Below are 122,324 nucleotides of genomic sequence, written 5' to 3'. Positions count from 1 at the left end.
TTTAATAACTTGACAGTTGCAGTAAATGGCTTGAATATGATCTATTGAGGTTCATCATCAACGGACCATATTAAATGCTGATATAAGCAGGAAGGAAAAGCGACAAGAGCTTACAAAAAAATACATGCATCACTTCAAGCGCCGTTTTGCCCATATATGGTATTGTTCAGAACTTATCACATTATTTCTGTCCTCTCCAACAGCGAACAATCATTCTCTCCTTTCTCTTTAGCTCGCTCTCTCTTTCTCTTTGTTTCTCTTTCATTTTACGGCTCTTCGTACCGCTCACACGCTCTCTCACGTTGATCCTCCGCTGACACGATCGCGATCGCTGATCAGTTCTCGCGTACTAAAATTAGTCCATTTGCGAGCATGCTTTCGCCGGTTCAGTCAAGCTGCCAAGTAGTTGTGATTCATCATGTAAACATAATCTCGGCGATCAGCGACCAAAAGCGGTAAGGACAAACGAAAACGAGAAGGCAAACACGCGAGCATGTTTCGTTGCACGATGAGAATGGATTTTTAATTGATAAAAATGTTTACGTTGATGTTCACGTCCATAAATACAGAGTAAATCACCAGTAATGCTAACGACACACCGTTCCAGTGGCATTCTATTAGCAATGGTTGGATGGGAGAGTTTTTAGCCTTCATATTAAGACGTTAGCTTTTTCGGGGACAATGCTGAAAAAATCAACGAGGCGGTAAGTAAAGGACAAAATTAAGACCTCATACACGGCCCACTTTTGGTGGAAGGCATGGATCATGCCAACACAGCATCCTCTAAACGCCACCACACAAAAATGAGATCACAAATCCGAGTGATCCCCCAGATTGAGGACCGATATCCGTGATCACACAAAGCCGTATGCTTTCGCTCGCCCCAAACGACCCCAAGTATGGCCCTTTTATGACATGTACTTTTATGAGCGCTCTCCCACGACGAGCTAGATGGCGCCACGACGCAACACCGGCTCTAAAGCCACACCAAAAGGAACAAGACCCCCAATCGAGCCTAGCAAGTGCGCACCCAACAGGTACACGCGACAGTTCGTCACCAAATTGTGCCACAATGATTGCACCAAACCGTGGGTGTTTCGATGCCGTAAATGTCACGACACTGGCGTGAATCACGGCCCGCACGGCCCAGGAACCACCACGTTTCCTGTCACTGGCATGGGTTTTTTTTTGTCACGGCATTGATTAGCAGGCGATCGGGAGGACCCCCAAGAGGACCCCTAAGAAGACCCCGAAACCACTCGCCTACTGGCCTCGTAATGAGCTAATCAATGCGAGCGCGGTGTGTGGATTTTTGTTGTGCTGTCGATTTCCAGGGGGCTGGCCAATAAAACCACACCTTCATGTGCCATGATTGACTGCCAGACCCGGGGCGGACGTGGGCCTAGCCCGGGACGACCCTGCCGACCATTTGATGGGCATCAACCGATCGGACGCTGATGGTGATGATGATGAGGATCGGCCGTTGTATGCGGGGTGTCCATTAAAAATCAAACAAACCTCCCCGTCGGTGTCGACCATAATAGATAAGACCAAAAACCGCGTGACGTGCGCCCGAAAGCAACAGGCTGAAAGTGTTGCCGGGAAGGCCAATTCCACATCACGCCCACGCGGGTGAGCGCATAAAAACTGCTCACCTCTCTAATGTTTATTACGGCGCTGTGTGACTGCGGTCCCGAAAAGGCATTAAATGGGTTTTTTTTTCTGTTCGACTCTCTATGAATATTGAAGTGACACTCTTGCTTACCTCCACGGTGCGCGGACGGATTCGGATCATGCTGTCAAGTGACTGAGGGACTGAGGGTGAAAACAACAAAACCTGGGCGCGACACTCGCGAAAGAGGTCAGAGATTTGGTGCCGCTTGCAATGCAGAAGTATCTCCTGCTAGAGGCACTTGCTGTGGAGTTGAGCTTTACATATCGTGCCAAGCGAAACCGTAAAGGGTGCACTCGATGCGCTGCTTGAAAGCTTCTAATCCGACCGAAGATGAAGATACAACGCGCTAGATTCAGACGCGCCCATTTCAACGATGACAAACGGAGATCGAGCGGCTAAGTCGATATAAGCATGCGCTCTACCACGTTACTGACAACGCCAGAGCCCCCAGCCTAAGCCCGGTCATTCGGCTCGTCATTTTTCAGGCTTACGTTGATGGGCCAAATCGTCCGGTGCCGCGTGATCCGCACAATAACGGTCGAGCTGACCACGTTTCCGATCGTGCGGAGTGCGCCCAAAAGCTTCGAAAATCGATTCGATCGCGAGCGAGCGCGGTGCGACGCGCTGGATCCTCGAAAATATGGCTAAACATTTCCATACCGTTTTGGCGCTGGGCAAACCCGAATAAGATGTCCGCTGAGGATGTGTAGACATGGGACAAGAAACATCAGAATTAGCATGTTTTTTTTTTCGCCTCATTGATGAATATAGCGGCGATTTTTGTTGGGCTTTTTTTTTCTTACTGCTTGTTCGCCCGCTCTTCGCTATCCGCGCGGGTGATATTATCCACCCTCGCAGAATTCGCGGCAACAGCATCAGAGCGAACAAAACGAGCAGGGAAAAAAACAAATCCCACCGAATACAACCGCGCTGCGAAATGCCGAATTTGTAAACGATTTTACGATTCAATATTGCCAATCAAACGTAACGTATTTTTGGTAGGAAATCCTACACAGATTATTGAAAGGATGACGCATTGCGCAACCGCCTCGGTGACAGTACTGGTTTATCTATTTTAATTTATTTCATTTTCTCCCGGTGGAAGGCCGGCGCGCGGAGTGCGGTTGAAATTTATGCAACCTATCATCCCGGTTTTGGGGGGCTGGTTCGAATATTGGATTTATTTACATAAAAATCCATACCCTAAGCGAATGATGTAATCACTGATTTATCGACATTTTTGGCTAATGAATTGGTGCCAAATTAAGTGGAACTGTTGACGGTACAAAGGTGTGCTTTTAAAGTTTGTTTTAATTCGTCTCCATTGCATCCACAAACATCGTAGTAGGCTAAATGTTAGAACACGTGATTTATATCCCGCAGCTATACATTCTATCTAAGCAAGCTGCAGAATGTTGCCACTTCCATTAGCTGCACAATCAGCGCTTAGTTATCATTGAGAAAGGAATTTATAATGTGACCTTCATAAATTCCTGCTACTAACCTTTCGCAAATCCATACTGGCGCTGATGTATGCTTTCAGCTCTCTTCAAACAGCAGATCAGACGTCGGAACTGTGGTCAAACGAATCACAACCACACACTACTAACAACTCACAATCGCTCCGTTTGCTGTACCACTGCAAATGGGCTCAAATTCCACCGAACGAACGAGATCGTTTCTGCAACAGCTTGAATCATATCATCACCACGCGAGCTCTGTTGAGTCACACCGTCCCAGCAAAATGCCAGTCACTTCCGCGCGTTCAGAACACGCCACTTTTCCACAATGCCCACCACACACCATGTGCACCGTTTATCACTCACTCACTCGCCGGCTAGCACGCTTTACGTAAGCTGCATTCATTCATAACCCAAAATCCAACCCCGTCGGGCTGAGATCGCGACCGAAACGCGACATTGAACACTTTCATTCACTTGATTGCGACGCCAGAACGCACTACGCAGGCGGTTGTTCGGCGTGATGGAGGCGTACGAGTGTAGAAATTAAAAGTCGTTTAGCGTCCATGAGATCACCATGGCGGATGATAATTAATTTAAATAACGCTTCTCCCGGAGGCCACCTCCATGTGGGCGAGTTGATCACAGCAACGTCCGATAGGTCAGTTCCGTTCGGTTAACCCCTAACCTGGCACTGACGAGGCGACGACACCGGATAATGCGGCCCTGCTGTAAACGCCCAGCCAACGTCCGGAGATCTCGCACATCTCCGATATTCCAGGCACCGAACCGCTCGCGAGCACCGCTTCTAAGCAAATGAAGATATTGCTCGTACCGTGGAGGCTCCCGCGCGATCGAGTAGCAGGAAACTCGCGATCGAAGGCACCGGTTTGCTCAGTAAATGGCTTGCGCGATGTCCTCTGGTTCCGAGCCGCCGCTCACGAACCACAACCACTTACAACCGCGGCACAATGACGCCTAGACGTCACCAGAGTAGCACTCGGGGTGCTGGTAAGGGTTGCGTTGGTGTTAACATTGCCTTCCAGCGTTCCGCCATCGGTGCTTGGGGTTTCGGGGGTGAGTGCGCGTTCGAAAGCAAAACTGGAGTGTCGCGTATTATGTCCATTTTCATCTGACCGATTTGGCCCTCTCGGTTTTGCGCGGTTTTGGAAACAACAAAAAAAAAGCCCACGGAAAGCGCAGTGCCATTCACCCTGCTCTTACAGGCGACATCCTTCTGGGGTGAGCATTCTGGAGAGCTTTTTTTTTGCTTTCAGGGCAGCTTCCCAAGAAGCGGATAGCGTGTACTCGAAAAGCTAGACCATCGCGAGTTCGAGTCACGCTCAAATCAAACCCAAACAAATGCTCCAGTGGTTTGGATCAATATTTGTACGCTCTGAGGGTTCAACTCGGTGGAATGGAGTGAGATCGACTTAACGAAGCCTCAGTCGGGGGTGTCACCGGAGTTTTGTACCTATTTAGGGAAGAGCGCTATTGTTTACTATTTATCCCAGTCATGGCGCGTAATGAGCATCGTTAAAAGTGAAGCAACCGTTTGTCCGGACCTGGAGCTTTTGCGTAGGAGCTTTTCGAGGATCCGGTACGCTGTTAGTGTGACAACTTGCTCACACTTTCGCGATACTAGCGCGACTTGTTTGGTTGTTTGAATTCTCAACAAACTGCGGCCACTCTTTTTTGGAGAAGCCCACCCTTTGGAAGTGGGCAACAAACTCGAAAAGACCAAACCCACCTTGTTATAATTGCCACTTTGACTGCTGAGGACACGCTGACTCACGCTGCAAATATTGATACTGTAAAGCAACCGAGCCAAAGTGTACACTGTTCCACTTCTGCGCTGGGTCGTTTCCCCGACAGATGACGAGGATACATGTCGGAGGTTCGGGCAGTGCATCGTAAAAGGAAGAGACTATCGCGCGTTTTATTATCTGATTAATATCTCCAATCGATCATTCGCAGCAAATGGCTCAGTTTAACCAAAAGATACACGAAATCCATCTTAGCGAAATCGTGCCTGAAGGATGCATAGGCCGCGCTGTTTGGGAGATTTTTTCGGCGGCACACTTTTGCCAAACTGGTCCACGTTGGGTTCCATCAAGCGGTGACGACCAACCTGTTCCGATCGGCGACAAAACCGTCCGCACCATTTGCAACACCTCCGCAGAACGGGGAATGACGCCGGCTCTATCGCTCACACACTTGTGCCTCTTTCTTCAGCAAACCTGGAGGCGCATACCGTATCCGTTGCGATTTAGTTTACTAGATAATTAATTACTTGCCTATGACAATTGCCACGCAGCGATCCGCCACCACCAAATCCGACAGGTGAAACCAGCATCAACACCTAACCGGGCCACGATCTGCATACGGGTCCGTAGTTCCGTCAACTTCAAAACCCCCCAGCATGGAAGGCTTACATGGAGCGTATTAGTGGGACGTCACCTAAGCGTTCGTCGCCTGCTGTGCGAAATGATCTGATTATACGTGGCGGTATATTTTACCGCTCTTTCGCGGCAGGACATCCCGCGGCAGATGACAGCAGAACAGGGCCAGGTCGTGAAGCCCCGGAAACACACCATATATGGTGCAGTTAACCTCAGCGCCCATCGACAAACGCTTCTTCTGCAAGAGGTCAAACACATCCGACAGTGCGACAGAGCAGCACTTCAACCGGTGCCGGCCTTGGATGGCCTGGAGGTTTGCTTGAGATCGTAAACTCGCCCTCCAAGCTGCCGATCGTCGTTTAAGGTGATAATGGCTCCGACTCCGTACGTCGACATGCGCTTTGTTGGCACAGAGTATTGTATATTTTCCGTCCTGCCTGGTCAGAAAGCCGCCTCGCGAGGGTGCGTTTATTTGCTCGCTCATAAAGCTGCCAGCTCGCGTACGATCCTTACGAACGGATATTTCTCGCGCGAGGGGGAGAGTACACACTTTATGGCTTAATCATGCACAACAAAGAGCTGCCATCCTCTGGGGGTTAAAGAGTCAAAATCGTTCTTTTACGAGTCCCACGCCTTGTGATGGCAGACCTACTGCAGGTCGTTGTAAGCTCAGTGTCCGAGCTGGCCAGTATGTGGACGTTTATTATGCATCAAGCTCTTCAGTCATTTCAAAATTCCACTTCAAAATTTGCTCTCTTTTCTAGCGACGTTTTCACAAAAAAACAAATCACTTGACAGGTGTCAACCGAAAAAGATCGCGCTTAAATCTCCTGCTGTACCATCAAATTCACTCAAAAATCCCAGTGATCTCGCTGTGGAGAGATTAAAAAAAAAGCTCAAAGATTGGAAAACAGCTCACATTCTCATGGGCACTCGAAGCCAATCGAGGATCAAGGTGGATAGGACCGTGCAGCCCTTCGAGAGGTATCACGCCGTCCTCTCGCCGGATTCCCCTCGAAAAGCCCGTCCGTCCTTCGTCTTAAATCGTCGATATCTTAGCGCCCACTCGCAGACAAGCTGGCTGCTCCGTGGCCCCGCCAACTCCACTCTCTCACCCTCTCTCTCTTGCCTTCTCCACCCCTAAAAATCCACCCAAACCCACCCAATAGCCCACACCGGTGATTGGAATGAATGAGTTGTCTCCCCCTCGCGTGGTACCGTTTCGTTTCGCGCATTTTCGATATACCTGTGCGCGCGAGATGGGCCACGGGGCGGCCCACCACCGCCGCCGCCTCTACTTCTCCTCTTTTGAGCGCATATATGGAAATAACGAGTCTATACAAACAAAAACGACACGAAGTGCGTCCTCCACAGGGTACCGTGGGGGCTCTGTTTGGGCGGAGAGGGGAGGATCGTGTCGTGGCATGATCGTGCGCCACATACCGCAAGGTACCAAGGCTGGGGAGAGGGTTTGGACGGAGGTCTAAAGGGAGCTGGTGTGGAGGGCATCAACTCGAAAAACCAGCTAGACACCCACGTGTATTTATTATTGTTGCCGTTTCGTTCGCACACGTGGAGCTTGAGCTTGAGTTTGCTATCGCAGGTACTGAGGTAGGCCCCCCTTCCACACAGCTACACCGAGGGGTTTCTCTCTTACCACCGGAAGGCCCACCAGAAGTATGCAATCTGCAGCTGCATTGCGGTCATGCACCACCACACTTCACCAATCGAACCGGTTCGCGCCTGGCCCTGGAGGTGAAGGAAGTGTTGCGAATTTGTACCAAGCGTCTTTCAGCGCAGCCCATTAGTCGCAGCTTCCCGCACCCTCACCAGGACCCCCAGGACTCCCTGCACAGGGGAACCGCTGATGACAGTAAAATGTGCTCCGGGTTTGGGGCCTAGACTTTGGCCCGGTTTGGACCCTAACCATCGTCGAACACATTCTTCGACTTGTGCTGATTTATGAGGAGGAGTTGCGCGCGTTTGAGGACCGTCCACCACCGTCCCAAAGTGCAATCGCTTGTTCCGGGATCGCGTTCTGGGAGCCAGAATCATGATTCATCTCGCGCACAATACCCAACCGTCAAACGTTCAATCGTGCCCGTGGTCCGTTTTTGTACGCGAAAAATCCCACTTTCCCGTCCGGGGGCCGTTCCCATTGAAGTCCAATTTGGGTTCGCATTTCATTCCCGAACAAAACCCGGTAGAATTCGCCGGTAAGAACACTCCGGGTGCCCCTAGTTGGGCATCTCGCGGGCGGGGTGGGCTTTTGTTTCGCGATAGAGACGAGAACCTACTGTCAACCGAAAGATTGCCGCCCTATTCGGGCAGGCTATTCTATAATTAATCGGACAAAGTGCGCGGAAACCGTTTCGGGCGCGTTTTGCGTGCTCCTAATTTGTGAGCCCACCGGTCAACCCCGGGGTGGACCGGGCCATTTTTGGGGTTTGGGGTGGCTCCATCGCTTCGTGCGAAGGGGTGAACCTTTGTTGCGCGCTCCAACCCCTACAGAACGCGCTCGGTGCGTGGTGGTTTGGCGCAAAGCGAGACGAAATAAAACGCAGCCCGATATACCTTTATAAATTATGAATTCTCGATGGCGAAATTTTATTCTTCCAAATACGGGCAATCATGCGTAGGTGAAGGTAAAACACAGGCCCTCCCCTGTGCAAGAACGAGCTTTTACATGTTTTGTGTTTCTCGTCCGTTGACCATGTTTGTGTGGCGTTGTCAGGAGGTCCGAAGCTTGGAGTGGATTGTCTAGGGCATTCACCATGGTGGACGTGCAGGACCCAGGATGGTAGGGTCTGGCGTGGAGAACCCGGGAAAGCCCAACTATGGCCGCGGAACGGCGTGGAACGAATAAATTCTCCACTCGCGTGACCGCTGGTATGCGCGCTCCACATTAGCGGAATTGTCCTGCCCGAAGGGAGACGGGACTGGCATTGCTAGGGTTTGCTGGTGGAATGTAAAGTTGCCTGCCGGAATGCGTGGAATTGATTACTGAATTATGTGTGTTCACCTATCGGAAAGTACAAATGCGCAACAAGCACCTGCGTTCGTGCGCGACACAAAATTGCCTCTGGCGTGTTTTTACAGCAGCTCACCTGTTCGGTTGCTCTGGTGCAATAGTCTCCCTGCCCGATAGAGAGCAGCTTTAAATTTCCCACTAAACCCAGCGTGCTTGGATGGCTGGATTAATTTCGTTCAAACTTCAGCACCAACGGCTCGTAATCTGAATAACTTCTTGCCTTACTCGACGATCTGGGGGATATTTTTGCATATAAGAAAACCACCTCCAGGAGGGTAGATTCCCATTTAGGTCGTCTCCCATCTTTGCGTTCATCGAAAGCTCGGTCGATCGTCAATGGTCCTATTTTGGTGCTAATACCAAATTTAAACCTTCAGCAAGACCATAATTTTAGGCAAGCTCTACCGCATGCCCCCACGGGGGTGAATTGAAAGAAGAAAACTAAGTAAACACACTCAACCAAAGGGTGTTGCACCCTGTGTTGGTAGAGCTTCCTTCGAGCAGCTTCATTTTCCTGCGCAACATTTGCGTGCGATGAATAAGCACAAGCGAAGCCTTAATCCGATAATAATGCCCATCTTGGTGCCGAGAGCTGCTCGCATTTCGGACCCATCTCAGCGAGCTTTAATTGTGCAAGCAAGAACAAACGCATGCCAATGAAGCCATAAATGAACGGTTGGGTGGTCCCAGCTCCCAGAAGTGTCGTTGATCATCCGCGTGTGCACTTCCAGGTTGCCGATCTCGGGTTGCTTTGCACAAGCCGGGGGTGGGGCCGTTTATGGGATCGGGATTAAGTTCATAAATCATTTCCCCGAACCGTTGCAATCGAATCGTCGGCCCGTGGAAGGGTGGGTGAGCTTGACCGTGTTTTGACATCATCCTTGGCAAAGCTTGTTAAGAACGACCTGAGTCCCGACCGAGAAGCTCATCCGAACATGGGAACAATTCCATTTACGCGAATGCATATCATTAGACGCGAGGCGTTCGATACTGTGGCAGCTATGTTCGATGGGCTGTTTGCTTCCCAACCGATGCGATCCGTTCGCTGGTTGCCTACAAGGAAACTTGCAGCGGAAATTCCTGCGCGAGGAAAATTATTACCCCATCGCGCGCGTGTATGCGGTCGGCGATTATTAACCTCGTTCAAGCTCGTTTATGCATTCGCTACGGAGTTCCAGGTTCGCAACTTAACACATTACGAATCGGCGCAGCTTCTGGGTTGTGGTGCGAAAAGTGACATGATCGATCAGTCCATAGCGATCGCCTACTCTTAACGTGCGAGATAATCTCCCTAAGCTACGCTACGTACACTGTACTGCCCCCAATGCACGTCACATTAGATACCTTCTTTTGGTGCCGCTCAAATGCAACCAATATCCGATAGTGACTGGAATTGCGACGGAACACGCAAGCCTGCTCCAGAGCTTGCAGCCTGGAGAAACCAAAAACCGGATCGACAGATACGGAGCGCTCAAGGAAGGGCGAAACCCGAGCCAGCCGCCCCATAATCATGACCGGTGTTAATTTATGCGCCGACTCTAATCTAAATTAGCATTAAAATTAATTGAAATAAATTACAATCCGCTTCTGCGCGCGCGGTCATACCGTTAGGTCCGAAAGTCTCGGCCCTTGCGAGTCGGACCGTTTTCCCTTCGGAAGCCAAAACAGGGACACCACTTGGTTACGCCTGATTTCTGTCCGCGTTATTATTGTTATTACCCTCATTACTGTGGGGTTCGTTCAGCCCACTCGCGGTTCCCTGGTTCCATCGTGATCATGTGCACGAAATGACATAATCAGGGGCAGGGACAGCAGGTCCCTCTGCCGATTAATAGCGGCGTTCGTTGGCAAACCGGGCAAAGGTGTACTATTAATTACAGCTTTGCAATACACCTTGCTCCTTGCTGGCGCGACAGATGATCAGGTTTTTGGGGCGACAGAAATGTAAGTTACCCAGTTTACTACTTGTCCAACATTGAAATTACCGTTTCGCGTGCTAGTTCGAATGAAACGTGTTGTTTTGGTTGCCTGCTTACATGAGACCGGAAACATCTCTTGGGGTGCGTAGGAAAATGCTTTTGAACATGCTGATCGAATTGGGTTTCAGAGAGCTTTTAGCATAAAATTTATTATTTCTTATTATTTGATGGAAAATATATTTGTTGTACTAGTTTACAAAGCATACCAACCGACTTCTTATTCTAATTCTAAGCATTACTAATTGTTGTATTGTTAAGCTTAAAGCTTTAGGAAAAAGCATCGATTCGAGTGAACTCGAAAGCTCATAACGTATGTTCTTCTCGTCACATCCACGAATTGTGGTTTTTAGGAACGGATTTTCCATATCTTCTTTTGGAGAAAGGTGACACATCTATTTTATCTATTGAATACGAAACCATTCGATTGGAATATCCTCAAAGGCTCACCAACGATAAAGCCCTCATAACACCATGGCCTGGCACGGTGTAAGTTCGAATCTTTTTTGCTTAAAATGAGACCCCAAACACTTCAATAATAATAGGCCGGCAGGCGTCGTTTGGCCAATCGGCATAACCTTATTTGCGAGGACGCGTAAATATGAAACCCCTCTCTCAAACAACGGTCAAAGTCATTCCGGTGTAATCCCGAACGAAATCACCGCGCCATTCGTTTGGCGGGCAGGAATGAATCCGCAAAAATTAATAATCGGAAACAAATGGCACATAAAAGAGCGCATGTTAAAATTAAGGACAGTAAAAAAATAAACCTGCCTTCGCTTTTGGCCATCGCCAACAGCGGCGATGCACAGTGGGCTTATTTCCAGAAAAAAGGGCAATTTGTGGAATGAGTTCTTGTTTCCGTCCTGTTTGGAAAGGTGTTCACAAAAAAATCGCTCAATAGTGGTTGAATTTGTGCTTCATATAACGTCGTCCTTGTATCAAGCGAATCATCCAAATGCGGTTTCTGTGAACCACACTGTACAGGACGATCGATCGGTTGGCTGATTCGGGAGAGATCTTGGAAGCAGGCACAGCGATTTCACGTCGTTACACGTACGTTACCCCCTGCATGCCTGCCTGGTACAGGTGCCACATCCCTCATCCCCCGTCCACGCACAAGGACGAGCAGAGGCCGCACAGAACGGAGGAAGTGCACATCGTCCGAGGGCCCGGTGAGGGGCGATTAACTACCATCTAGGGAATCCGGTGGTGGCAACAGCAGTCCCAGTGAAGCGCCGGCACCGGAGGAAACCATCCCACACGCGTACGCAAAAACACTTTACAACTGCTTATTTATGGCACACGAGAAGAGACCGGCAGGAGCGTTGGGAAATTATCGATGGCAGCGATGGGTCTTCGGTGTGGGGCGAGAATGGACGCGAAATTGTCAAGTGACGACCGGTTGGTATGACTTCTCCGGCCGCCCATTCATGGTGTGAAGTCGGTTTCGTACTTCTTTGTCAGTTTTCTTACGTGTCGCGTTGAGCACCCGTGTTTGCCCTCTTCTTAGAGGTTAGGTCATACTCGTCGACGGATAATTAGTACGAGCCCACCGTCGCTATTGCGCCGTGTGGCGTCTGGTCGACCAACCTTTTTTCACCTACCAGGCTCGGTTTCTGATGCGAGAATAGAAACCCATTCTAGCGACAATCGAAACACGCCCGATGACACCTCGCAACATAGCAGCGGCATGAAATATGTTCGATGGAGGCGCCCACTTGCGCTGGTGCTATTGTTACTCCTCCAGTGGTACCCTTCTTGACGCGAAGGAGTACACAATAGTGGCTGCTGGTGGTGGAGGAATATGAGACCCTGGGAGGCCACCGGTTGGTCGGCTCTCGGTCCGTTTCGCTTGTAAATAAATCTTCATTAGCGTCCGGCTGATCCTCGGCCCGTTTGTCAAATTAAAGCTGATGAAGTGAGCAAATCATAATCTCTAACCCCCGGGCCGTACGCTCCACAAGAAGGGTGCCTCTTTTTTATGTGTGTGCTTCCGCCTTAATCATGAACGGCGGCTATGTTCGTCACCCACCATAAATCACGCGGGTTGTAACGATATTTCGCTGCTGCCGCAAACGGCAAACGGCAGACGGCATTCTACGAGCGATTAGAGACGCTCATATGCGAAAAAAAGCACGATCGCGTCCACCGTCGCCAGTTCTATAGAGCGGTAAGTGTAGGGTCTCTTCGCAGGACGGCCTACGCATCTTGATGGATCGGTGTAAAACCATGATTGCATGGCTTGCTTTTTTCCCCTTCGATTCATACGCATTTTACTACCGGTATCTTTTATTGCTAATAAAGTAATAAGTTGTCATCGTGCAGGCGTACTGCAGCGCCATTTTGCTTGAACGTTGTGAAATTGACTTTTGTATAATGCTTACACATCATATTTATTTCGCATAAGTGTCAGAATACCTTCATGAAACGAACGACTTCTTAGTACGATTGTGAAGAACCGACCAGTATGGCCCGTAGTTAGTGATCTTCGAATCTTCGACGTACGAGTCGAATGACCATCATTAACAAACCCTCAAAGTCCTGAAAGCTTACACAAAGTAGCATTCAACACATCGCCGGAACATTCCGTTTCCTTTTACGTAGCCAACGTGCTCCCAACAATGGGTAATTTACGATGACAATTGTAGAGCAGTGTAAATAGAGACCGCAAACCGCGGTCTGGTGCCGCCCGCGCGAACTAACCGAGCCTTCAGCTTGGCGCGCGCAAGCTTTTTGAATTCAGATTCCGCGTGCCGCACATCACTTCCGCCACGCGAACTGGGAGACAGTTTTGTCTAACAGCACCCATTTCAGATTCCGAAATCTGCCATGCTGTACGTACGGTCTGTTTGCCGTTTAAGATATATCGTTAACAATTTTTTGCTTCATCCCAAGCCAGCCAGCTTTTAAACGCCAAAACATTCCGCTCGTAAGCATGAGCTCTACGAGAGCAGACTTATTTTTTTGCATCATTTTTGTTGAAACAATCTCGGCGGTTTTGTTACACAAATAGTTTTGCGCGGAGCGCGAATGTTCGCGTGGCATTCGGTAGCGTGGGCAGTGGATACTTTTCTTTTGTTTGCCAAAGAGTGTGACCGCTGGACACCTAAACAACCACTTGGCTTGTCAGACAAGTTCAGCAAAAAAGCGCTACGAATTTGGATATAAGTAATGTTTTATAAACTCGTACAAGACGGATTCGTTCAACCAAAGCGTTCAAGAGTGGTTCTAACGTTCCTTGAAAATATAAAGCTAAAAATCTTGCAAAAGAACGACTAGACTTTTTTTATTTAAATTCTATTTAAAAACTTGCATTTTCTTATTTTAAAATAAAATCAAATATTGTATTTCAATTAGTTATACAACAGTACTCAAGGAAAGTGTTTCGTGAAAGGTTTTATTTTTACAGTTTCATTGGTCTCATGTATATTTAAAATGAATTAAATATTTTACGCCACCTTGTAAACAAAAAAATAAAATTCACAATAAACATAAAAGTTGTAACAAAATTAACACTTGGTCTGTTAGTCGGACAGTATCAAAGCAACGAATTCAACATTTCCTTGTGATATAATCAAATCACATATTTATGTTCGAAAATGTAATACAAAATTCGGAACAACGGCCACTCAAGTGACAGTACAGCCATTTGATTCGAAAATGTCACATTTGACATTTGTGCTGCGAGCGTGCGGTTTGTTTTGGAAGAATGTTATAAGCGGAAAAGAAATTGTTACTCAATTTCCTTATCCAATATTATCTTTACCATTTTCTATTACATGCAATATGAAGTGGATGTAATTAGTTAATCAACAAAGAATTAGCCTGTGAGTAAACTACTGGTTTCTTCATCGTAGAAAGGTAATCTTGTGCTTCGTCATACTAAGTGAAAAAAGCAGAATGTTTTTAAAGCAGCTAGCTGGTTTGTTGAAACCTTCGTCGCTAGCATCATTCATTGGTAATGCTTTTTGTGACGTTCGGTTTCGTCAACATTAATTAGTGTTTTATTTTAGAACCCTTCAAAACTGCTCCTCCAACTACTTGGTGGAACAATGCTGCTGCGTTCGCAAATCTTCGGTTTAATAGCTCTACCGCGATAGCTTCCCTGTCGGATAAGAGCACGATTGATTCTGTCAACAAACAGCTAAAAACAGGCTCGGAAGGACGATTGTTCGCGGTCGTTCAACTGTGCGGCAAACAGTTCAAAATAACCACCGGGGACATAATAGTGGTTGAAGGTTATTGGCCTCCAGAAAATGGTGACCGTTTGCGGTTGGATAAGATCCTGCTTGCTGGCGGCAAAGATTTCTCACTGATCGGTCGGCCGCTGCTCGCTCCTGGGCTTGTTGATGTGCAGGCCACCATTATTGAGAAAACGCTATCCCATACTCGTACACACTTCCGCAAGAAGCGCCGAAAGCAGTACATTCGTATCAATTTCTATCGCACTCAGCAAACGATGATACGAATCAATTCGATCGATGTCACCAGACAACTGAACGAAGCAAGCGGATCAGAAGTAAATGAAGATAGGTTCTTTTAATGTTATGTAGAGTGCATTTCAATGGCAATTGTAGCTGCTGCGAAATAGACAACCAGGGAAATTATAAATGCTTCTGTGTCTATATCTTAAAGTAACTTGATTGAATCGGGTATTTCAGTATCATAACAGGAGTGAAACCATAGCGGTAAGCGTTTTTGAATTTTTTTATGTTTTTTTTTTCAATATCACATACTTTTTGGATTATAAAATCTGATATTCTATTTCTATAATATCCACACTGAAGTAAAACCAGGTTGTTTGGCAACACTGTCCTGCCAATGTTTTCGTATTCGGAATCAAATTAACGTCAAACCTAAACGGCTTGAAAGCAACGTATTTATTTGGTGGTCGCTGTTGAGTATTACGTGCATTAAGTGAACGTTAAACATATTTTTGTGAAAATGTTGGATCCTGTTTTGCAACGGCATCTGAAAGGTCATCGGGGAAAGCTAACCGGCCTCTCGTTCAATCCTGAGGGATCCCGCTTCGTATCCAGCTCAGTAGACTGTTCCGCAATCGTGTGGACCAACAACCAGCAGGTGCGGTGTATGCGCTTCGAGGCTCACACCGACGTAATCAACGATGTATGTTGGTCACCCGATGGAAGAATTATTGCAACAGCATCTAAGGATCGTTCAGTTAAAATTTGGGTACCTTCGATGCTTGGCAGCTGCGACGAATTCCGCGGCCACACTTCGAACGTACGCTCGATAGATTTCGACGTAACTGGTAAAAAGATTTTAACTTCATCCGACGACAAAACGGTCAAGCTGTGGAAAGTATCGCGCAAGCAGTTTCTGTCTTCGTTTACTGGGCATACAAACTGGGTGCGTTGTGCTCGGTTTTCACCGGACGGCAAAATGATCGCTTCCTGCGCCGACGATCGTACTCTGAAGTTATTTGATCCCGCATCTGGCCAATGCATTCATTCGTTCCATGATCAGAAAGGAGCAGGATTGAAAGTAGCATGGCACCCGGAGGGTTCCCTCGTGGCGATTGCGCTGGATAACTGTAGAGTTAAGATTTTTGACTTGAACATAAGAAAGTTGATACAATACTACCGGATATACGATGGTGCGGTGAATTCTCTCGACTTTCACCCTTCGGGAAATTACCTTGTAACGGGCAGCGATGACGGTATTACAAAAATTATAGATCTTCTCGAAGGGCGTCAAATATTTACGCTCACCGGCCATCGTGGTCCTGTGACGGCGGTGAAATTTTCGAAAGACGGACAGCAGTTTGTAACGGGCAGTGAAGATTGTCATGTAAGTGTGGGCTTCCAATTCAAAAGAGTGTTTCAACGAACAGCTAATTTCAATAGTGTGTTCGTACAATAGATTATTTATTAATATATGAATGTATTTATTACAGGTCATGCTTTGGAAGGCAAATCTAGACAGTAATACGGAACAAAACTCAGTAACATCAGCAGAGAGCAGTTGCGAAGTGGTAGTTCCTGGCGGAAACAAGCGGAATTTTAGCTTCAATCGAGACGTAAGTGACGCGCAAGCAGATGATGACGAATCTGGCTACAATTGCAACAAAGAAAATCTTCCGGATACAAGCATTTTTGTCGATGCGACGAAAACTGAAAATTTCAAAATATCCAATGCAGTAGAGGTTAGCGATTAACATAGTATCATTGAAACAGTTTTCTACAGTTAATTTCCATGGCATAACATATATAATAATTTAACATATTCTATTTCCCTCATACAAAAAAGGAAATAACAATCAAATTGAATAAACTTCCACATGATGCTCCATGGATCGAAACACCTGGAATAAACATCAATTTTACAGGAAAATTTAGCCCAGTACGATCTGCCATCACTTCAAATTTAACCACCAGCAAACTTTCGGACTTTGAACGAACAGTCTTGCAACGCATCGAAAGCCTCAGTAGAAGATTGGATTGCTTTCAAAAACGAATGTCTTTGCTGGAAGATATCATTCTTGATCAACGATGATTTAGTTAAGGTTTTTATAGTTAGATTTTATTTTTTAATGTCTTTTTTTCAACATTAATTGCTTATTTTGATACACTTTTACGATACCTCTACCGTATTTTCGTTAGAGTGGGTTAGTAAATTGATGACACAGCGATTAGTCAACGGAAAGAGTTTACTATTACTGCATATAGGTAACAGAAATACGTAAAATATATCTTCTAATGGAACTTTATGTGATGGATGTTCGAATCATGAACATTTTGCCACGAATTCTCGCTACGATACGCGCGAATTCTACGCAACGGTTCGGTTTAGTTTTTAACTCCAACGTAGCTTGTTTCCTTGCCTGTTTTTTTGATCGTTTCTAACAGCTCATCCGCCGACATAGCCGAAGTGACGAAAACTTTTTTGTTGTCCAAATCTATCTCGACTTTTTCAACTTTTTCTAAAAATTATCAAACAAAACTAGATTAATGGTTATAAATTGGCGGGTAATAGTATGTAACCGTTAGTTCTTTATGTTATAAACTTAATTTTGGTACTGTAGCTACGGGCAACCTAAGCCAACTGTAGCTATTTGTTTACCTTTCAACTTGCCAAGTACTCGCTCAACCGCTCCCGAACATCCGGTGCAAGTCATTTCCACGTTGAATTCGTGAACAGTCTGGAAACAAAAAATTCGTTTTTTATTGAATATTAGCTTTCTAAATAGGGTTATTGTTTCTAGGTAATCTTGATTCAGTTTACTCTTATATCCATTGGAAGGAGGTAAGAAAGTCATTGAAAAATGTTGTGATGGGCAATGATGATGATGTTGATATAAAGCAAAGACGACATAATCTAATCAACCACCTCGTAAGCAATCAATGAACGTCTTACCATGATGCTTTGTTAGCTCGTCTAAATTGCAATCGTAGCACGGGTAAAATTATGAAAATACTATTTCTCCAACAGTCGTTCTTCTTGGTAAGAAAGAATGGATTTCAAGGTAGCAGGGCAATTTATAGACAATAAAATGCACACGAAAATGTTTTTGCAGCTGAATTGACAAGATTTTAAGCGAAGACTGTCGATTTATATTTTCGTACACAGTATGAAACAAGATAATAATAAACACTCTTCTTATTCTTTTGCTTCGAAGTCTGACTGTTAGGTCCGAGATCTTCGTAGGTCGTGAATGGAATGAAATTTGGAAACGTTCTCTTCAAAGCTTAACGCTCCTTACGGAAGTGATTTCATTGTTATTTTAAACAGTTTCTATGGGTCAACTTGAATGTTTTCAAGACATTTCTAGTTTTGTTTTTGCTTCCACTTAGTTTTGTTTAAATATCAGCAATGATGTTTATAATATAAGTTCAAAATCGTTGAATCTCTGTTCAGTTTCGCTACTTACTCGTTTATTTATACTTATATACTAAACACAAGATTAGATATCATTGAATAATACATCTATTTAATAGCATTTTGCTTAACAAATTTGAAAATAGAAGTTGCGTGAATCACGTAACTTTTAGCAGGTTGAACTCTCCAACCTAGCAATGTGAACATTTTACCTGAGAGTTTTGATGACTGGAAGATTTGCCGAGCAAAATAGTGTTTTAGTTTGACGAAGAAAACGAAGAAGTTGTGTTTGGGGTAATATCTATCATTAATCTACGAGACTGTAACGAAAATATATATATATCCCCTCTACGGAATACATGTCCTCTTACTTGAGACGGCATACCACGAAGAGAGAACCTTCGCATCATTCTGTGCGCATTGTCAGTTGCCTATTGTAAACAAAATACGTACACACCAAATTGGTTGGGAGCAAGTGCCAGTTGAATGTGCCTAGTTTGGTGTCTGCAACGTATATTTTAGTTCAGTGTTTGCTATTGATCGTGTGTAGCGGATCTTGTAGCTCGTTCTTTGGTCGTATTGTTGCATAGTTACTGATTGCGTACCCTATCGTGATTTTGTTATTTCGGTGTTCGTTGACCCCGATATTACCATCGTCACAATGCGCATTACCGTGATGGACGCGAGCTCCTCGGACATGTCCACGTTCGAGGTGGCGGACGATATGGAACTGGAGAACCTGATTGCCCTGTGTCGGATGGAGTTCAATATGCCGGCCAACACGGAGCTGGTATTGTCGGCGAAACAACAAATGCTTCTGGATCAGAAACAGACGCTAACACACTACGACGTGAAGGATGGTGATGTTTTGTTGCTGCACAAAGCAACTGCCATTTCTCAACCGCCACCATCTACCAACGCACCTTCGGCAGCACGAGCCCGTCCAATGATGCCACCGGAGTCGGCCATAACCGGTACGAGAAAACTCTTAGCTTAACATTCCCTCTGAACGGATGAGTTTGTACGACCTTCTATATTATTGGCATTCAATTCTATATTATGGGGGAAAACAAATAATAAAATTCAATTTCCATTTGCTAATCCACCTCCTGATAAACCAGCCGACAGCATTCAAGCACTAACAAAATGCATCCCACTCTGCAGTTCACACTGCATGCATGCTAAAAAAACACGCACGTCAACAACATCTACACGATTGTGCGCCCAGATGCGATACCCCTCGTAGGTGGGAGCTTGTTGCTGAGAGTGCAATGAACTGCATCGGTATTTTGTGCGCTCCCGGTACGGCGTTGGCCTTTTTTTCGCGCCAAAGGATGATCTCAGAGTTTTGCGCGCGGTTTTGGTTTCGATTCGGCCGCAAAAGGGTACACAAACGGCACGATGTTCTCGTTTGAACCTATCCATGTACTGTTCTCTTCAGCAAAGATATAACCAGAAGACGGAAAACCCGCACATCTTTCTGTTTATATTTTCGATGAACCTTTTTCCGTTCACTACGTCATGGCGTTCACGACATTCCCTACTTTCAGAGGAAAATATTTTGAGTCACATCTGCCTATTTCAGTGGACAAAGAATAATCGTATACTTATTTTAACATGGAACTGATGTTTTTAATGCCAGATAGTACTCATGAAGAATAACTGATTTGTACAAATAATAGGCGTAAAATTTACTTTACAATTAATTTGTTTGTGGAATGTGGGCAGTACTCGCCAAGCTCCGGTAGGCTTCATTAAAATTATGCTGAACGATTAAGCGAGATCGTCCATTTCTGCGAGTAGAGCAGTGGTAGGACCTAATTTAAATTGAGCGCCAATGAGGCGTACATCCTACAAAATGCAAAAGCTGCTAAGCGATGGTAGCAATGAAAAAATAAGTAACTAACAAACCTTTCTTTGTAGGCCCAGAGCCGGCAGCTCTCGCCAACCTGGATTTCAGCTCAATTCAGATACCTGCTTCGTTCCGATCGGCTACGAATGTCGGTAGTGGTAATAGTGGTAGCAGCTCCAGCGAACTAAATCGTCCCTCGCCATCGGTTGGTCTCGAAGACGATCCGGCGGTCGTACGCGACATGTTTCTCTCGAAGCCCGACCAGCTAGCGCTGCTAAAGCAAAACAACCCGCGTCTGGCAGAAGCGTTGCTCTCTGGCAACCTAGAAACGTTCGCAAGCGTCCTGCGGAAACAGATAGCCGAGAGGATGGAAAAGCAGAAAGAGCGTCTCCGGATACTGCAAGCCAGCCCCTTCGATACGGAAGCACAGCGCTTGATTGCGGAGGAGATCAAGCGAAAGAATATCGAGGCAAACATGGAAGCGGCAATGGAGTACAACCCTGAAACGTTTGGCACGGTTGTGATGTTATACATCAACTGTAAGGTTAATGGGCATCCGGTGAAGGCGTTCATCGATTCTGGGGCACAGGCCACGATTATGAGCGCGGCCGCTGCGGAACGTTGCAATATTATGCGCCTAGTTGATTCGAGATGGGCCGGTATCGCGAAAGGTGTTGGCGTTCAGCGCATCATTGGACGGATTCATATGGTGCAGATACAAATCGAGCAGGACTTCCTCACGTCTAGCTTTTCCGTGCTGGAAGAGCAACCGATGGACATGCTGTTGGGACTGGACATGCTTAAACGCCACCAGTGCAATATCGATCTGAAGAACAATGTGCTGCGCATCGGCACAACAGGTACAGAGACACCGTTTCTGGCCGAAGGAGATCTGCCTGAGTGTGCACGACTGACCGGAAGTCCAGAGGAAGAAAAACGAGCCCTGGAGGAATCGGCTAAACTTGCGGAAGAACTTGCCTTGAAGGAAGCACTCTCCAAAAGCCAGAGTGATCAAGGTACTTTCGCCGTGCGGTTTATAAAAAGTTTGATGCGATGATTAAACCCTACCAACTTTAATTTTTTTTTCATTCTTCATGTGCCTTAGCTTCGACCAGTGGCGGTAGTAGCAGTACCAATACAAATCCAGCCGGAACTCCAAACATGGACAGTACACCGTCACCTGCGGTACAGCAAGCACCCGCCCCCGAACCAATGCAGCAAGATGTCGATGAGACGCCGTTAACACTTCTGCCGACTGACCGCTTTACCGAAATGGATGTTGTAGAGTTAGAATCGATGGGTTTCAAGCGTCAGATGGTAATCGACGAGTTGCGAGCCGCAAATGGCGATAAAACGATGGCCACCTCAGGACTCTTCTCTAGGCTACAGTAATAGAATGCATAGACGCGACAGCAAACCGAACAGATGCAATCCTCATTTGCTTCTCACACACTGCCGGGGATAATCTCCAAATACTTTTTGCTCACATGCTAACCAATATCCTGATGGAAATACGCAAAATATTTTACCAAACCTGCAATGACGTTTGGCGATATAAAGCGTGTCTTTGCTGTGATGGATATTCATACACTTTGGAACCGAATGCATCTACATATGTAGATTTTAATAGATCGTAACCGATTGTATTTTACGCTCTGCACTAATCCACACCGACAGTGCATTTTTACGTTTCTATTCTCGGTTCTTTCCGCAGTTTCTTTCTTCTGATTGCACATGATAGCACGAACCATCAAAACTGCATTTCACATATCCATTTCTTTAAATTTATTTCATGAGAGGGAAATAGCTATTCCACGGATCAGCATGGAGCCGTGAGTGTGTTGGGAAAAATAGATTTCTGTTTGTTCTGATTGGAGTTTCTATGTGTTTGCACTAGGTTTGTCTTTCTACGCCGTCTATTTCCTTCATGGTGGGTTTAAGGGTATAACGAATTTTCTAGTGGGAACGATGCAAATTAAAAAAAATCTAGGACTTAACGGTACATATGGAAGACAAGTTTTTTTGTGAAAGAATACACATGATTAAATACGCAGTCATTCGAGATATTGTCTGGATTTACTAGAAGCAAAGAAACCATTGTTATCACAGTGGTATTACACTCAACAAATTCTAACAGCACAAATTGCACAATAAATCTTGTGATATAATTTTACGAGTAGATAAATTTAAGTAAATTTAAACAAAATATTCTATGTAACCAATTTTCTAGCTAGAACTTGGCATAGTGGGATTGAAAACAGTTCCAATTTGAGATGCCAGATACTTCTCCAACTGCTTCAGCAAGTCCGGTCGTCCGTAAAGATGCTGCATAGTTGTACTCCATAGTAATTTTGCTGTGGGGTTAGCAGATGCTTCTTTTACCAATACGTAACCATCTAATAGTTGTTCTGCAATTTCTTCTACTTGGTTTTCGACGATTAAGTTGTTCTCCTCACTGTCCGTGGCCAACGGTTCGAACATGAACTGTTGGTAGTCGAAGGCTATTAGCTTCACTACCTGTAGCAGGGTTCGATTTAGCTGGATAAGCTTTTTGATAAGCTCGATATACAATTGGGACTGCTCCTGATCTCGCTCCATCATGCAAACGCCCATTGCGCGGCGTCCGACAGCGTTAAGCCGAATATTTTCCATTTCGTCGAGCAGCTGATTTTTCTCGTGGACGGTTTGCTGGAGCAATGCGATTTGTCTGATGTGTTTCACTGGGACAGTAACAACCTCGGCTGTTTCAGTTTGCAAAGGTATCTTGAAAGGTAAATTATAGGAAGAATGTAGATAGGACGCCTCCATACATGTAAAATACCCTTGGAAATAGTTAAGTGTTTGTAGCAAACTAATTTCTTTTTAAAAAATAGTCCTACCTGCTCGAGAGCCAACCGAAAGTCGGGCAATTCTACCTCATTTTGAAAGCTATCGATAGTGAAACGAACTCGATACAATCTGCCATGTTGTTCAATGCTGATAACAGTGCCAACGTACGAGCCGTACTGTGGTTCGAAGAGTGTCGCCCTTACTAGACTTCCGACGTCTAGTGGCCGTGGGATGACCACCGGTAAGTCATCGTCCAAGTAATCGATTAATTGATTTTCCATCAGAAAACGCATCTTCTCTCGACAACGCTCAAGACGGATTCTTTCTTGTAGAAAGAATGCACTTGACGTGCGACGGACTGGTACGACTCGCTGTAACCTCTTGCGGATATAATTCCATTCTATCCCGTTTAGTGAACGAGTGTATAGCAAAGGAAAGTAGGTTTTCAATAGTGCAAGAAACTCGAAATTATTGTTTTCCTTTGTGAACAAAGGCTGGTCAATATAGCTGTAAAACCATTCGCAAATCATGAAGCGGTAAAATTTGATATTATACAGAAATGGTGGCTCGGAATGCTGGGATGTAGGGCTCAGAGAGGAATATATGTTCTCGTTCTTATAGTATTCAATTCTGGAAGGACTACCTGCTGATGAGACATTCAAGGCAGAAGATCCTGATACCGGATCGAGTGTACCTAGCACATGCTCTTCGCTTGGTTCAACCACGTTGATATTTTTAAATTTACTTGGACTCATTTTCACTATATCAATGTCATTTTCTGTTTTAACATATTTGATTGCACCAACTATCGGGGACAACAATTCCATCGCATTGCTGGGTTCGTTGATATTATACAATTTGATACAATCAATGTTCACCGGTTGGTTCTCGGCCTTTTCCATGCTGCAAGCGTCGGGTTTTTCAAAACAATTTTGTCGTATTGAGCCAACATGGAGCGGAGTAGGAGAATAATCCTCGTTACTGCAAGCAGCACATTCCGCGTTCGAGTTTTTCACTGCCAGAGGAGTTGTAGTTTTATTTGGCTCTGCATCCTTGCTTACTTTTTTTGAACTTTTTTTTCTTCTCGTCGGCGGCCGCGCTGGGGCGATGGATTTTATATTTTCGCTTCTTGTTCTCATTGTGGCACTTAAACTGCTACGTTATTTCAGAAATCTTGTATTACCAACTTTTCGTTATTCCAGTGGAAATATAGTTTGACACAATGATACACTCAGATTTCTTTAGCGAATCTAGCCTGCTAAGTTACTCAGAGTATCTAACAAAAAATTGAAATTGCAGTGAAAATAATTAAACAAATATCATTGCATCTTTGAATTTACCATCTTTTAGTAGCAATGAAAAAGCTATTTAAAGGACTACAATTATAGCGGACGCTACGTTTAATACAACTGGCACAAGAAATCTGAGATCATCGAGTTTGAAGCTGCTAACGATCTTCTCATGTCGTCAAAATAGTACCGGAAGACCCAACCCGGTAAATCCTTATTCGGCTTTTATTGTCACTATATGTACTTGACATTTAAAATATTGACAAGGAGCGGTATTATTATTAAACAACATAGCACCGATACTCGATGGCGCGTCACGTTAGAAAAGTTTCGAGTCTTTGCAGGTTTTGCTTGAACGAGGACGAGGAGCAGTTGGTTCCGATATCAATAGTAACAGACGTTACGTTTACCATCCGAGATATAGAACACTTCAGCGGCGTATGGGTAAGTTCAGAAAGGAGCTTCTGTCTCAGGACAATCGGCCTATTATTGCCATTCCTATCAATAACCATGGTTTTGGAGTCACACTCCATGTTATGGAGTAGTACAGAAGGGCCAGGTCTGGTGCAACTCATGACGGTTACTAGAATTTAATGACATTCTTTCTTTCTGCAGGGTTTGGAGGACGAAAACGAAACATACATGATATGCAGTAACTGTGATAAAATTTTAAGAAAATCAATAGCATTCCGTGATGCTTGTATAAAAAATGACGCTTATTTTAAAGATATATCGGTGGAATATGTCGAGAGTACGGGGGACGGTTACGATGAAACTAATTACATTGTGTATGAACTAAATGAGTGTTCGTCCGTGCTATCGGATTCCGCTGAGGATACTTCTCAGCCTCGAAAATCTAAAATTCTGTCGATAAATATTGAGGAACATGATGCGTTCAATTTTACCGCAAATCACATTGAATTGGGCGAACCATTCTCTACTGATGATGAACGAAGTGAATTACAGGAATGGAAAGCCATGAAGACGAAACCAAAACAAAATCGTCGAACAAGAACTGCAACAGATTCGGTAGATGATACGCTTGCAGAAAGAGCGGCTGGTAATGAGAGCGACTGCAAACTATCGTCTGAGCTGGCTGAAAAATCACGAAAAATTTCCGATGTCCAGCTTTGTGATATTTGTGGCAAACAGGTGTGTCGTTTGAGAAGCCATATGAAATTTCACACTCAAAGATCGATGCACTCCTGCCCGCACTGTCCAGTTAAGATGAACGATTTGGGAAATTTACATCGTCACGTGCAAGCTGTACACTTTAAGAAAGTTATCCGCTCGTGTGAAGTATGCGGCAAAGGATTTACATGCAAAGATTCGCACTTGGTCCATTTGGTAGGAATGTACGATGTGTTCAGTCGCTACAGAATAATCCATTATCTATTATTTCTGTTTTCAGCGAGCTCAACATGGAATAGGAGATACGCTTGATTGTAAAATTTGCTCTAGAAAATTTAATACTCGTGGTGGACTCAGAGAACATTTTATTCGATCGCATACGGATGAAAGAAAGTTTGAATGCTCCACATGCGGTTCTATGTGGAAAACAAGGTATCAGAAGAACGAATTGCTTAACGCTTTAACACGTACTAAATATTGTTGTATCTTTATCGTTTAGGCAATCGCTGAGACATCACGAGAGAGTGCACTCTTCTGAACAGCCCTTTGCGTGTCGGCTTTGCCCGAAGCGATTCAAAAGTCCATACGCCAAACGAACTCACGAGCTCACTCACAGTGGTATTTTATTTCAATGTGAGCTATGCGAAAAATCGTATCGATACAAAACGTTGCTAAACATACATATAAGGAAGTTTCATCCCGAAATAAAGAATGCACATTTAGCTGATTGAAGAAGCAAAAGGTGAAAAACGTAATTGAACGAACTTGCTATAAAAAGTGGCGATATTTTTATAGCATGTTGCATTCTGTTGTCATAGCCATCATTTGATGTCAACTGACAGCGAGCGGGGTTGTTATTAAACAATACGCGATGGCGGAGACCGTACGGAAAGTTTGTAATATTTGCAGGTTTTGTCTAAGCCAGAACGAGGAGCATTTGGTACCCTTAGCAATAATAATCGACGATACCTTCACCATTCAAGACGTAGAACAGTTTACCGGTGTACAGGTGAGTTTGTGACGGTGCATAGTATTTCCCCGAGAGCATGGTATTTCGTGCTCATATAAAGCACATACTAAAGCCGTTTATCGTTTAGCAGGATTTGGAAAGTGGAAACACAACGTACATGGTTTGCAATTACTGTGACGACATCCTGAGCAAGTACGTCGTGTTTCGTCATACTTGCATAAAGAATGATGCACTTTTCAAAGAGCTTGCTGCGGAACACTCACAGGAAGTAAGCGACAGTGTCAGCCAAGGCATATTGTGTGTGAAAGAGGCAGTCATTCCGTACGAGGAAAATAGTCCAGATAATCAGAATGCAATACGAATCGAAGATGCGATGATGTCCATCCCCACCGAAAACCACTTCAGCAGTGAAGATGCAATGCCATCGAGCGAAGCAGCAAGCGAAGAAGAACTAGATACCAGTGTCGCAATAGCTCAACAATCTTCTGAATGCTTGAACAAAAGGCCAAAACAACTATGCCCAACATGTGGTATTATGGTATCGGATTTAAAAGGACACATACGGAGTCATACGAAAGAGACACCGTACACTTGTTCCCACTGTGGTATCAAAATGACCAATAGCACGAATTTGTTGCGTCACGTACAAGGCGTGCACCTTAAGAAAATCATCAAATCGTGTGAAACGTGCAATTTAGATTTCATTAGTTACTTTTCATATAACTATCACATGGTGAGTAACATGATTACATTTGTGCAGCCTTGTAGTTGAACAGTGGGATATTTTTTGGTGCATTTTAAGAAATCAAAACACGGTGTTGGAAAATCATACGATTGTCAGATATGCTCGAAGAAGTTCTACCATAAAGGATCGCTAGACGTACACATCATACGAGTGCACAGCAACGAAAGGAAGTACAAATGCTTGACATGCGGTACGTTTTGGAAAACGAAGTGAGTTTTTTGTCTAACTTTAAGAAGCTAGCTCAATTAATGCTATTAGTATTATCATTTATTTACAATTAATACTTTGACCCATGTATTGCAGACAAGCGATGAAAAACCACATGAGGGCTCACTCTTCTGAACAGCCATATGCCTGCAGTGTGTGTCCGAAACGATTCAAGACTCGTTACGGTAGGAAATCTCATGAAGTAGCTCACACCGGCGTCCAGTTTGAATGCAAATTTTGCGACAAGGTGTACCGGTACAAGACGTTGCTGAATGCACACGTGCGAAAACTTCACCCGGACGAGTTATCGGTGCAAACAAGTAGTTAACTAGCTGTTTGTGTGCTGTTTATTGTGCGAGGAATACTCGTAAGAATAAATTGTGATAAATATATGACCCTGAAAAGAATAATTTCTTAAAAATTTAGGTGATGGTGAGGCAAATTAGTTGTTTCGGTTCATCGTCTTACGATTATGAATGAGATTCATTCGAAAATTGCTCCTTTGTGTGCTTGTATTTCGAAAAACGATGACCTTGCGCATTTTTCTAACATTTTTTTAGTACACACGGTAATGCAAACACTCGAATTCGCAAAGAGCATGCTCATTAAAGGTATATACACATCACCGAAAAAAGCAAAAATCTATAGAGAATGTTGATTGAAAACAGTCCGATCGCGGAACGGGCAAAATATAAAATTTTTCACAAAAGTAACAGGAGTGCATATCAGCCAGGAGGAAACAGCTTATTAAAACCGTGCTATAAAAAACCCGTGCTATAAATTTCGTATAACAAAGTGTCAAAATTTCTCAATAGATGGCGCTAAATAAATCTCGTGAAACTTTTCAAATTTTTAAACGCTTCATCCAAACTGCTCGAAAATTTGAAATGTTTCAAGCACGTGAAGCGTTTTTACAGCGCCATCTATGAGTCAGCGTGAATACTTTTGTACAGCGGCACCCAGTTTTGGGGGACCGCTTTTGGGCGATAAAATTTTTCGCGTAAGTAACAGGAGAACATACCAGTCAGGAGGTAACAGTTTTTTTCCGGAAATTTTTTCGAAAAATCCATCTTGCCGGTGCAGTGTGCGGAACTTTTTTGGACCAATCAAGAGCGAAACTTTTTTTAATTTTTCGACCATTTTATAGCAAATTTCACCCCGGTGTCACAGAAAGCTCCCACCGCTCGATGACAGTCCCAGGTGCAGTTTTATTATTAAACAAACGTATTATTCGTCGGATCGCGATGGCGCGGGGCGCGCATAATGTTTCCAGCCTTTGCAGGTTTTGTTTAAATCGAGACGAAGATCTCCTGCTCCCGCTATCAGTAATAACGGATGCTTCGTTCACCGTCCAGGACGTGGAGCAGTTCACTGGTATACAGGTTAGTTCAAAGCGTTCCTGCACCTTCTAAACATCCATAGCGCCTAACAGATAACGCTTCTATTTACAGGATCTAAGCGACGAAAGCCAAACGTACGTGGTTTGCAATGACTGTGATAATAAACTGCGCAAATCGGTATCATTTCGCAATGCCTGCATCAAGAATGACGCCCACTTCAGGGAGTTGTGCCTGGATGTTGCCGAAAGCCCGGAAACCGAGTGGTGTGATGATCCTGCCAGCAACCTCCAGCCGGAAGAGAGCGTTTCGAGCTTTGAGTTTGTCGAAGTAAACAATCGTAGAAAGCGGAATGTTAAAGGGACGCGCAAGGACGACGGGAAGGACAAAGAATCCTTGCAGGATGTACAGCTGGACCAGCTCGAAGAAACCTTAAACACGAGAGGCATCGAAAACGACGACCATCTTCGTTATTCGGCGAACAACATCAGCCTTGGGCAACCGTTTTCCAGTGGCGATGAGCAAAATGAATCCCAAACAAAGCTCCGCAATAGGGCAATCATAACAGAGAACCTGCGGCGTTTAAGGACATCCCACACGCAGCAAATGGAAGACGAACAAACTGCGACGAATGTGGCGGATGAAAGCGATTCCAACAACGGGCCGCAGAAGTCCTGGAAAGCAACGAAACATCAGCAGCTGTGTGATATTTGCGGGAAGCTGGTACACCAGATTAACGCCCACATGCCGTTCCACACGAAGGAAGCCGTACACGCTTGCCCACACTGTCCCGTCCGAATGACGAACCACGGAAATCTGTACCGCCACGTGCAGGCCGTCCATCTCAAGCGGGTGATAAAAACGTGCGAGCTGTGTGACAAAGGATTCACCAGCAAAGGTTCCTACAGGTCGCACATGGTACGTTATCGCGAATGGAGCGCTTTAAAATCCCGTAAACGACGTTTAAAACTGTCTCTCCTGTGTTTGTTCTTTCTTTTTGTTTTTTTCCTCCAGCGGGCTCGTCATGGAATCGGCGAAACGTACGACTGCAAGCTGTGCTCGAAGTCCTTCAATCACCCGGGAAACTATCGTGTGCATTTCATGCGTTGCCATAGCGACGAACGGAAGTTTACGTGCGCGACATGCGGCAAACAGTTCAAAGAGAAGTACGTGTCCGTTAAGCCGACCACGTGGCTCTTACTACAATCGGGAGGGTGTTTTTTTGCTTAATTTCACCTCAATTTTCCTCTTTTTGCAGACGCGACCACCGGAACCACCAGCGAGTGCACTCGGATGACAAACCGTTCGTGTGTGGTCTGTGCCCGAAAAGCTTCAAAAGCGAGTACGCGAAGAAAACGCACGAGCTAACCCACAGCGGGGTCGTCTTTGAGTGTACGGTCTGTGATAAAACCTACCGGTATAAATGCCTGCTGAGTAACCACATGCGGAAGGATCACCCCACCGTGGTGGCACCGGAAATGGCAGAAGCTACCGACGAGCTGGCACCTGACATGCAATAACAGAAGTAAGTTTTTACAACAAGCAAGCGCTCGGGTATGCCTTCAATTTCTTTGGTAAGCTGAGAGTCGTTTGGTGAGGAAAGAAATGAGACAAATGCGACGGGACAACGTTTACCAACAGTACGGGGATTTTATTTGGAACGTCCTTATACAATAATTTGCATCTGTTTGCTTACATCTCGATATAATTATGCCTAATGTAAGTGCGCCCTTTGCCCAACTGCGTGCAGAGTTTTAAAAGCGCCATCGCCTCACTGCTCGATATCGGAATTCGTTTCACCCGGGTTCATGATTTGAATTTCCAGCAGCGGTTCCTGCTTGATGGTCGTGAACTCGTCCTGCTCGGTATAACCATTGTACATCACGTGTACCACTTCCTCGTCCGAGCTCTGGTCCTCCATATCCATATTTTCGGCGTCCACGCCTATGATGCACATGCCGTCGTCTTCGTCGATTTCGATCTCTTCGTCCTCTTCGTCGTCTTCTTCCTCCTCTTCTTCGCCCTCTTCTTCGTCTTCTTCCTCGTCCACGTCCTCTTCTTCATCTTCTTCGTCCTCGAAGCCGTATTCCTCCTGGCTGCTGTCCTCCAACGACTTCGCTTGCCCTTTGCGTGTCCTTTGCCCGAGCGGATCCGATTTAGCTGGAGCACCGTCGTTTTCCTTAACTATCGGCTTCTGGTCTTCGCTTTGATACTCTGAAATGCAGGAGGGATTAGTCGGATTAGTGGGACACAGATTCTCCCCGCCCGGTGGTAAAAGCTTACCATCGTCACCCGACCCGACGGGCCCGTCCGGATGTTTCTCCTTGACGTGCGTCGCGAGGTTAGTTGCGTGCATGAACCGCTTCTCGCACATCTTGCACGCGTGCGGACGCTCCAACCGATGCGTTTGCCGGTGCAGACGCAAGGCCTTCTTGAAGCGGAATGTTTTCGTGCACACGTTGCACCGGTGCGGGTGTGCTGAGCATGGCTTCCGCTGGTGCTTCTGCAGCGAGTTGCGCGATATGAAGCACTTATGACAGTCCTGACACTCGAACGGCTTTTCCTTCGAGTGTATTCGCTTGTGAATGCACAAGTAGCTCTTCTGGGAGAAGCATTTGCCGCACAAATCGCACCGGTACGGTTTCTCGCCTGTCGGGGATGCGCGGAGAGATTGAGAAACTTAAAAAGGACATACAGGAAAATCGCACGCATCATCACTTGCCTGTGTGGATTCGCTCGTGGCGCTCGAGATTGGCCTTCTGGGCGAAGTGTTTGTCGCAGATGGAACATCCAAACGGGCGCTCGTTCGTGTGCGATCGCATGTGCACATCCAGAGAGTTCTGCTCCACGTACGATTTCGAACAGATCGTGCATGTGAATAGGTTGCGCCTCGCGTGGAACCGCTTGTGGCGCGACAGGGACGTGCTGTATTTGAAGGATTTACCGCACTCGCAGCACAGGTGCGGTTTTGCCTTGCTGTTCCGCAGCTCGCCCGTGTGCTTGCGCATGTGTTTCGTTAGGTTCGACTTCTCGACGAACGACATATCGCACTCGGTGCAGAAGTGCGGCTTGTCCATGAAATGTATCCGCATGTGGCGCTTCAGCTTGCGCTCTGCTGTGAACTCCTTCGAGCACTCGGGACAGTGAAACTTCACCTGCGCCAGGGTTTTCGTTGACTCGCCATCCTCCTCGTTTCCCGTCGGATCGTTTTGCAACGACGAGTCGGCCTCCTTTTTCACCTTCGCTTTGTCTGTAGACCGCGACGGCATGTCGTAATCGTACAGCCCTAGGTGCTTCGATTCGACCACGTACCGGCGCAGCGTTAGGTCCGTGCTCTCGCACTGCAACTTGAAGAAGTGCGATCGGCGGATCTGCAGCACGCAGGGCACGCACAACTGCGACGGTAAGCCATCGTTCTGGTGCGCATTCAAACCGGTGACCGCGTTTAGCATCGTGAAGAGATTTGTGTCGAAAAGCGGCTTCATACGCGGTTTGCTCGCCATACAGCAGCGGCAGATTTCACCAAAAATCAAATCATCCATGTCAGCCGACGCCATCGCGCAGGGAAAGTTCGCGCGCTCAATTCACACCGTTCGAATGGCCGTACTTATGACACTCGGTATGATATTTTAGCAATGATTCTTTTCTCTAAGTTGCATATGCATTTATGCTGAGCTAGAAATGAAGAAAAAAATAGTATACTAATTGCACTCCGCAGGACAACACCGCCGCTTGATTTGTTTTGTTGTTACCACTGCAGTTATGTTGACAAGCTGTGGACGGTAATTCGAATTTCGAACATAAGCACCAGTACCACGCGCTGACATACTTCCACGCTTATGATAGCGTGGATGCAATCCAGCGTATTGAAAAGCCTGTTTTTTTATATAATGCACTTACATGATTTTTACATTGCCGGTAACAACTAAACACCAATGGCGGTTAATTGATTTACCTTTTTACGTTTTGTTGATATTTCATTTACACGCTTTTGACAGCGCGCACCTGTCATTCGCACAGCTGTTTACGGGTTTCTTCTTCCTCCGTGTATTCGACCCTCGACAATTCCACAGCGTAAAACATATTTACTGTGCAAAACACAACCGTGCGGAAGTTGGTTACGATTTTGTAGTAAGTATAGGTAGTGGCAACTGTTCGGCATATGCGCGATGTTTGGTAGCGCGCATTAAAACATTATATCGGTAGGGAGGATCGGACTCGGCGGCTTCAGAATGCTGCTACGTCGGTGCATCAATATCGCACACCAACGGTGGCCTGCTTTGATAAGCAAACAATCCGCGAAATCAAATTGCTCCGGCACCAACCGATGGATTCATCAATCCGTGCCGGTCCAAGCCTCACTCAGCCTTGCCCCTTTGCCAGAGCGGAAGTTTGTGCGAGTGCAGGGGCCAGACACAGTCAGCTTCCTGCAAGGACTCATGACGAACGATATGCGCCATTTCGAGCACTGCGGAACCATGTACACCATGTTTCTCAAGGCGAACGGGCGAGTTTTCTGTGATACACTGATGTACAAGCGACCGGCTGGAACCGAGGAACACGACTATCTCATCGAGTGTGATAGTAGCGTGGCATCACGGCTAGAAAAGCACCTCAAACTTTACCGATTACGAAAGAAGGTACAGGTGACGGAAGATGAAACGTTCCAGTTGTGGGTTGTCTTCCGAGCGGATCTGGATGAAGAGCAACCCTCGGAATCGACGACACCGAATAGCCTAAGCTGTCCTGGAGGTCATTTACATGCGTTTAGAGATCCGCGCCTTCCTCGACTTGGCTACCGAGTGTTGGCCGACAAAGACCAATCGGATCCTGCAGAGCGCCTAAGCAGTCTCTTCACCAGTGCCGTAGGTCCTGCGCAAAGCCCACTATCCTTCACAACCTTCCGCTATTCGCTCGGCGTGGGAGAGGGCGAGAAGAACTTACCGGACGGGAAATGCTTTCCACTGGAATGCAACTGTGATTACTTGCACGGGGTAAGCTTCCACAAGGGATGCTACATCGGCCAGGAGCTGACTGCAAGAACGTATCACACCGGTGTCATACGGAAGCGCCTGATGCCTTTGGAGTTCGATTCGCCACTCGAATCGCTGCCTGCCGAATCGTTGACCGATGCAGAAATCAAAAACGCAGACGGTGCCGCCGTCGGTAAACTTCGAGGATTTGAGGGTACACGTGGTGTCGGTTTATTACGCATCGAGAAGGTCCTGCCTGGTGGACAACTGACGCTGAATGTGGGCGGCGGAGACAGCGCCATTCCTTGTCGTACACGCAAACCATTCTGGTGGCCCAGTGAAGCAACTGCGCGCTCCTAAAACAATAGTCCAGCTTTAACCACCCACCCGAGCGAGCGTTATGTTGTTGTAAAGCGTAGCTTTCTGTTTGTTTTTCTTTTCTTTTCGTGTTTCCTGCACCACTCTTGACAGATGACTTCGGCAGAGCCTACTTCGACGGCAGAATCGTATAGCGAAAAATTGCCCTCCACTGCAACTCCCTGCACAACGAATGAACCACCTACCACAGTTGCGTTCGTGTGTGAGCTGTGTGGTATGAGCGAATCATGCGATTATCGCGGCCGTCGACCACCATTTGCAAACAAAATTGAGCTGCACGAGGATAGTTACGTAATGCGGGATCCGTTCGCGCCACCACCGCAAGCCGTGCCCGATAAACCGTCCTGCGAGTACTATCTCATCCTGGGCGCGGATTGCAACCTCTGCCAGCGCACGGTTTGCAAAGCGACCGAGTGCAGCTTCTTCTACGGTGCCACCTTCTGTCGGCAATGCAGCATGGAAAACGTACAAAAGTTTCCGCTCGAGGTGCGGAGTAAAATAAAAAAACAATTTTCATAATACCTTTTAAACTTCTAAACGAAACAACATATATTATCTGCAATCAGCCTCCGTCGGACGGTCGAACAAGTGATCAACGGATTTCCCTACGGGCCAGAAGTTCTGGAGCTAGCTGGCTTTCTACGCTCACACGATGCACTCTTTTTTCCACACCACAATCGAACACTGAAACTAAAACGTTTAAAGCGTCTTGCTACGACATTGCCATCGGACGGTGGCGCGTGAAACACGCGCACCAACAAAACTGGTCACGCAAGATAACTAACTATAACTCCTGTGGCTCATTCTTTCTCTCTCCTTGTGGTCCTAGCGTGAATTTCTCTCTTTACCCTGCTGGTTCGCTAGTGCGTTTACGTTGGGTTCAGTCCCTGCTGGAATGTGAGCTGTTGCTGCTTTTTCACCTCATCCTGCATCTCCAGCGCGAGCTGTTTGTACTTGGCGGCCTTCTTTTCGTCCTGTGGCGTACCGTCGCCTTTCGCATACATCTGGCTCAGGTTGGCACAGGCGTACATGTTGCGCAGTTCGCAAGCCTTGTACGCAAACTCGAACGCCTTTTCCATATTGCGCTCAACCACGTAAGCACCCGGGGGCCGCTGGTCCATGGATTTGGCTTCGCTTGGGACCGATTCGACCGCACCGTGGGTTCCCTTTTTCGATCCCTGGTACTCCTCTTTCAACACTCCAGATATGTACATGCCCGACAGGTAGAAACACGCGCCTGCGTTGTTCATGTCGCAGCTTTTCTTCAGCAGCTCGAAGCCTTTTGATACGTCCCGGGTGATCTCTTTCGGCATAAGCTTCGACACCAGCAACAGGCCACTGTGCAGACAGGCATCTGGATCGTTCAGTTTGCAGCCCTTTTCATAGTAACTGTACGCCTTTACCGGGTCACCTTTCTCCGCAGCGCGGCCCTTACCGAGGAAGGTGTAATTGCCGTATTTAAGGCAGCTTTTGCCGTAGTTATAATCATCGCAGTTTGACCGGTACACTTTGGCGGCCTTTTCGAAATCTTTACGAATGCCCTCGAGATAATCGCCGAGCAGGTGACACACTGAAATCAACAGACGAAGTTCTACGGTTACGATTCCTTGCTAGCGGACTGAATGGTAATAGGAACTCTACCTTCCGGTTTTTTCTCTGAATAACAACCGAACCGGTACTCGACGCCCAGCTTCTCGATGTACTCCTTCACCTCAGATTCATCTTTGAGATCAAACGAGGACATCTCTTCGTGGTGGTTAGCAGCCGTGAAGATTACGGGCTCTTGTCAGCCAGCGCACACTTATTCAATCACGGCCTGCTGTTTTTCGGCCGTGGAAAAAGATTATTGCAACCGATATTATTCCACAACTTCACGTAACTTTTGACAAATGCAAAATGTTTTCATTGTTTTTTTTTCTTTCATTACAGCATGGAAGGACCGTCAACTTGCTGTCAAACGCTGCAGGGGTTGGTTGAGCATAAATAAACCACCCTTATCACTTTGTACGGTCTTAGTAATCACCCTGTATCAGCAGAGCGACGTTTTTAAATCGTTTAATATAGGTAATTTTAAAGATTAGATTATTAGTATATATGGAAGAATGTTAGTTATACTTTTGTAAAACAAAATCATGAAATAAAGATGTTTTACTAAATTTCCGAGATCGTCAAAACGGATAAAATCATAAGAAATCGAAACAATATGCTACTTTACTTTAGTTACTTTAGTTTTGTTACATAAGTGGAATAAAAATCGTGAAATAAACATATATTTTTTAACAAAAACTGAAATTCCGAAGTAGTTAAAATGAATTAATTCGAAAGAAATTGAAAGAAAAACTACCTTTCCAAAAAAATCTCCAAAAAATCCGAAAATTCTGTCGAAAAAACGAAATTTTTCCAAAAAAAGTAACAGGAGCGCATACCAGCCAGGAGGTCACTTTTTTGTCGATCGGATCCGAAAAAAAAACTCCAAAAAATCGCCAAAAAATCCGAAAATTTTTCAAAAAAGTAACAGGAGCGCATACCAGCTAGGAGGTTACATTTTGTCGATCGGATCCGAAAAAAAATCTCCAAAAAATCGCCAAAAAATCCGAAAATCCGAAAATTTTCCAAAAAAGTAACAGGAGCGCATGCCAGCCAGGAGGTCACATTTTTGTCGATCGGATCCGAAAAAAAATCTCCAAAAAAATCTTCAAAAAATCCGAAAAACCGAAAATTTTTCAAAAAAGTAACAGGAGCGCATGCCAGCCAGGAGGTCACATTTTTGTCGATCGGATCCGAAAAAAAATCTCCAAAAAATCGCCAAAAAATCCGAAAATCCGAAAATTTTCCAAAAAAGTAACAGGAGCGCATGCCAGCCAAGAGGTCACATTTTTGTCGATCGGATCCGAAAAAAAATCTCCAAAAAATCGCCAAAAAATCCGAAAATCCGAAAATTTTCCAAAAAAGTAACAGGAGCGCATGCTAGCCAGGAGGTCACATTTTTGTCGATCGGATTCGAAAAAAAATCTCCAAAAAATCGCCAAAAAATCCGAAAAACCGAAAATTTTCCATAAAAGTAACAGGAGCGCATGCCAGCCAGGAGGTCACATTTTTGTCGATCGGATCCGAAAAAAAATCTCCAAAAAATCCGAAAATCCGAAAATTTTCTAAAAAAGTAACAGGAGCGCATGCCAGCCAGGAGGTCACATTTTTGTCGATCGGATCCGAAAAAAAATCTCCAAAAAATCGCCAAAAAATCCGAAAATCCGAAAATTTTCCAAAAAAGTAACAGGAGCGCATGCCAGCTAGGAGGTCACATTTTTGTCGATCGGATCCGAAAAAAAATCTCCAAAAAATCGCCAAAAAATCCGAAAAACCGAAAATTTTCCAAAAAAGTAACAGGAGCGCATGCCAGCCAGGAGGTCACATTTTTGTCGATCGGATCCGAAAAAAAATCTCCAAAAAATCGCCAAAAAATCTGAAAATCCGAAAATTTTCCAAAAAAGTAACAGGAGCGCATGCCAGCTAGGAGGTTACATTTTGTCGATCGGATCCGAAAAAAAATCTCCAAAAAATCGCCAAAAAATCCGAAAAACCGAAATTTTTCCAAAAAAGTAACAGGAGCGCATGCCAGCCAGGAGGTCACATTTTTGTCGATCGGATCCGAAAAAAAATCTCCAAAAAATCGCCAAAAAATCCGAAAAACCGAAAATTTTTCAAAAAAGTAACAGGAGCGCATGCCAGCCAGGAGGTCACATTTTTGTCGATCGGATCCGAAAAAAAATCTCCAAAAAATCGCCAAAAAATCCGAAAATCCGAAAATTTTCCAAAAAAGTAACAGGAGCGCATACCAGCCAGGAGGTCACTTTTTTGTCGATCGGATCCGGAAAAAAATCTCCGAAAAATCGCCAAAAAATCCGAAAAACCTAAATTTTTCCAAAAAAGTAGCAGGAGCGCATACCAGCCAGGAGGCAACATTTCTTTCGATTTCTTTCACCTTGATGTGGAGATTTCGGAATTTTAATAAATCTATGAAAAAGAGTACCTTACCTCGCGAAAATTTCTTTCGATTTCTTTCATTTTGATTCATTTTGACGAGACTTACAGCTTCAATAACGTTTTGAAAAGGCATCTTTATTCCATGTAGTATTTCCACATAATTATCAGAAAAGCTAGCTAACTTAGATGTTTCATTCGATCGTTCCCTGTTCTATCTAGAAGCTATTGTGATTCATAAGTTCAAACTATTTGAATTCCCACCCAACAGCGCAGTTATTGAAGCAAAAAATCGCCTACAACCCACAAGTTTATCGTAGCTGGCACGTTAACACGCGCATCGAAACGGCTACAACAGCGATAGGCTGCACCGGTCCACTGATTCGGTTAAATGCAATCAAACAATCAACCGCCCTCCTGCACTTGCACTCGCATGATGCAGCCCCTCGCTCCATGGGTGCATGGTGGTGGTTGGTGGCATGTTGAATTTAATTTGAGTAAAAAAAACATCATTTCCGTAGATCTATCGTGCCGCTGGTACAGAACTACGTGTGTGTATACGATCGGCACACGAGTAAAGCACCAGCAAGCAGAAGAATAAAGCAATCGGCCCGAGCCGCGTCTACGAGCAAAACCGGAGAGGGTGAGTTTATTGGATTGACTCCACTTTCAATTGTAATCTAATTAACGGATTAGGCGGCTCCCTACGCACGATGGCCACCAGTGGCGTGGACGGGAGGATGGCGCTGATCACACGGGAAGATGTACGGCATGAATAACGCTCCCATCCGGTTCGGGCAGGTGATCGTGTCTCGCAAGAATGAACAACGCGTGATTTACGGCACGGGTAGATGTTTTCTAGCGGTCAATTGCTGGCACTTCAATTCTCTCCATTTAAAGTCCTCCTGTCAGCCGATTAGGTTAAGGATGAACATAGCACGTGGTCGAGCGTCAGCTAGCCTCCCTTCAGGACGGTTGGGTGGAGTGTGAGTGATGGTTGGAGGGAAGGTTTTTGCAGAGCAACTACAGCTACTGTATTTTAGCGGGAATCAGCACACACAGCACATCCTTGTCTGCTGATTTGAGCTCCCATTTCACCTCGACAGAGACCTGAAAAAAAAGATGTACATTACATGAATTTTACACTCCGTTGGCTAGTTACGATATAAAAAGAGCAATTGAAACCGCCAAACAATGGTACAACATGGTACAAAAAGTACTGGTTATTTGTTTTGATATGGTTGGATGAGCTCATGTTCCAAACATGTACGATTACTGATAAGCAAAATTTGTTGTGCCATCATTCCCAAGAAATTACTCTCTAACAACGCGTATAGGGATTGCAAGCTATAAAGCCAGTTGCTTTGGTGAATGCGTGTACGATAAATTGGTTCTTACCTTTGGATACTGTTTCAAAACCGGCAGGGTGGTGCTGTAGCGATAGCTGGTGTCTTTTGTGAGCGGACATTCGAGGCCACTATCCGTGCAGCCGTTATCGTTGGGCAGTTTGAATGGCACTTCCATACCGAGGATGATACCGTGTACGACCGCCTTCAGATCCGGAAGGTCCTCGGCTAGAAAAACGAAAGAAATGAGAGAGAGAGAGAGAGCATGTGTTAGAGCGGCTACATTACTGGATAGAAAAAAGAAAACGTTGGACCACTTAAAGGAAATGACCTTAGACGCTAAACGACGATGTCGGTTATTATGGTGACGATTATTACGTTAATTACTCCTAATGTCACTTCTAGATGGAAACAGATCGCGCATCCTAGATACGGTGCAATGTCCATTCTATGTCAAGGCTACGACCTTCCAACACGTGGCCGCAAGAAGCCCACAAAGAGCAACGTTTCTGAGTCATCGCCGTTACCTTATCGGATGAGTTACATTGTTTCGAAGCAAATCGATACTCACAACTGGTGAAGGTGATGGCGATGGTGGCATTGGTGTTGCGTTTCAGGGTGCAGGATGCATCGCTATCCGCGCAGTTCGAGACCTCGACTAAGGAGTACTTCCCGATGGCAGTTTCATTGGCTATATCCAGCGAGGATGAAACAAGTAATGTTAACGTTATTCACGTTTCAAAATAGCACAGAAATAGCCACCACAGCCCACTCGAACCTACCGCAACTAGTAAACTCTGCAGCACTAATTGACGGTGGTAAAAACGTGAGGCAAATCACTCCCGCCAACAAAATTATCGCTGCCAATTTGCTGCTCATAGTGTAATCGGGTTATATGTGTGTCACTAACGAAAAAAATCTGCGTCGCTGCCTTCTTCGATCTATATTTTAAAACACGCTCAGCAAGCCGTTGAACCGTTGCTATCAACAAAGCTGATACTGGTCAGGGGGCAATCACAAAAAACGGCGCAACGAACGGTGGTGGAAAACGGGTAGTTCGAGAGCTTCGATCCGCCTGACGTCCGATCGGCTTGAAGTCCGGAATGGTTTTGACCGAAACAAGACTGAAAGTAGCTTAGTTGATCTGAGCTGGACCAGAAATGGGAACAGTCACAAAATGTTCTGCCACGCGACGGAAAGGGTTCGCTGGACTTGAAAAGATCGCAGTATTTTGAATTTCGGAAGCAATGTGGTTAGACAATTTAGTAGAAAATAATGCACCAACATCTCAATATGTGAAGCTGTATAATATTACAAAACGTACAATATACAAGAATTATCAGAGCCCAAGTAAAATAAACGTACCTGACAAAACGAAGCTGTTCAGCAACACTGCTTGAATGGTTACTTAGAGATGGTCATCGGGAACCGGCTGTACGTTGCACAACTACTCGACAAGTCTGGAAAAGACAAAAAATAGTGATATGCACATGGTTTCATCTATTCTGTAGTGTCACATTTCGCAACCATGCGCCACTTTTTTCTGTATCCGTAGGATTATTTGTAATAAGTTACAGTAAAAAAAATTCTTTCTTAAACGCCGCCACGCATTTCAAACATTACATGCCATTGGTATCTACTCACATTTTTCTTCTTTTATTACTTCGTTTTATGTTTTATTTTGTAACACGTTGCAATGTTTGTAACACCCGGTGTTATTTACAAGTACAGTTTTCCCCCATTATTTCTTTTATCTTTAACGATTTTTATCGCCGAATTTTGTTATTCTGTTTCTGTAGCTCTCTGTTTTTCAGCTCCAGCCATGTCTTGTTATTATGCTGGAATTGTTCATATTTTTCTCTTCTTCCATAATCTCTCTCTCTCTCTCTCTCTCTCTCTCTTTGTTTTTCGGTTTTAATGTTTTTTATGCGTTAAACATCTAGCCACTGGTCTGCACAGGCAATCTCAGCAAAACATACGATTTTTGTTTTTTTTACGAATTCCTGTTTTCCAGATCCCTAACCTCAGCTTCTGCATACACACCGCCCAAACAATGTGTGAATGGAGAAGTGTATATATTCGCTTTCCGTATTTTTAAGTTATAATTTTATCCATTTTCCACCTATATCCATGCATGATGCAAACATGTAATCGTACTCGGTAAATGCTACACAGTTAAATTAACACATACAATTCACGGGGGGAGGTTTTTCTTTTAATAGTGTGCACTAGCGAACACTAGAATTTTATCTGTTATTTTTTGTTATTCCATCTATTTTTTGGCAAAGGTAAACGATGCGCCTAATCATTTGAACCTTCTTTTTTTTCTGTGGGTTATTTATTTTAAAAACTTCTACACCGTTCAGCCAATCTCATGCTTAATTATGTGTTATATATATAATGCACATATTGTTTGCGCGGTTGGTTTTTTCCTCCTCCTGCTATGTGGGCTTCTATACATGCACCACACTAACGGCGATCGCATGAATAAACACACTGAGTAGGGTTACACTTGTTTTGTTATAGAAAATACCATTCCCTTCCCGCCGGCCTTTAATGTTTCGCAATGACACACACAGACACATTGACGTTTCAGATTACGCTTGTAATTTTTGCACTAGCTTCAATCACTATAATTTCCAATTTTATTCTTTGTATTATTAATAATAATGTTTGTGCTACTCAAGAGGAGACACTCTTGGCTTTGTACGAAGCGATATGGCATCGTGCATCCGACGAAACCAACTGACCTCAGCTACATGTATAACTTTTTAAATGCACTACACTGAGGGATTTTCCACGGGGATAACAAATGTATATATATATATATATATATATATATATATATATATCTGCTTATGGAGACTACTATACAGCAGGTTTGCACACGTTGCACTTTTTATTGAATTGTGTGTATTATATCCCTGGTACCTACACAATACTATGTAATGTTTAATAATCATCCGGCGAATGCTTGAACGGGCTAACCGTGGAGCTACCCCATCTGCTCGCAAACTATGGCCATACCATCCGTTTGTGTTATTTTTGCCCTCCTAACAAAGTTGCCATCATTTAGAGCTATCGGAATCCGTTTTATGCAACCAACCGTTCGCGGTACCGCGTTGATTAGGGAAAACGAAATAACAAACATGCGGAATCAAGAGGCGTTGCGTTCAGAACCTATAATATCATCTACGATCACGAACACCCGTGCGGCAAACGCACGTTCTAAACATTAAACGGAGGTTAGTGGCCGAATTATGTACAGGGCTTTTCTCTTTTTTTGTCCGATTGACTACAGGTTGCTGTGACTGCCGTATATGCTCTAGCATTCAACAGAATATTCCACACTTCCTGGGATTGTTTACAATTTCCATCTTGTGGAAACGGTTCCCGTGCAAAGTTTCCATCATATGGGGCCTGAGAATCCCGACGCTCTAGCAAAGTTTACCTTCTGACCTTTTGCTTGGCAATCTGTACATTAGAGTTCGATGATTTTCTACGCGACGGTGAAACGAATGCATGATAGCAGAAGAGTTTGCTATTTTTCCGAGATTTTATTCTTTTAATCGAATTTAAATTTAACGCTGTTATATGCCGCTCTGAAGCTGTTTCAAGCACAATTTTGAATAGTTCGAAAATCGATCAAAGCGTCGTAGAAATGTAACAAGAGCTTTCAGATTTTGAACGAAAGGATGGCTGGCATGAAAAACATTTCACATCTCAAGGCAAAAATTATCATCTAAGTGGTTTGTTAGTTCTGTAACTACCTTGGCCTCGGTGACTTCCGTGTATACAGAAGCGCACGTTTCCGTAATTCTACGGGGTTTTCGCTTCATCGGCGGTCTTCCTGGCAACGAACATGTAAGAGGTGTCCTAATTAATTATAGGTTTGTTCACTAAATGCATTCTTCTCTGCGCGCCGTATGTGATGAATTTTCCTGGTGGTTTGATTGGGTTCGTGTTCGTTTCATTACTGTTAAATACAATTAAAAGTTTAACATTATATCCACTGTGTGTGATGTCGGTTGTCTCGCATTCGACGCTCGATAATAATGTATCGTGAACGATGAAAGAACGAAATCAAATCATCTACTCTAAAGTCTTGGTGTTGCATAACAGTGAGCTGCTGAATTTATATGTTACTTTCTCATATATTTTTTTTGTTTTGTTTTGCCTAGCTTTTTGGTTTTTCTTCGCCAGCATCCGAGTCGAACGCAGCGGCGTTTGCATTCATCCAAACCTCTACGCCCGGTAGCTGTCTACCTTTCTGCAATAAGTTCACCATCTAATTACAGATGTTACTAATGAACTTCTTCCTTACTTAATTATTACCGTACGTACTGACCTACGCCAGTAGCTGGTCGCAAACCAATTCTGTTTGCATTCGGTTAAGGGATACACACTACTAACACTATTGCCACATTCAGAGTACCATCGAATTGCCCTAGATACACATGGGTAGCGATCCCCTTTTCCCCCATTAGAATGCAAGAATTCTATTATTTTTCCCCTTTTCGCTGCGCGCAAGTGTTTTTACTTCTTCCGACGCGAAAATGGTGCGGAAATGGACACCTACCTAATTGATTGTAAAATACAATATTTTTCTTAGAGGGGTTTTTCCCCCATCCAATGTCGAGGAAACTCGCTCTCGTTCTCTTACCTACCGAGCATTCTGACCTGCTGCCTATTCACTATGTTGAGGATTGTTCGTGCGCGTTTTGTTATGTAGTTTGTAGTATATAATGCATCTCAAAAGTGTTCTTTTTCTACCGACCCAATGACCATGCGGTAGAGCAAAATAAAAAAAAGGAGAGAGATATATAGAAAGAGAGAGAGAGAGAGAGAGAGAGAGAGAGACAAAGAGAGAGTCAGAAAGTACGTGAAGGATGCGTCAGATGCACAGGATTCTACGAACCATGATCATTGGCGCTTAGTCCATGTAACTTGACTGAGCTTTATGGTTGATTATTTGTGCTGCTGTTAATGGTGTGCTTGCGCTGTTCTATTGTCATCATTTGTATTTGATCTAGGAGCGGCGACAACAGAAATAAAAACCGTATGAAACACACGCCCTTAATCTTGCGGCTATCGAAAACTCACGGTGTCATCGTCCTTTTCCATCCTCGTAACGATCCAGAGGTCATACGATGGATGCAATGTGGAGCGATAAACCATGCCGCAGAATGCCGTGGTGCAAATTAAGCAGAGTCTTCTGCTTCAGTAGGCTACTAATGCGTATGTCCTGCTGGATACTGTACTGTGCTGTTGATGGAAGAGTGTCGGATTGATTGCTCTATATAGCGGCGTGTAGTGTACGTTATGTTACTGTGGCGATACCGTTGTGTGCCTAACGGTTGCGTTATTGTTAAGTAATGCTAATACTCCCCGTATCACGGCTACCCGGGTATTATAGTTTATGTTTCTGCTTTATCATCTTCTTCATCGCTCCATAGTCTTATCGGCCTGGCTTCTCTCAGCTATCACGTCGTCGTAATACAATACTAAATTGACACATTCATTATTCTAAATATGTTTTGTATGTTGTCGATTTGTTACGGTTTTGCTTGTGTTTTGCAAGTGCTATCACTAGGTCTGATTATTTGCTCTTCAAACGGTGCGCTTACAGAGCACGCTTTCCAACCGGCAATCGACCACGGTTATGCTAGAACACCCGAAAGAAGGAAGTTGAAAGCCACGCAAGCCCTGGTTGAATGCAACGCACAGCGGTACAGGCTGCCTAATCTTCAATTCTAATGCCGTAGCCTAGCAGCTACAGCTTGCCGGCATATATCGGCATTCTTTGGATGCGACCGATCGAATATCACTTTCCTGCACTGGTTACGAAATATCAAGCATCTTCGCTTCTCTCACAATGTCCCTACGATCAGTCGTAATAAATATGCGCACAATAAACGTGACTGTGCGCAGGGCACCCGGCGGGACCTCTGTGCCGTGTATCAGCTAGAAAAACAAGAACAATCATCACACGCGATCAACCACCTTGGTGTGCCCTATGGTTAAAGGCCAGCCGCATACAGTACCCTAATCCTCATAACCCTGGCGCGTGTGCATGTGCGTATAGTCAACCACCTACGTCTTTGCTCTCCCAGCTTTCGCCTAAGAACCCGATAGAATTTTGCTTTCACTAGTAGAAAAAACCCGTTTTGCAACTCGGAGTCATGAAATGGTAATACTTTGCAAGCGCAGCGCATTGCAACAGCGATATGCAGCGAGCGCACACCGCGATCAGCACACCACCAGTACCCGGCGCCGACGGACACCGACCGGCGGCATCGGATGCTGGCCCGGTGCTTAGGTGTCCTTGCACTTCATCTTCAGCAGTGGTTCCTTCAGACGACTCGGTTCTATGAAACAGGACCGAGATCGCAACAGTAACCGCTAGTTGGAGCCCCCGTTGGTGTTCTTCTGGCCGCTAGCGGCGATTGCGCCACCGGCACCGGTTCCACCGCTGCTTGAGATGACCATGCCTGCGGTCGCCCCGCTACCACCGAGTTGTTTCCCGTCCGCGGCAACACGCTGGCCCTCTGTGCCGTAGATTTTGCCCGCCTTCTTCGCCATCGACCCGAGCAGTTCCTGGCTTTCTTTGTGTGCCGCTCGCAGAGACAGGGCCCACTCTTTCAAACCGATTTCATCCTGTAAGAAGAGAACCAACAATAAGTATTGATTGGATCGAATAACCGGTGCATTGCACTCCAGGACTCGCTTCCGCCATTACCGAGTTTGTGAGGATTAGCTTTCCATCGCGAATGCCGTCCCGAAACCGGATCTGCACGCACTGCTCGTTCTTGAACTGCACAAAGTCCGGGGAAACTTCCTCGATCTGATCCATGAACACCAGCTCCGGTTTGGTACTGCCGCTTTCGGTGTGCAGCTCCAGTCTGGAAAAGGATGAAGAACGTGTCACGTGAGGTGGAACATTAAAACACAAGAACGCCGTTTTGGTGCCGCAACGTACCTGTTAGGATAGAGTTTGGCATAGCGCGTCTGCCAGACGGAGGCGAACGAACCGCCATACTTCTTTATATACCCGTGTAGTATGCAATCCGAATCCTTCTCGTCCGCGTCGAAGCGCTGCTTCTGTTTGGCTTTGCGTTTCTGTTCCAGCTTGTCCGCCTCCGTGTTGACGGTTTCGAACACCGTTTCCGCTACCTCCTGTTGCCACCTGTGAGAGGGTGAGTTCGAGAAGAAGAAAGAAAAGCAAGAGAATATCATTCACAAGGGTTCACAATACCGCCACTTGAACGAGCGTGACACCAACCGTTCAGAGATTGTCAGCGGGAAGTACCGGTACAGCTCTTGGTCCTGCTCGGTCAGCTTGATGCCCTTGGTGTCCTCTTCGTCGAAAGAGCCTATATCGAATGCGTCCGCGGCGTTGACCTCGCCACGCGGTGGTATTAGTGGTGGAGTGTACTTCTGGTAGTACACCTGATTCCAGTCGATGCCGGTGAAGAACGGATGGGACTTGACTTCTTCCGCACTGCCAAGGGGACAAGGGTTGAGCGGAGAATGTTGATTTTAGTATGAATTATTTAGTGGCTTCCCTGGCACATGCTGCCGTCCGTTCATGTACACTCACCCGCCTCCCTTACAGCCTAACCGCTTGTCGATGTCGCGCTGCAGCAGCCCCTCCAGCAGATCTCTCAGTTCTTTGCTGAACGATTCCGGCAGCTCTACGTTCTGCAAGCACGAAGGTTGCTTTTTTAAAATAGCCATTTAATATTCATACACAAATTCGGTTCGTTTGGTTGTGGTAAAAATAAGGCAACGGATTGTGTTGTCCTAAGCGATTAGTGTTGAGGGTTCCAATTAGGGTAATCGACAGAAATACGAAGCACCGGTGCCCATTAAATTGATTATGTTGCAAAGAGGACGGAAAACACAAAGCTGTCTACATAAGGAAAACGCTCAACTGAAGGGGTCCTACGATAGTGTGTTTCTAGGGAGCATTTACGACGGGATTATTCACTTCTATAGAACAGTTGGAACTGCAAGCAATCCGAACACCTGAATACTTTCAATTTGTCTAACAACGGCACTCCGTAGGTTCTACATTTTTAAATTAAATATGATTATTCAGAGTCATAGAATACTACTTATTTTCTAGACAAATTAAATTTAACACAATTAAAGAAAGGCTACAGATATACATAATCTAACAGGGAAACGGGGAAGGTTGCTAAGAAAAGAAAATAAAAATTCTACATACCATCGTCAATGTCATCCGATCGATCTCGTGCTTGTCCTTCGTCTTATGCTGCCGGAAAGGTGAGTGTCCTTTCAGCAGTTTGTACAGCATGCAACCAAAGCTGAACCAATCGGCACTGGAATCATATGGCGTTCCCTTCGACAAGACCTCCGGTGCCATGTAACCGTGAGTGCCGACCGAGGCGTGGGGCTTCTTTTTGCTAAAATCACATGCCAACCCAAGGTCAGAGATACGCACGTGTCCGTTCTCATCCAGCAGGATGTTGGCCGGCTTCAGATCTCGATACACGATGAATCGTTTGTGCATGTGCTCGAGTCCAAGGATCACCTGTAATGGAAAACGTGTGTAAGCATCGAATGCAATTAAATGTGTACTTTTTGTGCGAGAGAGCTTTAAACTTGACTTTCAACTATGCCATGATGATGCGGTCTAGATGTTTCTCGGAATTTTCTTTAGCAGAAGAATGGTATAATTTATTCATCCACAGCCAAAGGAAGCTATTCAACAAGTTTACGTCCGTAACTCAATTTTAAGCATAGCAAATTTTCCATTTCCAAGCATTTACAAGCATTCCAAATTTACAGCACAAGATGCTGCCTCATATACCACATAGTTTCTTTTGCCTACTCAAAAAGTAAACCGCTTCTGCAAGCCGAGTGAATCTAAGATATTTATGGTATAATTCTATTTTCCTAAACCTCGAAGTAATACCCTCCATTGGAAGCAACTCTACAACTTCACTAATATCCTTAACGCGATCAGTTTGATTCAATGAAGGGCTTTTGAAATTACCGATTTAAGGTATCGTAGCCTCCGGGCGCCTATCGAAGGCTTGAGTCAACTAGCGAGAGCCTTACTCGGTAGGGAAACTTTCCCCTAATTCCATTACTTTGATACGCACGAGTAACGCGGGAAGGTAAGCGCCGTTGGACATACGGCGAAGAATTTAGGCATCTTTTCAACGGAATTTCAAACTTCAAGAGCAAGGCTTAAATTATACTAAAGCAGCAAGAAATGCGTTGGTATTTGGAAACATTTCAGAAGTATTTCCATTGTTTGATTATAAGGTTTGTTAATGCCGCGCGAATGGTGCAACAGGATTGTTGTGCCAAGGGACTAATAACAAAGGGCAAATCCTCGCACAACCGCTGACTGCCAATAAATCATCGTACTAAAGCTCATGTTAATTCGCATCACCTGTTTCGCGTAACCTTCTCAGTGGTCAGTGCAGCAGCATGCTATTAGCTGGACGTAACCGGGTTTTATCCATCCCAAAATTGGCCTACTCTCACACTGTTTGACCATGAACATGTGAGGGAAAAATACCTCAGAACACACACACGCACAGGCACACCTGTGAGGCTGGACGACTAAACTGGAAAGCCAACTCCAATGTAATAAATCGATCGTTAAAACTTAAATAAACCTTCGGCTTGTGGAGCCGCTGCTGTGGCATGAAATGAGCTCTCGTACCGCCCCGGTTTGGCTCGAGCTCGTTAATCATCATCTAACAGACTGCGAACGGCAGTTCCGGTTGCTCGATCTCTTCTGCCCAACATACCACCCGGGTCAACCGGAATCCGGCAGAAAGTAGTGCTTGTGTGGTCGGTGTAGGATAGTTTGGATTAACGGTCAATCCGTGATCCTGCCACAGCCACGTCCGTGGACACAGGTGTTCGGGAAAAGTTTCCAAACGATCCACCGGGGACATTTCCGCGTAATTAAACGCTCTTTCAACCTTCCTCCTCTGCGTATGCGCTCGTTTACCACTCGAACGGACGAACATATTAATCTACTTTTTAAGGCCACATCCACCCCTCCACTAAAGTCAGGTTCCCGAAAGCTTCTCCCTCCTGAGCCGGCGCCATGCTGAACTGATTTCTGCTTACCTCCGCTGCGTAGAACTTCATGTCCGACTCGTTGAAGACACCGTGCTGGGACAGATGGTAGTGCAGGTCGCCTCCGTTCATGAGGTCCAGGATGAAGCACAGCTTGTCCGGCGTGTGGAAGGCGTACGTCATGCACACAATAAATGGGCAATCGACCTACCCAAGATGACGAAGATCAGCACGGTCGGCACAGATGATGGTAGTGGCAGAACCGGGTGGGACAGGACAGGAAGTGCCGGAAACGAAAAGACAGAAGCAAAACGCATGAGTACGTCGAGCCAACCACACGTGCTGGCGGAAGTTCGTTAGAAAGGAAGCTACAGCTGTTGAAACGGTGCACCATAGCATCGCCCTCATCATTCCTTGCTCTGTTTCCTCTAACACAAAAGCGTACGCTCTCTCTCTCTCTCTCTCTCTCGTTCTTTTATCTCACACTTCCGCACCGGTTGCGAACGAAGTGTACGCGTCGCTTATTCCCTCGGCGCGTGAGCTACAGTGACTAGGACGGTTTAGTGGGAAAGTTTTGCGAAAAACTTTTCATATTAAGTGTGCAAACTGCTGCCGAGGCAAAGTAATTGATGGACGTCAAATGACGTAAGTGAGGGCTTTCAGGAAACTTTCCTCCCGTTTCGGGTTCCTCCGGCGCAGTCACAAAGCCTCTGCTCTATTTCTCACAAGAACGAACGGAGAGGAGTGCAGCGAAGTCACACTTCGTTCACGTACGGACGCGAGGGTGCTACTCTACATGATCATCCGCTAGTTGTCACTCCCGCTCGACGCTTTGCTCGTCGCTAATCGTCATCTTAATCTTCTGCAGAACCATAAATGGTACTTCTGTCCGCCTAATGAATTGCTTGCGACTCATCCGAACTGCAGGATATCCGTTCCGCAGTGTTCGCCTCTAGTGGCAAATACTTCTTGTGTTCTGGGAAAATTGGACACTTCCGGCAGTTCGAATGGTTTTTACTCTTTCGCCCATCCAAAGCCACTCTAAGGCTAGGAACTTTTCAGCTTCACCGTTTTATCGTTTTTCAAGGAGATATATTTCATATATTCTAGTTGTTTTGGTTACGAAAAACTCGGATCGTACCGAAACAATAGATAATGGATTACACTATAATGATTGTTATCGTGTATATCGCTTGGAAAATCAATACCCAATACTTTTCAAGAATGTTTGTTAGATTGGAAATGCATCGCAAACTTACCCCCGTACTGACCAGTGATAGCATCGTTCGCTCGTTAAGTGCCAACGTTTCTCCTTGCTTCATTTTAATACGTTTTTTGTCCAGACACTTCATCGCGTACATTTTGCCCGTGTCTGCCTTGCGGCATCCGTACACCTCGCCGAAGCCACCTCGTCCGATAATTCGGTGCACGCTGAAGTCATTCATCGTAAGCTGTAAAAACAAGAAAAGAATAAAAGATTTGAAAAAAAAATAAACGCGAACAATAAACAACGCGATACGCAATCTGTCACCGATGGAGGCGCATGGTTGCTCACTAAAATTTCCCTTATCGGATTCGAATAAGTGATCAATTTTATCAGCTTTTACATTCCGTCTACACTTACAATGCTACACTTTATTATGAATAATTAAAATATGTGGACGCACTCACAATCAAAAATTAAATGAGAACAACAAACAACGCGATAAAGGATTTGATGGAGGCGCATGGTTGTTCACTAACATTTCACTTATGCGATTCTATAAAGTGAACAATTCTACCAGCTTTTATATTTTACCTACTCATATAACATACGCTACGATTAACGAAGAATAATTGAAATATGTGGACGCGCTCATGATCACAATTTATAGGCCCCATTATAATATAAAAGCCTGCGATAAGATATGACACATCCGTTGGAGTGTCATCGAAGAATTTATATTGATCATTAGAGCCGCAATAAGTGCACTGGGACATGGAAAAGCTACCTTATCATTTAGCTAATGCCATCAGGGGACGCCATAAAAAAACGATACATTAAATCAACGACGCCATGAAACTGCGGGATCAATCAGCTCCCCCGGCAACACATATACATAAAGTTCTTGAAGTTGTGTACCCACAATCAGCTCGCTCAAATGTCTAGCTGTAGCTGGCTAGCTGTAGCACCAGTGAAGTGTTTCGCTTCTTGGTTCTGCCGCCTATACGACACAAGGCACGCTTCGCTCACAAATCACGTACAAACCCGCGGGATTGCTTTGCCGCCAATCAAACACTCTTAATGAAGCGCATTACCAGCCGCGAGCCTCGCGCAATCAACACCGCGCGAAAGCTCCGCCAGCTTCGATCCTAATCTGTATCGATTTCAAATTTTCTCCAGTATCCCCACAGGGTAGACGAAAGAAGCGGTAAGAAAATACACGCAAAACATTATCGAAGGGCGAAAAGATTTTCTCTATAAAACAGCGAGATAACGAGGTCGGTGTTTTGCACCGATCGGCGCTATTGCGAATACGTATGTACATGTATTTTATTTGCCGACAGTTCTGTGGCGTAAAAAAGAACGTCATCTAGCGCTTACGGGTACAAGCGGAATCGATCGCAGCGATTTCAGCACAACCGCGCTCTTGAAGCTTGCCAAGGTTTGCATGCCACGTTTCGTGTGGTTTTTACGATTAGATAATTCGATTAATTAACAACACGTGCCACTCCCAGCGGCACCCGGGGCAACTTTGACGGTGTGGAAATTTCCGTCCTGACTCGCCGTGTTTAGGGGGCGTATCGTTTGCTAAATTGGATTAGAGGTAGGCGGGGAGAGCTGCTATAAAGCAGATAAAATCGGTCATTACTTCCTCGAAGCTCATTAGGTTGAGATGTTTCTTCTTAGCATCAAGAACTAACGTAAGTAATGTCAAGTACACTTCGATGTTCAAGTATTTTTGAATGGAAAAGCTCACCAACACTGTAGATGCGCAAAGCTTTTTAATGGTTATGAAACTGTTTTATACGTATTTTTTTTTAATTGAAAATCATCAAGCAACTGAAATAATGCACCGATCTGTAATCTGTATTTCCACAAAACCAAGAGCTATGTAAAACTGGTTTAAATTGTTATAAAAATGTATCCTGATATCTAAACGTCGCTTTTAGCGGCGACTTGGCCAGCTTTATGATGAGAAAAAATTACACTTTTCCACGGTGGTCAATTTGATTTCCGACAAAACTGCCAAACCCAGCGACTAAAGATAATCGGGTGTTGTCGAGTAAAAAAAAAAGTCACCAAAGACCGCCCGTGTATGCCTTACCGACGGTCGGAAAACGGAATGCGTCGGTCGCAAATATAGATCACGGGCGTTCGCTAATTGAATTCCTTGATTTCAATTTTCCCACCACCGGAGGTTCACCCTACCCCTGCAGCTGGCGACCCTGGAACGAGGAAAAGCGAAAGATGTCCGCACTCGAAAGGAAATAACTTTTAAAAAGGAAACCCGGCGCTGGCGGGTGAACGCCACCAAAGGACTGCGGAAGCTTGCTTGCTTGGAAAAGAAGAAAATCAAACGAGGATCGGTGACAGGGAAACGTAAAAAAAAAACTCCATACACACACACGCACACACATAACCATTCTAAGAGATCTGTCCCCAATTCGGGAAGGCAAAAAAGAGCCTTTACGTTCGAAAAAAAAAGCGAGAAAACCTAATTCCGGAGATAGAAAATCCGTGCCAAAAATTGTCACCAGCAGGCGCGCTGTCAAATTTGCTCATCTCAATCGCAGCTTTTCCAATGCGCTTAAATTTCTCTCCCTCGCTTCGCTTTTCCTCTCTCTTTTTTCTTTGCTATGTCGCATGTTTGTGTGAGTGCCAAATTTTGCAATCTATCATCAACCGAGCACCATCACACCGCCTGCACAGCAACTACGATCCGATCCCGCAAACCGCTCACACGTTTTCCGATCGTTTCAGCGTCGTTTACATTGTGCGATTGGATGATTGAATTTCAGGGCATGTATTTGGCTCCACAAAGTTACACACACGCACATAGGCACACCCTCGACCGCGTTCGGGATTCACGTTGAGCGCCACTTCAAACGAAAGCGCTTCAGTGGGGAGAAATTCAATTTCTGGCATCGTAGCTACGAGAGAGCACAACGTCGTGGTTGTCTTCTGCCGGATGATGGTGGAGCATGTCAAATGTTTACGCACAGACACACACACAAAGGATCACATTGGCGATAAAAAGCATCGCTCGCCGTTCGATTCACTAATTACCCAGAAGCAATCATTTATTACTCGACCTTCTTGACTTCTCGACCCGTGGACGTCGTGCCATCTTCGGCCGCCATTGGCGAAGGACCTCACACCCATCATCAGGACAATCGCCATCGTCGCGCCATCGCCGGTACCATTCTTGGGCTGAATAAATATCACGTAGCTGTCATTATCGTTATTTTTTACGACTTTAAGCGCGTATGAGTTATCGCAGCCGCTCGTAGCAACGGCGAAAACGGCACCATCCCGAAGTAAGTGGACGTGTCGTCGTGCCCTCCAGCCCACGGATGCTCTCCTTGCCAATGATCGCTTCGATAACGCGTCCTAGCGCAGGACACGGGCCGGGGTGTGACTGCTCGTAGGGATCACACCACACTTTACTGCGATTTGGCCGGTGCGAAATGGAACTCAGGCAGCTCATTTCTAAAGCCAGCCCACGGGGCACCCGGGACCAGGCATCTAGGCCGGCACCACACCGGAGGGGCAACAGCGAACCGAAGTCGAAAGAAATGGAGAATAAAATCAAGTCATTTCATTCCTCGTCGTTGGAGCGAAAAAATGAAATCACTCATCCGGTTAAGCTTCTCGCCACGTCCACCTCATGCACGCTAGAAACAGCGGGTGGTTGGGCCAACAACACCGGGCAGGAGACGTGGTGCGAGTGGGCGATGATCATGGCGGCCATTATGGGCGAAAAGTGTCTGCGTTCGGTGAAAAGATAACGCAATCGGCGAGGCAGAAAGAAAGAGAGAAAAAGAGCAAGAAAGAGAGAATTTACCATCAACTCGCCGCCGGCCACATGTGGTGAAAGTGGGTTCCGCGTTTGAATTACGACCCGGGAATGGGCGGTGCGAATCCGAAAATTGGTTCTATCTTCGGTTGATTTGGCCGCCAATTTAAATGAACGTGAGCTTGTCTGGTGGGGATGAGTGGGAGGAAATTTAAATTTAAAATTAAGAGCAACGAGAAGTGGACAGGTGGACTTGATAGAGGAAGCAAGTTTGAAAAACCAGGGTTTGAAAAGGTGAAAAAGAATCCTACATCGCTTACGAAGAGTTGTTATTGAAGGAGTCCTTCATGATTGGGAAAGTGAAAAGCATGAATGGTTGCGGATGTAAAAACGTTAACTTTCCGAATGAACTCCCAGACCGGTCAGTTAGTCAATCAAGTTACCGTAGTTACCTACGCGAGTTTTCCGTATTTACTTCAGACATTAATCAATGTTTTTATAGTCACAAAAACATCCGTTGTCTTTTTTGGTACCTTTATGATGGGTTGATGGATAGATTATGATACAATAAAAGGATGCAGTTTTAAGAGGGTGTCATTCCATGAAGAAAATGTTTCCAGAAATCTTGACCTCACCTTTTCTATCATTCGTATGATTTTTAAAACAAAATCCTATCACAAATAATACATTTAAGTGGGCAAGAAAAAAAGTGATGTATTGGACAAAAAACATATTTTTTAATATAATTGAGCTTCAGTTTTAGAAAAATTCAACGTTGAACCATCTAAACCTCAACTAGCACTAGCACAGGACGGCCTGACACGAAGCAACGAATATAAAAACGCACCACCTGGAAGGAATGACCGAATAGGTCACAATATATATCTTTACTCTCTTATTATTCGCGTTACTAGCATAACCGTCGATTTTGCGGGCACAAGTTTAACCTACCAAAAACATAAAACCTCATAAAAACTAATCTAATCAGTCGAGTTTCAACTCCAAAACAAGGCACACTGGGGAAAAGGGATGGAATTTGGATTGGTCCGTAGGGAACTGGGCGCTTTTTTATGGGAGATTTAGTTTTTTTGTTGTTGTTTCCATCCCTTTCTTTATTGCCTTCGAACGACTCACACACCGGTCACCTACCCGTTCCGTGGCCACATTTTACGCTTGTGTTGGACAAAGCGAAGGAAACAACATACTGGAATACACACATACCCGATAGGCCTAAACACGCCAATGGAAGGCGCTGCCTCCTAGACCTAGAGGACCCTTTTTATTCGGCCATTAGCATAACGAGAGCGAACGAGAAGGGAAACGTAGGAAGGACCTAGTGGTGACCCAAATAGCACACCGGTGGGTCGTTTTGAAAAGCTCCCGCACGAGACCGAAGTATGGTAGATGGTGAAGGCTGGTCAGCGGGGTATCCTTGTCAAGTTTTTCAGATAACGTTTATATTGCCGGACGGCACGAGAACGCACCGTTCAAAAGCATACGGCAGCTTTCGGTAGCAGGGTGGTTCGGGGCTAGTAATTGCAACAAAACGAAACGAAAAACCGTCAACAATCGAACTAGACGTCCGCTTGCTTTTACGGGGAAATATTTTTCTTTTTGCTAAGCAGACCAACAAGGTCTTTTGAAAGGCTGTGAGGTGGGGTGAGAATTTTAGTGTGACAAAACAAAACAAACTCACAAACACTTCCCTTTCCCGACAAACACGTCCGATTCGAGGGTATGAGAGCTTTATGGGCTGGGGAAGAAAAACATGTAATCGAAACAATCGAGAAAGGATATAACTGATATGAAGGATAATTTACGACGCTCGCACAGGTGTGAAGAGAATGGAAATGACTTCGAACGAGCCATTTCTGCTGAACGTGTAGCAATATCGCACAGCTTTTTTTACGACTTCCTACCATGGTTTAACCGTTTTCTTCAGCATCACGCGCTTCTCAATTCAGCACGCCATTGGCGTCGGTTGTTTGCATGTATTCGAAGGCAGCCGCGCATACTGTTGACAGCTTGATTATACCTGAATACATTAGCCCGGCGATTCGGATATAATCGCGCAATCAACAAATTACAGTACTCCCGAAAAGCAGGCCGGATTTAAACCCTCATCCATTCACTGCGACACGAGCTCGAAACACACTTGATAGAGCGATAAACGGTGCGCGAGCGAAACACCAGAAAGTCGAAGTTACCCAACCGACTATTCATCAACCGGCGCAGAATAAGCGGAAGATGGCCCGAAGCCAATGGTCGTCCAGCAAACCGGCTCTCCGACAACCGGATATGGTAGAATGGTGCATGATCAAAGTGAGAGATAACAACCGACCCTGGCCGATGGAGCCGGTCTGAGACAAGCGAGTCAGAATGCGGAAGTAGGAGACGCACTTGCGAGATAATGATGTTCTCTCACTTTGCCGCGTCGAAGGAGTCGACGGAGTCCTACCGGTGGCTAAAAGGAATGTGTGCTGAGCCATTTTCTATTACACCTCCGGCCAATTCGGAATGAAGAGAAATGAAAGAGTGTGCATGTGTGTATGTGTGTGTGTGTGTTGGAGCACTTTCGTGTTGTGCAAAAGTTTGCAAACACCCTCCGGCCGGTTGACTAATGTTAGCACAAAGTAGCATCAACAGGGTGCTGGCTCATTTACCATCCAGCTTCCTATGGAATCGAGCGCCAATGACAAGCATGCATGTATGATGGGGCGTGTGAGTATGGGTGTGGTTTGTAGCATAATTTCCGTCCCCGCATAAGCCGGCCGTGATTCAGGACATTCATTATTTTTTCACATCCTTCTCGGGTTCCGGTACCACCGAGATGAAAGCCTTCGGGGACTTTAGCGACGTTGTTGCGAAGCTTTCAAACAAACTGTCATCGATGTGGAATTCACTGTTCCGAGAAGGAGAAATATTACTCGCATTTGCTCTATGCATTCCTCAGCGAGGACGTGTGGCAGCGCTGGCGACACGGACGTTATCACCGGAGGACCCTTTGGAAGGTCGCACACGTGTATGAAATGTAAATGAAGGCTCTGTTTGTTCAAAGTGATATTTTCGTGGAAACCTGATCCGAATGCAAAAGTCACTGGAAAACCCCATTTATCCGTTCCCACAAAAGGACACGGCGGCGTATTATGGCAGTGGGCAATATTTTATTCCTTCCGGTGGTGATGAAGCTTATCTCAAGACAGTCAACAGTTGCGTCAGCGGTGGCTAGCCAGCGGGCTGCTGTCGGCACCAATATTCTAATCAGATTTCAACACTATCTGCAACCGGCCGGTGGATGTGCTTTTTTTTCTTGCTAACCCTACGAAACACGAAACAATGTCTGGCGTTTTGCGCCGTCGAATCGTCCACGCACCGAGGCCAGAGCACCGGGCATCGATCCCATGGAGACGCCTGGTGGTTTGTACAAAAAAAATGTTGCAACGTTTCGCGGCGCCTACACAAAGACAAACGATATTCTGCTGACTCGTGGGAAATGGAGGATGCTTATTTGGGTGGCAGACGGTTCAGGGGTGTTCACCCTTTGCCCGGGGGCGAAACACTAACCAAGCCCAAATTTATGCCGCGTCGTTCGGGGACTCGACTCTCCAGGCGACACTTCGGTTGTAATAGGATTCGGGTGGTGGAATTTTATTTTCACCCTTCTTCTACCACCGGTTTGTTCCGGTGTCTTGCTTTGAACCCACAGCCACCCTATGGTTGACGAGTTCTGCCGTCTTAGTTGCAAATTGTCACTTAACTTCGGGTGACTTTAGCATACCTTTGACGGGAAGAAAATGGCTCCGGTAAACGATCGATATGAATGCGACGTAGTTGAGCCATTGAAAGTAGTAAATATGGTGTTATTTTTAATAAGTAGTGGGAGTATTTCATCATAGTCCTTTGCTGACAGTGAATAACATCGTATAAAGTGATTAGTTCTCCTACCAGTTGAGATGTAATGCAATAAACTCGACAAAAACTAATAACAAATAGCGCAGAGTTGAGCAGATGTCTCTAATGCACGCTAGTTCTACGTGCTTAACAACAGCGTTGTTCGTACATGCTACACATTCCTCGATGGATAATCGATAACGGAAACCGAGGCAAAATTCCTGGAAACAGTACAAATTCGATCCTGCCTGCACCTAAAAAAAACCTTCATCCAGAGGACATCAACCGAACGTGGTTGCTAAAAATAAACCAATCCGTACCAACCGGTGACCACCCAAAGGATCCGTTCGTGTCCACCACGTCCACCTGTCCACGTCCTCATCTTTATCGCATTTTATTCTCCATGGTATCGGCATATCCAAATATATCACCGCCGTTGTACTGGCGATGGGTTGCGAGAAAGGCCGTCTAAAAATAGCCAAATCCATCTTCCGTTGCGAAACATTCTCCGATTCGTTCCATTTAGAGCAAGCGGCTAAGGGGGAGCGCGCAACTAGCTGGAACACGGAAGGGACCACACGGGGAGGTGAATTATCAAATTTCCACTCCATTTCCCGGCACGCTTTCGTGCTTATTTCCAGGTGTACTGCGCCGCCACTGCTCATCGCGTAATCGCTTCCATTTCCACATTCCCATGATTGCACTCTCGCCAGCGGCGCTTACCTGTATGTTGAGTTCCAGATTTTTCCACTGGCAGAAGCGGGTGTATTTGTCGCTCTCGAGGAACTTTCGGAACGGTTCGCCGCGCAGATGATGGAAAATTTCCTCGATGTACGGCTCGAACAGGTTCACTGGCACCTCGTTTTTCATCAGATACTTCTGGACGTGCGCGACCGCTTCCTTGGAATATTCCTGCAATAAAGCGACAAAAGAAACGCGCGATAACGAGAACGGAACGAAACACGATTGCCTTTCAGCAACGCAGGATTTTTCCATCGGAAGCCACCGATTTGTGCGATGGCTTTCGCAATAGGGCATGCCAGGCCAGCAGAATCAGGCACGTTTAGCACTTACGTGTGTGTGGGATAGCATTTCTTTCATAATGTAGTTGTCATAGATGTCTCTCGCCTGCTTCCGCCTCTCGTCATGGCACTCTGTTTTTTCATAGGCTTTGATCTGTGGACAAAAAAATTAAATGAAAACGTACTCAGTTATACCGTTGAAATCGTGTTGAAGGATAATGGAATTTGGTTCATCCAGCAGACTTTAATTTAAAAAAATCAATGTAGTATGAATGCGAGGGATTGGAAAATTAATTTGGTTTGATAGCACTACGATTGATAGCTGTCATTTGTCGTGGAAAGCAGGTATCGACTGTACATATAATAAATCCTATTTAATGAAAAAAATTGTACCCTGATATTTTTCCCTACTTTGGAAGTTTTAATAAGTATAAGCAGCATGCAACATTCACATAATCATTGAATAAAATTCATAGATGTTTAGAATATGATAAAATTTCGTTTAAAAGTTAAAATCTGTTCGGATTAGCCAAAGAGAAATCAATTTCAGCTGGATCGACATTAACGAGAAACAAGTTTCGTCCCATCGCACGTACCCCCTAAGAGCAAGGCGCCTTTTAAGAGTCTCAAACAAGCCGTACTAATTGGCTCCAGTTCACAGAAGGAGCAGCGATAAATATTTAATCAAAATAGACTTCCATTGCCAGATGCGTTCACCATTGGAACGGAGAAACCATTTAATTGAGGTACTATTATCCCTTTTTGATGGACCAACGGTATTTCACCACAGCGCCTAGGTCGTTAATCACGTGCCCTAGTTGGGCATCTCATTTTACAATTCTTGTTTCTATCATTTTAAACGCTGAATAATTTCAAATGGCATCATTCTACTCAGCTCGATAATTAAACCGATTTTTTACACCAGTTGTGTATCTAATCTCGAGCCTTTCATACCAGCTTTTTATGGTAAGAAAGGTTGCTTTTCATTTGCAAACGGACAATGAAATTTCATTTCAGATGACATTTGAACAACTCTATGTCAAGTGACGAAATAACTGTTGGTGCTCAAAGGTACAGCCATCTGGTTGATTTAGGCCTTTAAATCAAATGCTGACAAAATACGTAGCATGTCGAACGGCACATAATTTAATTTCCACGACGATTGGATTGGAAGTTTGGTTTCCCGTGTTTTTCTATTGGCAATATGTCTGCATTGGTAGGATATTCCCTTCAAGAGAGAATATTTATTTTTGGACCCGATTTCCTTTTCCTTGTTCTGAAGGACATGCATTAAGGTGAATGCTCGATCCACTTTGTGCTTCGTACTGTTTTGGTTGAAATTACATGAAATACGAGTAGTACAAGGTATGCAAAAATGATACCATTTAAACGTGCATGTACTATTTCTACACACCAACCAACGGAAAACCTTCTGTTTCCAGAGCCGTAATTTTAGGATACAAAGTTTCCATTTTTTGAATTTAATTTTACCGGCAAAGAGTAAACCGTTGCTTCCATCGCTCGATGGGTAACCAAACACATTTTCCAACAAACTTCTCTTTTTTTCTAACTCATTTTCAATCAGTGATGCTTTTGTATCTCACCAGAACTCGATTTCGAAAGATACTGCTGTTGAGAGCAGGCGAACGCAAACAAACTCCACACACCTCCCCGGTGGGAGGCAAGATAAGAAATAATGTTTTTAAGTTCTTTTAATTGTGTTTACAGTAGCACAGCCGTTCGCATACCGACCGTTAGCCGCAAAGCGCACATTCCGGGCACGGTTACGATCCCAGAGAGCACACGCTACGGTATCGATTGGACGAATGGCGAGCAAACGTAACCTCAAAATTTGCCCCTGGGTTGTCTTCAGTGGTTCTTTTTTTTCCCTCTAAAACAGTGACAGCTTCTCATTTCGATTTTTGCTCTTGCTTTTTAATTCTTTTGTACTCCATTTTAATCCAATTGTCTTCCATCCCGCAATCGTACAGCCCATCCAAATTCGCTCAACGAAAAGAAGAGCACACTAAAAGTGCCAAATTGCCAGCATCGCTCGACGGGACCAAACACCACCAGCAGCGTCGGGAAAAACGGAGAAAAATTCTGATTTGCTCTCGCGCATTCATTTTTCGTTGCTGATCGTCCATTCACACACGGCACACCACCGCCAGGCGCTAGAATTCGGAGCAAGCCCGGGAAAAGGAGAAGTGGAACGAAAGAAAAAAAAAAGAAGCATCAACCTTGCCCCCGATGGCCAGCGAAAGATCGCTCCGCCGTTCAATTAAACCCAGCTGAATTGTTCCACGGCAGCGCCGTCGAGGTGTTTGCACGAGATTTGTTTGTTTGTTTATTTGTTTGCGTCCCGCAAATACTCGACCGCGAATCGCGACCACACACGCGCGGAATGGAATGCGCCGAACGCCATTTGGGTCGCTCGGGTTGCGAGCATTGGCATTGGGGGGGGGGGGGGGGGGGGGGTATAGCCAGCTTCGCAAGGGCATTTATTTGTGCGCCGGTTACGAAAATCATCCTACCTGGACGGGCAATCCGGTGCCTGGTTTGCTTGCGCTACCAACGCAAAAGGAGTATTACAATTTGTGCAGTAAAACCCCGAGAGCGGCCTGGTTGGTTTAAACTGTTACGACCATTACGACCTTTTTACAGTCGTTTGTTCCGCTCCAAATCAAAATTAACTCCCTGGTTCTTTTTCCGGGTAGAAGATTCGAGTTTTGCAATGACCGTTCCACCAACGGAAGTGAAGGTTGGTTGCGTCGCGGGGGGAAAACTTGTATAATTTTACCGACAGTCCCCCAGAAACCGCCGTCGGATGTTCATAAAATTTGCTTGTAAATCATTGTTTCATTACCGATCACTGCCGGCTCAAGCACCTTGCCTGGGGGCAATTTGGGGCCAATCGGGTTCGACCGTCGTTCTCGGCGGCCTCAAGGAAACCCCACACCTTCTGCCACATCACCACCACCCGAAAGGGGCACGATCAGGAGCAAAAGGAATAAACGGAAACCACGGATGCCTCGCGGAAAACTAATCAAACGCAACCGAACTTCCAACAAGCAACGTCATTCCGATTCAAATGGATTCGTCTATTCCACTTTTCCCTGCTCGCGTTGGTGTATTATTGCTGCTCGTTTGTGTGTGCTGGCACACATACACAGATACACAGTACACCAACGCCAGCAGCGAGGACGGAAGCGGTTTAACAACGTCTGGCACATTTTACTGCCCGCGTTCGATTGGGCGACCTTCAGGGCTTGCCAAAAAAAAATTGATCGCCATCGAACGAGAGAGAGAGAGAAAGAAAGAAAATGGCGAAAAAGCGCCACCACTGGGTGGCGGGATGAGGTGTGAACGTGAGCGAGTGGATGGCGTGCCGTGCAGATGGCGGTAAATGAAACGGTTCCATTTGCTTCCCACCATTTAGAAATTAATGATCCATGAATCGAAGAAATGCGACTGTTGCTGCAGGAGGTAACTTACAGTCGCGATAAATTTCATCATTTCAGGCCCAAAGTATTGATACTAATAATCGGCCCAACTCGTCAGTGGTGTTCGATTTTTACCATTCAATATACGACGCACAATGGCGTCTAAAAATCAACCCAACAACTCTTGCACAATCTAAAAGTCCTTCGGAAATATTGGTTCGACAAATTTTCAACAAATAACGACACATTCCGGTGGCATGAACGTACGCAAAAAAAAAACGAATGTGGGATTTGGTTTCCGATCGCACCGCACACATTTTCTCTCTTTCCTGCTTCGATTGGCCCTCCGATATTTGTGCTGCCTTTCTCCGACCGCTGGCATCCCACTACGCTATTGCATTACGTGTTTCGATTGGCAACCCCCGCCTAATCCAATAGGGCGGTTTTCAATGAGTTTTCGTCCCGTGCTCGGTGTACTGTACCCGAGGGAAGTGAAATGGCACGATCGAAATGAGCCCAATCCCGTGTGCCCGAGGGTAGCATTTGGAAGAGAGCAAAATATAAAAAAGGGCTCTCGGATGAGGGTGCGCGTGATCGGCAACCGTTTCCATTGTCTTTTTTATGGCTCGTTTCCGCTTATTGCAGCGGTATGTGTGTGCGAGTGTGTGTCAGCTTGCGGTGGCTTAGGGCTGTAATATTGTGCTTGCTGGAGGCGATAGGGATGAGATAATAGTGATAAAAAATGTATTTGTTTCAAAATTTCATTTCCATGGCTCGATGTCATTCGATACTGCGTACATTTTTATGCGACGTCGCAGCGGACGAAACGTACAAATAATTCGCAATAAAATCATACACACACACACACACACACACATTGAAGCACAAAAAGTCCACTGAACGGATTGACTGATTCTGAAGCAGCTGGAATTACACGTCCTTTTGAGCGATGGCTTATCCGCGGTGTATTGATTTTCCCATCACTCGATGGGGGTGGGAAGAGACAAGGAGGGTGGGGGGGGGGGGAGAGGGGGTTATGCCACTATCCGAAATGGCAGCTCAGCTCCCAAAACAAGACGCATCGATGCTTCTCGTCTTTCAATAATCGCTCCCACCACGGTCTGGTGAAGTGATTCGCGAAAGTGAATGGAGAAAGTTGTCCGAAATCTGGCCGAGAGTAACGATCTGTGGCGTTGCCATTTCTTCGCCTCCCGCCGTTGTTTATGGAGATTTTATTTCGTGTGCTGATCGTTGTTTGATTTATCTACCGGCTACCAGCGCCTCTTCGAGCCGCTGCTGCAAGAGTCAGCAGTTTTCGCTCTCTCAAAGCGATTCGATGAATGTCGGTGGTCGTAGACGAGTGGGATCGAATGTGGGGAGTTTGCCATCTTGAAGCGCTAGAACATACCTAAAGTTCGACAGCATATCCTTCGCACCGCCCACAGCGTTTCCAATCGAGATGCTCGAGAAGCAAACCTGAAACAACCAGTGGATCAGCAGACTCGGAGAGCGCATGAGATGAACGTTTCTTTTTAATATAAAATCTGTCCGAATCGACGGGAAAGTACGATACGATTACCGTTCGTAAACATACGTGGCACTATCCTATCCTTAACATGGCGTAACGTCGACAACAAACAAGCATGTTTTATCAAATACGAACAATAAACAGGCACCCTGGAACGAGCGGAATATCATCGACCGATGGGCATGGAAATGGAAAACTTCATTCGAAGATAAACCATCTTTTCTAACCATCCAACGCGGCTAGAAGGACGCCCAGGAACAGCTTTTACTCGACGATGCTAAGGAAACTGTAGCCATATGTGGAAAAGCCACCAGTGGCCTCATTTGGTTGCCTTCTGCGGAAGATAATTCCATTCGTTTCGTTTGGAAAATCGTCGCTTGATGGTTTCACCTGGCGCTTGCGAGAACGACGATTTTCTTTTTCAGGAAAGCATCAGTAACGAGTGTGTTTTCCTGGAAGTGAACATGGCGTTAGATTGCTTGCACGTCGGTGTGTTTCAGCGTGGAACAACGGTGCGATACCGCAAAATTATGATAACGCTTGGGTGTGGAAGAGCATTTTCAGCTTAAAACCCTCACATTTTCCCAACCACAACCACACCGACGATGCGAAATGGCGTTGGCATCCGTTAGAGACCCACACAAACTGATAAAGATTTCGCTTTTCGACCCCTGCGGTGCTGCCGAAAACGATCGCGCACTGTACTCCGGCTGGATCTGTTTCGGGCGTTCTGGTTAGCACGAACGAATTTCCCCGTGTATACGGGATTTCCATTGCAATTCCGCCGGCAAGTTACAGCGCTATTTTTAGAACTTCGCTCTTCTCTCTCTCGATCTCCCGTGTTCCGTTTCCTGCTTCATCCGCCACGTCCAAGTTTGCAATCTTTCACCACCAACCAACCCCTGGCGCAACCACCCATCACCCCCACTAATGGTTGCCACGATTGCCAGTAAATTTTGCCTCCAACCAACTGTTGGCAATGTTTTATCTTCCAGCCAGCCAGCCACAAACAAACGATCCGCCGATTTATCCACGCTACGGAACGCAACCACGCCACCACAGCCGCAGCACGAGAAAGGAAACGCCCGGTGTGTCTACGGATTTGTTTGTCGATTTCAGGCCGCGTAATGAACGAACGAACGAACGAACGGAAAAGCGGTTCCTGCCATGCTTGCTTCTCTCTTACTCTCTCGTTTTTCTGTAAGACCTACAGCCGCTTTTAAAACCAGCACGGTTCAATATCACCGCTTTGGGGGTGACGACGTTCCAGTGCCAAACCGAACGCCGGTGTGGTAAGAGACCTCGCAATAATTTTAATGGAAACATTACGAAAATGGGCACCGAGCGGAAATAGCTGAGGATGAATGAAAACAAAAAAAATAACTTCACAGATCGCTCCATTGTTTGCAGGTTCAAACTAAGCACAAGGAGCTCCACACAGCCCACAACGGTGCGAGGTTCCATTTCCATTTTTAGCAGAACGACGAACGAGAATTAGAGGTACATAATTTTTCGGCTCAATATTTTGTTTCAAGCATTTCTTCCCCCGAACAGGGGTTCATTTCCACTCACGCTCGTGCTGTTTTTCCAAGGGTGGGCGATGTTACGGGAACGTGCAGATAAAGCCGTTAGAGCGGCAGGAAAACAAAAAAAAACAACGAGAAAAAAAACACACATCTGCACAATAAAGAAGTAAGCATGAAATAACAAACAGACAGCACCCACGGGTGGGGAAAAAGTTTGTCGTTCGTTCGTCATTTTATGATTAAGTAGATTTTCATATTATATTTCGCCAGCGTGCGCGTTGGCCACCGTTGGGTCGCGTTTCGACCGAAGGGCCATGTGACCGTGTGGGATTCCCAGCTGCACAAGCTTTCAAGTGAGGTCGATAGGAAAAAGAGAGAGAGAGAGAGAGAGAGAGAGAGAGAGAGAGCGAGAGAATGAACACATTTCAACGCTTGGATTGTGCCCAATTTTCTGCTCCATCGAACGATGTCGCCGATGAAGCGATTTTCTATGCTGCTGCACTCGAATGAAGCGCGTCCCCTCGCGGGATCAGGAGAATGTTGAATGAAATTAATTTTTTAGCGGAATCGAATGCTTTGAAGAGGAAGAGGAAAAAAAGAGGCCAGCACAAATAACGCATAACTTATGAAGCATTACGGTGCAATTTGCAGCGAAATTTTTACACACTTTTCACACAGCTGCGCTGCATGTGTGGTGTGTGTTCAGTTTAATCAGCAGCACAGCCGGAATGACATTCGCAATATCACCCCACTATAAGCAACTATTACAATGCACAAATTAAAACAGATCCCAAGCGAGACACATCATCAGCGTGAAGGCGTATTAAGCTGCCTTCTCCGAACGTTGATTCTGCTTCGTCGCCAAGTCACTCTTGAGGCTTATTTTGTTACGTTGTCTCGAAACACCGAGCGATTATCGAAGCCACAGTAAGGATCCACCATTGCCATGTCATGGTGGGGGCAGTGACTAATTAGTGGCGAGGCTATCTTCGATATAAATTACTCACATATACTCCCACAAATCGGATCAACCGAGCTTGAGATGGGCTAAGAGCAAGCGAGAGAAGAGTGAGGCGAATCATTTCAGCAGAATGCGAGAGAAGAAATAATACACCCGCCTAACATACACAATCACGAAGTTCAGCCGATAGCAGGAAGTGTGTCACTTCCAAGAAAGACGTGATTGACTTCGTGACGTCTTACAGTTATAGTCTGTTTGAGAAAAATAAAGCATCAAGATCCAGATAGCATTACCACAGACGATGATGCATCAATATTCTCAAATTTATCTGCCTTCGTTAAGAAAAATGTTGCACATTATAATGCAAATATCTACAAACAGGTCGCAATGCAAATTGAAAGATAACATTTATTCAACGATGTAACCCTCGATAAACGCCGTTAATAAATCACTCTCGCTGCACTCGGAAATGGGACAATTCTTATGCATTATCACCATCATCATCATCATCATGGTGCGTCATCAGCATCATCGCGCGTCGTTACCTTCTGGTACGAGGGTTTCATTATTCACGATTGAGAATGCCACCATTTGGCGAGTGGGTTTCACAAAGATTGAAGAAGAAATAAAACACTTTTATGGTGGCCTCTCGATCGATCGCAAGCATCCCATCCCTGGAATGGCCCTTTGGGGTTTTCCCGGTGAGAGCAACGTAATCGATCGCGAGGAAAAGTTCCCTGCGCAAGGGTCATAGTGATGAAGACTGATGATACGAAACCCATTCGTCGAACGAAACCCTGCTCCATCCGGGAACAAAGAAGGGTGCCTAGAGTGTCCACGTACCGTCGACGTGGGCGGTTGTTCGCTTCAAAAAGATTAATAGTTGCACCGGTGGCCCGATGAAAGCAGTACAATTACTTCATCAGTGCTTATCGCTGATCGATGGGATGCATCTTGCTGTGCATGTGTTGCTTTTGTCAATCCTTCAAATTCTGTTCGCATCGTTGCTTTTGAAGCTAGGCATAAAACGACTCTTCAAAATAAGCGTGGGTGTAATCATGTTTCAATCAACAGACTAATGACCAAACAAAAAAGACAACTATTGTTTTATCAACAAAAGCGAGAGCCATTTTTAATCTGATTTAGATCGTTGATAGGTAAGATAAGGGCATAAATAGTTATGTTACCAGTTATCTACACACGAACATGAATGTTTTGTTTGGTATTCGTTTGCCAAACAAATGAGGGCGATAAAAAAATTTCCTGAGAAAAGTATCAGTATTTCAGTATTATCTTCGATGGAGGCGCCCAGTGTTTCACGTGACCTTCGTTTGTAAACTACTAACGGGCCAAAATAAAATAAACATAAACACATACGCACACACATTTAAAAATAGCAGAAGAAGCCGCGAGTGTAGAAGTAGAAGAAGACAGCAGTGAATCGAGGATTCATGCTTGAATGAAAAGATAAAGCTAGCTTTTCCCGTTGGGCCATGTACTTTTGATAACATGAATTTCATCAAAAATGTGCAGACATTTAGAAAATTCAAGTGTAACTTAACGATGAAGTTGGGCTTATTTACCATGCGAATGTATTATAGTTAGCGCTAGACAAAACGTTATGCTAATGCACTACATTACGGTTATGAAATTTGGTTTGATTGAGCACGGAATGTTTAACATATTTCGTACAGTAGCTCACGATGGTGAAAGCAAAACCTGCTCCTTCCATTAGCTGCAAAGTAACATCATCGTCGGTATTTCCACGGAGTACACGCTCCATCTACATGAAAAACTCAGCAACCACAGAACCAAAGCCAGTTTGTGTTAGCTCATGGCTGTATAAACCTTGACATGAACGACGCAACTCGTTGCGGTACCTTCAAGAGTGTGCCCTATATCTCTTTCTCTTTTACCCTTTAGCTTATGATTTCTGTGTTTTATTTTTCTCAACACCAAGCTTAGAAATTGCTATCCTAGCAGCCAGTGCAGCCCTTCACACAAAGACAGGTTTCTATTCCTGCGTGGTATCAGTTTGAGTCCACAGCCGCGCTTCGTACCACGCGCTGGAACGATTTAGTAAGCGCCATTCATTCACCACCTTCCAACAGGAGCGGCTAAAAAAGATGTCATCATTTTCTCTTTCGTGTGAGGGGTTTCAACATTTTGCCTTCCATGGTGTTCGAACGAATGCGGTTGCAGTTTCTTTTTGTTTGTTGCTACTCTTTCCATCAGTTTTATCGAGAAGCTGGGCATACATGTGAAAATGATGCGGTATGACGCAGTACAGTGAGGCAACATTTTTAATAAGCTTTTAACTGGTTCGCATCTTGAAACGAATTGCAGTGCACCATTTTCCAACGAAAAGTAACAGACGTGGGAATTTGAAAAGGTTTCGTTACAATGTTGTGTGATATAAAAAATAATATTTCTACATTTCACGAGGGAAATATACCAAGCCATAAAAATCGTGATAAACTACATTCCAGCACGCAAAGGCGAGAGGAAGAACGTTTTTCCCGCAATTGTCGCATCCCAGCTCCCGGACTTAATGGCGCATCGATCTCTCTACGGTCACCGAACGAAAGCAAGCGGAGCTAATTCCCGAGGCGCTGCGGGTGGTGCAAGGATGTGCACTTAAAATGTAACAAGATTGTCATGTTGCAAAATCACGATTGTTCCGAGCGCCACCGGGACAGTGCAGCCGGTACCTACGAAGCCCGGGGGTCACAGACTTACACAATGGTCGGGCTTCGCACCAAACGGCAAGTGCAAAGAGCAAAAGCGGGCGGGAGAGCGAACACGTTTATCTCTTCTATTAAACCACCGAACCTGGGCCGAGCTTTTCCCGGAAGCACACCCGGAAGGCTACGGGGCGGCAATCGCTCAGTTGTCCTCCCGCGTTGCCGTGTGGAATGGCCTTTGCAGGTTGGGCACGAGTTGCTTACAGCTCCGGCAAAAAGGTGCTACCATCCACCGGTTACGAGATAGTCAACTCTTCCGGAAGGTTCACGGTGGGTTGAGGGCTCGTCCGGAAACGGAAAACACTTGCACCCAGCGCCGGATGCATGGGAGCATAATTTAGACACGGCACAAGCTGACAGCCTGCCGCAATGGCAGAACGGTGTTATCATGCATCATCTATCTAGCATCTTGTTCGAGCGAACGAGCCTAGCCCAGGAGAATTCCCCAGGCCTGGCAACAGCCTCCTAAGGGTTTCATCAAACGCCGAGCAGGTTGTTTGTACATATTTTTTTCATTATGGAAAATTTCATAACTCCTCTGCGAGGTTGAAAGCTACCTCGTAGGCTCGGGAAAACGCAGGTTTGGTGAGTTTATCCGGAATCCCATAAAACACCCGCCTGCGTAGGGACAACGGAGGCTTCCCGTGGCATGGCTAACCGGCGGCAGAAGTTACATTCTTCCTCTCCGACACTGGAGAGATTGTGGATGCTTGCACAAACCCCAATCCATTCGGGAGCCTTCCTGTGTGCACGAGTTTTCCAGCGTTTTCTCCTTCGTGGAAGGTCTGGATTTTCCATGCCCAAGCGAATTGGCCACAGTTAACAAGGCGCGACGACGAGTGTGTCGTGCCGGTTTCATCTTATCCTGCTGATCGGAAAACCATTGGCGGAAACTCCAAACGGCCCGTGAGACGCCGCTTCGGAAACGGGTGGAAATATTCAATTTCTTTATGCAGATGGTGCCATTAGTTTTTACGAGCATGCTTCGACCGTCGCCTGTTACTATGGCGACTTATGGGGAGTGAGGAAAAGCACATCCTTGTTATTGTTATTTATTTAAGAACGGCCTGGCCGTATTTAGATTTGGAAAATTTTTTGTGATCTGAAAGGCATTTCCTCCCAACAGCAGCAGATAGCCTTATCCCGGGCTGACTCGGTTAGTTTTTGTAATGAAAAGCACATCTTTGCAGGCTCTTAAAGATGGGGAACAGATTCACACTCTCAAAACGAGAGGGCGCGATTTTCCGAGTACGAAAACACGAGAAAATCATTTCACTCCCCAAGTGGTGCAATTGTTTTCCCGCCCATAATGCTGTTAAGTAACCAAAAATGGATTCGTCCGAAAGCGAGCAAAATACGCAAAGCAATCCGCGGAATGCACCAACTTTTGCTCTCCTCCATTTGCAAATGGCTTTTGAGAAAAAACGCCCTAATTACAATTCGACGTACGAAAACAGCAATGGTACACTCAACTCAAACAATTTAGTCAAATTGCGCCCCGCCACAGAAAAGTGAGTCGTGCGGGTTGGTTGGCTGCTGGTTGGCAGGGGGTGAGTGAGCACAAAAACCGGCCGACGGTGAGAAAAACTTCATGAAAATAAAATAAAAGAAAACAAACACACGCCCGCGCAAACTTGGGCGCACCCTTCCTACATGCAACTCGTGTGCGATTACACACACACACACATGCCCCGGCTGGCCGGTGGGTTGTGCTGGCCCACCCGTTGTTGAGTGGAAAACTTCGGGAACATTTTTAAACCTACATTCAGCCCGCGTCGAGTTGCACCTCGGCCCCTCTCCAGTCCGGACCGGTTTGGGGTTGAAGTTTTACTTTTTCCACGACCAGGCGGTTCTGCGTGGGGTGAGGCAAAACTTTCCCGCGTTGCCGGCTGTGCTTTGGAGTGAGTATGTTCGTACGCCCTTCCAGAGCATTACGTGCTTGTGTTTAAATTGTGTTCACCCGAAACCAGCGCTGGGTGGAAAATTTAGTGGTTCAGCGCCATATCAAAGGGAGAGCACGTTTTTCACCCCACCACTTTGGAAAATATATACCCATCCAATCAAACTAACGATGGAGTGACGAGTAAGGAGAAAACATCCCTGTTACGAGTCCGCTTTGATTTAGGTGGCAGATTTTCACCAAATCGCTTTGATTTTGAGGAGGCATTTGTTCATGAGTGGAACTCGTGTTAACTAATCCCTAACTATGCTAGCATAAGGATTTGGCTAATGCATTAGAGAAGATATGTAGATATTAATTTAAAGTTATTACGAATGGAAAGAAATATTATTTCAAAGTAGAGGAAAACCCCCGATTTGAAGAAATTTCAAGCCGTTCTCTCAGCCGATTAGTGGCGTGGTGTAGTTCTCGTCCAAGCGTCCAAAAATCGCTCTTCAAGCACGGAACGGCAGAAACGATCGAAACTCAAAGGAACCGAAAAGCGGACGGATGTGCCCCAGCGTGAAACTTTTCAAACACCGTGAAACTACTAACGAAGCGGAAATTAAAAAAGCCCGTAGAGCTGTTTTTTTTCCTTCTCCATGAGACGCGCCATTCCCAGACCGATCTGATGACGAGCAGATGAAATAAAAACGAGCAGATATGGATAGGCAGTCGTTGTGCTTTGCTAAAGGCCGAGTTTCACAGACACATTTGGGATCAAAAATATGGTGCCTTTTTCACTCGGGCAAACAAATCCTTTCCATTTCCAGCTTCGTGCCAGACGCTTCGGGTTCGTCCTTAATCTTTCCTACATGTTTCCGTTCACTGGTTTTTGGTAATCGAATGGATGAGGATTCTGTGCCAAAACGTCTCGTCTCGTTCGTCCATTCATTTGCCTGCGGTTCAATTTTCCGCAACGAAATATGTGTTTTCTTTAGGTGTGTTTGTGTGCTTCTTATATGTAAATCGTAGTTAAAATATGTTCCCTTACCCTTATAACCCTTTTTAGAGTATTCTGATACACTCCTCTTGTTCACGATGAACAAGCTGATGATGTTGATGATCATGATTATGATGATGCTGATTATGGTGATGGTTATGGTTGTACGATTTCCGCACCAACGAGCGTTCCGAGAAAGGCAACTGAATCGCTCGTTTCCAATTCAAATTGCTGCTGGGAAAATGAGAATTCCGCTCCTGAAAATCTGCAGCAACCGTGTCTATCTTGCCTTTGCAGCTGCGGACATTGATTTGGGTGCACCACAGACGAGCCTAGGCTCCAGGGATACAACTATTCAAGGAACCATCGAAGCAAGGAAAGCAGCTTAAAGTGGGAAACCTCGGAGGAGACGTTGACCTGCACTAACAAACGGAATGGAACGAATGAATGGTATTTCTTTTCACAATTAACATCACCAGTACATGACTGCACAGCGATTGAGGAAAGGGAAACTATTTATTTGCATCCTCTGGTTCGTTAATCAACAAGATTGGAAACTTTTGAGTGGTTCTAGTCCTTTGCAAAGGCTGGAAAATGTCGAAGAATATGCAACATAATGGTAGCGAAGGATATATTAATCTTTTCACCGAAGGAAAACCCAAACAATACGAAAGAAATATTACTCACTCGAGCGAATGAAGCATCCTTACAACACAGTCTAAAGCACAGCATAGCAAACAGAGCTCATCCTTCAGCAGCACGTGCACCAGTTGCTAAGTGCTGTTGTGTCCTTGCCCATTGTGCTAATTATTCTCCTTCAGCGCTCCAAAAGCCATCAGAGCTCGCAGTAGCAACAAAACGCATAACGAGCAGTAATCGATAGAGAATGGGTTATTATTTATCGCTGGCATGGTGAAGCTGGTAAGACTCAGAAGAACGCGCTCCATCACGTACGTCTTGAGTGAAAAGACATTTCTTCGAATGCAGTTGCAATGCAGGAAGCAATTTCTTTTTTTTTTCGTGTGATCCCTGCAAGCTTGTTGAACTGAAGAGGGATGCTTCTAATGCTTGTCGTTCGTTTATTGCTGCATTAAGCTTGAGTAGTGTTGAGTGTTGATCAAACCATACAAAGATGCTTGAAAAAGCTTTGGGACTTTTGAAGAGTAGATTAACATCCAAAGGCAAAGTCATTGAGGTTAAGTTAACCAAAATGTTCTCTACAATACTCGCTCACCCAAAAAGTGTTCTAGTGAACAATGAACAAATTACTTACTCGTGAAATAAATTTCGTTTACGTCACAAAAAGCACAACGGAACTCAAACACACCCAGGCAAAGTAATATCACAGGAAAGCCGCAAACTTTTGCAGTGCCATATCCGTAAGCAAAAAAGAAAGGACGACAGAAATTTCGGCAGTAACAAAAACCGCTCGCACAATCGTCATTACACTCGGGCGGGCAACTTTCACGCCAACTGGCTCCGAACTAATCAACCACAGGGCCACCGGGAAAGCCTTAATGCGTTGTCCCGCACCAACACCGACACCATTAGGTCTCCCGCACATCGGGAGACCCGCCCGCTAAGTATCGTATCGCTTCCTGTTTGCGCCATTAGATTAACTTTTTAGTCCCAAATTAAACCTCCCGGTGGATAGTTACGTGAAATAGTTAGCAATTTGCTTCCGTGGGGCAGATGCTTCTTCCCCGGGTGTACTGTCGCGGCATCCGGGGCCTGGGTGCGCACCTTTGCGCCAGGTTTTGCCACTAATAGAGCTGTAATTAAAACTTTCATTCGATTTCCTTTTCCCTGAAAATGTTTCCACTGGAGACTGCTAGCGGAGTGGGCACGCCGAGAGGGCAAAAGTTTTCCAGAAATTATCCAAAGTGCTCGTTTTCTTGTTTCTCTTTTTAATTCGCTTCACCTTGGCGATACTGCCCTCGGGCGGTTGCAAACTCGGCGCGAGGCCTTTTAGTTGCACAAGAGAAGTATACCTACACCGTCAGGTATACATAGAACTCATAAAATGAGAAACTGATTCTGAAAAAGTGATGGAGTTACACCGAGTTAAAAAAGAGCCCTCAAAACTGGTGTAGGAGTGACTGCATTTTACGATCTCATTTTCACATTACGTGCATACAAAACGAAGCTCGAAAAGTGAAGACATGCCAGTAGGGATGAATAATGGTAACCTTCCTCGTTTGAGGACACCCTCCGGGTGAATTGTTTTTTCAGGTCACGGAAACCAAACCGTTGTCGTCTTGATCTACTTTTACGCCCTAGTCGCCCGATAAAAGCTCCGCTTATAAGATGGGGGACAGGATGAAAACTACCGATAAGTTGTAATAAATTACAAAAAGAAAAAGGAAAACACCCCAAGCCTCCCGGGTCACGTGGTGGGAGGAAATATGGTTTCAACTTTGCGAGCTAAACGGCGAAAAACAACCAAGTCGTGCGGGGTTATAAATTGTTGGAAAGAAGGAAGGAAAAAAACGAGCAATCTCCCCAAGAACTATCGCCCGAATGCTGTTCGAGAGCTTGAAATGGGAAATGCGGTTCGCGGTGCGAATGGGAATACAAATTCGTTGCTCCCGTTCAGCTTTCTGGATTGTTCCACTGGATGGGGTGAAAATAGAAATGGTCAAATAAAAAGTGCGAAAAAAAATGCGGAAATCTTAACCCCGCGTGAGATGGCAGACCTACCAAGAAAAGCGACGAGAGAATGCAAACGGACGCTTCTTAGTGGAAAGCAACCACGCGGAAAGGCGTCAACAAACTATTTCTTGCGCGCGTCTTGCCTTCAACGCAATTGCATTGGAACGTCGGTGCCCGTTGAAGGAAACACGCGAAAGATGAGCGTCGACAAGCGTGAACTTACTCGGGTTTCGCAAGTTCGCCCAATGATGGATGTGGCAAAACAAAGGCCAACTGGTTGGAAAAATAGAAACCCGACAACGTGGCGTCGGTGGAAGTTTGTTCAGCAGGAAAAGTGTTTGACGGTTTTCCCCAACTCGAAACACACTCAAACAAACTAAGAGCACAATATCGCAACATCGCGTCTTGTGGGTGGTGCTGTTTGAAAGTTGCTTCAATGTAAAGCATGCCCCAACCGAACGAAGCGGAAAAGCAAACCCAAACGAAAGTAATAAACACTCATTTCCACATTATACCCACGTAATAAATAAAACCACACACAAACACACATGGGCGGCACACGAAAATGCATCGAACGAGCGATCATTTCCACAGCCACCTCCGATGCACGGTGTTGGTGGTCACTGCAGTTGTGTGCAGAAGGAAACATCGAAGTAGGACGTGCTACCGGTGAAAATGTAATCATCATAATGTAACACAAACCAACCCCACACTTTGAACCTCCGGCGTCGCTGCCAAGAGACAAAAGAAGGCACACGGCACACAAAGAAGTCCTTACGAATGCACACACACACACACACACACACACACACACACAGAATGCGGCTGCAGCAGAGTTAGTCGGCCTGAGGATGGGTGAGCTTTGGCGGATGGTCAGCGGCCATTTGCACCTTCCCGTTGTCCATTCCATCCTTTGTGAGGGCGTCGTGTCGCTAATGAAATGGATGGCGAACATAAAACGTCGCACGGGCGCAGTCCAACCTGCAAGAGGGCAAGTGTGTTCGTTTAAGGACACCTGTGCCCCGCTGGCCGGTGCACATTTCCTGCGCACAAAGTTGCTATCGAAAATGTCATAACTTACAGCGAGCGTGACAGCGAAAGGGAAACGGCGTTTGGGTGTGGCGATAAGATTTGTGAATAAGAAGGGCAAGAAAATGAGGCACAATAAAACACACAAGCAAGTGGAAGGTACGCTCAGGCGGAAATTGCAAACGCCATGTCAAGCAGATAATTTCTAGCAATGCGACAATGAAGTGCTGGTCACTCTAGAACGCGCTGGAAGTGTCTGTTTTGAAACTGAAACTAAGTCCTGAAACACACACCGTTGGTGAAGGAAATCAATTCACTTCAGATAGCCATTAAAATACACGGAAATGCTATGTTTTTCATGAAAGTTAGTTATTCTTGGTGTATACGGTATGTCGCTTTAAACTCCTGTACCTATACGAAGGGCTTCGGAATATTTTTTTGCACCGAGACGTCGAACTAAAGGAGCAAGTTTTTCCTTCTTCTCATATCTCGTCCAATTCCCACCTACATTCTAGTTTTTTTTTAACCGACGCAACCTACCAAAGGACCTACGTGTTTTTGTAGGATCTCATACAAGGACCTCTTGGCGGACGGCCTCAGGAAGTTGATATCCGGCTTCGACAATCCTTTAGGATAGGATGCTAGCGGCAGAAAAAGCATGTTTCGAAAGCATTCCAAATAAACCACACCACCACATTCCATTGTGTGCGATCAATAACGAAACCAGAAGAGATACGACAAAAAAAAACCTCTTCAGAACTCTTCGCTGGCGGGTGTTCTCCTTCATTCGAGCTTCCGGTTTCGTCCGACTGCCGATTCTCTTACTTTCACGTATCCGTAGCCAAGCCGGCCACAATCACGACCGAGGATCCGGTCGGAACACATCTTCCTTCGGGTCCTTTGGGGGCTTAAAAGTTTACTGCAATCAACGAACGAAAATACCCAACCACGGTGTCCGTTCCCCTGGCGACGATGGCGCGCGCCTGTTCCATTCTGTAGAAAATCCCTGCCATCACCAAGCCTGCTCGGGGAGAGATAGAGAGGGGAGAGAGGGGAGAGAGGGGAGGGATAAAATTCCCCACAAAAACAGAGACACAACATGGCGGCCACACAATGAATCCGATGACAGGTAGCAAGGATGATTTCGACACCGATGGAGCAGCAGTACGCCTCGGGCGTAGTTGCTAGGAACTAACGGCACCTACACGTGTTCGAAAGGCATATCCTTTTGTCGTCGCATTTGGGGCCACAGTATTGCTTTCAGTTCAAGCTGAAGGCGATGCATCGTCCGGGCTACCGATTCCTTTTATCTTACAAGGGTTGTGATGGTAAATGGGAGCTTTTGTGGTGAATGAGCCACAAACCAGTGCAATTGTTTTCTATACTTGTTCCATCTAGTTGCTATTTTTTGAAGCGAAACCTGCAACTGATTTTATTTTACTGGTCTCTTAAACAAACGTAAGTGAAACATAAATGAGTAGATATTCGAAGCAAAAGCTTTTAAATGACAGCATCTCGTATTTTTCGTGCTACCTTAAACTAATTCCTGCTCCTTTAATATGCTTCCCGCTTTATCGAAAGTTTTGCTCTGATTTCTCCTCGATTGATTGCGAGTGTTACCGATGGTCATAACTCATCCGTGCTATTCGCCATTTATCAAAGTAAAAGACGCGACAAAAAAAAACAAACTTGCGTCCTCGACGGCTAAGTCGTTTGACTCGCCGAAGGTGAAGCGGAAAACAATTCACCCTCCGGAATGAGATGCAAAAGGAAAAAAAAAGCTTACCGGCGGTTGTCATGGTCCTCCGATCGCTCGGCCGTCAAGAGACAGGAAACAAACAGCCGCGAGGTTAAAAGAAAGTCAAACTTCCCCACGAACCGTTGCCGAGAGCAAGGGATGTATAAAAAACGGGCGAATGAAAAAAAAAAAGATCACAAAAGAATCGGCAAAGGCAACGGCGAGTTCAAGTGCGAGCTGCTCGTCAGCAATCACAGGAGGCTCTGTCCGAAGGGCAGTGTTGCCAAACTCGCGCGCGAGATCACCTTAACCTTAAACAAGCCGCCGTCGCCGCCGTCGTCGTCAACTAATTTGCATTTAAATGAGAAATTTTACATCTTCAAACACGCTTCGATGTGTTTCTGTCTTACTTTCTCGCTTGATCGCTCTGTTTCTCGTCACGGTGCGACAAACCCCTGCGGACATGGCGTAGCTGATTGATAAGGCGTTGGTGGCGACGAAACGTTCGCAAAAGCTAACTGTATCGCAGTGAGGTGATTTTTTCCAGCGTAAGATTTGTGCCGTTTTGTTGTCGTCTCCCAAAATGCAGCCTGTTACCGATGCATTGAATTTTAGGATGTTTATGGCGTTGAAAGACCACATATAAGCCTGCTCATGTATAAAGCATACTCGGAGGGTAAAGATATCACCGTATTACTTTTCACCAACGGCAAAAACCAAAAGGGCATCGTTTCGTTGGAAAAATTGCAGCTTGCCGGAGTTCCGAGAAGCACACACAGCACGAAACTTCACCACCAAACGCACGCTCGGGGGAAGAAATGTAATAATTCTTCGTTCGTGGAATTAATTATAACAACCTACCAAATGGAGAGGAAAAATATATACCGCATGGAACGCAGTTCCGTGCCAGCTCGACCCACGGAGCTGGAATACAGTCGACGTAATAACGAACCGAACCAAACCCCGAGGCGGGTAAAATTAGAAAATTCTTTCAATGAGCTCCACAATGAAAGAAATGTCGATGTGCAAAAAAAAGCGCAATCTTTGAGCGATAAAAGTGCAAACAAGTTCGGCAGGTACCGAGCCAATCTGGCCCCTAGAAATCTGAGCTTCCGAGAACTCCATTCACCGTCGTGGCTGGGGAGTGTGCGTGAAGGACTGCTGGGAAGGATGAGCGTCCTTATTTCAGCGTTGCCGAGGGGATACTGTGCGAAAAAAGGACTCCAACAGCCAGCCAGCCAGCCAGCCAGTCTGCCCCCGACAAGAAAACGGATTAAACGCACACTCATCGGGCGGCTCAGCTAAGGACCTTCCCAGGGCGCTAATCTTTCGTTCTTCGCGTGCGCTTTTCCTTTTCCTGTGGGCCGGGCGCGCCACCGAGCCTCGGTTCAGTTGTTTTTGCCGTAATTTATGAGTTCTGCATGGGTGAAAAATCGGAAACGCGCTTTCCCAACGCCGCGTGGGTTCTAACGATCGTAGCGTTTCACTTCGGTGCCGCCAGGATACCGGTAGGGTGGGATCAGTGGCTAAATCACCTCCTTTAATTAGCAGCCCGACCGGCGGCTATATCCTTCATCGGGGTTAGCGCTTTTTTTGGTCCGTCGAGGGATTTTCGAGATTCATCGTGGCGCAGGGACGAACCACGCCATTCGAAAAAGGATCTATCTGACGCACAGACCGGCCAGGATACGCGCTCATTTCAGTTCACTATCGCGAGCCGGGCGCTTTTCATTTCGGTTACAACGTTTTTGCCACCTTTTAGTTAATGGTTGGGGCACGCTAGCCATAATTTGCATACGCTCTTGCGTGAGCGAATCGTACCGTTATAATGAAAGCGAGCATTAGCATGTTGTTGAGCTGCGGTGAAGTGATATTATTGGCAATAAATAGCCAGCAGCTGGGCGCTGTTGCGCTGCTACGTTCGCACAATCGCCTGAGGTTTTACAAATGGGTTCCGGAAATGATGCGGCTATAAAACGCCTAATCGTTTCGCTGAACACCCACACGAAACGGATTAAAGACGTGAGCATTGGGTTGCGTTTAGAAATGCCCCACCATCTAACAGTTATTAATTGATCACGAACAGCAATGCACGCTATAGAATAGGTGGTAGAATTCAGAATGAAATGGCGCAAAATGTGCTGGCTGTTTTGGACTGATCCCAGTTTTCAAAAAAAAAAAAAACGTAGTCAGCAGGGATTTTTTGCACCGGTTTAGGGACATTGGATGTTGTCCAAAAACTCTCCACAAATCACATTTATAGCTCGTAATTATGATTGAAGGTTGTAGTATGTTGAACCCATTTCCATGAAGCAAACTTCACCAAATCCAATTTCGTGCAGTTCATAATAGAATTTCATTCCATTTCTTACTTAGCTGACCAATCTGACCAATCTCTAGCACTCACCTCTTCGTAGAACTTCAAGTGCGGCACCGGTTCCTCGGAGACGTTGTCGCAAAAGTCTCTGAATAGTAGATATCCTGGAAAAGAAAAAAATTCCCATTAATGACAACCGAAGAGTATTTATAAGACAATTACAAAAGCATTTCCCCGCTAGAACAGACTGTTTACAAATCAATTAAAAACAGATGGAGCTGCGAGCATCGACCCTCGACGAACAGCTGCATCTGCCCTCCATGGGTAATAAAAAAGATCCCCCAAACCCCCAACAGCGTTGTGTATGTCCCTTCCTTTTGCATCTCAAACCACCTGCTCGTCAGCGTCACTTGAATTGGAAATGATTTCCCTCTAGCGGTCGGGCGACACGCCAACCGGATACCTTCACCCGACCGGCAACAGAAAGAGGTTGGTTTTAAATGACCACTCGAGGGGCTAGCGAACACTTCCCGGGCACACAGATGCATTAGTTTCAATCCGATTATGACGAAGTGCTCCTCGAGGAGGCGAGTGACGTTGAATAATGACCCACACGGGACCCGAGCGAACCCAGGAAAGGGCAAACTGTGGTAGCAAAAGCCTCTCATCGCGCAGACAGGACGCACGCTTGCTCAAGGACGCCCGCTAACGAGCATGCAATGGAATGAAGCTTTGGGGCTTGGGCGACACTTGGCCCGAATCGACCGAACTTCGCTGCTGTGGTCTATTGTTTTAGTTTTTTCTTTTGTTTTGTTTCCGAAAGCCCCCTTCTTGAAAGATCATCACACTTAGTAAAAGCAATTTATTACGATTTATGCCCTCGCTCTTTGGGTGGCCTGGGGGCTAGAAGTGCAAATAAAATAAAATCAAAAACACCTAAAGCGGAGACAGGTCAATCCCCGGCGGAAAATACTCACCTAGTACTTGGTTGAAAATTTTGTCGAAGTTAACCTCGGTTTCCTTCTCCAGATATTTGTGCATGACGCTTCGGACGCTGCGAAAAAAAGGAAATGAAAAAAAAGAGAAGGGAAATCAGTAAAAGCCGAACCACACCGCGATGGAATTAATCAAATCGAAGCGGACCGAAACAGGGACTCGCGGCTGTCGCGTGTTGGCGTCTGGTGAAAAATTCCTCATTTTCCCTTTTTGCCTACCCATCCGGAATGCTACTATAAACGAGAGCAAGGGGTCATTGACGGGCAGGACGAACTATGCGATCAGGGGAATCATCAGTCGCTGTGCCACCGGCCAATAAAGAAGCTGGAAAATGAATGGAAAAACTGCCCGGAGCGACGACAAACCTCCCATACGCCGTTGGGAGAAAATGAGGACGATAATGGTGATAAGATGACTCGGCGGCTGATGATGAGGCAGCTGGTTGGAAAAGGGGGCGAGTTTTGGCCGGAAAGTGGGTGTTACATATTTATGGAATATCTTAGGAGCCACTGGTGCTCGGGCGAGCGAGACGAAAGTGTCCGGGAACGGGTTTCGGGCTCGGGTTTTGAATTGTAAATTTTCCCTCGCCACGCAGCGCCGATGGAAAAGTGGCGATTTGCGCTCGAGTCGAAGGACACCGGCCCTGCCGGTGGCGGGAAAGCGCGCGCTTTCTCTTCGAACCTCACGGATTTTCCCCACCCGCCGGGTGGTCCTTTTCGGGCCATTACGACGATGGCGACAGCGATGAAGACCATTCATAATTAATTAAACTCAAACGTCCAACCAGACACACCAACGATGGCGCGGGTCGCAAAAAACAGTTCGCAAGGATTTCGCGCCGGCACAGTGATACACACACATACATACAATGCCGGTCGGCGAACGAGTTGGGTGAATCCTTTTCGAAAGCGGCCGTCGTGAGTTGTGCACAAACCCACACACACAGCCTTCTTCGTTCCGAGGAGAAAGCTCAATTGAGACAGATTTCCTGTTTAGCGATTATCTCGCTCTCTCTCTCTCTCTCTCTCTCTCTCTCTCTCTCTCTCTCTCTCTCGCTCTCTCTTACACAACCGCACGCACCCGGGCACCTACACAAAAGTGGTCACTGCCTACTCGTCTGGTACTGCCTGGCTCCCTAATTGCTTCCTTTGCGCGTTGTCCTCACGCCAGGAGTGGGTCGGTTATTTGGCAAAAGCTCATCAGTAGTTTGGACCTGCTGCAAGTGTCCCGAAAGTCAGCTTGGTGGAAAGTGGGCTTTTCCCACCCCAACCCAACGGATAGAGATAATTAATTACTCAATCTAGATCGGGTCGGGGCGCGTCGATCGGGTTTAGCCTCGGTCCGTACCCATCCCAGCGAGCCGATTAGTTATTCTGGGTGTTGTGGCGAGACTTTCCCGAGAGCAGCACCAGATGACACACAAAGCACGCTTGGGGGAGTGGAAGAAGGTGCGCGAAACCGAAACCAAACGCCCCCTTTCACCAAATGGGTCTCGACGCCGGCACCGGAGCTTCGCAGTTCATTATAAATTCCATTAATAAGTCAAACGGTGGCCACCGCACCACCGGGCTGTGAATGCTGCTCGGAACACGATCGGCGATTAATTTTTCAAACCCAACCCGTTTTTCCCGGAGGCACGCTTTAATACGCAGTTTTTCATCCCACCGCCGGAGGTGTGTTTCGTGGGACGTGCCTCACAATCGCTAGAAACCCGCAAATAAACCATCTCTCGAGGCTGGCGGCGTTCTGATTAATCATCGGCACAAACGGTGGCCACGCTCAGCCAATCGTGACCCACTGGAGGGTGGAAAATACTAATTTCCAGCTTCAGGGACTCGGGTGGATGGAATGAACTTTCAATTAAAACTCGCTCTCTCACGCCCACCGGAAAAGGACCCTTCCGGAATCCGTCAAGCACGCGCTACCGTCCGACGGGTTGAAGTAAATCACCGATCATCTAACTCTTCTACAGGCTTTTGTCCTGAGCAGGCGAAAAAACAGCTCACTTGCCAACAGACGAGCAGCAGAAGAGCGTCACATTCATCAGTACTGATGATGTTCTCGCCACAAACCCCACATCCCCCATCGGACAGGACATCATCAGGACTCCGGGTGGAGGTGATTCTCGAAGGAAATGAAACCAACCGACTGAGAAATGACGCCAACATTGGCGAGCGCACACGCGGCCTGCACGCTAACGGGCTGTGCCGGAAGCGGAACGGACTGACCTATATTTTATTGTCACGATATGCAAAAACAAAACTTAAAGCGAAAGAAACCGACAAACATTCCCACAGCAAACGGTTCGTGAAGCGAACTTTCAAACCGACAAATTACGCTCTCGTGGGCACATTTGTCTGCGATGGTTGATCGCGATGTTGAAAGCGAGATTGCATATGATTAATTTAACTGATCCGGCGCGTGCGTGTGATGGCGAACTGTACATTAACACCGGGAAAAAGGAAGAACAGTACGCGGCAAGAGACACCTCCGCTGGATTCGACGCCATGTCATTGGGTTCATGCGAAAACGGGAATAAAAACCTGCCAACACACCTTAAACTAATTCAATCAAAAGTTGGGCTCTCTTTCAGCTCAGAAGGCACCTTTCGTGGTGTGTTAAAAATTTACAACACCAAAAGCGAACTCTTGCCCCACGGTGCTCGTAGGAGGGCGTTCCAATCCGCTTGGGGCGAAACGTTGGCTGAAGCAAAGAATAAGACAAACACTCACAAAAAAACCATTCAAACTGGTTTCAGGTGGATCATTTCTCTTTTCTCTTCCCACAATGAATCATACGAAGGGGTGCAAATGTCGGCCGGTTGTTGAGGTTTTTTTTTCTCTTTCTCTCTCTTTTTTGTCAAGAGTTGACCCCAACCTGATGGTACGCAAAGTAGGCGTAAGGCGAAACTTTCACCAAAAACGACGGAATTCTGTGTGGGCTAAGGTCAAAGCATGTTACCCTCATTAATTTGCGAGCGTTTCGTACGAGGAATCCCCACCCAAGACGAGAGCCCTCAGAGGCGGCAAGAGATATTAATGACGTGATAAGTTTCATATAAATAAAACCTCAAATGTACACAAATCCACACAGCATTACGCCAATTAATGTCAATATTAGCGATCTCTCGGTTCCGAAAACTTTACGTCAGTAAAATTGTGAACAAGTGCGTGGGCCGTTTGCTTCAACCAGCGTGGGTTCACTTCCCACCGAATCAGTGCGTTCGCTTTGAGCTGGTTTATTTCACGAAAGCGAATGAAAGGATTCCATCCTAAATTCCCCTACGGCCAGTCGTGCAGCTTCATACCGAGTGCCGACCGGTCGATAATTCCTGCGAACTCCCGAAAGGGACTAGTTTGACGTACTTCTGTGAGCAAGCTCATCATGCAGGGATCGATCAAGCGATTCTTTCCCTCCGGCAGTGGCTGTGAGGATAAATTAAGCTATTTATGAAAATCTATTCCATCCCAACCGACCACACAACCGTTGCAATACTTTTCTTATCCAATTAAGCTTTGCGTCATACGAGAAAAGTAACGAGGTTGCCCTAGCAACAAACGGGCACGGGGGAAGAAAATAAAATGATTGGAATAATTCATGGAACGATGACGTCACAGCGCAGGATGCTACAGCGGAAGCAGAACATTCAGGTGATAAACCACGGAAATGCAGCCGGCTTTGGACGAGCGACCGTATTGTTGAGCGGATTTACTTCCGTCGGCATTTTCCTTTTTGGCGTTCGCGCTGAGCATTGTGCAATCGGGTGGATTGTGGCTGAATACAATTACGTTTTCCGCTTCGAGATGATATTAAGCCTGAGTAGAATGCGCGACAAAGACAACAAAGCAAGCCTAATCTCCCATCGGGGAGCGTTCTGACTCCAAGGAATGTTGGTCGGCTTGAGGAATGCCTTTCTCACGGGCATGTTGTACGTTAAAGCAGTTTTGCGTAAGGGCTATGACTATGGAAAATCATCGCTACGACAAAGGAAAAAATAAAGCTAGGAAATGAGGGAAATGCTCCAGACATAAAGCAAAGGAACAAGAAATAAAAAAACGTTGCACTCACAAAGCCAATCAAGTCCAACAATTCACTTTATCTCCCATCCAAGCAATCGGCGCAAGATGTCCAAATTGTCTCCGACCCTCAAAATGAAGCAGTACGTCGATCGAGGAGCACGAAAAAAATGAGGGAAAATTGCCAAACAATCCTCCCTTCACGAACGTGACGGGCAGTACGTTAAATTGAAGTGGACCGAGTCCCCAACGCCCCCGTTTTCCGTATGGCGAATCATACAAAGAAAAAAAAGCTCGCCCAACCCCCGACCGGGGATAGGATAATATAATTTTCGTCACTTGACAAGCTCGAGAGCACCGACCGAGATCGAACGGCGACGCTAAGCAAACAATCTGTCAAGAGTTTAACGAGAAATCAATGACGGCGAACGAACTGCTGGCGACCCTCGCGTGTCCTTCTCGTAGTTTCCCTCCAGCAGCCGTCCGTCGTCCTTCCTGGGCAGGTCCGTCAAGAACTGTTTGTTCCCCGTACTTGGTGCGATTTTCCACAAGGCTGTATTTTTTTTCCCCCGATGCTTTCTTACTGCAAAGGTCTCAACGAGCTTTATCCACGCTCGTGCGATCCCTCGCTTGTCTGAATTCAGAATTCTAACGAACCGTAAACAATTCAAATCGCTCGTCTATCGCATCACCGAGAAGTCCGCATCCTTCCGGTGAAAGTCCTTGCAAGCGCGGAACCTTTTTGCTTCCCACAACGACCGATGTCTCTAGCATAATTTCCAGCAAAACCATGGGAAGTTATTTTGGCGCCATCTTCCATGCGAGGACACAAACGCAACCGGTTCAGTTTGTCCGATACCGAGACCGCGCACGGAACGGAAGTTGCTAACTGTAGCGATAAATTTCCATTCCACCAGGAGTTGCGTCGATAACGAAAAACCGTTCCGTCATCTTTCTGCATAATGAGCTCGGCCCGAGTGCTGAAGTGGACTTGTGTGCGAAACCCAAGAGGACTCTCACTCCCTCTCGTGCTGAGAGGACAAAAAGACATCCCTCTTCTATCTGCTGGAGTTCGGCATCTGCCCTTCATGCTTCCCGTTCCACTAATGGGGTCGAAACCCGTTATTTCTGGGCAAATGGGCAAAATTCTGCCCTCGTCAAACCAGAACTCGTCGTTTGTCGTCCTCAGCGGAGGTGGATGTCCTTAAATTTTCAGCAGAAAACGACAAAAAATCACACACCCACACAACCGACGAACGGACCAGCTGGAGAGCACTAGAAGGTGCCACCGGTTCCACATGTTATTACGAGTAATGGCGAGTCCGGGTTTGCTTCTTGGGAGTTGTTTTTCATCCGCCGCAAGATTGTACCGGGGTTTTGGTGGAAAGAAATTTGCCGCCCGGGACTCGTTGCCTTCATTATATGCTAAGGGGTTGAATGGGATATGGAGAAAATCAGCAACAAGCTCACCCGGAAAGGACGAAAAAGAAGCCAACAAGCTTGCGGCGTCGCGTATTACCCGAATGCAGGGTAAAAATCCCTTAAACCTCAACCTTCTAGGCCGGTCGAATGACGCCGGGAGTCAAAATTCGCAAATTAGCAAGCATAACAACCAACACCACCACCCGGGTGGTGCTCGTAATAATAAGTGTAAAATTTTACACACCAATATTTTGGAGCAAAATTGAATCTTCACGCCAATTATGGGAGCTTTTCTTCTTTTTTTTTCAATTAAACCAGCCCAGGCGACCTTCCTCATGAATACTGAGCGACGCGAAATAGCTTTATGAAGTGGTTGCGCCATTAATTTCGTGCAACGTTATAAAAAAAAGCGAGCACTTCACGGCTGCTGGCGTTATACGGAAGAAAGAAAGCACCTTTGTGCCCCGAAACATGGCACTATCGTTAGCGTGGAGGGTTTGCAATCGTTATCATTAAAACTAAAACCAACTTAAACCATCAAAAGCAAAATGGGCGCCTCTCCCATCGGTCCCACCCACGGCCACCGACAGCGACGATAATCCGTTGTACAAACGTCGCAAATTATCATTATTGTGTCCCGGTGGGATTACACTCGACAGCGGGACTTCGACAGGAACGAGCCCTGGCTGGTGGAAAAGGCAAGAAAAATGGCACCAGGTAAGCCATAAAAATGTACGTCAGTCTGGTGAGCAAGAGAGAGAGAGAGAGAGAGAGAGAGAGAGAGAGAGAGAGTGTGGGTGACTCCCACGACGGGGTGCATGATGTTTTATGTTGTTGCAAATCCCACTGACCAGGCATCCCGAGACCAGAAGCGCCACACGAAAGGAAGCCGGAAGCTGGACCATAAACCGCGGATCCGGAACCAAGCGCGCTGGCGTACGGAACGAATTGAAATGTTTACATCCCTCCCCGATGCCAAATGGCTTCCGGCTGTGGGGTGCTCGTTACCACCCTCGGGGAGGCGGATGTGGATGGGACGCCGTCCCAGATGGGAATTGAGGCCATAATTTCTTTACCTTCTCTCCTGTCTGCGGCCAGCCCGAGAGGACGGACCGTTCCAGGTTCGTTAGCAGTAAAACTGCATTTCGTAACTGCATCCGTCAGTACCGCCATTTTTTTTGCTGCTGCTGTTGTGTCCTTTCGCGTGCATTCACGTCTGGATGCGTCCTTACAACGTAAGGTAGAGTCTATTATTGCTCCGGTGTAGTGGTTTAGGTCAACCGTGAGCTTTTTGCTCGGATTGATGTGTTTTCGACGGAGCGGAGTTTTTGCAATCAAACAGACGGTAAAAAGAAGAAAGAGAGAGAGAGAGATAGAGTCCTGTGATGCAATTGCACATTCTTTGGTAGCTTTCCATGGCTTCCTTACACAATTCCCGACTTCCCGACCCGATCGAAAGCCGCAGGTAATGCTATCAACTTGACGGTTTAGCTCGTTTGTTCCAGTTTTATGGCCTTTTTTTATCGTTGTCCTTTTGAGACACGCTCACAGCACGCTCAACCCATGGTGTACGAGAATTCCATCCAATAAACTGGCTCCCAATACGCTATTGCGAACCTGAGAGCATTTCCCTACGGACTGAAAAGCAGATTAGGGCTCCCATTTCGGAGGTACATTTCTCCAGGGGCCAGGTTACCATTTGCGGGTCAAATACACACCGAGCACAAGGATAATCACGCGAACACGAACGATTCCAAACACATCCATCACTAATGGCCACTCTCGCACCACCGCCGTGCGCGTCTGCCTTCCTTCTGCTAAACGCGGAACAAGCAAGGACATTCCTTTCGTTCTCACTACGAAAAAGCATCCACACACCATCCATTTGAGCTTCAAATTTCTCAACGCTCCGTACGTCAGGACGACCGTGGGATCATATTTTATTCAACCATCGCATGGTGGCTCCAAACGCTTCGTACAGTTCAAATTCACATTCTGGAGGAACAGAAAAAAAACAGCTGGGAAGCATTCTAAAGCATCCCGAAACGGAAAACCAAACCCAGCGGGTGCACTGAGAGATATCGGAACGGACCGTTCGTGCCGCAAATGGCGCCGGGAAAGGTTTCAGTGAAGGTTTGAGTAGTTACGTGATAGTGCAGGATGGGAAGCCTGACGGGACGGCTTGCGGGGAGCAAAGCGGAAGCCGCGAGCGGGTATTCTCGATTTTTCTTACACACCCACACACCGTGTGACGATTCTAAACGAGCTTTCCTTATCGATCGGGATCCCTGGGTTGTTGCGAACGAACGAGCGAACGAACCCGCAAGAAACGCGGACGGAAAATGGGTCGAGGAAAGCTTTTTGGACGATTTTTACTTTGGACGTGCATTATTCCGTGCTTCCTATTCGGTGATGCCCCTTCCACGACTCCTATTTCTTCCTCAACACTCCACACAGGCTGTGCGAGGACAGCGTATCCTTTTTTTCCCGCGAAAATAAGAACGAATCCCCCGGAGAACTCGTGCTCGGACGCACGGAGTATTGCCGTGACAGGCCGTGAAAGGACGCCGGGGCACGTTGGCCGGCCGGTGATAAGGGATGGCACGGCGCACGGGAGGGGATGCCCATTTGGATGGGTGAGAATCCCACCGAGTGGCACCTGATAAATGGAGGCTTCCGTTTTACTTTTCGGATTGACGATAGTGAATCTTTTTGGTCGTAACCGGCAAATGGAGAAAAAAAGGAAAATAGTTGCGAAGAATCGTCCGGAAAAAAAACGACGATTCACCCATGAAAAACGGAAGGCGAAAGGCTCGGCTAAGATCGTTTTGCTTTCCCTTCCGCCTTGCTGTAATGGAGGAGAGATTTGTGTGTGTGTACCATCCGGCAGGAAGAGAGAGAGAGAGAGAGAGAGAGAGAGCGCGAAAGCAAAATGAAAGTGAACCGAACTGGGTGGGTGGAAGAACAAACGGACGTGGCTATAGAAATGTACTTCCGGTATTTTAACGGTGGGCCATCTTTTTTCTCACTCCCGTTCCGTCGCCACAAATCCTATCCTCTCCCACACACCCACACACACACACCAAAACACATCACATGCCGTGCGATTTCTCACGATCGTTAGCTGGGTAAGTGTATGAAAGTGAGAGAAGAAGAAAATGGAAAGGCACGAAGACACCAAAAAAGCAGCAAAACTCCAAACCAGAAAATGGACCCCAACCGGAAGTGCTGGAAACATTTTCCGGGCAGCCTTTTTAGTCCTCGCTTGATCCTCGGCCGTACGGAAGCCGGCACCCGGGAAGGGAGAGAACGCGGCATGAAAATTGAAGCTGTTTCAGGACAAATTTTCCGACTTCCGTTAGGTTTTCTTCGGTTTTGTTTTGTTGCTCTTTTCTCTTACATTTTTTCCCCCATTTGGCAAGGGCTGGAACTTCCTCCAGTCGGCAGTTTGTTGGTTAATCCAATAGGCACCGCAGGCTCGATGTGTGCCTTTTGAGAGCTTTTGAATGTGGGCATAAAATGGGCAGCTAGTGAAATGAATTTTGAATGGGCATTCGGGACCTTTTAAGTGTAACGAACCCGATATTGATTGGTGTGGTTCGTTTGGATGGTTATGTAATATTTATAATGGTGTATATTTTATTATTTTAAAGCTGCCACAAGCCGTCGAGTCGCCAACTGCGGCGCATTCGAGGTGGAAATAGTAGATAAACTCATACAAAAGCATCTCAGAGAATTTCACTTCAAAGGGGTGAATTCTTGTAAGAAATAATTTACGTTCGAGAAAGCAAATGCTTCTTGGAAAATTAGTATGAATAAACCATGTTTTTTAAACTCTAATCCACAAAGAAGAGCCTTCTATGAAAGCAACTCTGGAGCGTGATGAATTCCAACAGCGTAAGTCACCATTCGTTTCACCCTCAACCGATGCCGGTTCGGTTCCACGAAAATCATTGCTCGTGCGACAGACGTTGACGTTGTGCAATCCTGTCACGAAAACTTCTAATGAGCTCGCGCGAAGTGTCGTCTAGCGGCGGTGTCAGACTATGATACTCCGCCACCGGAAGGCGACGCTTTTTGCATATCAATACATGCCAATCTAGTTTTATGCCACCGTGACAGCTTTGGAAAAACGAGCCAGTCTCCACAACGCTTCACGGTTCACGTTTCCAACGATGCCGAGTGTCCTGTGAGGGCCCAACGGGGTCCTGTGAATTTGTAGACGGCTAGGAACGGTTTGACAGCAAGATTTCTTTTCACTTGACAGTTTGTTACCCGCTGATGGTGGCGTGCTGTCAGCTCCAAAAACCAAAGTCAAAGAGGCTAACAAATTGTAAAATTTTCAATAATTTTTAGTGTAATAATTTTTACAACGTACACTATCATTTTAACAGTTTAGCAACCAGTCATCTGTAATTGAAAGGACGTGACTTGAAACCACGGCCATAAGTAAGCCCCATCCGTAAAGAGCGGCTTTATAAAACGCTCCCTGTTGGATTATAAAAACGACTTGTTTTAAAAGAAAACCCCTCGTCAAACAAACGATTCTAGCTGTCACGGTGAAAAATAGTCAAGTTTTAAGGGGGCCCGGATCCGGGAGCGCCACGGGCATCCGAGTTTGGTGATTTCTTGTCCAATCTCATTTTATTCTTTCTGGGCATGAAAACCCCCTCAACCCTAACTCAAATTGAGCGTTGCATGTTTCGAGACAAAGTTTTCAAAATTGCCGATCCAACCCTCAACAACCGCACAATTGGATCAAATGGCCGCATCCCCTCCAGCTCTCAGCCTCATTTGCACCTTCATGAAGCCGCCTTCGTCGACGTCGTTTTGTGAGGCAGCTTAGCTGACGGTGGGGACTTATTTCGATGGTTTTGGCCCCCTGCAACTCCACAACCCCATGGTTGAGGACGGGTGATTTTTCAGTCTCCGATAACTTTGGCACTTTACCGTTCCCGAACGCTGGGCCGATATTGATGATCGCGTTGGAACGGTTTTATCCTCGCTTATCTCTTTCCAGCCCCAAAGTCGTCACTTTTCCCACCAGACAGATTCATGCTCTACGTTGGGCACGGGATTCACATTCCAGGCACGTACTTTCCGCAGCTTCCAAGTGCGTGGGAGTGTCGCACGCGTGTTTTGTTTTTATTTTTCGCTTCTTCGAAACATTTGCGAGCACTTCTTGGAAGGCAATGAAGCAATATTGAATTGCATGTATCGTTGAAGCGCAATATCAAGCTGCTACTTCTGCTAATACAAATAGGCGGAGGGCAACATATTTTCGGAAATTCACGCCGATGAGCTTTTCAATCTCAAGCAGCAAACCAGCGGGCAAAAGATTAAACGAGGCGTATTAAAGTGTCCGAACGGTCGCGCTCTCAAATAGTCTTTTTAAAGCTCGAGCCAGAAAAAGAAAGCACCTCTGAACAATCATCCAGGTACGCCCGAGTGCAAAACAAATTAAAGTGGCATAAAATAACGCCAAACGAGTCGTCGAAGGGATGTGAAAGAGGGCTGTGGTGTTCCTTGAATGTTTCGTAACCAAGCCCAATTTGGGCACACGCACGACCGCCGCGAAAGCACGGAGAGACACTGTGCCACGAATGACAACAAGAATTCAATATGGACGTCACGTGCTATACCGGCCACTTTTTCAGGGGGACTGATACCGAGAAACACGAGGCGGACGGTTGATAGGACGTCGCAGCAAAATAAATATAAAATACAAACAGCCCTCTTCTGTCTAGAAACCGGGAGAGCCGGGAGATTCGCCGTACTAACGAAAACACGTTCCACGATCGCCGACACACACACACACAAACAGCCGCATTTGATCCTTTCCCAAGTCACAGTCTCTTTCCAGTCGTCTGTGCCAACCCACAATCGACCACCTGCTGGGCCGCCGTTTGTAATCCGATAGCGACGTCAAAATTAAGGTGGATAATTTGCTGCGAAATTGTCAACATATGAGTAACATCTTGTGCGGTGATGGACGGCGCACGTGAGTGGAAACGGTCCTGAGATGGAGTGGCCTTAAAAAAGTTGTCGATAAGCAGGCACATGAAAATGACGAGCGTGGATAAAAATCAGTCCGATATAAGACACCGGTGGAGCATAAAACAGTGTCCTTTTCCCACGCACACCGTGCGAAAATGGAACCCAAACTGAGAAAAAGGACCTCCTTAAGGTGGTCCGTTTTGGGTTTTTTTTTGTTTCTTCTTCCTTGACATGCCACAAGCGTCGTTTTTTTTTGGTACAATTTCCTGAATCACCAGCACCGAACGAATGGCACGAATCAGCTTCCTTTTACCAACCGAACGGACCTTCCTCCCCTGTCAGACCATTTCAACGGTGTATCGGATTAAGGGACTTGTGGAAAAATCTGTGGCCCACCAGCACATTTCTCACTCACACACACGTTCATGCTCTCTCATTCCGGCACACTCTTGTCACGAGATCCCATCCGGACGTTCGTTTGTGCGACATCGTTCAATTTCTTCCAAATCAATTCGATGGTGTTTGATTTTCAAAATAGCAAAACAACCACGGATAAGCACGAAAGGACGACGATCGGGATGGGCTGATGATGATCAAGATGGGATGAGTTTATGGTGTGATGACGCGATGTCACGTTGAAGCCGAGGCTATCTGCTACACGCACGGAACCGACACAAATCGGCGGGAATATTCAGGATTTGAAGATAAAATCGTCTCACACGTGTCCGCCAAAACGTGCGGAAAAAGCCATTGTCATGCTTCCTCGTGGATTTACCTGGAAAAAAAGAAGGAAAAACGAAATACATTGTCACACGCCGTTTAGAATGATTGCGAAGGAGAACTTCAAGTTTGGTAAGAGCCACGGAATGTCTGAAGTGTTTTTCTTTTCAAATCGGCGGTTGCTCTCGAGAATGGTAGGATTTTGTTTGCTGAGGGTTTTTTTTCTCGCAAAGTGAAGGGTTTCCACAGCCGGGAAAATGCGGAAGAATGTCGTGAATTAGCCAGCCAGTGTGAAGAAAAAAATCAACTCCAATAAGCCTAGAACATTGACAAGCCACCGATTAGCGGTAGACAATTGAACATTGAAGCGTTGTCGTAAGCTTTATTAACCTTTTTTGACTCGAATTTAGCTTCAGGATATTTTCACTTAATCTCGTGCATTAATTTACAGGTATGGTAGAGATTATTCAATCATCACTCGATTCGGTTATGTGCAAAAACCTTAAAAGCATATTTGCCATGTTCTGTTAGCTCGCGATAAATATCTTTTTAATTGAAAAAGGTCCCACAAATCACACTTCGTTCACCCTCGGTGCGAGAAACGTCCGCCCAATCGTTCGAATCGGATGATTAATTACCGATAAAGGATGTACCGTTTGCCGAAAAAAAAAGTGCTGGGAAAAATCGTTCCAATTGCTTTCCCATCAAGGCCCCCCCCCACGGAAGCAATCTGAATGGATGGTTGTTCTTAGCAATTCATAAACCTGCCCTAAGGTCGGTATGGTTGGAAAATAAATTACATTACCGATCATGCGATCAAGCACCACCCCCAGCACCACGGAGATTGGCAACCCGCCCGGTGGCATATTTATTTATCTGTTTGGCTTTCGCACCCGGCCCATCGGTAGGGCCCAGCCCTTAAGCCCGATAGCACCGCCCAAAGGCACTCCCGGGTTGCTTCAACTGGCCATAAACTTTCAGCCAAGCTAAAGCAACTAATCCATTTCCGGTTTTTCGATTTGCTCGGTGGTTTATCGATCGGGCAGCCTTCGATACAACAACCTGTCGGGAGGGTCGATACATGCAGCCTCGTTGAATCGACGTATCCGCGCACTTTTCCACCCTTATTTGCACCGCAAACGAACACCCACAAACCCCTCTGGGGGAGGCGTTGGTCCTTGCGACCATTGTGCCCCTAGCCAGCTTCATCCCGCCATGGCGATCCTCCGTCCATATCTCGGAAACCGCAACGATTCGGTAACTATTCGTCGGGTAAAAGTGGCGCAACGAAACAAACACACCGACCATGTTTCTCTGCGGAAGGGTGGAAGATGGAACAGCACCCGGGGGGTGGCGTGTCCCTAGTCCCTGACTGGGGAATAAGCTCGAAATTAAAATTCATCAAGCGAAACACGGAACAACACAATGCCACGTCCCATGCTCGAGCGGGTTTTTGGTGAGTCAATTTGGTGCCGCGAGCGGAACGAGCGGACGAACGACGTATACACCCGCGGGTTGAGGATTTGGACGGGGTTTTTCCATCCGTCCGGGGAAAAACGGTGCAAGGAGAGTTCCAAACCCGCTACCATCCCAAATTCGGTCTTTTACATTCGCCCGGATGAATGTTGTTTTTATTGTACTCCCCCCCCCCCCCTCCTTCCAGATTCCACCCTACCTTCAGAACCGGTGCCGGAAAACCGGAACGATCCAAAAGCAACGCGAACGTGACGAAGACAAATGATGGACCGAACGGGACCATCCCGTGGTCCCTCAGCACGGGAAAAACATTAACATTTACGGACCGAGGATCTGCACCTGGCCAGTGTGACGGTGTGCCTTGGGAAAACTGTCCGAACCCGGGCGGTGCTGGCACTTTTCCAAACAGACGTTGCAGCAATGTTTACCATTTCTTTTTCTCTTTTCGTTTGGTGGGCGAGTTGAAATGTAGCAGCCAAAGCATGGCCAAAAGAGGGCTTGTTTCTTTTTCGCTAATCCTTGAGCGAATAAATCTATCAGCGATTATTGGGAAAACCGATCGGAATGGTAATTAAAATTTTCATTAATTTTCAAACGTTTATTTCGGGAAATTAAGATGCTGCATTACGTGGTACGCATCCAATTAAAAAGGCACCATTTAAACGGTGTTCAGCTGCTCAGCTGCTTTGAATCACCGAAGATTGAGAACGTACAACTTCGAATCGAATACGGATAGCCCTGTTGTTGGTACCGGAACAGGCCGAATTAACACAACATGACACGAGCAAATCCCAACAGTAGACCCACCGCCAGCTTGGACGCGACGAGATACAACGCTCGTTATCCTATCAAAACCTTATCCTTGGCCAAAAGCACACACGCAGGGCACGGCTCGAATCCGCCCACGAACGACGACTCCAGGGACGTCGGGATCCTTTCCGTTTGCTAGTTGTTCGTGTGTGTGTGTGTGTTTTTTTTTCACTCACACCCTGTCGGAGCTTTTTTCTGTTTTGCTTCTTTTAGGCATCGACCCTCGTACACCAAGAGCCGAGCCGTTTCGATCGCATTTTTGGCTACACACCCGACTGTCGCATTAATTTTCGTTGGATTTTCAACCATTTAGCTTTTCCGGCCCTTCCCTGGGAGACGGCGACAGGGATGAACCAGGCCACAGGTGCCGCTTCCAGGACCTTCTTCTAACTTCTAGGCCGCACGCATGTGTGTGTGTGTGTGTAGATGGGGAAATTGATTTTCGATTCGTTCTTCCGTGGCAAACAAACTTAGCGCCCGGCTTCCGGAAAAATATGGGCAAACGCCAGGATAGATGTCGAATTTTCTTCGTCTCGGCCGAGGCCTGACAACGACTGCGATTCCTTTTGTGTACGTGTGTGTGTGTATTTCCTGCTCGTCCTGCTTATCTGCTGTGGCATACTTCATCATTATCGAACAGAAAGCAAACAGAAGGCCACTGTCGACGAAAAAGAAAGCAAGGACACCTCCGAAACCAACGCTAAAGAAGGCCCCCGGGGGACGGTGGGATTGCTCCTTTTGCCGGCGGGCGGATTAGATCAAACCCGTGAAACAGTATTAGCGGGATCGAGAACGGACATCGATTCTTGACGGAGCGAAATGGTGCGCGGAATTCGCCCAGCCCCAGACAAGCGAAGGAGGCTCGGTCTCGTTTGTCCTCGCTGGATCGCAACGGTAAGACCGGCCCGAAAAAGGTCAACTACGTTATTTCCGGTCGGTATCGCAAAATGTTTCCCGAGTTCGAGACAAGCCCCGGGTGGTTGCGTATGCAGCGGTACTGGGAACATGGAATCAAATTTTATCCATTTCCCTCTTCGACCGATCAATCTTCCGGCGGTTGGCAACGCGACGAAGCAGGACATCCTTCGAGTGCTGCCGTTGTGCGGGTGGACGAGCTTCATCGTTCGACGAACAAACGTGACACAGAGCTTATGATGGATGATGCCTTCCTGTGATGCGCGTTTGTCTTGGGCAAGCAGTTATTTCACTATTTATTTTCCAAGGCAAAAAAAAAGCGAACACTTCTTGCACCCTCGGGAGGCATAAAAGAAGTGAAAACCCATTTTCCAATAATCCGCAGCCAAAAGGTGCTCTACACGTGCCGAAACAGATCGTCGTCCTGCCAGCTATGCAAATATCGTCACAAAGTAAACCCTTTCATTGCAGGACAAAAGAGGTAGCACTTTGCTTCAGCTCACCCATCCCAAGCGCGGGCAGATCTAATTTGTAAACAGACGGTACAATGGAGTGCAGCAGCACCTGGACGACAGGAGGTCCTGGTGGTTTCCGGTGGCACCGAAATGTGCTACCGCACGAGCGCGTGATAACAAATCAAATTCAATGCAAGTGCTCAATGCAATTGTACCGGTTCGTATTCGGGAGTCACCGGGGCCACTTTCACGGTTCCGGTTGGTCGGTGGTCGGGCTGGTGGTGCCAGGTTTCAGTGTTGTAATTGGATTATTGGATAAAATCCAAATTCAATCTACCCGGTCTCGCGTTGGCGACACGACAATGGAATTGAATTAATCCTCGTTCGACCATTGGAAAGAGTTTTACATCGGTAGCAACAACGCTTGACAGCGTAAAAAAAGAAGGAAACAAAAGGAAATTCAACGCTTTCGATGGCGGTAATTTAATTTCGAAAACATATTCATGAAACGATTGGCTAAATGTGTTGTGAGAACTAGAATGATGAATAAAAGTCACTTTAATTAGATAGTGTTAGAAATGCTAAGCAAAAATCAACCTAAAATCACAATAGAAAATAAATCAAACGAGCGCAACGGTTGAGGAAGATTAATTTCGTTTTCAGCCACAGTTTTCCCAACATCAGGGAAGCACGTAACGCAGACAGTTCAAGTACAGTGGAAACGGGAGTAAAACCACAGCTACTAGACGATGGAAGTACCGCAAATGCCTCTTGCAGTGACAGCTGTCATCTACAGCGAGCCTCCAGTGGCAACTAGACGCATCGAAGTAAACAAGCAAAATGGCGACCATTACATCGCACGCTTAAAGCCGTAACCATAGTCGCTCCAGCGCATTTGTTACCGCATAAATATTTATCCAACCTGCTCCACCAGACTATGTATTATTTCGTATTCCATCACCGTGTGACAAACGCGCGCCACCCATGGCTCGCTATCAAGCGCGAAAACGTTCTAATGCGGTCTTGTAAACATTTACATCCGGCGCGCGGGCGAAACCGGGACGTACTTGGCCCAGCATCCGAAGGCTAACACAGCTAACGATGTCAATCTCTCGTGCAGAGTGAAGGCATTTCTCTACCACGCGGTCAGCATGGCGCTTTGTTTTCACTCGAAGAAGTTGTTCCGAATCGTTAGATCATCCTTCCTTTCGAGGTACACTGCACCAAACCGAGCCGAGGACGACGCACGACGAGTTCGGAAAATTGAATTTTCCACCCAGTCTTTCCGTCGGCGTATTCGCTTCACATGGTGCGCTTCCGTCGACTTCGATGGAAAATATTAACCCAGGACCCGGGAAGGGTGTGTCTCCGCGTCCGCAAGATTATGCAAACGTTCCACTCCACGTGACACACAGATTGCTTGATATAGATCACCGCCGGTGCTTCGGCGCGTCTCCGATGGCAGCCTCCGTGAGCTGCGGAATCCGATCCGGTGTGGTCTCATCGTACGAGAGCTGGAGACTTCCAGGATACCAAGGCATGAGTGCCCGTTCGGAGGGGGTAGGTATAAGCTGGGCTCTTTTACGTATTCGTAACGAAATCCGAACGAAACCGGGGAAGGAGCGCAATTGCCCGTGATGGGGTTGCCGGTTTCAACCCACGCCCAAGCCCAGTCGGAAACAGCATGTGGTGGTTTATGATGTTCGACAGCCCGAACCACTCTAATGACCCTTCGCTCTTCTTGGGAGGGCTCGGTAGGGGTCTAATATTTCCATAACATTTGCATTTCCACACCACTGTTTGTGGCGTTGAATAATATGCAGGCGCTTTATTGATTGCGTAAAAAAGCAAGCCTAAATTTTCCTCCATTTTCCGCCAGCGCATCAGCATTTTTCTCACCGATTTAGCGTCTATTCGGAGAATTTACATTTTTTTACATTTTACCTTCAACCCCACACGACCCTTAACTGCTGTACAGATGAGATTTTACATTACATGTACTAATTCCAGCTCATCTAATAGATGAAAATCCATGTTTCCATTGCGCCGCACAGCGCCGCGCTCCAGCGGATTCAGGTTAATCTTTCGTAACAACCGAGATCTTGCACCCGGACGGAAAGCGACGCGAGCTCAAGCGATTAGGTCACAGTTTTCCTTGGTCGAACGACCGAACTCACTCTTCCCCAAGCCCGAACGACCCAAATGACGGTGTTTCATTACATTGCATCGACCCGGCTCGCAGCGCCACGGTGGGGACGGCGGTTGTGCATATTGCATTACGATGATTATCTTTCACTGCGCCCCACCGCGCACTTCCACCCCCATGCACCCCTCACGATCACTCGCTTTGTCCTTGTCTATCGGTTGAAAAATGATGATGACATTTCTCGCCTCACGCCTGGTCGAGAGGAAGCGAAAATGGTATCAGTTCATGATTCATTGCACCGACTCCACCGGGTGGTGTGGGTGGGAAAAGCGAGAGCCGGTGGAAATTAAATACAACCGAACCCGAGTTCGTTACAATCCTCATCACCGCATCGGGGCTCTTTCTCCATCCACTGGCAGTCTCCGCTGAGCTGAACCGTATTAGTTTCGCCACATTTGATCAAAGCATTCCCGAGGGCGGAAACTCAAGCAAGCCTGCCAAAGTGGGGTTAGGAAAACCTCTCCGTTCGCTCGGTGGGACACTCGAGAGCGTCGCGGGAGATGATGACTGGTTTATTGATCTGCCACCGAAACGAAATAATCTTCTTTCGAGCGTTCGCAAAACTCCCGAGAGTTGATGCGCCGTACTTCAATCGATCGGTGGCATATCGATCGAGCGTACAGCGTTACGAATTTCCCAGTGGAGTCGGTGATTTTATGAAACACGATTTGCATTTGGTTTTGGGAATGCTTTTAGGAACAATAACGAAAAAAAAACCATCACTAATGGATCAATGGAAGAAAGAATGGAAACGGAGGTGTGAATGTCGCCGTTTGGCTGGAACGAGACCAAAACGCAGGATTAACCGCATGATTGACAAGTTGATTAAAAATTTACCACCGAAAATTGTTGGCTCGAGCAAAAACCTCTGAGCACTCGGAAATTTGGCAGAAAAACCCAAATGTCAATCAAGCGCTCGGGTTTTCTTCTCACCTCCGGTGTAATTGTTCCCGGAACTCGGTGAACGCGGCAGCCGTCAAAACATCAATCGTGGGAGAGAGAGTGTGTGAGAAAGCGGACTTGCAGATTAAAACCACTTGGCAGACACAAATGTAAAAACCACATAACATTCATCGCTAAAAAATAAATGCCATTTCAGCGTGGTTCCTTTGAGAATATTTTATTACAACTTTGGCGTCACCGGGAAACGTTTAATTTTGTTTTAATTATACTCGACATGATACAAACAATTCGGTTACCCTAAAACAAACGAAATGTGCAACAACATGTCGGTCGACATATTCTTGTTCTGGTGAAAATGAAAGCCTTAGATAACCGAACTTTTCAGGCCAAGAAGACAAAAAAAACCATCAAACCTCGAATGCTCTGAAACACAACCATTCCAATGGCAAAAATCAAACCAACAACCAGTAGTTCTGTTCGTTCGGGATGTTTCCAACCCGTTGGGGCATTCAGAAAGGCAAAGTTTTGTGACCAACAGTCGACGGTTTCACCCAACAACCTCTACTCGACTTAAATCAGGGAGACGTCAGACACATACAGGTTAGGTTGGGAGCGGGCTCAAGTTTTCTTTTAACATTTCACCATCCAATTCGCTTGCTCAGCCGGCTGGAAAATGCGGGTACGTCTAGGATTTGCGCACGCAAACGAAAGAGCAAAAAATCAAATAGACCAAACCATGAAAGTCGATGTGTTTCGAAAGCTCCAAAAAGCTAGCCATTTCGCACGAGCTCAAACTAAAACTAGAAAATCCAACCCACGGAGCGACACGAACGTGTCTGGAAGTTTTCTGTGCTTTCTTAAATCACGGCAATTGCAAGCCTTCTGCACACTGGTCTCCGCTGGTTGTGTTGTGTCGTATCCTGCAGCCGAGAAGCTCCCTAAAGTTCTGTCACCATCAGCACACATCACGTTTGAGCACGTATCTCTATAACAGCAAAACTTTATCGCGCTGATGCGCTTCAGAATGAGCGAAACTTGTGCACTTTCCCAACGGAGAATGTAACCAAGATTTCGTCGTTTTTACACGTTTTCGCATGATAGCTCAAGCTTTTCGAAAAAATAATGCTTACTATTTGCGCATGGTCATAGAAACCCGAGTGCAAAAATAAATCCTCGTAAAATATGTCCACCACATTTTCCTCGTCAGGTACCATGCGCCTCCATTAGACGCCGTTTTTTTCCCTCAGAACCACAGGCAACAAATCACATGCCACCGTTCTCGTTTGTCCTTCATATTTAATGAAGATTCAGGTTTCGATGAGCGTCGGGTTCGGCTACCACTGCTTGCCACGTGAAATGAACACTTCATTACGCAGGCACAGAAACAACAGCTCATTATACAGCGTGTTCTCGTGTTTTGCTTCTTTTCCATCTTCCGGGGGCCACGATGGGATTTCACCGCTCTGCTTGAGGCTCAAAAGCGCGTAAACAACGGTAAGACAAGTAGAGAATACTTAACTTCCTCTGCGATAAGAAAAAAGTGTATGTTTCCCATGACAACTATTAATCGTATCGAGCGACACGAGCCACAACATACGGGCGTCGATAAGAGAAAGAGAGAAACACGGATCCCTAAATACAGCACGGACGATACGATACAAATAATGATAAGCAAATGTTCCTTCCCACCCATCGGCCAGTTCGCAGCACCAAACACGTCAAGTCGGAATTTATTTCGACTGCACGCTGTTCGCAAAGTTTCCCCCCGTAGGAAATCCTTCCGATCGCTGAAAATTCCAATCGAAACAACGCGCAAAACGCCAAATCGAACTGTCAATCATCATAATCAGATTCGAAGTTACTCGGTGCGACTTGGCGCAAACCAACGCCAAGTCAACTGGGAAAGGTGGGCGGTGGGAGGGACAAAGAAGCGCGGGAATGATAACAATGAAAAAGAATGGGAAACTAAATCAGAAACAAATAAAATACTCGCACCGCGAGCAGTTCTAGCAAAAGTTCAGACACTGGACGAGCAGCAATTTCGAACCGTCACATTCAGTTCGGTGCTTCTTCGCAGCGGAATCTGCCCTGTTTTATGCCCCACAGAGACGCACACATACATGAGCACGCGCACACAAACGTGTGCCAGAAACGCTGTGGAAAATATCGGCATATCCTGTCGCAGAAGAAGAAACCATTTCTCGCTCGCTGATGAGACGCTGTGCCTTGAAGAGGAAAATTAAGTTCAACAACCGAACATCAACTGACTCCGTCTCACTCTCATTCTCTCTTTCTCTTTCTCTCTCTCTCACGTTGTCACTTAATAACGCACTCAGGCTTTCCATCTCTTTCGGTCTAATTAGTTCCTTATTGTATTTATTACCATCAATCCCGAACTCAATTGGTTGATAACCTTGTGTGTGTGCTTGTGTGTTTGTGTGGGTCCAAATATCATTGGCCTTTGGCGCGAGGTCCGCACTATCATCGAAGCGCGTGTACGTGCTCTCGCGTGCGTGATTATTTTACTGTCGCCGCTCAGTTTCATTTGTTTCCCAACTGTTTTTTTTTTCTTTCTTTTAGTGCTCCCCCCATTTCGCACAGTCTGCTTTTCTTGGCGCTTTCCCGCTCCAGTTCACCGGAGAGCTATCTTTGAAGCACGCAACCCAAGAAAATCCCTTCTCAAGAAGCCACACTAGAACAAGTTGCACCGTGGACCAAGGATCGATAACGAATTCCGAATGATTTTGAATCGTCCTTAACAAAGGATTCGGCGGGTGAGCGTTCGCTCCCGGACGCGGGCGGATAAATGGATTCCGTTCTCGTTAATAAATAAATCCCATTCCTCCGCCAATGCCAACGAAATTCGACCAGGCGTCTCCATCGGAACGCGCCCGCCGCCAACCGCAAAGCGTGCTAGACAACGCCACGCGCCACGACGTCTGCCCTGCATTCGTACAGTAAAAGCGCTGCTGAATGAGCCGTTAGCGTGCGCGCTTGTCCTAGCGCAAACCTCAACCACAGGGCGCTTCTCAGGAACTGTGGGAGGAAAATTATCACAAAGAACCGCGGTGAGTGGGAGGACTTTCGGGCACAAGGATCCAACCCGATTCGTATCGCGCGCGCTCAAACACACACACACACAAAACGACACGAAGCAGAATATCAACGACGGTGGAGTGTCTCCGTGCAAGGATAATAATCGTTTGTCTTATTCACGTCGTTCTGGAGCACCCATCGCCGTACACCACCCTCGGTTGATTCGCGTTTCCACGGAAGTCACCCGGGGAGAGGATCATCCCGGATGAAAGTCACATAATAATAAAGCGTGCCCTTAATCAGCATGACCCCAGGAACGCTGGCGAACCCCCCCCCCCCTTATTCCAGGTCGGGGTGCAGGGAAAAATGGGCGGTTTCCGATTGTTTAATGCCCAAGAAACGTGCCGCTAGAATTCCGTTCTCGAGCCCAACCAATCGTTTGCTGCTCGACCAGGAGCTTACGGGTTGGGTGTGACGAAGGGATGAAGGATGGAACAAAAAAAAATGCGCCGATCTTTATAGGGGTGTGAAAGGATAAAAGCATGATAAGCATCGCTTTTTTGTTTTGTATTCCAACCAAACTTTTTTCTATACCGACCCGAGCGAAGGAAAGAGTTTCTGTTAATCGAAAAAGTTCAGCTTTACGAAGGGATACAGAAGTAATTATGAAAATTAAAAATATATACATATTGTTTTCTTCATTGGCGTTATTTTTTTTGTTGCGTTTCTTCGAAATTAGAAAATAAACTTTCAAACTCAAAACTCCACCACCCGATGGAAGAAATATAGGTTATTCATCTTATCAAATCAATTGATTGCATTTAAAAGTTTAAAATACACACACACACACCGGTTCTCCGTAGCTTATATGCAAAAAAGGAAAATGTATATCAGACGATTTACCCAAACGCTCCTCGCATTCCCATATGCCTGCAGCCGACAATGGCTCGGCAAATCTCACCCAAGCACGTAACATAATAGCGGGCAGGAGTGAAGCAGGTTTTGGTTGAAATTCAGCAACAGCTGAAAAACAATCTCGCACCCGCAGATTTAAAGGATTATGTTCTGCCACACAAAGGCTGCGAAGATGAAAGGGATGAATAAATAGAATTCCAGCGCGGATCATCAATACCGGCGCGAATAAATTCACCCGACGCAAATCTTTTGATCCTTTCCTCTGCACCGGCGGCCGAGATGAAAGATAAGGCGTAGTAGAGGAGCTCGTGCTGCCGCTGACTGGGCCGGATATGGTGATTCAATGTCGAAAATTGATACACCGCGAAAACGACAAATGTGTGGAATGGGCGATAACCAGGGCAAGGATACACGTGGCTTTTCAGTGCGAAACACGAGCTAGTGTGAATCTTCTTGCAAAGCGTCTCGAAAACGGCGCGACAACTAGAAAAGAATTAAAAAAGAAAGCTTTCAAAAAGTTCAGTGCGTTGTTCAAACTTTTGGAAAGAAATTCAAAGCTTAATAAAAATGCTAAAACTGCTTTAATTCGAAACACAGATATGTCACAACCATCCAATTCTTCTATTTAAAACCATCAAGGAAAAAAATCCGGCAAAGATTCAGTACGCAATTGTTGACCAGCCGAAACAAGGAAAACCTCCGCTCCAAAGTCTTTAAAAACCCTAAAACATAAATCGTCCACAAAACGGACTCTCGTTCTTTCTCCATCGAAACGTGAAACCCAGGGTAAATCGGCCCTAGGGCTTTGCATTCAAGGTAACTGAACGAAAGGTAAATGGGTTGTCTTGTTTCCCAACGACTTCATTGTAACCGGTAGGCTCCACACTGAATCCGTCCTTTAGAGGCGTGCGACCGGCATGATCGATAATTTCCTATTTCCCTTTGGCTGTAGTACAAGGGAAAGGACCCATCCTTTATGCATGGTTCAATGGGCATTTATTTTGGGTACGCATCAACACATCTTACTTTGCTCTCGCTTTTGCTTGCCCCAAGCCAGGTACGTAAATAAGGATGCCATCGTTTATATCGTGTAGCTCGTTTTCCGCTGTAAACTTTAGCGCTTATCGAATGAAGCATGTGTATCATTTCGAAAGTCTGCTGCAATCGAAAATAAACGAGCCAAAATACTCTCGCTGGAAATATATTCAGACATCGAGTTCAATAACTCGCTACAGGGTAAAGCAATCAAATCTGAGATGAAAAAATGGCCAAATTCATAGCAACTCTGAACGAAGCGTGGCGTTTCCCTGCCGACAGCAAATCTAAACATTCCCAAAAAAAAAGCACACGCACGGCGCAAAAATTATCAATAATTTCCATTTCGCGGCCACACCGATCAAACTGTTCTCTTGATGTGATAATTTTTTTCTGCTTAAAATTTTCGCACCACTTCCATTTTCAACGCTGTGTTTGGCTACCTTTCCGGCTCACCGGCTGGTGTCGAGAAAATAAACCTCGAGCAACACGGCAAGAGCAGAAGAAAAGCAAAAAAAACAACTCTCATCCTAATGCGATTTTTCAATAGAGTCTTTTTGGAGGGGCACGTTTTCTCGAAGAAGAAAAAAAAGGGCAAATCATTTTGCAAGTGCGCACCCGAGCAACCGGGTCGAGCGAACCGACTGCCGGTGAAAGGGCTGCGCTATTTTTGGGATTTTTGATGTCCTTTGACGAATATCCTTCGAAGAAAACACTCGAACCGGGTTGGTGGTGTCGAGAGCAGCCGTGTGTCACATAATGGTTTACTGCCTTCTCGAGCAAAGCGGTGGCGAAAAATAAAGCAAGCTTTCTTAAAACGAAGAAAGTGAAGGATTTGTTTTTGGTGTTTTTTTTTCTCCCTTCAACATCCACAAAGTATACTTCTCCTTTGTACCCGGTTTGTCTTCGTTTCGCCCGAGTCGAGTCTGTCGCTGCTGAAGGTGCTCTAGTCGTACCAAAAAATTAGCTCCAACGCGTCCGCGACGTCGTCACATCGGAACAAGGTTGCTATTCTTGCTTGGGCATAATTTTTTACTTCCTTTCGATTTTAATATTTGCACTGCTAGCACAGGGACCGGGCCACCCGTGGCGATCATCACTTTCACTAGGGGATTCGCTTCCGCTGAGAGTTTCACGCTGCCAACGAAATCGACCTTTTCCCACGATATAATTAGAAGGTGCTGCCGAATGACGAGCGACCAAGAAAATATATCACAAACACACGCACACACAGGCAAACAGGATACTATCTATTGATCTTTGAAAGCTTTGAAGTCCAAAAAGGTGGTGTTTTAATGAAATTGGATTAATACTGTCCTTCCAAGGGAAATTGATTGACATTGGATGGGGGAAATAGCACTCGTTTTTTGTCTAAAAAAGTTCTTTAATACGAAGGTCGCTGCAATCAGATTGATATCCTGGCAGTAATAGATATGCTGAAGCTACATAAAATCATCTGGTATACCATTACAGATTTTGTGAAGCTTTACTTCTATACTGAAATAACTTTACGAAATATCAATTGATAGTCATAGTTTTCAGAACAACTTCACTTCCTGCAACCACTCAGTGCGTCACAAAATGTGTGATAATTTACAGTTCACAAGGTACAAAATACAGCAAACATGCCAAGCTCTTAGCACTTTTTATAACTATCGTAGGTAGCACGCTGCAGCCGATTGTTAGAATCAAGTGTTAAATGATGGTAAATTAGAATTGACGCCTCATTGCAAGCTTTTAGGTCGCGGGAGATGTTGAAACCTCCGGAAGCATATAAGGTATACGCAATTTTTATGCAAATAGCTGCTATTGGGCAATCATTGATTGGTCCTTCCATAGAAGCTAAAGCATCATAAAAAAAAATCGACATAAAAGCGCATGAAAACTCGAAATAATGGCAAATCTTTTTTTTTTCAATTTATAACGAAACCGGCCACAGTCATTAGCTCCCTACCTGTATATAGCCGTTCCGGTTCATTACTCGTACGGGAATGCCCACTTTTCGCGTTGCACCGGACAGTCAAAAGGAAGCGAAACGAATAAATACACAAACCGGAGGTGAATGTAACCCATAACACTCCATTAAAACCGATTCGATGATCAAAATTAAGCGTAGAGAAGGCGAGAGAATTGAATAAACACGGTGAATGCGACAGCAAAAAAAGGAAAATTTTAATGAACGTTGACACCAGTAAACGAGAAAAAAAACGCCAACAAAAAGCACATATTTCGATAGCTTTCGGGCCAAAGCGAAAGTGGGACAAAATGAAATAAAACAGGGATAATAACAAGCAACAAAAAACCTACACGAACAAGGTTTCATTACGGCGTGGACCGATGTCTCATGAGGTGATCATGATTGGACAGCATCATCAGGCACATCATTCGAATAGGAGAAATGCACAAAGACTGATTCCAAACATCTGCAAACATGAAGTGCTCCATCTCTAAAAGGGGATGGTTTTTATGCTTATTCTGAGGCTGTTGATGAACAACTTAATTAAAGAGAAATCGGTGGCTATATCCTTCAAATAAAGTTGTCATATCGCTACCGATCCATAACTTCGTCGGTTTGTCCGTGTTTTTTTCCGAGAGTAATATGTTTACCACCCCATCCAACGTACACGGTTATGTTTTAATTTCCACAACGAGTGAAACATTTCTGACCGCTTTATTCTGTCCATGTTTACCTGCAGTACATTGGACATTTTTTTCGTCATTCGTGCTTATTTTGCACTGCATAATGTTGTCGATTGCGCTTGAGCGCGTTTGCTGATTGATATCTCGTGCGGGTAACACGCTGCACACGAAAGGTGGGCAAACATCAACATTTTTATCACTACTGCCAACGCATTTCGGGGGGTCGATGATGCCCTCGGGCGCAGATGCACGGGATGCAGGAATTACGTTATGCTGACACGCGTGGGTGCACTGGAGCAAACCCCCTGAAGCATTGCAACGATGCCGCGTTGGCGGTTTTGTCCGTTGGCCAATTGTTGGTTTAATTTTAATCCTTTATTTTGATTTCCCACGTTCCCTTGACTGGTTACGAAAATGAACACACACAGCACCATCTAGAGGAGATGCTCCGGGTGGTGAAACATATATATAAAAAAAAGAAATTTCCCCGCTGCACGTAGTCAAATTGCATAAATAATCAACAAATATGGCAAACGACGGCAACGAACATTATTATTACTGGGCACCGATCCGGGACGTGCCAATGAACAACACGACGGCGTAGGATGCAACGAGGTTTGATCGCTTTTTTATCAACCACAGAACCGCCACAACAATCCCGTTTTCATATCACGGTGCGCGTTAATCGAGCATTAATTGAAATTGAATGCACTCACCCACAACCAGCGTGGGTGATCGTGATTTTAATTCCAAAATGAGGCACAAATGCAACTCAAGTACAGTCGGAAGCTATCGAAGCATCGCACGGGTGCTTTTAGTAGTTTTAAAATTAATAAAATGACAATTTGCGCACCCATTCAAAGTTCCTTTACTGCTTCTTTTGCTTGCGAGTAAAAAACTTTTTCACGAACAAACCATACACATTAAGCCTGGCTGGCTGTCAAGATCCTTTACCGTTATCGTATCCTGGGTCTCGCGAGCATACGCCCACACGTATTGATCATAATTTACGTCAATTACAACACACGTCCCACCGCCGGGAGGTCCTTCCTACCCACCGCGTAAGCATAATGAGAACGAATGTGTCTTTTTAAGCCTCCATTATTTCCGCGCACACCACACCAACGCCGGCACCGCGAGACGCAAATCTAATTTATTCCAGTCCCTTCGGGAAGAGCGAACCCACGGTGCGAAAGTTACCGCCCGCTGAAAAATCGCATTAGCTTTCGTCTCAACCGCCCACTCACACTCTCTCTCTCTCCAGCGCGCGCACTTCCTCGAGGTGGGTGGGTTGATGATTGAAAAATATATATCTCGCACTTAACAGGCTGATTGAAACCCACCCCCGGTACTGGAGATGCTCGTGCCGGTTGCATATAAGCGCACCCGGGGCGTTCCGAGCTCGGGGCCACAAATCAATATTTGCGAACGAGGCAAAAGTTATCGTCTTTCCAGCTAACGGAGGCCCTCACTGACAGCCATTAATTTGCATCGATGATCGAAACTCATTCCGCCGATCGGTGACACAGCTACCGTAGGGCTGAACGAGGGAAAATATTCCCGGTGGTGGCTTGCGATCGTCGTGTCATGGTAGGAGGCAGTTTTAAGTTTATTTTTTTCTGTTGCCTTCATCATGCCCGAAAATAAATGCAAATCATTTTAAACCCGCCATACCAGCCGCTCGGCTAACACAAAGCATATGCTCTGGTGCGTTTCAGTGCAAAAAAAAGGACAGATTGAAAGAAAGGACATCCAGATCGGTTGATTGAAATCCTGTCGCCCTCTGCTCTACTTATTGCCTTTGATGAGAGATACGTATGTGTGTGGGTTTTTTTGCTTCTTCTCTCATCTCCATATGGCAGGTCCAATCCGTTTGTTTTAAAAAACCAAATGAGCTCTAAATATAGCGCCAAGACACAAGGTAAGCGCACCCTCCATTGGGGCGGGCATCGAAATGATAGATTTTGATATAACGGGATGGAAATAGCAATGTCATCCAAGGGAATTGGGTCACCTCCACCCGACGGTTCGTCAACGTGACGTTCTTGGCTTATTCTGCGCACTCGAAACCGGCCGCCGATGGGTCGATGAAACCTGTGCCGGCGACGGCATAAAAAGCGGCGAAGTCGGCGAAAGCAAACGTACCACCTGACGAATTGGGACTCATTTGTTAATTAAAACGTGTTCCATCAATCTTGTTCGTTTCGGTGCAAAACCAAATCGTCCGAGAATGGAAGAAGGTGAATTATAACGCCCGACCGGCTAGCAGCTAGCATTAGCATTATGAATTTTCTTTTTTGACCATTCGTCTGCTCGCGTCTACGCCTTCCTTACGCTGGACTTGAGGGGCCGCATTTGTTTGGGCAAAATTTTGATCGAGTGGCGAGAAAACAATGCGAAACCTACCAGCGAAATCTAATCCACCGGTAGTTAATCAAAAAGCTGCTCCACTTCGCAACGGAAACAGGGGAATGTAAAGCAACCGTTACTTACGTTTCGCTTGCCAACTCCGACACTGTACGTAAACGACTTACTTACCCACACCGGCGAGCATATCGTGGACGGCCGGAACAGAATATTGAAGATCCATTTTTCATTGGTAAGCTCAATTTTTTACATTAAACCCCACCTAAGGCATTGTAAGCTCGCTTCGTGCAGTGGATTAGTTGGCACATTTTGTTCCGTTTTTGTTTCCACGCATTGTTGAAATAAAGAAAACCGGTGGCTAGAAACCGCGAAACGCCAACAAGATTGATAGTGAAAAGATTTTTTATTATTTAAGCCAACTTCATTCATGGCCTGGAGCGAATTCTATCAATGTCATGGCTCGGTGGCGTAATTGGTCGCTAGAAAATTAATAAGTATTCATAATCGAGTTTCCACCCACGGGGTTGAGTGTTTGAAAATTCAATTACACAACCACAGAGGCTGATGGACAAAACAGGACGCTTCTTTACGCGAATTATTAATCAACAAACAAAACCATCTCTCACAATTAACGCACCTTTAAAAAAGGTTTATAAAAGGAATGCGGCATAAAAACGCGATGTAAATTAATAATTAAACGAATCCTAGAAACCATATTTGCAAGCACTAAACCCTTTTTCAGCATAAAAAAAACACAATCGTTAAAATCAGAGCATCCCGATAGGGCGACAAACGGTCGCAGCTGACACTCGCTTTCGGAGAATGTCCTTAAATAAAAGTCCTTCCCACAGTCGTCCTACGCACACAAACAAACCCATGTGTCCTCCTTTTTGATTCAGCTCGAGCACGAAAAATCGATCCCAGCTCACGTCACTTGCAAAGCGTGGCGTATGAGCACCCTTTTGTCCCACGCCACGGGGCACGGGGTTTTCCATGAACTCACCTCCACAACGTTGCGTGTGTGGGACGACGCGCAAGAGCCCCGGTGGGTGGGATTCTAATTTTGAATGCTCCCCGGAGCCGGAGCGCACGGGAAACAGAACCCGGAACAATCAAGGAAATGCAGCGCGCACTGGAAGCGAAACGCCGGGAAACGCGATGGGAGAGGCAACGGCCGGAAAGGACCCGGCCATGGATCCGGTGGCAGGATCCGTTCGCTCGAAGTAACAGCAAAATCAAGACCAAGCCTAAACAATGCCATCACACTGCACGATGACAGCACCAGCGCTGACAGTTTGATACGAGATTCATCAACATCAGCTCACCAGCTCGGTTGGTGCGTTAACTTTGCTCTAGTGTGCTTCTGACCTGGCGTTACAGGTTGGGGAAAAGACCACCAATGGCTTACGTATCTCATTTACGTGCCTCGACCAGTCAATCTTCCAGACACGTTCACATAAAAGCCTTGGTGGAAAACCAAACGCAAAAGCCCCGAGGAGCTCGCTCACGCGAATGGATGGATGCATATCAGGCTCGGGCTATGGCTATCGTCGCCATACACACACTGATGGGCACCTAATCGGTGACAATGGGGGGATTTTCGTGTAATATATTTGATATCCCTTTCCTGCAGTGGGTGCCTTATCGGTGCCCTCATCGATAGCGGAAACAATTTGGCCCGCCTTCGCCCGCCGGCACAATCTTATCGCGCGCGGTGGTATTGCGTGATTGAAGGCATCCAATTTTCCGATATCGAATTTTCCGCCCCATGGCCCTGCGCTTCCCTTGCTCGGTGCCACCACCTTTCTTTCCCCACGCCAGTGACGGTGGGGTAACGCACCCTTCGGGAGACGATTTTATTGCCGTTGTTGCTTGCGTGGCTGCGGGTGTGATTAATTAGTGAAATGTTTGACCATTTCGAACCTTCGTCTTGTCGTGGCGCCTTATTTTTGTGAGTGGAGTTTCTGGTTTTTTTTTCTCTCAATCACTCTCTCCCCTCTGTTGGTGTTGTTTACGGAATCGAAAGAATTCGGTATCGTTCCGGAATTCCTTCATTGCCATTGCCGGGTCACATTTAGAAAGCCAACAACCTCGCTAAACAAGCCAGTTTGTTTTACTATCGGGTGACAGGTTTGTTCCCGCATTCCGCTTATTGCGCGGTTGAGGCCCATTTATCATTCCTTGGCTTTGGGCGTCTTTCTGCGCGTACCATTTCGTAGCACGCGATCGGTTTGGGATGCTTATGTTTCTTTTTGCAACCAAATTTTACAAAGGTTTATTAGAGGTAAGTGGAAAATTGAGTGGAAAATGAACTTCAAGGTGGAAAATATATTTTTCCACGTTGGTTTCCAAAATATTTAACCAGAAACATTAATGGTGTAGTGAAGCAAACACAGCACAAATTTCAAATCCCATCGAGATTTGTAACCATCTGCCACCGAAGCGATGTATATCCAACGTCTTCACGAACCCAATGCCATCTTCTTCCAGCACCACGGGATCGCAACTTAATTATCTTCCACAGGACCGCCTTTTGTCACACAACGCACTGCTCGCACTCGCTCACTCTCTCGCTAATAAATCAATCGATTTTCTCTGCCCCCGTAGATTCTGCAGCCTGTGTCATTCGAATGGAAAATTGTTCCGTTTTGTGTGTGTGCGTGTATGCGTGAGGCAAAGGAACTGAAAGCCATTTCAGTTAGGAGAAAAAAAGGGCGATCCTCTTCCGCAGGCTTGCGATGCTAATGAAATGAAAACAACAAATAATTGCGCCTCTTACATTTTCTCTCTCACTTTCTCTGTCTTCGTTCCTCTGTCTCTAGTGCTGATGCTTCCCTACGATTGTTCTGCTCAGTTGCCGCACCACCACAACAGCACGAAAACCCGATACGAAACAAAGTGGCAGGCGAAGTTTTCCCAGCCCGTGGAAACTCACCAGGGGATGTGACACGGACGAGGTCGAGCGAGACGTTACTGCCCCGTCAAGTGGGAGGTTGCTCCTTTGCTCCTGCGTCGAGACATACCACTCCCACACCATGCGGAAAAAGGCGACTTTTCTGCCCACCCCCACCCCAATGGGGGGCCAACTACCCCTAGAAGAGGCTTGGCTGGCTTAACCGATGAGAAAGAGCAAAAAAAAAGATAAATAATATATGCATAAACCATAGGCGGGCGGCTGTGGCATTTGCGAAACGCGTAGAGCATAACAACAAACAAGAAACAAGTCGGAAGATCGGCGCCACATCTGGTGCGCTCCGTTTTTTTTTTGTATGCGCACCCCGTTCATGCATGCATGCATACGAGCGCGTGCGAGCGCCTGATGTTGACATTAAATTTAATTCCATTCATGCTCGCTTCCTGTTCCCACCGGCGTCCTTCGGGAGGAAGCACAGTTCACGCGTCCTTGCGCGCTCGCAGAGAGCTTTCTTTTATTTTATTATGGGCCTGCTTCACGGGGGCCAGACATTTGTTTCCCATCAGCCGGGAAAACTCGCACGCCTTCCACCCGCCGAAGCACACAGGTTTACAGGGGCCCGAAGATCGATACATAAAAAAAATACTTCCTTCCTTGCTCCTTTTCGCTGGTATCCTTCCGGTTGTGGCAGAAACGTGTGAGCTTTTAAAGAATAAAAGAGATCCCGCCGCGAGGGAAACCAAATATTTCCGGCGAATATTGTTAAAATAACAATTCAGCCTTATCGCCGCCTGCGATATCCTGCCGATTTGCGCGCCTGGAAAGGAGTTGCGCATTTTTCCACCTGTGCACACATGAGCGCGGACGTTAGCAATCCGTCCATGCGAATCTCGAAAGGGATTTTGTGACATCGTTTAAAGGACGACTATTTATCTTGTGTCTCATGCATGAGCGGAGAGCGAGCTAGACAAACGCGTTTGTTGCTCAAGGATAAGAAGGTCCTTACGTGTGCCGACGAAGTTGGAATCATCCCAAATGGCATTGATTTTGGGGGCGCCAGTCGACCGTCGATGGCAAACCCATTTCCAGGATCCACCGTTTACTGTGCCCGCCGAGCGGATGGCAGAATAAAAGCTGGCCATTTTAAAAGTGCCGCCTTCGCTCCATCGACTTTGGTACGCATAAAAAGCGGTAGCTTACGGCACCGGGTGGTGGTTCCCTATCTTTTATGCATGGCTGTCATATTTTTTTATGTTTATATGCAGCATAATATTGGCTCGGGAAACAAAAATGCGCGATGGCAGCCTCCGGATACGAGCATAAAAATGGCAAATAAAACAACATTTCCGGCGAGCCGTGGAGCATCCGTTCTGGTGATGATGCTTGGTGGAGCCTGGTGGGTGGATAGAAATGAATATTTCCTAGCACAACACGTCGTTTTGGGGGGAAGGTTGCGCTTTGAGACACTTCCAACAGCCACACGGGGCTGTTGTGAATATTTTCTCAACCACACAAAATTGACCCGCCTCCTACCACAAGTTGCCCAATCAATGTCACATATGGATAATATCGACGATTATTTCGAAGCCCTTATTAGCCACGGGTAGCCCTTATTTTCCGAGCATTCAAACTGCACGCTGCTCATGGGCCACGTGATAAAAACCTACTATAAACATTGCCCAATCGATGACGGTGGTGGTGTAGCTACTGCTGCTGGTGGTGGTTGATTTATCTCGTCCTCCAAATCGCGCCTGTTATCAACCCGAAACGCACCACACCTGCGAACCAGCCCTATTTTATCTTTCTATCCTAACATTCCTGGCGCATGAGCCAGGTTCGAGCGGCCGTTCAAAAACCATGGCGCACGGAAAAAAAAACCCTTACAAGAACGCTGCTAAACCACGAATTGGGTAACCAAGAGCGACCTTTTTATCGGCAAACGCGGCCTTCTACCCGTACGGTGGTGGTGTGCTAATCGGGGTCACTAACAACCATAAAACCGCGCTTCTTGAGTCTTCTGAGTTTCTTGCGCGTAGCCGATCGAGCAAATATTGATTCGATCATTTGCGTCAAAGCAGCGGTTAAATATTTGCTTTTGCTTCACCACCTCGGGCTTGCTGTCTGATCGTCACCAGCCAAAAAGATCACATCATCATCATCATCAACATCAACATCGTGGGACACAGCAGCGATGCTCTGGTCATAATTATAATTAGTTAACGTTTTGGGGGTCTCTCCTTTACTTCCCAACACGTGTGAATCCGCCAGTGAGGGGTTAAATCTTGAATGAATTAAGTTTGTATAAAAAAAAGGTGCAATCATTGCGAACGACAAAAAAAACGCGAAGCCCTCTCTACACCTCAACCCCGAGACACAAAAGCCAATCCAGCGGACGCGTGGATCGCGAATGCTGTTCACCTTTAAGCCGCTGGCCGTCGGTTTGAGGCGACCCAAAGCTGGCGGCACAATCGGAGGACGGCCGGGCCGTGGCTCGATCACCTTGAGCACGCGCAACTGCTGCAGGCAAGAAAGCTGAACGACGGCGACGGCGACGACGACTCGCAAAATATGGCGACGCTCGGTCTCGGGGGTTGTTTCTGCGAACGGGTCCGGGATGTGGAGGATGCGATGACGAGAAGGTCTACCCTTGGAACAACCCTTATCGTACTCCAACCATCCCCAAACGTGGCCACGAGCATGAAAGAGACGCTGCGATGAGAGCAAGCGAACGATGACGCTTGAGGGCCGGAGTTTCGCAAATGTGTCGCAAAGTGTCATGACAGGGGGGGGGGATGGTTTGATCCGGCGAGAGGGTTGCAAAATGGTGGAACCTTGCAGTCCGTCGGTGCAACAACACACTAATGACATCAATCGGCACCCGCCGAGTTCGCGTTTTTTAGTTTGAGTCCCTTGCTTGAGACGTGCCGTAGTGAGGGAGAAAAAAAAAGCACAACGTCAATAAAACACACACACACACAAAAAACACGTGGAAGCTTAAATTGAATTTCAGAAGCGCTATCGGGTCGGACCCGTTACAAGCGGGAGGTTAATCGCGACCACCGTAAACGTGAGTTGCGTGTGCGCATTCACTCTCCGGTTGCGCGTTAAACTTGTTTTGTTTATGTAGACATTTTTTTTACTTCTCATTTTCTTCAGACACTCGCTTTCCGGCGTACTTCAAAGGGGCATTTTGTGCCGCCAAGGTGATGCTGGCGCCCTGCTATTACTATCACGGTCCTTCCATCTCTTATCGGTGCTGTTACGTTGGTGTTGTTAAGAAGCAGTGAGAATGCACAAAAAAAAACTGCAGCCCAACATACGCACGACGATCAGATATACATGCAAAAGGCGCCAAGCCGGTGCCTTTCTCCGAGCAAAGGGGGGAGATTTTTTGGGATGTTTCGTTTTGCTTCGTTATGTTAATGCCGCTTTATCTCTCATGTCTGGCTGTTTGTTTTGTTAATAAAAGGTTGTACAACTACCGCTCGTGCAGGTTCTCGAAAGGGTAATTGGATCTACATACGCACGAATGTTTATTTGAAGCGCTTTTAGACGATCCGTTGGCGAGAGTTCTTTTTTTAAACAACCAATTGCGTAGGATCCCTCCCAAAGGCGAACAAAATTACATGTCTCATCAAACAGCATACACAAAAGCATGTCGAAAGGACTGTTATGTCCCACAGCGTTTATCAATCCCACCCGATACCGTAATGGAGCCAATTTCGTGGGCGAAAAAACACGGGTTTCCATTTAAATATTCATTGACAAATGAAATCCTTTCAGGGCAGATGGCACCGTAACGAATTGGCCGGACGGTCCCGTTTTCCATCCCAGCGCCCGAGAGGCTGGCCGTGAAATTGAATGTAACATAAATTAATTATGGCACACAAATTATTGAGCAGCCAGTTACAATCGCGCTTTGGGGTAGCTAATAGCCGGTTCCATCGCGCAGTTCCAGATGAGCTTTTCGGCTCGCCAGTGAAGAAAGAAAAAAGTGCGCACCATCGACCGAAAGAGTTTTATTGGTGTCCGTTACGATGGTACCTTCGTTTGGCGTTTCGCTGTGCGGGAGAAAATTGCTTTGGGTCGCGAACAAAATAGCTCATCAAATGAATCATTCACTAAGCCACCGGGCCCACATCATTTCGAGAATGGCATCATCATCCTCTTCATCTCTGGGCCCATGCAAACCTTTTTTTTCTCGAGCGAAACGAACGAAAATATGTCCACTCAGCTGGGCATTATGAAACACGAGCCCAAAAGCCTCAGAGAGTTGTCGCGAATACACCGAAATGGGGCTGATTTATTCTGTCTGGTCTGGGCCTTAGCGCACCAAATACCAGAGAGCGTGAAAGTAGAAGGCTTCCAGAAGAAGTAAAGGCTTTTTCGCAAATACTGTTTACAGCAAAAGCTCGCACCCGGGCGGAGTTGAATAAGGACTTCATTTAAACCGCGTCTCGGACAGAGCCTCCGGGAAGGACGAACCAAAGGGCTTGCCCACACAGGCCAGGATGTAATCGGAACACCAGCCCTCACCGTCTGGTGGCTCCGTGCGGCTGTCTGATCAATATCTAACGCTTCTCGAAGGCTTTGGAACCGGCGAAGACACAAACCCCTCAATTATTGTTCAACCCACCCACCCACTCGTGCTGTCGTTGTTGTCTTGGGACGTAATTTTCTTTCCCCCTATCGTTATCCTTAACATACACACACTCACGAGGGCTTCCTTGGGCAAGAAGGCGTAACCATGCCGGCGCCTGAGGCCTCTTCGAAGCTCGAGTACGTCTACAAAGCCCCTCCAATACACACACACACACACGCGCGCGCTCGTTCCTCACAGTGTCCTTGCTCCCATTTCGCTACCGAGAGGGCGCTTATAGCTGTGCAAAAGGCAAACACACGAGACGGGAAAAATATTGCACTGTTTGTGACATGAATTTCAGTTCCAGGATCGACACCACGCCACCGACAGATAGAACGCTCGTCCTGGCGAGAAAGCGCTTCCAGTTCTCCGATGGTGAGCCTTCGGGGAGGGATAAGGTTGTGAAATTCTTTAATATGTTATTTTTCCCCCCCAAGTTATTGCCCAGAGCTTCTGTTTTCTTTTCTTCTATTCTCAATTGATCCCATTTCCCAGGGCTTGGAAAATTGTTCAGCCTGCAATTACGTGTGTGAGTTGGTGCTTCTTTGCGATCGTAATTGAACTATCAACTATCAGTGGACAATTTAAATTTCCAATAGTAAATTTTTCAAAAAAAGGACTCCAGTTTCCAAGCTTCCAAAGTGACAATCTTCCCTTGCTTGCTTCGTGATTTCTTCATTCGGTGGCGATTTCCAACCGCCCGTCGAAGCGTTCCTGAAGTAAATTCCTATGATTTATCGTGCCCTTTCGGTGACATTTGCACGCGAGCACGTACTCGCTGCGCTAGCGGCTCGATTGCCTTTTCGTCTTCCTCTTTAACCCGCCCGTTAAGCGATATTGCGGGAAGTGCCTGGCTCACTGGAACACTCGAGCCTGAACGAGTGCAGTTGATTTATTTCCCCTCCGAGTGCCATTACGAGATGACCACGTAATGGCTTGTTGCATTCCTTCATGCCGCCCGTGTGCATCGTGGAAGGACATTCGCGTTCGAGCCTTTAAATTTTCGTACAGGTTTGTAGCGTTCTAAATTAAAGGCATCGGCTACCTTTTTTGCTCCCAACCGAGGCAAGCGATTTTGAATACACCTAAACACCCAGATCGTGCGGAAACTGCTTCCGATTGGGATTTTAGCCACTATTTAACAGCGAACATCAACCAGCGAGCAGTAAACGACCGTTAGAAGCCAATTACCGCGTGGGGGAACGTTCAATCGATTGAGCCACGAAAATTCACAGGCCCATTTTCCACCCACCCACAGCGATAGAGAGCCAACTAAGTGGCGGCTTCATGAGCCAGTAAATGAGCAGCTTCGTGAGAAGGTCTACCATGTACCGATAAAAATGATATCATGGCGTTGCGTGTACGCGGAATTCCTGCTCCCCAAACGTGCACCCCCTACAACACCCCCCCCCCCCCCCCCCACCAAACACCCACATGCTGCGCTCTCTAACGCACTATCATCGCATTGTGATGGCATCATTCGTTCAGGTTGAAGCAAATGATTACCACATGTGATTTTCCCTGCTTTCCACCTGTTTGGGTTTTTTTTATCTCTCCCCCTCCTCCACTGGAATGACGCACGCGCACAAATGACGAACCCATGTGGGTGTTGGTGGGTGGGTAGGAGGGTAGCATAAGTACGAATTATCAAGCGCATTTACGCGCCACTTCAACCCTAGCCTCCAGTGGGCGCAACACCCTCGAGTAATGTCTCATCCATTTTGATTCGGGCTTTGACCGATCCGGATCGCTCATCAGCAAAAAGGGTTGAGAATTGGCTCCATCGAAACGAAATCCCCCGCTAGACCATCCGACCGGTGCGAAAGTTAATTAATTAATAAATGAAATTGAATGTGGAAATGCGTGCTCGAAATGGGGCAAACCCGAGTGGGACTACCGGGAGCATTGAGCTAATGGGGTGCCTTTTTTTTAGCCAAGGATTCGCAACAATCCTATTCATGCCGGCATAATTTCAGCTCAACGCAATGCACACAGCCAGTGGACCACCTCCCACCGCCATTAGCCGGTTCAATTTAAACGATTAAAATTCACTTCAATCGAGTGTGGGAGAAAAAAAGCACACCATCGGGCCATCGGATGGGTTGGTTGGCCATCGAAATACTCCATTTTGTATCGTTTTCACTTTTTCTTGTTTTTCCCCGCCCAGGGCTTATTACTGCATGAGGTGTCATAATGAAAACAATGCACTGCAAACTGGTGGCTCGATCACCTTCGCCCCATTTCGCGACCCCCTCGGTTTGAGTTCGTCGAACTAATCGATAGATAGGGCAATCGGGGGGAGTGGCAAAGTAACGGGTAAGCCACCCACCACCCAGGGATGTTTGTTCACATTAATTAAACGTTTGCCGATAAACGAGCCGGTCGGGGATATTTGTGGGAGTGCATTTCCACCCGCAACGGTACGATAAAAGGCTCACCTTGGGCTGGATTAAACGGATGGCAGGCGCATGTCCTTTTGGTGGCTTAGTTCGAATGAAAGTACTTCCATTCCCATCCCACCATTTCGTCGACTCTTCGCCCACGAAAGGGGAGAAGAACGATGGCTATCATTTCACGTTAGCTGTGCATGGCGATAATCGATATTAATTGATTAAATAATGGCACCGCGATCATCATGATTCGATTGACATATTTGGCTTCGTTTTGTACACCCGCGGCGAAAGATGTGTGCGGAGAGAATTCGCCTCTGAAAATGAGCCACTGATAATGATGTTACGTCATTAAACTCATTTCCGCTTAATTCCACCGTGAGTATAATCGTTCACTGTTGGAAGAAAATGGCGATATAAAATCACTTCAAATCGTTGATTATTTCAAAAACATATTACTCGTTAAAAACTATTGTGAATAAATGAGAGCAAAGAACATTTTCATGACCAATGTTAACTAGAGCTTACAAATAATAGAACTGTATTATTATTATTTATTTAAGTGCGGCCAGGCCATATTTAGGATTGTATAGTTATTTGTAAGCTGAAAGGCATTTCCTCCTAACAGCCGATGAGAGCCTTATCCCGGGCTGACTCGGTTAAGTAAAGAACTGTAATAATCAGCGAAAAACCCTCACATTAAGGCTTTCAATCAACGTTTACAACGTTACTCAAGCAAAAAAAAAGCAAATTAGAATATATTTTCAGAATGTTAGAATCGAATCATTGTTTCAAAAACCGTTATATTATGAACGACACCCGTTTTTCCTGAGTATCCTGCTTGACTAGTTCCCAGCGTGTTCGGTTCGTTCGGCTTTCCTTCAAACCCATAATGAAACGCTAGGCGCTGAAGGAAAAATCAAACATAAGAAAATATACGAAACCTAAGCTCAAATATCGTGTCTAGCATTGAAATGGCCGACACCGAGTCAAAGATCGGATATTTTGTTTCTACCCAAATGAAACGTCTCAAGGCCTGATGAAAACCAACGTCTCTGAACTCTCTATTCTCCACCGCGCCACCGTGGCTGGTGGTGTACGGAGAAGTTGTTTTGTACTCTTTTTTTTCTCGCAAACCACCATTTTCCACGAAGATGCCGCAGACGAAGCCGCACGCGTGCAGGTGGTAATGGAGGCGCCAGGTGGTTGGAAAACGTTGTGGCATTAAATCCTGGAATCCAACGTAAACAAACCCGAGAGTCCCGCAACGGCCAACAAAAAAAGCCTGACTTTCGTACAACACAGCGAGCTCAGGAGCATAAATTCGGCCCGTGTCGGATCGCGCGCGGTGGATCGCGAAATGGGAGGATTAAGAACAAAAATACACACACGCCACGTGAATGCGAAACTCGAGAAACCGACCGAGAAACAATCGCCCCACTCGCCTGCGGGCGAATGGGAGGGGGGGGGGGGGGGTAGCGAGTGTGAGATGAAAGACAGCTAATGGGCCAAAATTAAAACCCGAAACAGAAAACACTCACCTTGGATCGGGCAGCACGATTTTCTTGCTCGCCCGGGCCGCCGGCATGCACTTGGATTTCTCCATCGCCATCAGGTAGCTGACGTCGGCCAGCACCGCTTCTAGATCCGCCATCTTGGATGTGGCGTTTAAAAGTGGGAAGGGTTGCCGTCGATACGGGAGGGTGGCTTAAGCTGAACACACACACACACACACACACACACGCGCTGTTGAGCTTAAGCTTAAGGTTTATCGCTGTCCCTCGGCAAGCTCGGCTGTTTAATTTTCCCGGCGACACTTAGCCCTAGCGACACTTAGCGATCATGTTTCCACGCAGGTGGAGAGCGCACTATTTCGAACACTATCACACACTCACACGCGCACACACTCACACGCATTCACTTCCCTCGGGGATCGGTGGCATGCCTGGGCACGTGTGCCCCACTGTGGGAGGTGCCGGAAAATGCACTAAAAATTCACTCGAGGTTACGCTGAAATCGTCGCGCACTGCACAAATAACACACTGCTGGTGAAAGAAAAAAAAAAGATCGAAGGAAACTCGTTGAAAAGGGCACACAAGGTCTGGAAAAACAATGGAAAAGCCCGTGCCGATTGGTCGGATTCTCGGACATTTTCCTCTGCGCGATTAGGCGAAATTCCATCCACATGAAAGCGACGCATATTGTGATTGATCAACACCCACACACGTTGTTGCATTTTCCCAC

The 122,324-nt window shown here is 46.2% G+C and overlaps 13 protein-coding genes across 13 annotated transcripts; 7 read left to right on the top strand and 6 right to left on the bottom strand.

Moving 5' to 3' along the window:
• The first annotated feature begins 14,278 nt into the window (after positions 1-14,278).
• Positions 14,279-15,152, top strand: LOC128731821 (39S ribosomal protein L21, mitochondrial). The gene is made up of 2 exons (XM_053824965.1): positions 14,279-14,505; positions 14,561-15,152. Exons 1-2 carry the CDS (start codon positions 14,448-14,450, stop codon positions 15,088-15,090), a joined length of 588 nt encoding a protein of 195 aa, XP_053680940.1. The 5' UTR covers positions 14,279-14,447; the 3' UTR covers positions 15,091-15,152.
• A 339-nt stretch (positions 15,153-15,491) lies between these two features.
• Positions 15,492-16,725, top strand: LOC128720667 (POC1 centriolar protein homolog). The gene is made up of 2 exons (XM_053814351.1): positions 15,492-16,358; positions 16,465-16,725. The coding sequence occupies exons 1-2, from the start codon at positions 15,492-15,494 to the stop codon at positions 16,723-16,725; spliced, it is 1,128 nt and encodes a 375-aa protein (XP_053670326.1).
• A 368-nt stretch (positions 16,726-17,093) lies between these two features.
• On the bottom strand, positions 17,094-18,122 carry LOC128731896 (copper transport protein ATOX1). The gene is made up of 3 exons (XM_053825051.1): positions 17,925-18,122; positions 17,631-17,709; positions 17,094-17,490 (listed from the first exon to the last, which is right to left on the bottom strand). The coding sequence occupies exons 1-3, from the start codon at positions 17,925-17,927 to the stop codon at positions 17,357-17,359; spliced, it is 216 nt and encodes a 71-aa protein (XP_053681026.1). The 5' UTR covers positions 17,928-18,122; the 3' UTR covers positions 17,094-17,356.
• A 925-nt stretch (positions 18,123-19,047) lies between these two features.
• Positions 19,048-22,381, top strand: LOC128731187 (protein DDI1 homolog 2). The gene is made up of 3 exons (XM_053824291.1): positions 19,048-19,360; positions 20,316-21,254; positions 21,344-22,381. Exons 1-3 carry the CDS (start codon positions 19,048-19,050, stop codon positions 21,628-21,630), a joined length of 1,539 nt encoding a protein of 512 aa, XP_053680266.1. The 3' UTR covers positions 21,631-22,381.
• Positions 22,382-22,464: 83 nt separating this feature from the next.
• LOC128728941 (uncharacterized) lies at positions 22,465-23,822 on the bottom strand. The gene is made up of 2 exons (XM_053822595.1): positions 23,118-23,822; positions 22,465-23,001 (listed from the first exon to the last, which is right to left on the bottom strand). Exons 1-2 carry the CDS (start codon positions 23,820-23,822, stop codon positions 22,465-22,467), a joined length of 1,242 nt encoding a protein of 413 aa, XP_053678570.1.
• Positions 23,823-24,662: 840 nt separating this feature from the next.
• Positions 24,663-25,582, top strand: LOC128728930 (uncharacterized). The gene is made up of 4 exons (XM_053822584.1): positions 24,663-24,800; positions 24,972-25,008; positions 25,084-25,311; positions 25,509-25,582. Exons 1-4 carry the CDS (start codon positions 24,663-24,665, stop codon positions 25,580-25,582), a joined length of 477 nt encoding a protein of 158 aa, XP_053678559.1.
• Positions 25,583-26,358: 776 nt separating this feature from the next.
• Positions 26,359-30,266, top strand: LOC128728919 (PR domain zinc finger protein 5-like). The gene is made up of 6 exons (XM_053822572.1): positions 26,359-26,496; positions 26,588-26,649; positions 28,683-28,791; positions 28,861-29,664; positions 29,761-29,912; positions 30,005-30,266. The coding sequence occupies exons 1-6, from the start codon at positions 26,359-26,361 to the stop codon at positions 30,264-30,266; spliced, it is 1,527 nt and encodes a 508-aa protein (XP_053678547.1).
• Positions 30,267-30,477: 211 nt separating this feature from the next.
• LOC128721039 (zinc finger protein 660-like) lies at positions 30,478-32,303 on the bottom strand. Its single transcript, XM_053814749.1, is given in 3 exon segments — positions 30,478-30,960; positions 31,030-31,397; positions 31,462-32,303. Coding segments are annotated over 3 exon segments (1,653 nt in total). The 3' UTR covers positions 30,478-30,517.
• Positions 32,304-32,867: 564 nt separating this feature from the next.
• Positions 32,868-34,625, top strand: LOC128721042 (cysteine-rich DPF motif domain-containing protein 1). The gene is made up of 2 exons (XM_053814752.1): positions 32,868-32,877; positions 34,191-34,625. Exon 2 carries the CDS (start codon positions 34,191-34,193, stop codon positions 34,614-34,616), a length of 426 nt encoding a protein of 141 aa, XP_053670727.1. The 5' UTR covers positions 32,868-32,877; the 3' UTR covers positions 34,617-34,625.
• Positions 32,979-34,204, top strand: LOC128721040 (putative transferase CAF17, mitochondrial). Its single transcript, XM_053814750.1, has one exon. It carries the CDS (start codon positions 32,979-32,981, stop codon positions 34,077-34,079), a length of 1,101 nt encoding a protein of 366 aa, XP_053670725.1. The 3' UTR covers positions 34,080-34,204.
• Positions 34,626-35,936, bottom strand: LOC128721041 (cytochrome c oxidase assembly factor 7 homolog). Its single transcript, XM_053814751.1, has 2 exons — positions 35,739-35,936; positions 34,626-35,667 (listed from the first exon to the last, which is right to left on the bottom strand). The coding sequence occupies exons 1-2, from the start codon at positions 35,839-35,841 to the stop codon at positions 34,967-34,969; spliced, it is 804 nt and encodes a 267-aa protein (XP_053670726.1). The 5' UTR covers positions 35,842-35,936; the 3' UTR covers positions 34,626-34,966.
• Positions 35,937-38,701: 2,765 nt separating this feature from the next.
• On the bottom strand, positions 38,702-40,512 carry LOC128720814 (NPC intracellular cholesterol transporter 2 homolog a). Its single transcript, XM_053814510.1, has 4 exons — positions 40,207-40,512; positions 39,996-40,115; positions 39,477-39,652; positions 38,702-39,188 (listed from the first exon to the last, which is right to left on the bottom strand). The coding sequence occupies exons 1-4, from the start codon at positions 40,301-40,303 to the stop codon at positions 39,108-39,110; spliced, it is 474 nt and encodes a 157-aa protein (XP_053670485.1). The 5' UTR covers positions 40,304-40,512; the 3' UTR covers positions 38,702-39,107.
• A 5,314-nt stretch (positions 40,513-45,826) lies between these two features.
• Positions 45,827-121,734, bottom strand: LOC128721963 (G protein-coupled receptor kinase 1). The gene is made up of 13 exons (XM_053815774.1): positions 121,622-121,734; positions 81,203-81,279; positions 80,316-80,389; positions 59,458-59,559; positions 59,107-59,295; positions 50,752-50,943; positions 49,544-49,699; positions 47,655-47,981; positions 47,025-47,143; positions 46,707-46,925; positions 46,404-46,610; positions 46,164-46,326; positions 45,827-46,081 (listed from the first exon to the last, which is right to left on the bottom strand). The coding sequence occupies exons 1-13, from the start codon at positions 121,732-121,734 to the stop codon at positions 45,827-45,829; spliced, it is 2,193 nt and encodes a 730-aa protein (XP_053671749.1).
• Between the last annotated feature and the right edge of the window lie 590 nt (positions 121,735-122,324).

The sequence above is a fragment of the Anopheles nili genome, chromosome 2, assembly GCF_943737925.1.
Source record: "Anopheles nili chromosome 2, idAnoNiliSN_F5_01, whole genome shotgun sequence".
In the NCBI taxonomy this organism is placed as follows: Eukaryota; Metazoa; Arthropoda; class Insecta; order Diptera; family Culicidae; genus Anopheles; species Anopheles nili.
Note: the sequence above shows the minus strand (reverse complement) of the source record. Positions and strands in the feature narration are given on the sequence as shown.

Excerpts from the sequence above, each read along its gene's own strand:
- LOC128731821 (XM_053824965.1), top strand. The coding sequence starts at position 14,448 with ATGTTTTTAAAGCAGCTAGCTGGTTTGTTGAAACCTTCGTCGCTAGCA. Across the intron at positions 14,506-14,560 it reads GTCGCTAGCATCATTCATTG|AACCCTTCAAAACTGCTCCT; the intron begins GTAATGCTTTTT and ends GTTTTATTTTAG.
- LOC128720667 (XM_053814351.1), top strand. The coding sequence starts at position 15,492 with ATGTTGGATCCTGTTTTGCAACGGCATCTGAAAGGTCATCGGGGAAAG. Across the intron at positions 16,359-16,464 it reads CGGGCAGTGAAGATTGTCAT|GTCATGCTTTGGAAGGCAAA; the intron begins GTAAGTGTGGGC and ends TATTTATTACAG.
- LOC128731896 (XM_053825051.1), bottom strand. Across the intron at positions 17,491-17,630 it reads AGTACTTGGCAAGTTGAAAG|AAAAAGTTGAAAAAGTCGAG; the intron begins GTAAACAAATAG and ends GATAATTTTTAG.
- LOC128731187 (XM_053824291.1), top strand. The coding sequence starts at position 19,048 with ATGCGCATTACCGTGATGGACGCGAGCTCCTCGGACATGTCCACGTTC. Across the intron at positions 19,361-20,315 it reads ACCGGAGTCGGCCATAACCG|AGCCGGCAGCTCTCGCCAAC; the intron begins GTACGAGAAAAC and ends TTGTAGGCCCAG. Across the intron at positions 21,255-21,343 it reads CAAAAGCCAGAGTGATCAAG|CTTCGACCAGTGGCGGTAGT; the intron begins GTACTTTCGCCG and ends CATGTGCCTTAG.
- LOC128728941 (XM_053822595.1), bottom strand. The coding sequence starts at position 23,822 with ATGAGTCCAAGTAAATTTAAAAATATCAACGTGGTTGAACCAAGCGAA. Across the intron at positions 23,002-23,117 it reads TTCGGTTGGCTCTCGAGCAG|ATACCTTTGCAAACTGAAAC; the intron begins GTAGGACTATTT and ends TTACCTTTCAAG.
- LOC128728930 (XM_053822584.1), top strand. The coding sequence starts at position 24,663 with ATGGCGCGTCACGTTAGAAAAGTTTCGAGTCTTTGCAGGTTTTGCTTG. Across the intron at positions 24,801-24,971 it reads AACACTTCAGCGGCGTATGG|GGTTTGGAGGACGAAAACGA; the intron begins GTAAGTTCAGAA and ends TTCTTTCTGCAG. Across the intron at positions 25,312-25,508 it reads CTCTACTGATGATGAACGAA|GTGTGTCGTTTGAGAAGCCA; the intron begins GTGAATTACAGG and ends TGTGGCAAACAG.
- LOC128728919 (XM_053822572.1), top strand. The coding sequence starts at position 26,359 with ATGGCGGAGACCGTACGGAAAGTTTGTAATATTTGCAGGTTTTGTCTA. Across the intron at positions 29,665-29,760 it reads GTTCCTACAGGTCGCACATG|CGGGCTCGTCATGGAATCGG; the intron begins GTACGTTATCGC and ends TTTTTCCTCCAG. Across the intron at positions 29,913-30,004 it reads GGCAAACAGTTCAAAGAGAA|ACGCGACCACCGGAACCACC; the intron begins GTACGTGTCCGT and ends CTCTTTTTGCAG.
- LOC128721040 (XM_053814750.1), top strand. The coding sequence starts at position 32,979 with ATGCTGCTACGTCGGTGCATCAATATCGCACACCAACGGTGGCCTGCT.
- LOC128721042 (XM_053814752.1), top strand. The coding sequence starts at position 34,191 with ATGACTTCGGCAGAGCCTACTTCGACGGCAGAATCGTATAGCGAAAAA.
- LOC128721041 (XM_053814751.1), bottom strand. The coding sequence starts at position 35,841 with ATGTCCTCGTTTGATCTCAAAGATGAATCTGAGGTGAAGGAGTACATC. Across the intron at positions 35,668-35,738 it reads TTCAGAGAAAAAACCGGAAG|TGTGTCACCTGCTCGGCGAT; the intron begins GTAGAGTTCCTA and ends TGTTGATTTCAG.
- LOC128720814 (XM_053814510.1), bottom strand. The coding sequence starts at position 40,303 with ATGAGCAGCAAATTGGCAGCGATAATTTTGTTGGCGGGAGTGATTTGC. Across the intron at positions 40,116-40,206 it reads TGCAGAGTTTACTAGTTGCG|CCAATGAAACTGCCATCGGG; the intron begins GTAGGTTCGAGT and ends CGCTGGATATAG. Across the intron at positions 39,653-39,995 it reads CGCCATCACCTTCACCAGTT|CCGAGGACCTTCCGGATCTG; the intron begins GTGAGTATCGAT and ends TCGTTTTTCTAG.
- LOC128721963 (XM_053815774.1), bottom strand. The coding sequence starts at position 121,734 with ATGGCGGATCTAGAAGCGGTGCTGGCCGACGTCAGCTACCTGATGGCG. Across the intron at positions 46,926-47,024 it reads TTAGGCTGTAAGGGAGGCGG|TGCGGAAGAAGTCAAGTCCC; the intron begins GTGAGTGTACAT and ends TCCCCTTGGCAG. Across the intron at positions 46,327-46,403 it reads GCCAAACTCTATCCTAACAG|ACTGGAGCTGCACACCGAAA; the intron begins GTACGTTGCGGC and ends ATCCTTTTCCAG.